A 131507-nucleotide genomic window follows, 5' to 3' on the forward strand; every position below is an offset into this window, starting at 1 on the left:
TTTTTCTCTATAGTTAAGTGATATGTGTCTTTCACATTATAATGAACATGGAAATATACATTGTATGATCACACATATCATATTATCTTCCTTTTGAAGAGGGTGGAGAGGTGGGAGGGAAGGAGAGAACATGGATTGAAAAATGTCAAAAATGATTATTGAAAATTGTATCATTGTGGGACGATCAGATGTAATTGACTTTACTACTAATAGCAATGCAATGATCCAGGGCATTTTTGTGGGACTTATGAGAAGAATGCTATCCACATCTAGATAAGTAACTGTGGGAGTAGAAATCCAGAAGAAAACATGTGATTTATCACTCGTTTATATGAGTATACGACTTGGGGTTTTGGTTTTAAAAGACTGCTCTTTTAAAGAAATGAATAATATGGAAATGGGTTTGAGTGATAATATATGTATGTATAATCCAGTGGAATTGCTTATCATCTCCTGGAGGTGGGAAGAATGAGGGGAGGGAAAAAACAAGAATCATATAGCCATGGAAAATTAAAAAAAACCCTAAAAAAAAGAAAATTGTATCAACATGTAATGTGAAAAATAAGAGAATACATCTCTTATTTGTATCTGTGAGAAGTATATAATCAGTTACTCATCTATTTTTTAAAAATAGTATAATCTCTAATAGTAAATCAATGTATCCATTTAGAATGTATTGTGGAATATGTTTTGAGGTATTGATCTGAGTCTTAATTAATGCCATGCTGCTTCTCAGTTTTCTCAGCAATTTTAATCGAATAGGGAATTTTGCCCCAGGTAGCATGTTCTCCACTTTAACAAATGCTGTATTACTGATTTCTATTGTTTATAAATCTCCCATACCTAGTCTATTCCATTGATTTATCTCTCTATTCTTTAACTAATAAAAGACAGTTTTTCATAAGTTTTATTTATACTTTGTCCAATTCATTATTTAAGATTTCATTTTTAAGTCTTCATTTGGGTCTATATCTTTTGTTTTTGGTCCCTGAACCAATTTCTATTCTTATTTTATATAAATATAAAGCATGTGCTAACTATTTCTGCCTTTTTTCATTTGTTTGCAATATCTCTATGCCCTAGTATATGCTCAGTTTTTATAAAAATTGCATATAGTGCAGAGAATTATATATTTTCCTTTGCTCTCTCATTTTGGAGATGCCATAAATCTAATGAACTCTGCTTCTTCCAGAAATTTGTTCAAAGCTATATTTTCCTTTTTATTTATCTTTTCTGTTAGACATATTGATAACTTACAATGGAATATTGAAGTTTCCTGTCATTATCATGCTACTGTCTATGTCTTCTTGAATCTCAAATAATGTTTCTTCTATGAATTTGGAGGATTAGAGATTTGGAGAATGTAAATTTATTGTTAATATTGATATGTTTTCTTTCGTTCCTTTCTATATAAGACAATTTCCTTTATTCTTTTTTATATTTGTTTTTACATGTGAACTACAGCTTTTTAAGATTTGCTAGATGCAAATTTTTCCTTTTTTTTTTTTTTTGTGCTTGTCTATTTTTTAGAAGATTTTTCCATTGTTTCATGATTCATGTTTTTACTCTTTCCTCTACTTACCCAACCCTCCCAGCCCCCATAGTTGACACACATTTCCATTGGTTTTTACATGTGTCATAGATCAAGATCTATTTCCATATTGTTGATAGTTGCACTGGGGTGCTTGTTTAGAGTCTACATCCCAAATCACATCCTCAGCAACCTATATGTACAAGTAGTTATTTTTTCTTCTGTGTTTCTACTATCATACTTTTTCCGCAAATGTGGATAGTGTTCTTTTTCATAAGTCCCTCAGAATTGTCCTGGGTCATTGCATTGCTGTTAGTACAGAAGTCCATTACATTCTATTTTACCACAGTGTATCCGTCTCTGTGTACAATGTTCTTCTGGTTCTGCTCCTTTCACTCTGCATCAATTCCTGGAGGTCTTTCCAGTTCACATGGAATTCCTCCAGTTCATTATTCCTTTGAGCACAATAGTATTCCATCTCCAGAAGATACCACAATTTGTTCAGCCATTCCCCAATTGAAGGGCATACCCTCATTTTCCAGTTTTTTTGCCACCACAAAGACTGTGGCTATAAATATTTTTGTACATGTCTTTTTCCTTATGATCTCTTTGGGGTATAAACCCACCAATGGCATGGCTGGATTAAAGGGAAGATAGTCTTTTAAAGTCCTTTGGGCATAGTTCCAAATTGCTATCCAGAATGTTTGGATCAATTCACAACTCCACCAGCAATGTATCAAAGTCCCAATTTTGCCACATCCTCTCCAACATCCACCACTTTCCTTTGCTGTCATTTTAGCCAATCTGCTGGGTGTGAGGTGGTACCTTGGAGTTGTTTTGATTTGCATTTCTCTAATTGTTAGAGATTTAGAACACTTTCTCATGTGCTTATTGATAGTTTTGATTTCTTTATCTGAAAATTGCCTGTTCATGTCACTTGCCAATTTATCAATTGGGGAATGGCTTGATTTTTTTTGTATAATTGATTTAGAACCTTACATATTTAAGTAATTAGACCTTTGTCATAGTTTTTGGTTATAAATATTTTCCCCAATTTGTTCATTCCCTTCTAATTTTGGTTGCATTGGTTTTGATTGTACAAAACTTTTTAATTTAATGTAATCAAAATGATGTATTTTACATTTTGTAATTTTTTTCTAACTCTTGCTTGGTCTTAAATTCTTTCCTTTCCCAGAGATCTGACAAATATACTATTCTGTGTTTGCCTAATTTGCTTATAGTTTCCCTTTTTATATTCAAGTCATTCACCCATTCTTAGTTTATCTTGGTGTAGGGTGTGAGATGTTTTTTTTTTAACCCTAACCTTCTGTCTTGGAGCCAATACTCTGTATTAGCTTCAAGGCAGAAGAGTGGTAAGGGCTAGGCAATGGAAGTTAAGTGACTTGCCCAGGGTCACACAGCTAGGGAGTGTCTGAGGCCAGATTTGAACCTAGGACCTCCCATCTCTAGGCCTGGCTCTAGATCCCCTGTTCCACCCAGCTGCCCCCAGGGTGTGAGATGTTGATCTAAACCTAATCTCTCCCATATTGTTTTCCAATTATCCCAGCAGTTTTTGTCAAATAGTGGATTTTTGTCCCAAAAGTTGGACTTTTTATGTTTATCATAGACTGTCTTGCTGATGTCACTTTCCCCAGTTCTATTCCACTGATCCTCCCCTCTGTCTCTTAGCCAGTACCATATTTTTTTGTTTGTTTTTTTTAAGCCCTTAACTTCTGTATTTTGGCTCATAGGTGGAACAGTGGTAAGGGTGGGCAATGGTGGTCAAGTGACTTGCCCAGGGTCACACAGCTGGAAAGTGTCTGAGGCTGGATTTGAACCTAGGACCTCCTGTCTCTAGGCCTGACTCTCAATCCACTGAGCTACCCAGCTGCCCCCAGTACCATATTGTTTTGATGACCACTGCTTTATAGTACAGTGTAAGATATGGTACTGCTAGGCTACCTTCCTTCACGTTTTTTCATTATTTCCCTTGATATTCTTGACCTTTTGTTCTTCCAAATTAACTTTGTTATAGTTTTTTCTAATTCAGTAACATTTTTTCTTAGTAGTTTGATATTTTGGCACTAAATAAGTAAATTAATTTGGGTAGAATGGTCATTTTTATTATGTTAGATCATCCTACCCATGAGCACTCAATGTTTTTCCAATTGTTTTAATTGTTTGGAAAGTGTGCTGTAGTTGTGTTCGTATAATTCCTGTTTTTGTTTTGGTAGATAGATTCCTAAGTATTTTGTATTGTCTAGGGTGATTTTAAATGGTGTATCTCTTCCTACATCTTGATGCTGTGACGTGTTGGAAATATATAGAAATGCTTATGTGTATTTATTTTGTAATCTGCAACTTTGCTAGTCGTTGATTATTTTCACTAGCTTTTTTGTCTATTTAAAATTTTTTTCTTATAAACAATAGATTGTGGGGGTTTGCTTTCATATCAATCTTTTTTATTTTATTGGTTTAACCCATTCATATGTAAAATTGAGTCAAATGTATATATTCCTTGATCTATCTCTAAAAGTTTCCTTTTTTTTTTCAAATTATAATCTTCCCACCTGGCTTCAACTATGAACACAATAGTATGTGTCATCATTTACTTTAAACTTAAAAAAAAATGTTGTCCTATTCACACTAGATCTCTTCCCTTCAATTATCTCTTCTCATGTTATCCTTTTCCCTTTAGAGTTTTATTAGTTCCTCTCTCTCTTGCTTTTATAATTTCTATTTCTTTCCCTACTTTCTCCCTTGTAGTCAAGTAGATTCCCTCTTCTTCTCCTCCCCTTCAGCTAGTCCTATTCATTAATTTTCTTTTCTTTTTAAAAAAAAACCCTTACCCTCCATCTTTGAAATAATACTGTGTATTAGTTTTAAGGCATAAGAGTGGTAAGGGCTAGGTAATGGGTGTGGGCAGTGTTGTTAGTGACTTACCCAGGATCATATATCCAGGAAGTGTCTGAGATCAGTTTTGAATCTAGAACCTCCTATCTCTAAGCTTAGTTTTCAATCCCCTGAACCACCCAGCTGCTCCTGTTTATTAATTATAAATTTATTTTTTTGCACCCCTTTCCAGAAAGGATTTCTCTTACTCTCTTAATTACCTATTTTCTCTTTCTGTGTACTCTTGACCCTCATTCTTTGATCCATGACCTTTGTAATCATCTATTATTTTTGTTCTGCAGGCCATACATTCTACTCTTGTAATTTTCATTTCTCTTTTAAACCACTCAAAAACAGCATGGTTTTGGTTCCATGTTCTACTCAAATTCTATTGGGTCCTCAGATCCATCAATTGTTGGATTATTTTCCTGATTTTGCAATATTTATTCATTGATTTATATACCAGTTTACAGAGTTGGAAGCCATATTTCTTCTGTTGCTATTTTACCTGTGGACTTATGTATTTATATTCAATGTCTTTGATATTTTTTCTTCCTGAAATCTTTGGCACTTTTAGTCTCTTCTCTTCTCCCCTTGTCTATCCCTGACTACCTTATTTTCCTTATCACTCACTTCCTGACTCTCTCCCCTTTCATTAATAGTTCTTTATGGGATAGATTTAAAAATGTCTCTAAATGTGTTAGCCTTTTCCCACATTGGGTAATTCAGGGTTCACTAGCTTACATCTCTCCCCTGAATGAATTGACAATGACCTTCTGAATGTATCATGATATTGTTTCCTCCATTAGATTATAAACTCCTTGAAGACAAGTCTTTTGTCTTTTTTTGAATCCTCAGTGCTTAGTACAATGTCTGGCACAGTGCTTAATAAATATTTGTTGATCAATATTTCCAAATTTCTGTTGATCATAATGGAATAGACTGATTGGGAAAATGAGGTCAGTGAAAGGACTGGAAACCATGTCATGTGAAAATCAAAGAAACTTGGGATGTTTAACTTTATAGGAAGCTTAGGTGAGGAACCATGGGAACTACCTTCAATTATTTGAAAGGCCCAGATTTGTTCAACTTGGCTTTGAAAAAAGCACAATAAGGACTTTTGCTTCCAGTTACAAGGAGGAAGATTTTAGTTCAAAATAAATAAAAACACAGACAGCTGTACACTAATATAGTGTACAGCTATATTAGTATGTATATATATATGGATAGCTTGTCTTCAGGGTAATAAATCTTCCATCACAAGAGTTCTTCAAGAAGAGGCTAGATTAGTTTGTCAGGGTTGTTGTAAAGTTTAGTCCTGCTTAATTTGATTTCTTATGTTCCTTTCAAAAATGAGATCTCTGATAATAGTTTCTATTGATTGTCCACAGACTGTGTAGTCCCCCCAAAATGAATCATCAAAGCTATTTAGAAATTAAACCTGTTCTTTTCAATAGATTTAAGAGGTATATTTCTCTCAGGAAAAAAATGGGCACATTCTTCATCTTTGGCCACCACTTCTATAGTCTCCTTGCCAACTACCTAACTGCTCACACAGATACTATTGAGATTTCTGCCCCAGGGGTCTGTTCTCCTGATTGGTAACTGTCTCCTATAATATCACTATTTCAAAAAAGTCACATCCATGCTTCACATCATTCTTTCATCTCAAACTACCTCCTTCATAGCAACCTCTATAATTGTTTTGATAGAGTATACCTTTCTCCTTCCTTCTTTACCCTCAAATTCTAGAACCATGATCACGGAGCAGCATCAGCATAGTAGTTGACACATAAGAGGCACTTAGATGCTTTTTCATTTTTTCTTTCATTCACTTGTCTGATTGAGGGAATGGAAATTTAAAATGTACCAGTTGTTACATCAAGAAATATACGAATGTTGTGTGGAATGACTTGATTTGAAGAATGATTTCTTGAAATCAATAAATCTTAAAATCATAGAATAATAATATTTAAGAAGTTACTTATCTAAGGAGCATTTCATCTAAACTGTTCCAATAGGAGAGCTAGGTGTTTGAGTCCTAAGTTGTTGTTTAGGAATTAAGCAAACCTTCCAAGTAGGAGAAATCTTCATTGCTCAATCTTTCATAATAGTTAGCTTGCATTTTTAAAATTTTATTCCATCTTACACCTACCAGAAAGAATGTGTAAAACCAAAATTTAATAGATAAGAATCAGTGATAAAAAAGATTTGGAAGGTAGGAGTTTCTATTTAATGTCATTTTATTTTCCTACCATTCTATCTACAAAAAAAGTATGGGAAAAATGGAGCCTGAAACTTAAACTGTTATTGTTTTTGCAAGTTTTGTAGTATCTGTGTCCTGGCCTTAACATTCCAAGCCATTTGGATGAAAAATATTATACATTCGTATATGGCTAAAGAAAAAAATTGGAAGAAATGTCCACTCTTTTATACCAAGAAGTTGTAGTGAGGACATTCCTCCAAATAATTAAAAAAATAAAATCAATGTGTCAGTAAAACATGATTTGTGCCAATGAAATCACATTTCAACTCTCAAGCTAACATGAACCAGGTTCCAAAATGATTTTTATCATTAAACTGTGTTCCTGAAAATTTTAAATTAAACATGACCAGGCTAATGTTCATTAAATAACTCCTTTTAATAAAGATACCCATCTACTTGCCATGTCATAAAACTCATTCCCAAAGGTCCAACCATTCAAAGGCAGGTTTGCTGAAACTATGTAAAAAATGTGACTAATACAGAATAATGCTGTCTGGACAATTTCTATGAAAAAGAGATCAGAGGTTTCATCATTAACCAGAAACACATCTGGATATAATGAAGGGCAAATTATATCATTATAATTTTACATTCTGCTAAGTTCAGAATGATGATACAGGCTGGAATTCTTGCCTCTGCTATGTCTAGTTAGATAGAGTTGGTCACATCACGAATTCTAATATTCCTCAATTTCCTCATATGTAGAATGTACATATTGATGTATTCTGCTGCTCAAAAAGCTTTAGAGGGGACCTCTAGGTGACTCAGTAAATAGAGAGTCAGGCCTGGATTTGGGAAGTCCTGGGCTCAAATCTGACCTCAGACTCTTCCTACCTATGTGACCCTGGGCAAGACACTTGACCCCCATTGCCTAGCCCTAGTTCTGTCTTGAAACTATACATAATATTGATTCTAAGACAGAAGGTAAGGGTTAAAAAAAAACAACTTCTGAAGTTCCTTACTGCAGCTAGGGCAAATGCAAAAATTCAAAAAAATACTCCTTTGTTCATTCCTTAAAGCCCTTCATGATCTGGTTCCAGCCAACCCTTCTAGGCTTGTCACTCATTATGCCCCTTAATGCATCCAACATTCTAGCCAAACTGGCTGCTTTCCTAATCTTTGTGTGTCACTTCCTAATTGTTCTCACTCTTGCAAATTCTTTATGCTGTTCCTCAAACTGGAATTCATTCTCTTTTCACCTCTGCCTCCTTTAAAGATCAGTTCAAGGGCCATTTCCTACGCAAGGCCATTCTTGATCCAATCCCCTACCCTGTTGCCAGTGTCCTTTTTCATTTTATATTTATTGTATATGTTTTTATTTACGTACATGCTTATATATTATTTCTCTGGTAAAACATGAATAATTTAAAGGCAGGTTTGTTTAGTTTTTGTCTTTGTATCACCAACATTTAATACATAGTCCTTGGCATAGTAAATACTTATTGATAGATTGGTTGAAAGTATGTGTTTGATCCTGTTTTATTGTAAAGTTATATGCAAATAAGAGTTATATTCTCTTTATTTTTGAATAAATCGTGCAAAAATCGAAATTTGGGGAAAGGAAATATATTTTACCTCAGGAATAAAGAACATATTTCCCATGAAAGATAAATGATTCACAAATAAACACAATTTAACACCAGTTGATTTTTTTTAAAGAAAACCCTTAAGTTATATGTTTTTGCTCCTCCCCACCTAGGGATATTGAGAAATGCAAACCATCTCACTCATTCAATTTTTTAAAAACTTAAAACTCTTGCCTTCTGTTTTAGGATTAATACTATATATTAGTTCCAAGGAAGAAGAGTGTTAGGGGCTAGTCAATGGGGGTTAAGTGACTTGCCCATGGTCACATAGCTGGGAAGTATCTGAAGCCAAATTTGAACCCAGGACCTCCAGTCCCTAGGCATGGCTCTTAAATCTTAGCTGCCCCAACTAATTCAATTTTTAAATTAAGAATAATTAGGAATAACATGATAAAACCAGTGGAAATGTGTGTTGGCCATGGGTGGGGGGAGTGCGGGGGTGTGAAGGGGAAAGTAGGAGCATGAATCATGTAACCATGTTAAAAATGAATATTAATAAATGTTTAAATTAAAAAAACAAAAACAAAACAAAAAAAGAATAATTAGGAATACTACTTTTCTTAATAAATAAGGCCAAAAGTTATTGTGTGAAAATGCAGGAAGTATGGCTAATAAGCAAGGTGCATACATGATCCAAAAGCTAGAAGATAAATTTCTCCTTGCCTGAATATACTATGGCCTGCAAATGGGCATATTATTTAAAAACAAACAAACAAACAGGCTAGTTAAAAGAATACAAGAGGCAGTGTAGAATTGTACATTAAAAATAAATACTCCTGTGAATAAATCTAAGAACCAGATGATGATAAATGAGGAAAAGAATATTTGGTTAAAGATCCACAGAGGCAAGGGACAAACCCCCAAATGGTATAATACCTTATCCTCACAATACTGCCTAGACAGAGAGATGAGGACTGGAGGAAACAGATCAAAGACTGACGGAGAAAATATAATATGATAGTGTGGGGAGTTTCAATTATTTCTCCCTCTTTCCCATCTCCGTTTCCTCTCCTTTTCAGTCCTCTAAAACAGTGAATAATATCTAGATTTGCCTTAATGTTTTAATGTGGACTTGATCTTTCAAAAGGCAGAAGCACCACAGAGAGTGACTGCTATTCTGGATCTCTGATCCTTACTAACAAAGAGAAGCTTGTTGTTGAAACAGAAATGATGGAATAATTTTAGAATTTGTGATAGAAAGGAAAGGAATGCTATGCAGAGTGTGATAAATATCCTAGATTTTAGCAGAATGTTTCAAAGGTTTTAAAGAAGAGACACACAGAATTAATGGTCTAAAATTTGTGGGGGAAAATCAGCCTTGGAGTGATGGGAAGTTATCTCAAAAGACTGATGTGGATTCATTAGAAATTCATTTAATAATTTAAACATCAAAAAGGCATCAAGAGAAACAGCTAGATGGTGCAGTAGATAGAGTGATGGGTCTGGAGCCAGGAAGACCTGAGTTAAAATCCAGTAGCAGACAATTAGCCATGCAAAACTGACCAAGTCTTTAAACTCTATCTGCCTTTGTTTCCTTAATTTTAAAATGGGGATGAAGAAAAAAAATAAAGTGGTAGCAAGGTAAGGAAAGGAAGATAAAGTAGTATAATCCTGGAAGAAGCAACAGTTCAGAAAGAGATGAGGCTGGCAAGGAAAGGTAAGGATAAATAGGATGAGATTTTCTAGGTATTCTAGGGGAAAGTAAAAGGAATAACATTACCCCTTGGGGTGTATTACAAGAAGAAAGAAGACATATGTGACTCCCACTTGCTGTGTAGCACTAGGGTTCAATAACTGAGCTTCAAATCCCATCTCTGACTCTTCTTTGTGTGACCCTGGCAAGTCACTTATTTTTGGTCTTAGACCCTTAATCTGGAAAATGAAAAGGTTGGACTAGAAGGGCTGTGAGATCTGATTTATGATACTAGAATCTGTGGATTGGAAAGAACAAAAATGGCTACTCAGGAGTTGTAACTCAAGATTAGTAAAGAAATCTTAAGAGATGTCTAACTACTTTGGAGGTGTTCAAGCTTCCAAGCTCTGATGATTGACATAGTAGAAAGAATTAGCAGGTGTGATTGCTGAAATCACTGCTAGTGGTCTCTGAAAGACTGTGGAATTAATTTTTAAAAATAGGCCAGTAATCTTGACTGATTCTTGGGAGAATTCTATATTCTACTATCAAAGGAGGTGTTTATTAACATTTAAAAAAGAAGAAAGACCTTGCAGAAAGCCTCATGAAGAACAATCACACCAGAATCTTATTTCCTCTTTTTGATAGATTGAATAATCAGTTAAGTACTGCATGTGATAAGAGTGTTATAGATATGGTCGACCTAGATTTTGGAAAAGCATGTGACAAAGTCCCTCATACTATGCTTAAGGACAAGATGAAAAGATGTGGGATAAGCAATATAATTCATAAGTTGATTCAGAGTTAATTCAATGATTGGAAAAAAAGTAGTTTTTAATGGCATGATATTACTCTGAAATGGCCACTCCAATGGATCATCCCAGGTGCTTGGCTCTGCACTGCTTTTTTTTTCTTTCTTAAATCAGTATTTAAGATAGAGCATAGAAATTTTCAGATGATACAATGCTGGGAACAGAGTTAACAATGGATGATAGAGCAAGGACAGGATAGAAATGTTTTAAGATGTAAATGTAAAGTCTTGCACCGGAATTAAATAAATTGCTTCACAAATACAAACTGGAGGACACAATACTTGATAGCAGTTTGTCTTTAAAAGATGTGCAGGTTGAGTAATGAATGTTGGAGGGGATGTGGCAAAATTGGGACATTAATGCATTGCTGGTGGAGTTGTGAACTGATCCAACCATTCTGGATGGCAATTTGGAATTATGCCCAAAGAGCTCTAAAAGACTGCCTGCCCTTTGATCCAGCCATAGCTTTGCTGGGTTTGTACCCCAAAGAGATCATAGATAAACAGACTTGTACAAAAATATTTACAGCTGCGCTTTTTGTGGTGGCATCAAACTGGAAAATGAGGGTATGCCCTTCAATTGGGGAATGGCTGAACAAATGGGAGATGGAATACTATTGTGCTCAAAGGAATAATGAACTGGAGGAATTCCATGTGAACTGGAAAGACTTCCAGGAATTGATGCAGAGTGAAAGGAGCAGAGCCAGAAGAACATTGTACACAGAGACCAATACACTGTGGTAAAATCGAATGTAATGGACTTCTGTACTAGCAGCAATGCAATGACCCAGGACAATTCTGAGGGATTTATGGAAAAGAACACTACCTACATTCAGAGGAAGAACTACAGGAGTGGAAACACAGAAGAAAAACAACTGCTTGAACACATGGGTTGATGCAGACATGGTTGGGGATGTAGACTCAAAACGACCACACCAATGTAACTATCAATATTATGGAAATAAGTCTTGATCAATGACACATGTTAAAACCAGTGGAAATATGCATTGCATATGGGGGGGGAAAAGGGGGGTGAAGGGGAAAGTAAAAACAAGAATCATGTAACTATGGAAAATTTCTCTAAAAAAATAAAATATTCAAATCTAAAAAAAATAAAAGATCTGCAGGTTATATATATATATATATATATATATATATATATATATATACACAAGAATACAACTTGGCACAGGGTCAACTAGAATTTTAAAGTTCTAAAATAATTTTTGCAAATGAAATAAGAATGCTAGAGGAAAGAATGGAAAAAGAAATGGAAGTTATTTATAGAGGAAAATCTTGGAAAGAGAATTAATAGCTTAGCTCAAGAGGTCTAAGATTAGAGCAAACAGATTCCTTGAAAATTAGAATGGGCCAAAAAGCAGTTAATGACTGTGCTTGCTTTTGTAGCATACATAGTGAAGTTGGAACTAGTCAAAGAACACAGACACTCTGCAAGGAGATGGAGTGCAATTTTGTCAAGTGTTCCATATTTTTCTTTCTCTTTCTTTTTCTTTTTTCCCCTTTTTTCTCTGCAAAATATTATTTTTTATAATATGACTCTCTCAGAGTGGGAGGGGAGGAATACTGGGAAAAACTATGATACTTTAAAAAAACAAAAGGCATCAAAAATTATTTTTAAAAGATATTGATTTCATGAGAAAATAATAAATGTTAAAAAAAGTCAAAAGAGAAAAAACAGAAGAAAATGTATGGTATCTCACAGCAAAACACAAACAAAAAAAACTGATCTGGAAAACAGACTGGTGAGAGATTTTGGGAAAACCAATTTCAAAGAATTTGGGGAAAAATAAGTGTAATATTGGAGTAAAATAGAATAAAATCCTTCAGGAGTAGTTGGCCAGGGAAGGATATAAGAAACAAAAAGGGAAACAATTCTATTGAAGAGAGAAAATGCAATTTATCTGAATAGACTGATGTAGATGCAGGAAGAAACATCTTGTGTCAAGTCCAGGAAGATAGTCAGTATTATTGGGAAATAGAATGCAATGAAGGCAGGAACCTCATCTCCTCCCTACTTATGGGTAATTTTGCAGTGGGTATTCCCTATGCTTGAAATGTGTTCTGTCTTCATCTACACTTTTTTTTCACAAAGTTATCTTATATCTGCTTTCTTTATATAGATGCAAGTTATCTCTTATGTTAAGAATGTAAGTCCCTTGAGGTCAGGAATTATTTCATTTTTGTTTGTGTCTATCCAGTACCTAATAGAGAGTCTGCCATAAAAAAGGCACTTGCCACAGGCAAAGCATCCTCCAAATATTGTCATCCTCAACCCCTTCCAGCCACACTCAGTTGTCTGTCCCCCTGGGATCAATTCCTTCCAAGGACCAACCTCTGTTGACAAAGATAACTACCAAATTCATTCCTCAATGATAATCATTCTGTCACCTTGTCATAACCCACTCAGACCTAGAGATTCTGAAAGCCAATTGCCATTGTTCAAATACTGTTCTCCATTCTCCATCAATAAACTAATTCTTTATTCTTATTCTCATAAACTTAACCTGATGTTCCTTGCCATACCAAACTTCCACTATAAAGCTAATCAACCCTTCCAGTGTGCTCTCAGGTACGACTGATCATAAACAACAATGTAACTTAAAATCTTCCATCTAAATCATCATTTCTTGCTCCCTCTATCTTTCTGCACTCACTGACACTTGGCTCCATAAATTTTCTGTCTGCTTCTGGGTGTAGGATATCCCCTAAGGAAAAACTGGTAGAGGCCAGATTAGACATTTTCCATCTGCCCCATAGCACAAGACATCTTCCCATTTCCTGCTACCAGTCTAATCTTCCAAGTGGAATGTGGAGAACTTCCAGTGTAAAGAAAAGCAACTCACTCTTTGAGTTTGGGCTTCCCATCTCCTGCTGTGCCTGTCCTTTGAGGGCAGACATATAGTACTCTTCATCCAATGATGAACATTCTCATACTTGGTCACAACTTTCACATCCTAGTGACTCTGAATATCCCCATGACATAGCATCCTCTCCAGTATTATCTGCACCTTCATTCATATTCCTTGGCTCCTTGTCAAGGTGGGAGAATTGGAATATATATCCTTGCTCCCCATTGACACTTCCTGGTTCCCTCCTACCTCTATTTTTCAGTAATCTCTCATCCTTTTAGGTCCTAACTGTTCAATCCTCTCACCCAATCAAACTTCTGACAATTTTGGTCTAAAAATACAATTTTTCTTCCTTTTTCAAAGAGTTTGGCATATGACTTACATTTTTTCTCTCCTCCCCAACTCCTACCCTCATACTAGGGCATTTCAAAATACATATTGAGTCTCCCTAAAAATAAAAAACCTAACCACTCAATTTATTAACTTAACATCCCATGACCTATTCTCCCACCCAACCTCAATCCCACACAAAGATGGTCACACCCTTGATCTTCCTATCACCCACAAATGTACCATTCAATGTTCAAGAATTCTGAAATCCCTTATCCTACCACATCCTACTGACTTCTCATCTGTCCTTCTGCCTCCCCTTAAATACCTCTTATCTTCATTAGAGGGCACCATTCCCTGTAATCCCTCAACTTCTCGATTCTCTCCCAGGCCATGTTCTTTGAACTAGTCATTCTCTCCTTCACTCCTCATCTTGACTAAATCCAATTGAACTTGAACCAATTCAGCTCTACACTCCTCTCTTGAATCCCTAGCCCCCTTACAATATTCCTGATTAAGTTCAACCAAGCTTCAGCCTTGGGTTACTATATATACCTCCTGCTGAATGAAGGTAGAGAAAATCATACAATTGCTCTGACACATTTATGTTACATAACCTTAACTGAGCCCTCATGGCTGCTATACAATCCTACTTCATCTCTCTTATAAATGTACTGTTTAACTTCCCATAATAGCTCTTCAAAATATTTTTAGCCCTCCTCAAATCTTCCTTTTATCCTCCTCCCCAGCTCTCTAAGCTGAGAATCTTGCCTTATAGTTTAGAAATAAATTGAGACCATTTGCTGTGAACTCCTCCTCCTCTTTTCCTTTTTCCTTTTGTTCAGGCAACTTCTGTCATTTTCTCCTTGACCCTTATCTCACATGATGGAAGGGCTTTATTGCTTACCAAACCTAACTCCTCCACTTGTTCAAGTGATCCCATTTCATCCCATTTCCTCCATAAGATTTCCTCCTGTATCATCCCTATTCTTTCACTTATTATCAATCTTTCCCTCTATACTGGCTCTCTTCCTCCAAACAAGCTCATGCCTCCCTTATCCCCAAACCTCCCTCACTTGAGTCCTCCATCCCTGCTATTATCTTATATCTCTTCTTGCTGTTATAGCTAAATTTCTTGCAAGGGCTGTCAATAACAAGTATCTCCACTTTTTCTCACTCTCTTCTTAGTCCCATGGTTTCTGCCTTTATCATTTCACTGAAATGGCTTTATCCAAAGTTACTAATGATATCTTAGTTGCCAGATCCAATGTATGTGTTGTTTTTTCACTCCTCATTCTTCTTGACTTCTCTGCAGCCTTTGACACTGTTGATCATTTTCTCCTCCTTGATACTTTTTTCTAGGTTTTTAGGATGTACTCTCCTATCTGACTATGCCTGTTTCTTTTACTGGATCTTCATCCACTACCAGTGGAGGGTCTCCCAGGTCTCTGTCCTGAATCTTCTTCTCACCTCTCTTTAATATTCATTATCTCATCAGCTTTGTGGAAATAATTACCATCTCTATGCTAATATTTTCAAGTCTAACTATCTTGCCCCAATTAGTCTGCTGCCTTCAAATCTTGCATTTCCAACTGCCTTTTAGATATCTCAAATCGGATACCCAGAAGACATTAAAAAAAACCAACTCTTATGTAAAGAGAAGTGGAAAGGGCTAGGTGATTTTGGGTTTAAGTGACTTGTCCAGGGTCACAAAGCTAGGAAGTGTCTGAAACCAAATCTGAACCAAGGTCTTTCCACCTCCTGGTTTGGCATTCTATCCATAGTGCTACCTAGCTGCCTCCCAGAAGATGTCTTAAATTCAATATGTCCAAAATGGAACTTATTATCTTTCTCTCTAAAGTCTTTACTCTTACCTTTCCAGTCTCATTTTCTCACATGTTCTCTTTGATTCAGTGACAATGGCTTCCTGCCTGTTCCAAGAAACTCTGGGCATTTTCCCTAACTGGCCCCACTCCCCACCTTCACTCCATGTCTAGAATGCTCTCACTTTTCCACTCTATTACCTTCCTTGGCTTCATTTAAGTCCCAGTGGAAATACTACTTTCTATAGAAAATCTCCCTCAATCTTTCTTAACTACAAGGCCTTTCCTTTGCTAATAATTTCCTATTTATCCTTTATTTAGCTTTTTTTTGATATATATATACACACATATATATATGTATATATATCTGTTTGCATGTTGTCTCTCTAATTATATTGCAAACTCCTTTAAGACAGGGGATGTCTTTTGTCTCTTTTGTATCTCAGTGCTTAGTACAGGACCTAACACATATTAGGTGCTTAATGAATGTTTATTGATTGATGAAAGAGCTTCCCTTTTCTTTAAAAGATTTAACCCTCCAAATCCTGGCTATACTTTCACTGATTCAAGTGGTCATAGAAGAGGAGTTGGATTATTCCTTGTGTTCCCCAATACTTTCTTTTAGGTTCTCCCTCTGTCACTCACATCAGTGACCTCTCTTTCTTTTGAGATTCATTATATTTATATTTATCATCCCATCAAGATTCTGGTAGTTATTGTCTACTGACCTCTAGGACACTAGCTTTTCCTCAATGATTTCAGTGCCTGCCTTTCTTTTCTTTTCATTTCTTGAACCCCATACTAGGGAATTTCAAAATAGATATTGATATTCTCCATGATCTATTCCTCTACCCTCATCTATAACTTAATATTCTTGATCATGTCATCACTCAAAGGTGTTCCACATCGTGAACTCTGAAATTTCTTTAATGATCATAATCTGTTTTCATCCCACCTTTTCCCTCTCCCTTGGAACTCCAAATCCTGTTCTTTGCCCTTACTGTGACCTCTAATTTCTTGAACTCTTAGTCCATTTCTAGGCTATCACCTGTGCACTACATATTCTCTTCCCTTCCCTTCCCCATATTTATCTTCTAGTCTCTTATCCCTTTTTCTTACGGAAACTCTTGCTCTTCCAAACCCTAGACTTGGGTTACTCTCACCATCTTGTGCTTTTGTTCCTACTTACATAATATTGAATAAAGCCAGAGAAAACCAAAAAACCTTGCTGAAAGGGCATACTATAAGTTTACATTATACAATCTTAAATTATTCCTCATTGTGACAAGGTGATCAATCATTTTACAATTCACTAATAACCTCAATGGACAGCTATGTGGTTCAGTGAATGGAGCACTGAATCTAGAGTCAGGTAGACCTGAGTCCAAATCTAGCCTCAGCAAGCCATTTAATCCTATTTGCCTCAGTTTCCTCAACTTTCATTTGAGCTGGAGAAAGAAATGACAAACCATTCCAGTATCTTTGCCAAGAAAATCCCAAGTGGGATCCTGAAGAATCAGATATGACTAAAACAAACAACAAAAATCACTTCACTATCTCATTGACAATATATTTTTCAAATCTTTTTTCATCTTTTCTCAAAATTCCTATGATTTTCCCTCCCCTCACCCTCTCAGCAAGAACTTTGCCACATATTTCCTTGAAAAAATGAGGCCATTCAGTCTTCTTTCCTATTCCTTAACTCATATCGCTCATGTGCCTTTCCTTATCTCTCTTACCTCACGCCTCTTTGATATGAAGAGGTAACTCTACTCCTTAACAAGGCAAAACCCTCTAAAAACATAAGTGATCCCATCCCATCCTATGTTTTCCAGAAGATTGCTCCCTCTCTCAGTAATATTAATTTACTTCCTATTGGCTACAAACATCTCCCTGTCTCTTATCCTCAAAAATTTCTCTCTTGTTCCATTTATCTCCACAAGTTATTGGTATACATCCAACTTTTTGGTTAAATTTGAGAAATCTGTTTACAAAAGCTGCCTCTACTACCTTTCCCCTTACTCTCTTCTTAACTCTGCAGTTTGGCTTTTAAGTTCTCCGCAAAGTTCCTAATGTTTTCTTAATTGTCAAATCCAGTGACCATTCTTCAGTCCTTTTTTCTTTTTGACATCTCCACAGCCTTTGACACTGTCAATCATACTCTTTTTCTTGATACAGCTTTCATTCTAGTTTTTTGGAATTCTGCACTGTCCTGGCTCACCTCTTGCCAATAGGACTATGTTCATGTCTTCATTGCCAAATCTTCATCCACCAACAGTGGGGGTTTCCCAAGGCTTTGTCCTGGGCCCTCTTCTCTTTTTGTCTCTAGACCAGTGATGGGCAAACTTTTTAAAGAGGCGACCAAAGGAAAGGAAATGCTCATCTGCCAGTTTGTTTCTAAGGCAATTCTTTTCGAAATTTCATTGTATTTTATCCTACTCATTGTATTCGTCAAATTAGGAATAATGTCAAGGACGGGGATAGGACATTTCAGAGGCCACATTTGACCCGCGGACCATAATTTGCCCATCACTGCTCTAGACTATTTCATTTGGTGTTCTTATCAACTCTCATGTCTTTAATTGTCACCTTTAATTAGATGACTGTTAGATCTACTTTTCCAGTCCTAATCTTTTTTCTGGTCTTTGATCTCCAAATGCCCATTGGACATTTTGAGCTGGATGTCCCACAGACACCTTAAATTAAACACATTTAAAATTGAACTTATTATATCTTCCCCCCCCCCCCCCCCGTCCCCGCCAAATCCTCTACTTTTCCTAACTTCCTTATTACCTTTAGGGGCCATCATTGTTCCAGTCACTCAGACTTGCAGCCCAGAAGTCAACCTTGATTTTTTACTCTCACTCTCTGTATTCAATCAGTAGTTGAGGTCGATTATTTCCATATTTGTAACATCTTTCATGAATTTCCCTTCTTTCTTTCAATATGGCTACTCCCCTGGTCCAGGCCCTCATTACCTCAACTACTTCAATTATTTCAATAATTTTCTGATTGTTCTGCCTGTCTTAAGTCTCTCCCCACTTCACTCAGCTATCAAATTGATCTTCCTAAAGTGAAAGTCTCACCCCACCCTACCTTCATTAAACTCCAGTGTTTCCCTATTACCTTTAATATCATATATAAGGTTCTTCTTGGCTTTGAAAGTTCTTTATAACCTGGGCCCTTCCTGAATTTTATTCAGAAGCTAGAATACTAGGCTTACCTGGACTTAAATTCTCTTCTTACACTTATTAGCTTTGTGACCCTGGCTTTATCTCTACAATCTTCAAACTTCTTTGAACTTATTGAGTTAAAGACAAGTTGAGATCAGTACTGGTGACAATAGCTCCCTCCTTGGTTTCCTCATCCATTTGTGCATTAAAAATATACCCATTTGAGTGCATCCAGAGGAAGATATATCTATTACCTTTTGGTAATTGTTAGATGAAATCACACAAAGGGCTTGTCCAGTTTATAAAGCAATGGTGTCTTATTCTTTTAAAATATTATTGGATAACTTGGTCTTCATAGAAATAGTATATTTAATACATGTGTAAGATGAATAATGATTTTGTTAAATTAATTGTTCCACATTATTTACTTCATAAATCCATATTTCCATATTTTGAGTTCATTTTGGTTTTACTTCACTCTCATTTCACTCTCTGACCTGTTCCATAAAGGATAATTCTACTATCAGGCCTACTCTCTGACTGGTGAGCCCTTGCCCAGAACCGCCATATCTTGAGAAGCCTTCCCTATGCTGTATCACCTTTGGCTCATTCTCTGGTTTGCTTTGCTCTCTCCCAGCTGCCTTGCCCTTGTGTCCAGTAGCCCTGTCTCTACTCTGTGTTGTCTTATTCCTTTAGAACATAAGCTCCTGAGAGTTTGCTTTTGTTTTTGTTTTGTTTTTAGCACAATATTTGGCACATAGTAATGCTTAATAAATACATGACTTCTCTTTCTAGTTTACTTAAAGTAATATAGACTTGTAGTAACACCATTGCCTTCTTAATTTATTATTCTCTTGGGTGAAAAAAGGATAAATTAATACGTTTCATAAATCACAGTTTGAGTATATTCTTTAAAACTCATGAAAACCCCAAAAGGTGATCATTTTTGTTCATTTTATATTCAAAATATGGATATTAGGCATTTTTTAAAAAGGAAAGTCATCTTTAGGAAAAGAAATAAAAGTAATCTATTGACTTCTACAAATATCTGGGCCAATTTGAATATTTAGAAGTCAAAAGTTGGTAAAAATTACTGTTATTTGTGAAGAAGGAGAAGAATAGCTGAGACATGTGTTTTTCCAATCTGTCATGAGTAATTAGAGAGATACATGCCTGTGTCTTCTCAGGGAAAAGTTTCTTTGGTGAACAAACATAACAACCTCCTATTATACTTGTTTGCCTTCTAAAGGCACTGGTGCCTTCCACAAAAATGCTTATAAGGTATGCATATTGCTTCTAGTTAGCCTATTCATATGTATTCTGCTCATGTATAAAGGATTATTTAAAGATATAATAAAGATATAATGAGCCTCAATATTTTCAGTCCTGGGAACCCATTATCATGTTCAAAACAAAACAAATTCATGTATAAGGTTTCGGAGTTTTTGAGAAGGCAACAATAAGAATAATGTAGATCAGTGGCTTCCAAACTTTTTTGGCCTACCACCCCCTTTCCAGAAAAAATATTGCTTAGCCCCCTGGAAATTAATTTTTTAAAAATTTTAATAGCAATTAATAGGAAAGATAAATGCACCTTTGGCCATCACTGCCTCCCTGGATAGCGGCAGCACCCACCAGGGGGCGGTAGCACCCACTTTGGGAATCACTGATGTAGATGCTTAGAAAGCTTCTGACTGGGAGGAGTATCTGACTAGAGTAGTAGTATGATAGGAGAAAAGGCAGGACCACAGGAAAGTGTAAAAATAGACAGTAAGAGTTAACACAGTTTGGGGGAAAAGTTAAAAATTCAGACATATCATTCCACTAAATAGCTAGTTAGAGGTCTACAACTCCAGTCTCAGTAAGAGTTTTGATAAGTTTTTTTTTTTATTGTGACCTTGGGTAAGTCACTTAACACTCTTTGCCTAAGTCTTCCCCTTTGTTAAATGACGTAGAAAAGGAAATGGCAAGCCACTGTATCTTTGCTAGGATAACTTCAAATGGGTTCACAAAGAGTTGGACATAACAGATATGACTGAACAACAACTATACACACATGTATATCTGTGTAAATATATATGTATGTATATATATATATGTAAATATAGGTATATGTATATGTGTATACACACCCATATTATCATCAGGATTTATGCCTCCTCAGTTTGAGAAGGCTAATAGGGCAGAACAACTCTTTCTGCACCTGCAGTTAAACAAGTAGTAGGAATTTTAAAAAGAGATAACTAGAAGCAAAGTGTGCAATGAACATTTTATTTTCTGTACATTTGTCTTTTAAGATGAAGGTTTGTTAGGTATAATAGGGAAATAGTTCTCTTTAAATTCTATGAAATAAAATGCAGATTATGTTCAGTTTAACATTTAATTTAAAGTACTTTTCCAATCTTGTGAATTCTTAAAGAAAATATGAGTACACGAAACACTTACAAAATGCTAATTATGTTTTATAAAGGAAATTCATTTGTGTTCCACAATATCTCTCTTAAATTTACTCTGCATGTTATATTACAAGTATAAGGCATTTAGCAGAATATTTAAAATTTTTAAGACACCAAATTTTGACCAAAACAAAGCAAAAATTCCACAAAATACAATCCATTTTTAAGAAGAAAAAAATCAACATTCATTTTTTATGAAAGAGAAGAGGTTTCACCATCCCTGCAAGGATCTTGGGTAACTGTGCAGCAATCACTTCAGACATCATTTCTGGAAATTCAACACTCAATGCCCGGGACTGGATAAATGTGTTCAAGCAGTATAGATGAAGCTGTTTCACAAGCTGTTTTGTTTGACAAATAGGTAAGAAACACATAAGAAAAAGATACAACATATTAAATTCCAGTATCTCTTTTTTTTAAAGCACAATATTCTATTAACAGGCTAGAATACTTGAGAAGCATGTTAGGTAACTAGTAACAAATTTTTTCTCTGAGTCAAAAAGGAAAATTCCCCCTGTAATATGTGAATCTTTACATAAAGATTTTAAAAAGAATAGTTTGATCATGCCTATTACAAATAAATCGTATAAGCACTTGTAAAGCAAGATGGTAGAAATAAATATAATTTTTGCAATATTTATACTTACAAACTTTGGAGGAATGATACAAAATTAAATTTAAGTTTGAATAACTAAAAAAAAAAGTATGTAGGAGTCAACTACTGGTAATGAGAAAAGGAAATACTTACATCATGCAAAGAATCCATAAATCTTGTAAGTTGATAGAAACGCTGTGAGCTAGCCACAACTCCTTTCTGTCTCAAACCAATTGCCTTGATGAGCTCTCTAATGTAGCTTGATCTCATCTCATCAAACTGGTTCTGACTTCTCAGCCCTTCCAAAGGAACTAAAAGAAGATCGTTATTATTATGGGTAACATTTCCTGGAAAAAATAGTATATTAGAAATTTTTTGATACAGGTATAGATAATTCCCTAAATAATCCAATCATGATTTGCTTTTCTTTGGCTATTTGACTATATATAGATTCCAACTAAATAGTAATGATTATGTTACATGGAAGTATGAGGACAGATGCAAGCTTCTTTGGTTCACTGGATTGTCTAGGCAAGTAAAAAAAAGCTCACATGGCTTCAATTTTTCAATAAAAGTCTAAATTCAATCATTTTAAGTATCAACTTTGTCATAAAAGATCACCTCTTAATATCTAATTTTATGAATATATACTCTATGTATATTCTGAAAAATGATAGACAAAAAATCAACATGTCAAGCCTATGCTTGATGACAAATTTTCATATATTTGGTCTTATTTTGATACATGGCCATTGAAACATAATATAGAATTTTTTTAAAAACCCTTACCTTCCGTCTTGGAGTCAATACTGTGTATTGGCTTCAAGGCAGAAGAGTGGTAAGGGCCAGGCAATGGGGGTCAAGTGACTTGCCCAGGGTCATACAGCTGAGAAGTGTCTGAAGCCAAATTTGAACCTAGGACCTCCTGTTTCTAGGCCTGGCTCTCAATCCACTAAGCTACCCAGCTGCCCCTGTAATACAGAATATTTATTCTTACAACCTGTTAATTTTTTCACTTGCATATGATAAATATACTCATTAAACCCACAATTAGTGGTAAATTCTAGGTGTGAACCAAGATGTATCAAAATAGTGTCCTTAATAAATAAAGCTAAGATAGCTAGTTTCAGGCAAATGCATAACCTCTAATGTTATCTAAAAAGTGGAAAGTAATATTGACCCTCATAATAACTGTAGGAAAACAAGAAACTACTCAACACTTAGGAAGTATTATGATAAACCATTTTATAATATTGCTATTAGAATAATTAACTCTTTAGCAATCTCTTTTATTAAGTGAAATAAATTTAAAATATATTGTAAAAAGACACTAATCTCATATGTATGTGTGAGAAGTCCTCCACTCTATTCTCTTTTAGCAATTGAAGGACTGGAAGTTCTTTTAAAAAATCTGGTTTTGGTTTACTTCAGCTCAAATATTCCATAATCTTAATGGTAATGAGATACAATGTATTCCATAATGGCACATAGATACCCACTAACTGTGACAGCAGGAAGGATTTTAAGATGGCACCAGGATATATATACCTTTGAGTCTTGTGTCAACAGTGAAAACAATTGCTGCATTCCATGTGAAATTCAGTTAAGGCAGAGAAGAACCCTTTAAGAAATGATGCAGATAACTATAGTAGAGAGGTACCTAATGCCTAGGAGCATTTCTGTTATATAACTGGTGAGAATCTTTATGATGTCATGGAAGTGAAAGTATATCTAAACTGTTGTCTTATTTCTTTGTTCCAAATCTATTATGCCCCTTCTACTCTTCTACTAGAGTGTTGTCTCTCAATTTAAACTTCAAAACTTGAAAATATTAGAAAAGAAATTGTTTGAGGTCAAAAATGATGGATGGATCAGACATAGGGTGATAAATGGGTATTGATTACTTCAATATCTCAAGTGACTCTTGATTTCATTGGTCTCATAATATTAATTGATAAAAGATTGAAATCCACTTTATACCTAAAATGTAGTACTTAGCTTTCAAGGTCATAAAAATTCACCATCTGGTAACCAATTACTTTCTGACAAATCTCTATAAACTTCTTTCTGATTCCATCAACATCTCTCATGTCTAGCTCCTCTTTCTTATTTTTCCTGCAATTTCCCAAGATTAGGCCTTTATCTCTTTCAATTCGATTGAGTTTAGTTGATTAGCTATCCCTGATCTTCTGGACTATGCCATCCTGTCTGAGCTGCCTTCTGATTCCACTCCTACAGGATCCTTCTCTAACTGGTGATTTTGTCCCAGAACTTCCATTTTGGGTAAGGTACCCAGACCAGTCATATTTCATTCTCTGACGTTAGCCACAAAGTTCCCCACAGTGATTTCTTCCTTTCAACTCCTCTTTTATTTGTTGTCTTTCCCCATTAGAATGAAAGCTCCCTGAGGGAAGAAGCTGTTTTTCTTTTTTGTTTGCATTTGCATCACAGCCTCCATACTCCTAGTACATAGTCATAGTCAGCAATTAATAAATGCTTGTCATCTATGATGTGGGAAGGGGAGGGAAGGATTGAGACATTTGTAAATAAATTCTATTAATTAAAAAAGTACATACAGGTTTTAAAAGGGCTTAAATATTTTTATTAAATATTTTTGATTATCCTTATAATTTATTTTTCTTAGAACTAATTCTGTTGACCACCATTAATCTATCCTTCTTCCCTTCACCCTTGTTCTCTTTTCCTCCTATTTCCCTGCTGAGTGAAAGGCAGCTTTGGACTTTTTATTAGAAATGCTTATAAGTCTTCTATTTCACTGAAGGTCTACTTTTCCCATGTAGGATTATACTCAGTTTTCATGAGTTAATTATTCTTGTCTGTAAACCTATATCCTTTCCCTTCTGGAATATCATATTCCAACCTCCCGGCACCTTCATGAGACAGCTACCAAGTAGTGTATGATCCTGATTGTGGTTCTGTGGTACTTGAATTCTTTCTTTCTGACAACTTGCCATATTCTTTTTTGACCTCGATGGACTTGGACTTGGGTTATCATGTTCCTGGTAGTTTAATTTGTTACCACTTTCAGTGGGTAACTAGTAGATTTTTCTATGTCTACTTTGCCCTCTGGTTCTAAGAAACCTTAGCAGGTTTATTTTAAGATTTATTGAGGGGCAGCTGGATAGCTCAGTGGAGTGAGAGTCAGGCCTAGAGACAGGAGGTCCTAGGTTCAAACCCGGCCTCAGCCATTTCCCAGCTGTGTGACCCTGGGCAAGTCACTTGACCCCCATTGCCCACCCTTACCACTCTTCCACCTATGAGACAATACACCGAAGTACAAGGGTTAAAAAAAAGATTTATTGAAACAAAATTCCTTGGTCCTTTTTTTGGTTCATGGTTTTCAGGTAGTTTGTGGATTCTTAATTTCCCCCCCTTGATCTATTTTCCAAGTTAATTCTTTTTACTATGAGATAATTTTATAATTCTCTCTATCTTTTCAATTTTTAAATTTTTTTTATGTCTCCTGGAGTCATGGGATTCTATTTGGTCCATTCTAAATTTTAGGGAATTTGTTGCTTGGCTAATGTTTTGTACCTTTTGTGTTGTTTTTTATTCCTTTTGTAATTCTTTCTTCAACAGTTCTCATTTCTTTTCAAATTTTTCCCTTTAGCATTCTCATCTTATTATAAAAACATTTTAACTTTTTAAAAAAACTTTATTATTTCTACCAGGAATTCTGGTTCAATCTGTACCCAAGCTGTGTTTTGCTTTGAAACTTTGCTTATAGATATTTTGGAGTCATTCATTTCTTCTGGGTTTGTGTCTTTATCATAACAGTTTTTTTTAATTTGCTCATTCTTTTAGCTTATTTCCTGACTTCAACTTGATGTTAGTGCTAGACTCTGAACACTTCTGGAAGGAAAGTCTGAAGCAGTCTTATTGCAGCATTTTTTTCTGGGTATTGTTTTGTTACTGAAGGATCTTAGGGACAGCTCATATTCAGAACCTGTAAACTTACAATATTTACAAAATGATCTGAGCAACAGTGGACTGATACTAGACTCAGCTAACAATAAGCCAGATGACAAATTCTGTTAGCTCAGAGCCAGAACTGCATACTCTTCTTGGAACTCCTGTCATAGTTATTATTCTACAGGCTTTAGAATGGAATGGAAGCTGAAACCAAGCCTAGATCTGGTCCTGGCATCTGAGACATGTGAGCTGTTTTTGAACTTGCTTCCCTTTCCATATATATATTCTAGGGCTTATGATTGCTGTTTTCTCAGGAATGCCAATGGTAGGCATTGGTAGGCATAGGACTTTCCTCAATCAGCTCTGGATCTGTAATAAAGAACTGGTAATGGGCAACAACTCTGCCAGTTGGCACCCAATCCTGCTGGAAACTTTTGGGGTCTGAGAACATCCCTTGCTCTGGTGTACAGCCTCTTTTTGGGTGCTGGGAGTGCAATATTCTTGGTGAGTTCTTGGCTAACACTGTTGCCAATGTCCACAATGCTCTGGATCTATACCCTATACTGACCTGCACTAGAAAAAATGATTGAATATTACTTTTTCTTTCAATTTCCTCATTAGGATTTAGTCCAATATTTTTTAAGACATGTGTGGAGGCTTTTTTTGATAGGAACTGGGGCGGTACAGAACTTCTTGTACTGCTTTGTGCTACGTCTCCATCTTAGCTCTGCCTTATCTATGCATTTTCACAGGTTATTTTCCAGGACTTGAATGTTCTCCCTTATGAAATCCTTAAGTTCTCTTCAAGGTTCAACTTAAATGCCATTTCTTATATTAGGTTTTCCCCAATTTAAGTGATTTCCCCTTCAGCTCTCCCATCTCAAATTACCTTGTATTTGTAAGAATGGTGCTCCTTTTTGGTATTTTCTATAAGTTCCTTAAAGGTGGAGACTTTCCTTTTGACTGTGTTTCTCCAGTGCCTTGAACAATGCCTGGCCTACATCAAATTTATATTTGTTTAACAGAATTAAAATTGTGAAGGTGTGAAGGTAATACTCCTATTCTTGGGTGCTTTTTCTCTTTAGACATGCTATAAATAATCTCTATGCATCAAATAAATCTAATATTATCTTATATTATAAGAATGAATGAATCTAAGAGAAGGGTTAATTACTCACTTGTATTAAGAAGCAGTAATACTTTCATACAGAGGAACTCTTCATGGGTAACTTGAAGCTTGACAAACTCCTGTGGGATCTGCCACATGGTAAGGCATAAGGAATAGAATGATGATTCTTTCATTCGCTGTCTTGTGTCACAAAAGAAAAATAACAGAAAAATAGATGAAACAGCAGAAAACACAATAAAGTATCTCAGGAAACCGAACATTATTATTTTAACAGAAAATGAGATACTACTCAACAACTTTGCCCATTTTTGCATAGAGTTCTTTCATTTACAAATAAATTGAATATTTGGAATTTTCATGCAACAGAAACATGTTTCATAAAGCAGGGAAATAATGTATTTTATTTTACCTAAAGCTTTGATGATGAGGGGTTTCATACTGGAGTAAAACTTACTAGAAAATTAGGAAATGTTAGTACAGAAGAACAATTTTTGCAAAGGTAGTCAGGCAGACAGGAAGCATTAGAAAAGGCAGCAATTATATGTCAGATTGAATCATATTTTAAAATACAAAGACCAAAAGAGAAGTGGAAAAATTCCAATAACTATAAAGAAGCAAGATATGCTTATAAATAGAAAAATTACTATGGTTTGAGGGGTACAATAGAAGCATTTGTAGTAAGATGGTTTTCAAGATGGGATCTGCAGTTACAAGTTGCAATGATCTTAGATATCCAAGTTTGTAATGCAATTTGATTTACAAAAATTAGCTTCATAATTTTGTTGGGGGAAATGCATAATATGAGAGCACACAGAAAATTGAATTGGCAGAGAAGAATACATTTAAAATAATTTATAAGATAAAATAAAAATTCTGAAATTTATGGAATTTTACTTTGTTTTTTTAAAATTATTTTTGATATCTAGATAGTATAGCACTTATTGTGTGTATAGCTTCCTTATTTTATTTTTTAAAATAAATTTATTAATTTATTGATTTAAAATATTTTTCATGTTTACATGACATATTCTCTCCCTACTCTCTTCCCTCCCCCATCCTGGAGCTGATGAGCAATTTCACTGGGTTTTATATATATTATTGCTCAAAACTTATTTCTATATTATTCATATTCATAATAGAGGGATCTTTTAAAACAAAAAACCCCAATCATATACCCATAGAACCACGTGATAAGTCATATGTTTTTCTTCTGCATTTCTACTCTCACAGTTCTTTCTCTGGATGTGGATAGCATTCTTTCTCATAAGTCTCTCTGGATTGTCCTGGATCATTCCATTGCTCCTAGTAGAAAAATCTGTTACATTAGAGTGTGCCACAGTGTTGTAGTTTCGATGTATAATGTTCTCCTGGTTCTGCTCATTTCCCTTTGCAGTTCATGGAGGTTCTTCCAGTTCATAGAGAAATCCACCAGTTCATTATTCCTTACAGCACAAGAGTATTCTATCACCACCAGATATCAAAATTTGTTCAGACACTCCCTCCTTTACAAATTATTTTGCAACCACAAAAACCGCAGCTATAAATATTTTTTTGTACATTGTTCATTATTATCTCTTTGGGGTACAAACCCAGTAGTTGTACAGATGGATCAAAGGGCATGAAGTCTTTTAAATCCTTTTGTGCATAATTCCAAATTGCCTTCCAGAATGGTTGGATCAATTCACAACTCCACCAGCAATGTATTAGTATCCCAATTTTACCACATCCCCTCCAACATTTATTATTTTCCTTTACTATTATATTGGCCAATCTTATAGCACTTATTGTGTACTCAGGAAGATGAATTTAAATCCTGTTTTGGATACTTCCTAGCAACATAATTCGAGGCAAAATCACAACTTCTCTCAGATTAAATTTCCTCATCTGTAAAATGGTCATAATAATAGGATCTACCTCATAGTGTTGTAAAGTTCAAATAAGGTAATGCATGTAAAGCACTTTGCAAACCTTAAAACTTTTAAGAACATTAACAATTATTAGTTTTAAAGGTTATTATTAACACATGAAACAAGCAGGATTAAATTGGCCATTATAATTTGTCATAAATTATAACTATTTTTTGAAAAGATTTTTCTTCATGGTAGACACAAAGAACATTACAAAATTTTAAATATTATTAAATTAGCTTAGTTATTCTTTTTCTCAAATTTTTAGTCTAATCTTTCCAGTAAAAAAAAATCTTTTCGTGTTGAATGTATTATAACTTTTAAAAAGATAAAGTTCTCTTGGTATCTTCTCTCTGGGAGTATCAAGTTACTAACTTTATGAAAACTATGTAACTAGATTTATGTCTTTAACACTTATATTTAATTATATTTAAAATACTTTTAATTGAGAAAGTTACTTAAAATAGATATAACAGGAAAAGAATAAATCCTGGTCATCATATTATAAATAAAATGACATAATGTAATTCAAATTTTCTTCTTGAAAAGCATCCTTTTATATTTGTGATAACTGGAATAAATATTATTTAGTAAAAAATTTTAATAATTTCAAACAATTTTAACAGGCAATGAGCTATACTTACTCATTAAATATCAGATCAGGTGCAAAATACAGCATTTGACCACTGACATGTTTATATGATCTCCACCCCAATCCAAACACCATTAGGCTCATCCAAGAATATTGGATGAGAGTTATTTGATCATCAATGTGTAAGTTACGGAACCCTAGAAATTAAATGCAAAATTAAAATAGGTCAAAAGTTATTTCATTTTGAATTTAAAAAACACTTTGAGTTCTTGTTAAGTTATATGAGTTATATAGTAGTAAAATGTTATCAATCTAATTTCAGAAACTTTGATGTTACAATGCTGAATACCAATTGCTAATAAACCCATGTGAAAAATAAATAAATAAATGACAGAAGTAATTTTAAATTGGACATTGAGATTTTACATTTGTATGTTAACTGACATTTTTTGAAATTACTAATATAACTACTTTATTCAAACTCAAAGTTCAAATCTATTTACAAGTGACTTGTTGCAAGTGTTCAAAAAAATTTAGAAAAACAAAAAACTACAACCAATAACCCCACAAATACTATCTCTTAATAAAAAAGGATAACTCATTTTTTGATGACCTTTGAAATGTCAAGTTTTGGAGAACTCCAGAAAACAGCTATTAGTTCCTTCCCATAAATTTTAAATATCTCCTGATTTTAGAGGAGGGGCATACAAGAATGTAGCATTGGATTTATTTGTACATGTGTTTTGATTGAGGTTAGAAGGGAAGAAATTGGGACATAAAGAAAAAATTTTAAAAAGATAGAAGATAAGAGTAAATTCCCAAAGAAACTAGCAAAAATTTTCAGTTCATGAAAGTGGTCATTTCTTTGACTCTTCCTTTATACTACACTCAAGCCCAAGTAAGTTCATATATTAAGGGCATGATTTCATATCACTGTAGTGAAGCTGGTGCTTAAAATGTTTTGTCATGCATTTTTTAAAAAGTTGCTTATGAACTATTAATTTGCTTTGAAATTTTGGATTTTTGTATAGTGGATCTTCACAAAACTAATGCCTATGCAGATGAAGTAATTTCCAATATTACAAAATTAGAAGAAAATTGAGTCAGTATTTGAACTCAGGTTTTCTTCATAAAAAACTTTTTTTTAAAAACTCTACCATGGGCAGCTGGGTAGCTCAGTGGAGTGAGAGTCAGGCCTAGAGACAGGAGGTCCTAGGTTCAAACCCGGCCTCAGCCACTTCCCAGCTGTGTGACCCTGGGCAGGTCACTTGACCCCCATTGCCCACCCTTACCAATCTTCCACCTATGAGACAATACACCGAAGTACAAGGGTTTAAAAAAAAATTAAAAAAAAAACCTCTACCATGCTACTTCCCTTACTGGTTGTTTATATATCATATTATAAAAGTGAGATTTGAATAAGAAGATCATTAAATATAAAATGTCTGATGATATCTCCAGAAACAAATTTATTGTTAAAATGCTTCTAGCTATCAATAGCATTTTAATATGTCATAGGAATATTAAATATAAGCCTAAAATGCTTCCTATGACATACAATTTCATAATTTTAAACTATCTACATGATATTTATCATATGTTTTTGTTTTATTGTGTTAAGGAATATCTTTTTAATGGTAATCAGTTAAAATTTAAAATCCTTCAATTACTGAAGCTATATATCATCAACTTTTTTTTTTTTTTTTAAACCCTTGTACTTCGGTGTATTGTCTCATAGGTGGAAGAGTGGTAAGGGTGGGCAATGGGGGTCAAGTGACTTGCCCAGGGTCACACAGCTGGGAAGTGGCTGAGGCCGGGTTTGAACCTAGGACCTCCCGTCTCTAGGCCTGACTCTCACTCCACTGAGCTACCCAGCTGCCCCCTATATCATCAACTTTTAAACTTTTGTCAAGTCACTTCCTTTAGTGTACATACTCTACCTTTTACTGAATTAAAAATATTGTTCATTTTTATTGCAAGATTTAAAATAAGAGTAATTTTACTACATGGCAGAAAGCTAAAATTTGTTGAAGCATCTTAAATTTAAAAAACTGTAAAATCATTAACAGTTGTTTATATATATCTTGAATTACACGGAATAATTACTACTACTACTACTACTACTACTACTACTACTACTACTACTACTACTACTACTACTACTACTACTACTACAATTACTTTACCTTTTACAGTGTTTACTGTGGCAGTGCTAGAGTGATTTCAACATTTCAATACAGCAGTACATTTTTTTACTACAATATCATACATTATTATATGTCTGCACAAAGAACGGAATACTGAGATCAAATTCAGATTGAAGATAGTGATTAGGTAAACTTGGTACATTTCACATCATGTTGAAAATTAAAAGACTTCATGTAGAAAGGTGATTGGTGGCTACTCATTGTTTAACCATGAGTAGAGAAAAACAACTTTTCCATATAAGTAATTTGACCTGTTAAATTTCTGATAGGAACATTGTTACAAGAAGCTCGATATCAAAGATTATAGAAAAAAACCTTTAAAAGATGCAATTCTGAAGATAACTTGTGACCTGCTAGATTTTCCCCTTCTCATCTCTATCGTTTAGTCTTAAGCATATAAAATGTCATGATGTCATTAAAAGAATAACTCTGTGAAGAAATGTGGTTTCTTTTAACTTTGGTGAAAACAGTGGGATTATAGTACTCTTTGCTTCAGGCGTACTTTGGTTATATGTTAATGATCATATGGTACATATAGGAAAATATGGACTACTATTAGCAGTGGTCTAAGTACTGTTTTCATAGAGATGTTATCTGGATTATACAAGTGAATTGTTTCTGGGGAACCAGAAGCTGAGCAAAGTCCAGTAATATAGATTAAATTCTGCACATGAATTTTGTTGCAGTTGTTCAGTCATTCGGTCATGTTTGACCCTTTGTGATTCCATGGAAAACAGCTTGTCAAGCCCTTCTAGCTTCCACTGTCTCCCAAATTTTGTCCAACTCCATGTTTGTTCTTTCCATAACACCATTTCATTCCCTGCCTCCTCCTTTTCCTTTTGCCTTGAGTCTTTCTGAACATTAGAGTCTTTTCCAAAGAGCCCTGTCTTCTCATTTATGTGTTAAAATTACATAAGCTTTATCTTCTGTATTTGACCTTCCAATGAATAGTCTGAATTAATTTCCTTAAACATTGACTGATTTGATCTCCTTGTTGTCTAAGGGACTCTCAAAAGACTTCTCAACACCATAATTCATAAGCTTTGATTCAATAGTGCTCAGTTTTCATTATAGTTCAACTCTCACTTTGATATATTATTACTGGAAAAGCCATAGCTTTGACTATATGAATTTTTGTCAGCAAGCTGATCTCTCTTTTTTTAAGTATATTGCTCAGATTTTCTATAGTTTTTTTCTTCTAAGGAAAAAGGCATCATTTAATTTCATGACTGCAGTGACCATATGTAGTGATCTTCAAGTCTGAGAATATCAAATAGGCACTGTTTCCATTTCTTCTCCTTCAATTTGCCAATAGTGGTGGGACAAGTTGCCAAGATCTTGGGGGTTTTTTATGTCAATCTTCAAGATAACTCTCCTCTTTCAACCTCATCAAAAAGCTTTTAAACTCTTCTTCCCTTTATGCAATTAGAGTTGATTGTATATCTGAGATTGTTGCTATTTCTCCTGGCAACCTTAATTCTGGTGATTTGTCCAGTCTGGTATTTCTCATTATGTATTCTGCATATAAGTTAAATAAGCAAGGTAATCGCATATAGCCTTGCCATACTTTTCCAATCACTGCCTTGTTGTAGTCGAGAGACTTGTGTAGTTCAATGAAACTATAAATGATGCTTTGCAGGGTTACCCCAAATTGATCACTGTAGAAAGTTCTGACAGGAGGCAATCCCCTGGAGAAGGAAGTGGTAAACAAGTCCAGTATCTTTGCCATGAAAATTCCCTGGATGTGAATAGAATATGTGAAGATACTCAATATATGAATACTTGACCAATTATTGAAAGGATCTCATATGATGTTTAATTGTTACAAATTAAAACAATAGCTGAGCTCTAATAAAGAAGTAGATTTTAAAGGAATAATAATAATGATGATAACAATAAATAACATTACTATTGTCATGATTGTCAAAATTTTGGCTCTTGATACTGTCATACATGAATTAAAACAGTAGCAAAATAAAGAAGCACAAAAAATCAAAATACATGTTGGAAAAAATTTTAAAGTCTATCAGGGACAAGGAAATTACTTTCAGTAATGTAAGGTATTATCAAAAAAATTTGCTTTCTTTGACTACAATATTGGGACAAATATTTCTGAGAGAGGTAAGAAAAACATATGTTAAACTTCCATTTCTATTCCAAGTAGGATTCTCTGTAATTTCTATCAGCTTAATTGAATACTCTACTTTTTTCTGGCAGAATTTTAAGGAACTTTGAGCAGAGACTTGAGGTATTATTTTTTGGTACTATTTTGTTTTAAAAAATTTTTATTTGAAAGAAAAACTATCATAGAGGCATTGGAAAGCATACCTTAAATGATACTGTTGTTTCATTTTAATGACAGAAAATGAGATAAAGTATAGGGAAAAGACTGAGAATTGAATCTAGTTTACTTAAGAGATAATCAAGAAGAGAGGTGTGGGCAATCAATATACATATTTGAGAAAAAAAACTCTCATTGAGTATGAAGAAAATGGATATGGAATCATAGAACTGGGGAAAAACTGGATTCATAATTCTGTTTTTCATGTTACATCATGTATTCAACCATTCCAAATGAAAAAACCCATATAGAAATAAATAATACTCAACAACAAATGGCAATAACTTGAATTTTTGATAAAACTATATGAGCTTAAGTGGCACAGTGGATAGAATACCTGGCATAGAGTGAGGAAGATGACTCTTTCTGAGTTCAAATCTAGCCTCAGACACTTATAAGCCCTGAGAAAGTCACTTAACCATTTTTGCCTCAGTTTTATTATCTGCAAAATGAGCTGGAGAAGGAATTGCAAACCACTTCAATATCTTTGCCAAGAAAACACCGAATGTGGTCAAAAAAAGACTTTGACATGACTGAACAACAATATACAAGCCTTCGTATTTCTGAAATGAAATATATTGGAAAACTATTAACTAAAATAAAACTACCTGCTTATAGAAAGTTCTCAGCATAATATGGAATTTTATTTCAAGTTCATTAATAGGTTGGTAGGAATTCAGGACATATTTTGACAGGAACATTGTTATAAATGGTGAATAGACATTCCTAAGACATCTCACAAAAGTCTATTTAACCCACAAAATATTTTATAATGAAAAACAGAAAGCTATACTAACAAATCAGCAAAGAAGTAAAATGGAATAATAAATGTTATCTTCCTGCTTAACAAAAGGGGGTTCAATTAAACGTAGATGAATTAGTTCTAGAATAAATGGGGTTTTTTTTGGAGTCCATGGATGGAATTCAGGGGTCCATGCACTTTTGATGGAAAAAATTACATCTTTATTTTCACTAAACTGTAAATGAAATTTATTATTTAAGAAGTCCATAGACTTCCTCAAAGTGAGAAAAGGTTCAGACACAAAAAAGGTTAAGTATTTATGTTCTCAAAGGTTGAAGATGTAGGTTTCATTGTTCCAAGCTCACATATTTTTTGATTCACCTCTTCATTTCTTTCTTCCTAATGTCTGCCCATGTTAATATCAATTTTAAGGAATGAACTGGTAATGAAACACTATAAGAAAATTGATTCTCTTTTCCTCTTTTGTTCTAATCCTAATAGATAGGATGAGAATACTATAAGCAGCATATTATTACAAGCAGAAGGAAAATCACAAGTTGAGATGTTTGGTAATAAAGACAATCATGATAAAGAAATATGTTCTTAGGACTGTTCCCAGGTTCTGGGAATTGATTTTAGTGATTATGTTCTGCTTTACTGCAAAACTTTTGCCTTTGTCTTTCTTTGACATCACTAGTACAACTCATGTCTATCAACTGTTCTTGGGTCAAGTTAATAGATCACAAAAGAAATGGAGAGAAAAAATACACAAAGAGAGAAGAAGATAATTTTCCTGTGGTAACTGGCAAGCCTCAAAAGAGGAAAAGATGAAATGGACAGACATAGGCATGGAGGGACATCACAATAAAGTTTGGTGTACTATGGGCTAGTTAAACTACTAGATCCCCAATACCACTGTCAATGGCCTGATGTTATCAGTCAAGTGAAGTTTAATGGAAAGATATGTAAAATCCTATACTTTTCTTTAAAAATAAATCAACTTCTTAAGAACAAGATGATAGAGAGTCTCCTAGATCATATGAAAAGGATGTGAAACCTTCAGTGGATTATGATTTTGATAAATCATTAGTTCAATTAAATAGTCCTAAAACTATGCTAACTTGGCAGCATTAAGAGAACCAAAGTATTCCAAATATTGATTTAAGAAAGAAAGGCCTCAGTTTCAGAGAGAAGTTTGGAGTCATTAAAATATTGTGTAATTTTCTACATAAAATACTGTAATCCAAACTGCTTTCTTTCATTCAAGTCAAAATCATTAAAAAATCTATATCTGTCCAAGAGTTGTTTTATGTAAAAGTACTACAGGTTGTTCAACCAATTATATATTATTTTGGATCATAACACTCTTCATTCACTTGTTTTTTCCTCTGTAGATAGTTCGGTCAACCTTTTTCAAATGATTATGGATCTCTTCATAAGAGGTATTTCAATTTTCCAGAACTTGATGAAATACGTAGAATAGTACCTCCATCCTAGAACATCTGCAGGACCTCACTTATAAAGGGAAAAACTCTTTCATCTGAATTCTATTATTCTTAATTTCTGAGGCAAAAATATTTACAAGTAGACTTCTTGTTTTTATCTAACTTTTATATTGATAATGTTATTGAACAACTTCTTTCTGCAATTACACCTTTCAGTGAATGCTGTATAATTTTCATTATCTGTATAGAAGAAACTTTGTTTCATAGTATGCTGTACCAAATCAATTGATTTCTTTTGTCAACAAACAACATGCACAAGGGGAATCTATGCTTTAATTTAATAGCTTTATATTTTGTGGTTTGCTATTAAATACTCTTTGAAAAACTTGGCTCTTCTCCTATCTTCGTCAAAAAATTAAGTCTTTAAAAAAGTTTATGCCTGGGAATAGTGCTATAGAACAATCTCCAAAGTATTAAAAAAGCAAGTAATCAAATGGACAATGAAGATAGGTGTGGATGTGGTTGTGCTTTTTTGGTGGGTGTGATGACAAAGACAGATTCTGGACTTTCATCACTGTAGGGAATTCCCAATATTAGAATCCTCTACTAGTGCAACTTATCTTCTCCAAGAGAGTCCTGTGGGACTGAGGAAGTGTGGTTTTCTCAAGAACGTGTCACTAGAAAATATTATAGATAGAATTTGAATTCAGGTCTGCTTTAATACTATTTAAAGAGTATAACTGTCTATACACTATTCCAAGTGTAGCATAACACTTATGAATAATTGCACACCAGAAGTGGCTTAACATAGGGATGTATGAATGGAAAAGGAGGTGCACTGGTCATGAATCCAAAGTTTAGAGATTAATGGATAGCCTTTATATTCTACTGGTGCTCAAATGATGCCAAAAGCCCTACACTAGAACAAAGTACCCTGAATATTTGACTTCTAGCCTTGGAATATTTATAAGAGGGCATAGACAAAAGTAATAAATGAGAAACTAGATGGATTATGACCAGAACCATCAGAGGAAGTATTCATGTTTATGAGATCATCAATCAAAGGAATGGGAAGATAATCCAATTTCTTGGTCATATCACATTTGGAATATTGTTTCTATCACCAAGACAAGAGCTGGTTATGGACTCCAGAGTCCATAGCAAGAGTTCTGGCATTTGAGAGAGAGCTTAAAAATTTAAGCATAGCCTGGGAGCCTGGCTAAGAAAACTGCCAAAAAGAAATGAAACACCTGAAAGGGAGCTTTGTAAAGAATCTATGAGGAGTCAAAGAGTATCAAGATTTTGCAGATCTAAAATTGAGTTGCCTTGCCCAAATGGATTCCCTATATGGATGTCCCACTATCATTGAATTTTCTTTCCATAGGTAAATATGTACATTTTTGTGAGGCAGTGATTTAAGTTTAATATTGGAGAGTTTTGCAGATACTCATTATTATACCATCTTAGCATCTGCTTTGAGCTAATTTTGTCTACTAACACAGCTGTTAACAGGCATCATAAATATAGAAGCTGAAGTTATTGTTTTAAGAAAATTAATTTACAAGGTGTCCTTGAACCTTAAAATAGTAGCTACCCTCTAGAGACCCAAATCACTAGTGGGAGTGCTAGGTGCCCAGAAGTGTTACACAAATACATATGCACATGTGGTTATATCTCTGTGTGTATAAATGCACACACACACACACATATGATTATATATTCCACTATAAGTTTGTATTTTGTGCACGTAAATAAAATATACAATTCAAATATATCTTATTGCAATTAAAAATCAGGCCAAGAAATGGGACAGAAGGTTGACATAAAAGATATACTATGGATGGTCCAAGTTGCAGGTTCTCATTAAGTATTAAGGAGGCTGAATATAACTTAGGAGAATGCAGATTCTGGACACAGCAATAGCTCTCAAACATTATGGATCCATGTATTACTCTGGTAAGGAAAAGGGACTCAGAAACCATTTACCTGGTTGATTTTTATTGGCCACTGTGAAGAATATCTTACTACAATGGGAAGAGACCAGTGTTGTTTTTAATGAAACACTAATGAGATTTTCTAACTATTATTTCATTTTGTCTTCTCAACACTGTCATATATGTAGAGAAGGTTATAAAATTTTCTCTTTAGCGCTGAGAAAACTGAGAAAGAAAAATTAAATGATTTTTCTAAGGTCATATAATTCTTGTGCTATAGAACCCATGTGCCCTAGAATCTGACATGGCTCCATGCCATTCAATCAAGATAAATAAAAAAATGTGAATACTGCCATATTCTAAACTTTTAAACTTCAAGATAATATAATCTATGGACCATCTAGAAGATAGTCTTTTGAGCAAAAGGGTCAAAGAAAAGTCAATAAGGAGAAAATAATACTGATTGACTTGGATAAATGTTAAGTGAGATCAATTTTTTCAGAATTTTTTAATGGGGGGGGTGTATTTTTCACTTCCCCAGTGTGAAAAAAGATTGTTGGTAGTAGTGTGATTATAATATCCATTTTATCCCGTCTGTCTTATCTTATTAGTTAAGTGACTTACCTCCAGCAGAGATAGCTTCCATTTACAAAGCAAACAGAAATGCCCCAAAGACTTGGTGAGAAACACAATAATAGCTGTGACTTTTGAAAGTTAGTCTGCAGTTACAGATCAAATGGTAATACCTAAAGATGATTTTATGACTCAGCAATTGAGAGCTTGAAATCAACATATTTCAGGGGTGAGTAAAGAATATTAATTTTCTCAGTTCCTCGCTCCTCCTCTTCCTCCTCCTCCTCTTCCTCCTCTAAGCTGCTAGCCATAATTTATGTAGGGTAACTGAAGGCTTCTTTTTAATCATCTTTCTTGCTTTAGCGTTTTATTTCAGAGTCCTAAAAAAAAAGTCTTTTGATGAGAAAAAAGACAAACATTCTTGTTTTCTAAGAAAAAGATAGAGTAGAATTTTTCAATATTTGTTTATTCTCCCTTGGATTAATCTATTCAATACCTGGGGGGAAAAGTTCCCATTGTTATATGAACATCTTCTTCCTATGCCCCTTAAAAGTAAGGTAAAGCAACAAATCCCTAGGTATTATATAACATTTTTAAAATCTAGATTTCCTTAAAAATTGTCCTAACCCATTAGGTTTTATGTATTCATCTAACTAGCCTTTCTTTTGGCAATATACAACTTTCAACTTACTATTAATAGATGATTCATAATCTTTAGCACTTGGCACATTGCAGATTCTAATTAAGTTCTTGTTGAATTTAACTTATTAAATTTTAAAATCTAGTTTGACATGGGAAGTTATGTAATTTTAAAAGTAATTTTATATTTTTTTCTTGATCTGATTACCAGTCTTACCATTTTATGGTTCTCCTATGCAGGACCAATAATTATTTTCTGAATACATAATATGCTTTCTCACGTCCAAGCTCCTGTATTAAATGTCCTCTTCTACCTCATTTTTGAAATTCTGTTCATTCTTGTGAGATTAACTCAAATACTACCTGTTCCAAGAAGTTCTCTAACTTCCCCAATGGGAGAGAGATAAAAGTTCTAGTCTTAGAGTCATTCATTAGACAGGTTTCAAATTGTGTCTGATATTAGTTGTAACTCTGGACTACTTTCTTAAATCCTTTGAACTGAACTTCAGTTTCTTGTAAATTTGGGATAATAATACATGCGCATGAGTTATCTAAAAGAGCTAGTGTGAGGACATAATTTCTAAATCATCATGTGTTATGTACATGAATTATTATTATTATTATTATTATTATTATTATAGGCACCTAATAAGTGCTTGTTCTCAAGACAGTAGAGAATGCTCTCATGTTGACATCTATAGCACTCGGTTTGCAAAAGGGTATGTGTAAGAAGACAAACTTCAGCCATTTCTCTACAGTTTTGTAAAAGCTTCTGAGTACTACAGCCCTGAAAGACATCATGGCACAGTGGATAGAATGGAGTGAAGAGTGATTTGCCTTCTTGACATGCAGTCAGGAAGACCTGAGCTCAAATCCTGCCTCAGATACTTAGTAGCTATAATATATAGTCCCTGGGAGTTCTCAACCCTTTTGAGCCACATGAATACAATGGGAATAACAAAGCAGCAAAGGGCTGCTCTGAGAAACAAAAAATATTTTGGACATCTTAACTGTTGCTGATTACAAAATCCCAGGATTTTAGAGCTGGAAGTGATTTTAAAGTTTATTTAGCCCAAACTCCTCATTTTCAGCCCAAGGATTTCTAATTCCAAATCCAATGTTCTGGGCAACACTGCCTACCCAACCATGATGATTATGATGTCTATAACATTAATTCACATCAGGAGGCATCAGTTTCCTTAAAAATATTTTCCTCATCTCTTTTCTTTTAATTTGTTCTTTACACCACTTCTATATGGCTTCATTATGCAGATATCTGATCATATTGCATACTTTACTCAAAACCCTTCACTGGTTCCTTGTTGACTTCTGAGTACAATTCAAACTGCTTTGGGTTTGCCTAGCACTCAAGGCTCTCTACAACTACGGTTTTTCAAGTGGCAAGTTCATATTTGGCATGGAAAATTTATGTAGCAATTGGAAATATCCAAAAGTGGAATGGGCTGCTGTAAGTTAGGGCGTTCCTTCTCACTGGAAGTCTTCAAGTAAAAAACCACTTGTCAGATAGGTTATTAGAGGGGATTTTTATTCAGGTATACTCTACTAGATTAGTGATGGTAAACCTTTTAGAGACCGAGTGCTGTACCCCATCCCACCCTCACCCAATGTCTGGCGCACCCTGACTTCACCCCTACCCCAACACATATGAGAGGGAAAAATCAGAGGGGTGGGTGAAGTGAGGAATGTCCTCAGTGAGTGTAAAGAGGGGGAAGGCAAGTGGCCCAAGCCCTCTGCTTCCCTCCAGCTCTGCTGCCTGTGAGCCTCCCATTTTACCCCCTGTGCATTCCCATTGGGCTGCTGGGAAGAGGGGTGGATGATGTGAAAAAATGTCTTCATGCCCAGTAGAGACGGGGAGGGGAGCAGCTCTACCAGAATCTCTCTGCCTTTCTAGTATTGACCTCTGGGGGGAGGAGGGAGAATGGCACACCTGCCCACAGAGAGTACTCTGTGTGCCATCTTTCACACATATGCCATAAGTTTGCCAGCACTGTACTAGAGAGTTGCTGAGGGTTCTTCTAACTCAGAGTCTGTGAAATTTGAAGTGATCCTACTGATAGAAACCTCCTCAACTGTTTTTCTACATATGCTTCATCTATAATCTCATATTTCTCTTTTCCTATGTGGAGACTATTAGCAGTTCAAAACAAGCCAATCTTAAAGCTACATATTCTTTTGGGTTTGGTCATCACGGCAAAAATAAAATGTTGAAATCATTTAACAAGGATCAACATTAAGAGTCAAGACCTGTGGGTCTCCAGCTGTCTATCTTGTTAGGGGCGACTTATCCACACCTGGTCCTAGGACTCATTCTACCAACATCTATCATGGACTAAGCTGATTAAATATGGATTTCTCAACAAATAATTAGCTAAGATTCAGCACTTGAGCACCCCTCTCCCCCATATACTTCATGTCCCTATATTCAATACCTAAACTGAATGTACTCAATAAGGATTCTATGCTCTGCTCATTTTCTTTCCTTTCAACCCACATTGCTCCAGTTTTGTGTCACTCATTAACTGCTCAACACTCCATATCACAAACACATATGGGGCTATGCTCTTTGAATAACCCCAAGGGATAAATAATAATTGCAGACACTTGCAGGAACACTATGTCTTTCCTGAATGGTTATTTGCCCTCTCTCTTCTAAAACTGAATAGTTCCTTGTCCAGCTTTACCTTATATTATCTTCTCTCCATATTGCAGAGGCTTCTGCCAAACTGTACAATTCAATGTCCCCTGTGGACATCCCACACTTTCCTGGCTCTGTGCTTTTGCTCACATAAATTCTTTCTGGAATGCATCTGTTCCTGCTCTACTAATTGAGTTCCTATCTATTCCTTAAAGATCAAGTCAAATGCCTTCTTTAGTATGTCTTCCATCTCCTGGCTCCACATAAAGCCTTTCTTCACTACATTTCACAAATTTACTCTGGGCCCCTCTGATGTGCTTATAGTGTACAATTTTGTACCATAACTCTTTAGGTATGTGTCATATGCTTTTACTAACCCATAAACTAAAATGAGGCCTGAAATTATGTCTTATCCAAATATTGCATCTCAGAATGTACAACACATGATAGTTCTATGTTTGGTGAAGTAAATTGCTGAACTGACACATGATAACCATTTGGTTCTTTTTTTTTAAACCCTTAACTTCTGTGTATTGGCTCCTAGGTGGAAGAGTGGTAAAGGTGGGCAAAGGGGGTCAAGTGACTTGCCCAGGGTCACACAGCTGGGAAGTGTCTGAGGCCAGATTTGAACCTAGGACCTCCTGTCTCTAGGTCTGACTCTCAATCCACTGAGCTACCCAGCTGCCCCACCATTTGGTTCTAATGGAACCAATTTGATGAACCGTTTAGTTCAAAGTGGAAATGACAACTAGAAATGATAAGAACTGAGATAATAAAAATAATGATAAGTGGCTCCCTTTCCCTACTTGATTCAACTTCAAATAATCACCAGGGAAAGAGGACCTCAATGACAGACAAAAAAACGCACCAGTTTGAGTCTTTTCACATATGACCAAATCTTCTTATTGGTTGTCTGTAGTATTTAAGGACAATTACATGGCAAATCCTGATAACTCATCTCATCGATCAATACAAACAAAAATGCTTCAGTGAATGAGTAAGTATGATATTCAGCTTAAATATAGCTCACTAGGTATAGTAAGAAATCAAACATGGTCTTTTCTCAATCCAAACAGCTATTCTGGTGAACATTCTTAATTTCTCCTAATCTGCTCACTCTGTTAACAAATTTGGCAATGTAGCAATTTTTGTATGCTTACATCATTTAGTATTCATTTATGTGTATCACCCCTGTTCACTTTGGGGACGTGGAAGGGGACTTGATTTGCATGACTGGAAGTCTTTGAGTATAACCACAAGAACTGATACAGTTTGATACATAAAATACACAATGGGACATTACTTCCTTTAAATGGCATACTGGAGATGCTGCCTGTACTCCAGTACTTTTATTACTGTGTAGTAAATAAGACTTGTTTATATGGTTATCTAAATATATATGTAGGTTGTCAATAACAATATTTTCATCTGATAAATTTTTTGATGTCTTAGGCAACCTCTTTTTAGATCCCAACAACCTGGTATGCACAATTCTTTAATGACTGGCATTAGTATTAGTTTCAATTGGGAAAGCCAAATTATATTTAGAAACAAAGTTATTTTGACCCTAAAAGATACTATAACATACTGACCTGAATATCTGGGAAAATTTTGGTTGTTCCCATTTCTTCACAAAGGAACTAAATATAGTATTATAATTCAACAGTTAGGAATATCAGCCTTTCAAAGCAAATTTGTGAAAAGAATTTTTTAAAAGTAGGTAGAAAATGTTTTCATTAAAATTTTAATACACTTAAAATATAGAACTGCATTTCTACATCTACTTATTTCTACTTCTACTTATTTCTAGATGAAATTTGTAAACTATAAGCCACAAAATAGACTGGTAAATTTAGTCTTACTATTTAAACAATATTTAGGGGTGGAGATGGACACTTTTTGGTTAATAGCATAAGTAAGGTTTTACTCACTGAGACATACCAAACATTTGTTTTCTCATTATCATAATTAGATTTGCAAATAAAACTTGTTGGAAATTAACCATGGGGCAAAATTTACAAGTAATGACTTTCTCATTTTGAGGGGGATACATTGGTTTTGGCAGACTATATATAACTTTGTTCTACTCTTAAAAACATACCTATATAAAATGTTTTTAATAAGATTGGCTTGAAAATTATGGTTTCAGTTTTGGTTTATAGTTATTTTTTAAAGTAAATGTTGAAAGAAAAGCTATGACATAGACAAGCAAAAATAAAAATATCTCCTAAGAATAAAAAAAGATGAAGACAAAAATATAAGCATCAATTTTAAATAATAGAAAATGATTTTTCATTCAAATTCACTAGTGTTGTACTTATTATAATTTTATTGAATTCACATAACATTAGTGCACCATTTAAAAGCTTTTGAAAGTAAGGCCTGTGAGGGTAAATAATTTGCTCAAGATCTGATGATAGTGACAGAGTAAGCATTAGCAGCTAGGGTTTTTGATTCCCATTGGTTTAGAAAAACTAAACAGGTATCTTTGTCACAAATGGGTTCAAAAACATCCTACAAATACATATATATACATATATGTTATTTGTCATACATTTCAAGTGGGAAATTGAACAAAAATATATTCTTTCCTGTCTATCTCCTATCAATAAGAATGTAAATGGTAGTATTTAGGACTTTTGACTTTGTTCAGCCTATAAACAGACAATATTTTGCCTCTATTAGAATTGTAAATATAATTCATCTTTGTTTCCTGAGTGTGCCCAAACTACTGTTTTACAAATAAGAATCAGATCCATAAAGATTGTTTTTAAAAAATTTTTTGTTGTTCAGTGGGTATACTGGGAGGAAAAAGGGAAGTGAGAAAAGATTCTTCCCTTTCTATGTAAGGTTATGAGGGCAGAATAACTATGTTATATTTTCTCTAGGTCTTTCAGTCTAAAATAAACTAGGAGAAATAATCCAAGAGAAAACTACTCATTCTTTGGTTGCTGCTACCATAATTCTCTCAGCAGCTATGTCTTTTTTGGAATCTATTGGAGAATTAAGCACAAACTTTGAAGTTAAGCACTTTTATTCTTGTTATGATGATTCAACCTGGTTATAGATACTAGTAGTCGATAGATTATTCTGTTCTCTGTCTAGGCACAAATCTGGCTTAAGTCATAGTTATTAAGAGACTCATTTCATAGTGTCAAAAATTGTTTTATTTTAGGAAATAACTTTATTGATTTTTATTTCTTTTATGATTTTAAAACCTCCCAGTACATTGTGAAAACATTTTATTTGTTTTTCAAACAAATATTTTAAATCACTTTCAAGTTTCATTTCAGTTGCGTTTGACCTTATGACAAACTAGAAATTATTTAAGAGTTGTAGTCAATGCACATTCATCTTTTCCTTCCTTGAATTAGTATTACACATAAATGTAAAACACCAAAGTCTAGTTCTTCACTGTAAGGTACCTGGTACTGCTCACTATCAGTTTGATATATATAATTCTTAAATACCCAAAAGAATGGTAAGCAACTCATGGACAAGGACGGTCTTTTTCATTCTTTTATATTCTTTGTTATTCCCAGTACTGTACTAAGGACACAATAAATGATCAATAAATACTTGTTCATTCATTGATTAAAATCTATCATCAATTATCTGATTATGAAGTTTATTGCATCAACTCTTATTTAGTTATTTAACAATCTGTTATTGTAACAGGCACAGTAAATTTTAGAATACTTTTTGTCATATATAAATTGTTTTTACCTGGCAGTGATTTAGACCACTTGACTACAGAAAGGAGTTGCCTCTCAGCTAGTTGATTTAGACTGTTCAGCAAAGAACTGGATGTTTCAGGTTTTGTGTTGTCATATCCTGCATAGATAACATCTGGCTCAATGCTCATTAACAGGTTGATCAGTGGGTGAATCAACTGCATTTCTTGATTTGGCGAAAAGGTGATTCTCTGTGTTAGAGCTTGGCTTTCATTTGGAAGGCCCACTGTCTGTGGGAGAGCAACAGCATCTAACGCTCTCATAACTCTGACTTTATTGAACTTTTTAAATTTTCGACCTAAAAAGAAACACACACATAAGTTAAAAAATATAATTAGCTGATTCCATATAACATACAACATATCAAGAAATATCCATTTATAAAAAATGTCATGCTACCTGGTAATTCTTTGAATTCAGAGATATAGAGGATCATAGACCTTATGAGGAATGTCACCTTTTCTCTTTTTTTCCCCATAATAGCTCAATGACCTTTTCCCTTCCTGTTTACTCTTTTTCTCCTTTTCATCCAAGTTCACCCTCTTCTCCTTCCCAAATAGTATTTGGTTAAACCGAATACAAAAATCAAGAAAATATTTTACCAAAGCTTGCAAGTATGGTGAACCATCCACACAATGCCTTTCAACGTAATCGAAGCTTACATGCTATTTTTTGGCCATTCTCTCTTATACTGATACTAAAATCCAAAGATCTTTTTTTAGGAAAATTCATATTTTTCCATGTTTTCCCAATGCTATATTTGTAAAGTTGTTTTGAGCCTAACCACAGGACTTTACATTTAATACAAATTTAATATTATTAGTTTTGTCTCAGATATCTAGTGAGATGAGATCAACCTAACCTTTTGAAATAAATGCAACTTCTCCTCAAAAAGGATTATGTACTAAAAAGGTATGTGTATATTAGGACACATAGTTTCAACATGTCTTAAGTAAAATATAAGATCAACCCAATTCGATAAGCAACAACTAAACACCTGCTATATCAAGGTATTATGCTAAGCACAAGCTCAGAAAAATTAAAAACTTTAAAAGTTAAATTATATACCATTACAAAGTGCTATTGTTTCATCATGAAATGGAAATGAATTAGCTTGCTCCAAGGCTGGACTAGTGGAGCATAAGCTTGTCAGGTCCTACTAAACTGAACAGATTTTAAATATGGTCCCACCAACATAGTTAAACCTTGTTAAATGTTAAAGAGTCTTATCACTAGCAGACTAATCATTGGGTGATCAATTCTTTGGCCATAGATACTTATGAAAAATATAAAAATAAAAATAGCTCATGTCTTTGGAACCCCTTCTATTTCTGTAGGTGACTGAGGTCAGAAAAAGGAAGAAAAACAAGATTATCTAAAAACACTAACTATTAGTATACTTAATATATGAACTTTTCCCAATCACCAACAAGGCAGAATACTACTAGAGAACTGAGTAATATATATTTATATTTTTGCTATACATAAAACTTTTAAAAGAGATAAAATAATAAGCTTTGGAAGAATTGATTTCATCATGTGCTCAAGTACAGCAAGAACCATCATTTTATGGGATTTTTGGTCATCTCTCTTTGTAGACCTTTTCATGATGACCACTGACAAGAAGATCATTAGGTTACAATCACTGCTTTTACAACATCTACTCTAGGAAATTAAAAAGTAGAGAAATATTTTGAAGAATTTGACAATATTATGTTAATTAATATTTTGATATGTGGTGACTCTGATGTAAAGATAAATAAAGGGAATTATAGCAAAAATATTTTGAAAAATTGGTTTGGAATTAGGAAATAAAAAAGACAGCAAACTTGCAGATTGCTTACAAGCCTGAACTTATTTCAAGACAATTAGAAAGCTCCCTAGACATTCTGTGCACAAAATAGTATCATAAAAAAGAAACTAATTATACCTTTAAAAAAAACAGAATTAGCTATGTGTAGGCAGATATCAACTGTTTAAAGGCCAAAATTAACACAGAATTAGAGGAAAGGATAAATATTATAAGATATGATATTTTAAACATAGTAATTGCCTACTATAATAGAATGTTTTTCTGGGAGAGATGTAAAGTTTAGACAAAGCAGGGTCACTATCTTTAAAGAGTTTATTGTCAAGTAAGAGGCTGAGCATAACAATATAGAGAATTCTTCATAATGAAAAATATACTAAAGAGGTGGTCTCCAAAGTGGGGAATGTGCTCTCTTGGGGAGAGCTAACCTCTGGGACTATATGATCAACTAATCAGAGACTGAGGAGATAGGTAGAATCCTACTCCCCCCAAAATAGGAAGTTACATAATAGAATATTATTATGCTATAAGTTATGACAAAAAGGAATTTTCCGGGGAAACTGGTAAGATCTCTATGAATAAATACAGAGCTAAGGTAAGCAGAAAAGAGAGAATAATTTATTCAATAACACCATTATGTATAAAAATTAATTTGAAAGATTTTAGAATATGAAACATGCCATTCACCTGATAGAGAGGTGATGAGCTTAAAATGCAGAAAAGAGAAATATTTGTGGACATGGTCAGTATGGGAATTTTTTATTCTGAACTATGAAACTATGTATTGAGGACTTTATTTTTTCTTTTTTAAATTTGCTAAGTGAGAGGGGCAGATTAATTTTTCCAAAAGGATATGTATGCCATGACATGTCACATTTTATTTCAGTTTAATTTACTTCTTTGCAGTGGTATAGCTTTGAATTAAAACTCTGGTATTTAATTACATTGTCAAAGAAGAATGATGAAAATACATTGCATCATCTTGCTACTAAAACAAAGAATTTAAATGTACTGCCTTGAAGGTCTTGGATGGTTAATGATATTACTATTATTGGGAATGAAGAATTTGTCAAGTGCACAAGACTTAAAGTGGACATCATTTGTACTTTAAACTGCATTGTTAAGATATTTGCTGTGTAATAAATAAAATCCAAATTTAGCAATCTGCCTGTTTTTATATAGCCCACAGGATAAAAATGGTCTTTACATTTTAAAATAAAGTTTTACTGAAACAGTCATATTGATTTCTTTACATGTTTTTTTATTACTAAATACCTTCCATGGTACCCTTGTTGCTTAGCATTGCTACTGATCTGTACTATAAATCTATACATTGCAGTTACCATTATATCTTGACAATGTTTCTAGTGCCACATGTATTGTTGAATCACATAATTTTATTGTTAAATTACAAGTACAGACTCATATTGTCAAAGCAAGAAAAGAGAAGGAGAGAAAAGAAAAGTTTTATATAATTTTTTGAGCTTGGTGCCAAGAATGAAAAATTTCTGATCAGGAACAGCCCTCAACTACTATTAATACACACTGAATGACTTTGGAAATTTGCTTTTGCTTCAAACTTGATAATACTTCTTAATGAATTCAACCCAAAAATTACAAGACAAAGCAGTACTTAAAAGCTATTAAGAGGCTGAGGTTAGATTTGAACTCAAATCTTTCTGACTCCATGACTGATCCACTGCCCACTGCAACATCTATCTGCCCCAATAAATTTTTCTTATTAGTAGACCTATATTTTTAAAATTATACTCAATTATTATAATATTTTAAATTTTGTCAATACATTTTGAGGACATTTTTCTCTCTCACAGTATAAGAACCTAAGTAATATTCTCAATTTTGACTCAGCCTTCAAAGACCAAAATATTTACTATCTGGTGCTTTATACAAAAAGTTTACTGAACACTAGCCCAAAGCAAGAAGAGGTTAGATGACTTATTCTAGGTAAGTCATCTCTTAAAAATGGTAGGATTTGACCCTAGATCTTCCTGTCTCCAAGACCTAGCTTTCTAAGTACTATACCTGTAGTATTCTTGTGGAGGTAAAGTATTTCATTAAAAAAAGAGGCAATCTGAGTAAATGAATGAATTTAGTTGTTATGGCATAATTTTAAGCTAGGAAGAAAAGCAAATCAATTATCATGGTGACATGAGATATTGCTAATTACATCATTATTTTTCAAAGGCATGATGACTCTAAGGCAATGCCATATGAATAAAGGAATAAATTCAAATAATGTCCACAGTCATTGAAAGTGTCTATTTTTTATAGTAATTCTGATGCGTGTACATATAACTTGCTATTTTCAAATAACCCTGTTAAAATTATTAATCTTCTTGGGGCTGACTACAGAACTAAACCAGAGATGTTAGTCCAATGTGCTAGAATTTAAATTAACTTAATATTTCTAGTTCTTATGCCTTTAAAATCAGGTTAAATGTGATAATATTTCCCAACTACAACCATTATTAAACAAGCACTTAGAATTTACAGTTCTAGGTAATGTGATATTTTGAGGTACTTAAAATATAATCCTTGTCATCAAGAAACCTACAATCTAAATAGAAAGTGAAATCATAGATACATGAAGCAATAGCTAATAATTTGACAGTTAAACAGTATAGATTATTTACTGTTGGACTTTTAGAAGAAAATTAAGAAAATGACGGAATGGATTGGTTGAGGAAACCCTCATGCAATCAGTGAAGTTTAAAATAGACTTTAAAGAATAGATAGGATTTGGATTATCAGAGGAGAGAAGAAAGAATACAAGAGGAAAGTTATAAGCAGTGACTAAGGCTCACATGAATGAAGGTATGGAGACAGGAATGAGCAGTGTGTTTAAGAGACAATGATGAGACTCACCTTACTAGAATGGAGATTGAGACAAGTTGTGGGAAATTAGGTTAAATAACTAAGATTTCAAGGGTTATATTATAATAGATCTTTAAAGTAGTGAAATCCCTGATATGAGTACTCCTTCCACCAAAGAAAATACTAACCCATCCAAACTTTCAAGTCTTGTGTTAAGTCTTTCATGAAATCTTCTACAAAGGACTACACAACGTTCTAGAGTTGTGTATAAAAGAAATAAATGGAAGAAAACACATACCTATCAAACATAATGTTAAATGTGAATGGTTTTAACACTTGAGTTCTTAGCAGAATGGCTAAAAAACCAAAATTCAACACGCTATATACAAGAAACATGTCTAAAAAATGACAGAGTAAAAATCAGAGGCTAGAACAAAATGTACTAGGCACGAAATGTATTATGAATCCAAACAAAGCAGAAGTTATAAGGATGTTATCATACAAAGCAAAAATAAATATAACATTATAAATACAGGAAAACTCTACTATGCTTATATGCTAAAAGAAACCATAGACAATGCCCCTAAATCAATCTACCTATCCATCTATTTACTTGTTACTTACACATATACCTATATGTACTCCAAATGGCATAATATCTAAATTCATAAAGTGCACATTAGCTGAATTTCAAAAAGATAGAGCATAATAATTATAGCAGACTTTAGGGATCCTTTGAGTTCTATGCATACCAGCATATATATACATATATATATGTTCTTTGACACTGTGGATCACCCTTTTTTCCTTGATAATCTCCTCTCTAAGTTTCTGTAATACCACTTTCTCCTGGTTCTCCTCCTTTCTATCAGACCAATACTCATTCTCCTTTTCTCAGTCCTCATTTGGTAAGAAATAAAGTCACTTTTTCATGTGGGTAAAGGAGGAGATAGCGGCAGATGATCATTTATTGCCATTTTCTCTCTTATCTCTAATGCTCAGAATGCTTTCCTTCTTTTACTCTGCCAATTGACCTCTCAAGCTTCCTTTAAGTCTCAACTAAAATCTTATCTTTTACTGGAAGCCTCTGCAATCCCTCTAAATTCTAGTACCTTTCATCTGTCAATTATTTCCTATTTATTCTGCATATAGCTTGCTTGGTATATATGTGTTAGCATGTTTTTCTCTCATTAGATTGTAAGCTTCTTAGAGGCACAGATTCTTTTGCATCTTTGCATCCTCAGTGTTTATCACAGTTCTCAGCACATATTAGGCACTTAATAAATGTTGATTGATTGATTAATTGGGCTGACTGATATGAAATAGTGGAGAGGTGAGAATAGAGTGCTTGTGGTGAATGACCTTAATATTTTTCTGTAAAATGTGAGGCTGAAAGAGTAGGAATGGGAGATGGGAGAGTAGGATGGAAGATTTGAGGAGCAATTAATTTATTGTGTAGAGCTGCCATGAAGAATGGGATAGAAATATGATAAGGGAAGTGTATATGGATTGCTGGGCAGCAGTGAGGACACAGTTGAAGCTGTGTAACATATATTTCTAGTGGACTTAGTTTTTATCTTTGTGTATAGCCATTTTTGTCCCCATTCATCCTGGATGATATCTTTTATACCACTTCTTGAATGTGAGTATTCATTGGTAAAACACTACAATCTATTTAAGGTTTTTAACGATTAATGTATAACCCAATGGAATTGCTTGTCAGCTCTGGGATGGGGGAGAAAAGAAGGGTGGGGAAAATCATGAATCATGTAACCATGGAAGAATGTTCTAAATAAAAATTAAAGAAACGCTACAACCTATTTACATTCCCCTGTATCTTTTCATGGAATTTCTGTAATATTCAGCCTTCAGAGCTCATATTTCATGGTTTGCAGCCATACCGCATCATCTCTAGGAAATTGTTGTTAAAAAGACAGATTTTTGCTTCAGGAAGCAGATTACAATCAATGAAATAATTTCTAAACTTTCTAAATGGGATGTAGCCTGCTTCCTTCCTCCTATTCAACTCCAAGCAGAGTTCGTTATCCATTTACAGTAGCCTTTATAACATGTTTGTACAATGTGACCAGCAAAATGATGGAGTAGTTTTTTTGCAATTTTTTCTAACCCCAGCATCTCAAAAGAAAGGAATTATGCAGCAGATAGAGGTAACTATTATACATGAATACACAAAATAATAGTATTATAAAATAATAGTAATAATAATAACTAGCATTTATGTAGCACTTTAAAGTTAGCTAAGTATTTTACATATATATGAGTTGAAATTTTGCATCTTGTTATAGTTCTTCCAATACCCCACCAATGAGTAAATTAAGTAGCCAGAGTAAGGTAACTATAAACAGGAAATAGGAACTAAGAATATAATGGGAAACATAGAAATCAATTGCCAAAGCTGCCTCCTAAATTAAGACCACATCCAGAGATTATGTGCTAAATTAGGAGAAGTCAGCTAAACCACAATAAATAGTCCTTGTTTTGCAAGCTAAAGATAAACTCTAGTTATGTATAGTAAAACCATAGAGAAATATTATATTAATAAGACAAGGCTAATGCTTTGCTGACAACTTTGAGATGATATTGGTATTTTAATGAGCAAACACAAAGATGATATGGATAAGAATTAGGAAATCTCACCCTCACCAGAACCCTATAAGAATGAGAACTCAAAACCTTAATATTCTATAGTTGGAAAATCTTGAACCCCTGGAACTGCATTGCCCAAAATTCCTTTCTGAATTACCCACAATTCCTTTTGCCTTTCATATATGTGTGTCATTATGTGGTCTGTAATATAATTTGGGTTCTCTCTGCCACACCCTCTCTCTTCCATGTAAATTGAGTGGTGAACATTCCCTGTGTTCTCTAGCTCTCTAGTTAAATATTAATAAATCCTTATAAATATTATACTTTGGAGATATTGAATATTAATTTTAAAACCACATTTTGGATAACCACAACAGGATAGAATTCTCAATTTTTAAAAAATAGATTTTCAGTATAGTTAGTAAGTTTGCCCAAGACCTGAGAGCTGGGGTTTCCCTTTCTCACCCTACCTTTCTATGGTTGTTTTTCTTTTTCCACCCAGCCCACCTGCTTTTGCCCCATCTGGGCCACTGCAGACTCCAACCTCTAGCCTGCCTGCTTTTGCTGCCACTACTGTCACAGCTCCTTCTGCCCAGCCTGTAGCCTTCGCTGCTGAGAGCAGACCAATGTTTGTGAGCCAGCCAATCCTAGCCATTTTTTTTCAATGAATGGGTGAGAACTCCAATCCCTTCCCCCCAACATGGGTTTTCCAGCTTATCCTAATTATTTTTTCACCAAGGGGAAAACAGTGGGAGCAGAAAAATTGTGCTATTGAGCCATATCCCTTTCTAGCCATTTTTTAAGCTGAAGTCCTAAGCTGATCCTAGATTCCAGGCTGAGAGAGACTTACAACTTGGAATTTTTTTCCACAGGAAGGAGACTTCTCTGTAGTTTTTCTTTTAAGGGCAGAGAGACTAAATCATTTGATTTGGAGTAGAAGTTTTAGGGATTTTGTCTCTACCTTTTGGCCAGTTCTCTCATATGCAAAAAACCCATTTTCCCCCAGTAAGACCTGGCCTTTTTGTGTTTAATCTATAAACGAACTTCCATTCAGTGTTTTTTTTTTTGAGGAATAATGCTGTTTCAAAGCATGCTTGAAAATCTGCAACAACAGTTTGAGTTGGTAAAGTTACAAAGTGCAAATTTGGATCCATTTAATTCTTTTCCTAGGAGTTTTTGTGCTGACTGAATATCTTGCAGTTGAGAGCTTGACTAATCTTAAGATTCAGAGGAGAAATTCATCTCCCCACACTCCATTGCCATTTGGCCAGCCTTTACAATACATTCAATTTGAGATTCCTCCATACTATGCTCAGTGCAAAAATTCTCCCACACTCTGATGAAATTCAGAGCTCTGACAAACGAAATCTGAATGATTGCTTTATATGGGGGAGGGAAAATAACCTTAAAAGATATGTGCAGGTTTATTGCTTGCTAATCATTTTCAGCATCTCCCCTCCTTAATAGTGAACAATTCTATTGGTATTGGTAAAAAGGATTTTTGACTACATTGCTTGTAACTTGTTATTTGCTTATATTATTAGATTTGTTGATTTCTTTAAGGTTTAAATTTTTTAAGTTTATCTGTATTCATCTAATTAATATCTATACTGTTATATGATTCTTTATCTGTACCATTTCCCTATTATTTTACTGAACAACATATCATTGTAATAAGCCCATATAGCTTATGCATCCTGGATTTGTCATCTTAACTATCAAAGTCACATGTTTATACAACCTTGGAGAATAAAATGACTTAAGAATTTAAATTGTAATTTTATAAGGAGTCTTTAGAAATGACCTTAGATACCTAATACCTTCTTAATGGATGACAGGTTTATATATAAATATACATTTATATATACATAATAAATACATATTATATAAGTATTATATATATATATATATATTATAAAGAATGTTGTATTAAAGGTAGAGAACCAAATAGAAGTTCCTACCAAAATTTTTTATATATAAAGCAGGAAGCCAAAAAGAGCTACTGCGTGCATGATATTTTAACTATTTAGTTTAATTTATTTCCATCAGAACAATCTAGATTTCTTTGTGATGTTCTAGATCCCTAAAACATTTTTCTGAGCAATACAGAAGTTTGTGTTTTTGCCAAGTTTGAAAGATTTGTTACATCTGTATAACTTGTGACTTGGTATCCATCAATTGATTGATTTTTTAGAAATCACATGGCAAGTGGCACTATATATATGTGTGTGTGTGTGTATTATATATATANTGAATTGAGTGGTGAACATTCCCTGTGTTCTCTAGCTTTCTAGTTAAATATTAATAAATCTTTATAAATATTATACTTTGGAGATACTGAATATTAATTTTAAAATCCACAATATCATCCTTATATGCTGGAACACTCCTCCAATTGTTATGGGATCCATGCACCCCATGAACTCCCTACTCCAATACTTAGTTATATAAGTGACTTCATGTACTCTTCTCCTATATCTAGATGGGAAGATTATTTGACTGAAGGAACAAGTAGTTATCAAAAATATTAAGTAATGAAAAAAATTCTCTTGTGTTTGAGGTTTTTAAAAACTCTTATCTTTCTTCTCAGAATCAACACTAACATATTTGTTCTAAGGGAGAAAATTGGTAAGGGCTAGGCAATTGGAGGGTAGGTAAGTGATTTGCTCAGGATTGTAAAGCTGGGAAGTGTCAGAGGACAGATTTGAACCCAGGACCAATCATCTCTAAGTCTCAATCCACTGAACCATGTAGCTGCCTCTATAAGTTGTTTTTTTAAGGGAAGAAATTATATATGGGGTAAAAGAAGGAAGAAAAAAATGAATACCTAAGGAATAGAAAGTACCTATGGAGCCTAAGATGTAACAGGAATTTAAAAATCAGGAGAAATTAAACTATTGCTGTTAAATTAAGCTTCCAGGGACTTTTCATAAGTGAATTAATATTTTGGGGGGAACAAAAGAGTAAAAAGAATTACATGAAAAGGAAAAAGAGAAATAAGTAACAGAGTGATGTACCCCTATTATATCCAAACGTCATCAGTGAAGAGATAATAAATCTTTTAGTCTTTTAGTGAGAGAAGGGATAGTGAGAAATTAGAATAGGAAACTATTGGGATAAGGAGAATGGCAGGGGTAGAAGTTCATCCAAAAAAGGAAAACAAAGGATGACTCTAAAGAACATTGTCATGGGAGAGGAGATATAATTGGAGTAAGAAATTTAAACTTCTATAACAGCATTTGCCTATTTAGTTTGCCCATTAGGAGCTCACTTTCTCTACATAAATCCATAAAGAAAACCAACATTCAGTTTTTGGTGGAGTGTTGAAGTAAAGAATCAGAGAGAAGAAACATGGCCTTAGGAAACTAATCATGGCAAAAGTAGGGGATAAGCCTAAGCCTAAGGACTTCATATACAGAATAATCACAACCATGAAGAACTATTTTGATCTGTTATTGCTTTCCTCATGAATATATTTCTAAGAGGATGGTACTCTGGGAAAGAGTAGAGGGAGAGGTGGAGAACAAAAGGTTATCACATCTAAAAGGCAATACTCTAGAAAATGGATAGACAAGAGTACTCAAATCTGGTTGTTTGTAAGCTCCTTTAAAGGAGATGGAGAGAATAAAGAAGAAACAAGAGTGAATCTCAATAGATCATTAGAAATTTCATAATAGATTAAAAAAGAAACAAATAATGAGGAAGAAAAAAAATGGAAAACGTCTTGGAAGATCATATAACACAAGAAAGTTACTTGGGCTTCCGGGTTAAGATGGTGGCAGAGTAAAAAGCAGCTGTTTAACCTCTCCTAACCCACATATACAGGACTCCTCAAGAAGACATAAAAACAAATCCAGATGAACGAAGGGAACCCACAACAGGGTGCAGCATTGAAGGTATGTGGAATTGGGGCTTTTCCAAGCTATAAAGGGGTGAAACAGCTCTCACTAAAATGTGTGCTGAGCAACCCCTCCCCCCACCACCACCTACAGGGCCAAAGCCAGTTCAAAAGACTTAGAGCAAGCTTCAGGCATCCATTAAGTCATTGGCAGCTACCTGGGGTCACCAGGGCCTGCTCCTCAGAGCAGCAAGACTCAAGACCCCAAGAGGCTAAAGAACGCAAGGACTTTGAACACAGACCCTGAGCTCATGCGGGGTCCCAGCTGCAGAAGCGGATCCTGAGTGGTGCAGACCTTGAATGGGGACCCCGTGCAGAGGGGTGTATGACTGTGGAAGCAGCACCCTGAGACTGTTAAAGGAGCTTCGGGCAGAGGAACAAGCAAGGGAACCACCAGGAGGCTTGACCCTGAGAACAAGTAGACCTGAGACCTCAGGAGCCAAAAGAGCTCAGACAGGCCCTGGGCATGAGTATAAAGCTGAGAGGGAGCTGGGCTAACAATGGCAAGCCAGAGACAAGAACCCCAGAAGAGAAAGATCAAGAAGAAATCCTTAACACTCGACAACTTTTACACAGAAAAAATCCACACAAGAGAGCAAACAGCAGAAAACAAACAAGTAATCATATTCAAACCTTCCCCAAAAAACGAAAACTGGTCACAAGCTTTGAAGAGTTCAAATCTGAGATTATGAGAAAGATGGTAGAGAACTGGCAAGAAAATAACAGTTTAAAAGGCAGAATTTCACAATTAGAAAGTGAGGCTCAGAAATCAAATGAATTGATAAGCAAATTGAAGACCAGAAATGACTAGCTGGAAGCCTTGAAGAACCAAACAGACCAGATTCAAAAGGAAAACCAAAAGATTATAGCTGAAAACCAGTCTCTAAAGGCTAGAATTGGGCAATTAGAAAAAGATGCCCCCAAATCAAAAGAATTGTTAAGCAAACTGGAGACCAAAATCAAACAGCTGGAAAACAGGATAGACCAAATCAAAAAGTAAAATCAAAAGCTTATAGCAGAAAACTAGTCTCTAAAGACAAGAATTGGGGAAGTAGAAGCCAATGATCTCTCAAGACAACAAGAACAAATAAAGCAAAGTCAAAAGACTGATAAAATAGAAGGAAGGAGACATGAAATATCTCATTGAGAAACTGACATATCAAGAAAACAGGTCTAGAAAACATAATCTGAGAATCATTGGTCTTCCTGAAAAAGCAGAAATTAATAGAAATTTGGACTCCATACTAAAAGAAATTATTCAGCAAAATTGCCCTGAAGTTCTACAAGAAGAGGGCAATATAGACAATGAAAGGATCCATAGATTGCCCTCTACACTTAACCCTGAAAAGACAACCCCCAGGAATATAATAGCCAAATTTAAGAGCTTCCAAGTAAAAGAAAAAATTTTACAAGAAGCCAGAAAGAGACAATTCAGATATCAAGGAGCACCAATCAGGATCACACAGGATCTGGCAGCCTCCACACTAAAAGACCACAAGGCTTAGAATATGATATTCAGAAAGGCAAGAGAACTGGGTCTATAACCAAGGATTACCTACCCATTAAAACTGACGATATACTTCCAGGGGAAAGTATGGGCATTGAACAAGATAAAAGATTTCCAAGTATTTGAACAGAAAAGACCAGGCCTAAATGGAAAGTTCAATAACCAACCACAAAAACCAAGAGAAACATGAAAAGTTAAATTAGAAACATGGGGGAAAGAAAGAAAACTCTTATTTTTAAAGTTGCCTCTTTAAGGGCTTCAATAAGATCTAATTATTTGTATTCCTAGGTGGAGAAATGTTATATGTAATTCTCTGTAGTGAACTCTATTCACTATTATAGTATCCACTATTATAGTAATTAGAAAAATTATTCACAAGGAGAGGTTGGAGTACTAAATGGTCTAAGATAATAAGGGGGTGGGTGGGAAAGAGGGGGGTCAATAGTAGAGGACACGAATAGAAACTTGAATGAATAAGAAAAATAGGATATTCTCTTACACACAAAAAGGGCATGGGAAGGGGAGGGGATAAATACTATTATAAGAAGAATAAGAGAGCATTAAGAGGTAATATGTAAACCTTACTTTCAGTGTAATTAATCCTGAGAGGGAAGAGTAGCTATATTATCCATTGGGATATAAAACTCTATCTAACCCTACTGAGAAAGTCAGAAGGGATAAATCAAGGGGAGTAGAGGAGTGGGGAGGTCAAAAAAGGGAGGGAAGGAGAAGGGAGAGGGAATTCATTAGGCCTTAAAAATAAAAAGAGGGGAACATCAAGGGAGGGGGTAGAAAGGGTATTAAATCAAGGGAGGAGACAAAAGTTACTGGTTTAAAACAAATCACTGGTTTAAAAGGAAATAGTGTAAGAAGAAGGGGTAGACCTAAGAAAGGATACTAAAATTTTGGGGAATACACAACTGATAATTATAACTCTGAATGTGAATGGGTTGGTTGATAAATTAAAAAGGTTTTGTACAAACAAAAACAATGCAACCAAAATCAGAAGGGAAACAACAAATTGGGAAAAATCTTTATAACAAAAAAGTCTGACAGGGGTATAATTACTCAAATATACAAGGAGTTAAATCAATTGTATAAAAAATCAAGCCATTCCCCAATCGATAAATGGGCAAGGGACATGAATAGGCAATTTTCAGATAAAGAAATAAAAACTATCAATAAGCACATGAGAAACTGCTCTAAATCTCTAATAATTAGAGAAATGCAAATCAAAACAATGCTGAGGTATCACCTCACACCTAGCAGATTGGCTAAAATGATAGTAGGGGAGAGTAATGAATGTTGGAGGGGATGTGGCCAAATTGGGACATTAATGCACTGCTGGTGGAGTTGTGAACTGATCTAACCATTCTGGATGGCAATTTGGAGCTTTGCTCAAAGGACTATAAAAGATTGCCTGCTCTTTGATCCAGCCATACCATTGTTGGGTCTGTACCCCAAAGAGATCATAGATAAATAGACTTGTATGAAAATATTTATAGCCGTGATTTTTGTGGTGGCAAAAAACTGGAAAACGAGGGTATGTCCTTCTATTGGGGAATGGCTGAACAAACTGTGGTATATGCTGGTGATGGAATATTATTGTGCTAAAAGGAGTAATAAACTGGAGGAATTTCATGTGAACTGGAAAGACCTCCAGGAATTGATGCAGAACGAAAGGAGTAGAGCCAGAAGAACATTGTACATAGAGAAGGATACAATGTGGTAAAATCGAATGTAATGGATTTCTGTACTAGCACCAATGCTAGTACAAACCCAGGACAATTCTGAGGGACTTATGGAAAAGAACCCTACCTACACATTCAGAGGAAGAACTACAGGAGAGGAAACACAGGAGAAAAGCAACTGCTTGAACACATGGATTGAGGTGGACATGATTGGGGATATAGACCCGAAACTACCACACCAATGCAACTATCAACAATTTGGAAATAAGTCTTGATCGATGACACATGTTAAAACCAGGGGAAATGCACATCAGCTATGGGGGGGTAGGGGGAAGGTCGGGGGTGAAGGGGAAAGTAAGAACATGAATCATGTAACCATGATAACTTTCCTAAAAAATAAAAATTATTAAAGAAAAGAAAGTTACTTAAAGTATAAGGTTGGAAGTGAAGAGTAGAGGGAAGATTTTGAACCAAATATTTAACTGGGGGAAGAAAAACAAAGCAAAAGAAAGAAACAAATAAATAAATAAAAGAAATTAAGAAGATAGAAGAAAAATTAACAATTTAAATAATTTTGGGCATCTCAGAGAAGAGAGGGTGAGGGTTTGTGTGAATAAATTAGTATCAAATGAAGGTAAAATTTGTGACAAGGACAAAGGCTTATTTAGGAGGAAAAACTCAATACAAAAAAATTCATAAAACAGAACTATATAATAAGTGTAATATAAGTAATTTAATAATCCAATTAAATGAAAGTGAATAGCAAAATGGTTAAGAAAACAAAATTTAACAATCTGTTATATGCAAGAAACGCAACTAAAAAATAAAGAAACATACAAGAAAAAAATGAGAGGCTAGAACAAAATATACTACATTTCAGGGAATCTGAACAAAGCAAACATTGCAAAAATGCCAGCAGACAATGCAAAAAATAAAAATTCATAGTATAAATAAAGGAAACTGATTAAAAGATTAAGGGAAACACAGATTGCTCCAATATCATCACTAAAAGTATAATACCAAATAGCACAGCATCTAAATTTATAAAGTACATATTAACTGAATTGCAAAAAGACATAGCATAATAATTATGAGACTTTAGGGTTTTTCTGAGTTAGACAGATATAATAGAATGACAAATGAAGAGGAAAATATAGAATTTGACAGACTGTTAGGAGAATTTAGAACTGAAAGAATTATGATGACTCCTATATGGAAATGTTCAAAATATTTATCTTTGCAAGGACTATATGAATACTAAAAAACATATGGTGTACTATGACACGGAAAAAAATAAATTACTAAAAATACGGAAATCTTAAATAGACATTTCACAGATAATTTCCATGGAAATACTAATTAACACAAGGAATATTAGCAAAAGACAGATTTAAGAGAAGCCTTACTAATGATATTCCAAATTATGAATATGTAAAAGAATAAATCAGAAATGATCCATAACTATTTGAAAGAGAAAGATAAAGAAGAAACTGAAATTTCTGAATTGTAGTTATAACAGTCAGTAGGTGAAAATTTAATATCTGTAAACATACATAAAAAAGAAAAAGACAATAATCATGAACTGAATTATAATTTTATAAAATGAGAAAAATCTACAAAAATTCAAAATAAGAATAAAAAATAAATTTTTAAAATTAGAGGAGAAATGGATAAAATAGGAAACAAAAAAGGTTAGGACTTATAAATAAAATAAAATATTGTTCTTTGAAAAGACTAATGAAACTGATAAATTTAATTAAGCTGATCAAAAAGAGGGAAGAAATGAAATTACCAAAATATAAACAAATGATGAAATTTAAGAGTTTCTGGAAACAAGGTCTAGATGGAAGGCTAAAGGAAGCTTTCAGTTGACATATCCCAGGCTTTTCTTCCAAACAACTTTTAAATATGTATAGAATTATTATAGATAATAAAATTATCAAACAGAATTCTGGAGTGCTAAATCCAACAACATAAGCCTTTTCCAGGCCAAGACAACTTATGAAGTCAGATAGCAGCAAAATCAGCTGCAGGTACTGGAGGAAGAAGTGGCAGTAGTAGCAGGAATTCTTAATGCAGAGATTGTAAGGGAATTAATTGGGCAGCTATAAAAATAGAAAAATAGAATACAGGGAAACCTTGTGCAAGCAGGGTTGATAGGTTGCCAATTTGGCAGCTCCATTGTTCATGTACGGTTCTGGGTTCTGGTTTTAGGGTGGAAAGGAGTGCTTTCAGTTGTAAGGAGGCAGAATAGTAGCACTTGTTGCTATGAGATATCAGGGGACTTACTGGTTAAGGACCAGAAAGTAAACCAGCAGAGTGGTGAGCATAACTTTCCTTGGATCACACCTTGGAAGCATCTAAAACTTTAAAATCCCCAACCCCACAGAATAAGCTTTGAATGCAGCAGCTCATAAAAGCCAGAAATTTTGGATAGTGCCCTGCCCCCTTTGGTATATGAGCTCAACTTTTGCAAAATCTTTAGTCACAACATAAGTTAGAAAAATGAGCAAATAACACAAAAAATAACCTGTCCATAAAAATCTATGATGACAGGAAAGAATAAGACAAAACTAAAAAGATACTGATATGAAAACAGTTACAAGCAAAACTAGAAATAAAAATGCAGACTGGATACAAGCCCAAAAAGAAATCCTGAAAGAGCTTTAAAATTAATTTATAAAACCAACAAGAGTAGTAGAGGAAAAATTGGAAAATAAATTAAAGCAATGCAAGAAAGTTATAGAAAGAGAATTAACAGCTTGGTAAAAGAGACACAAAAAATCCTGAAGAATATAATACCCTAAAAACAGAATTTGTCAAATAAAAAAAGAGGCACAAAAGCTCACTGAAGAAAATAATACATTAAAATAGAATTAAGTAACTGGAAACTAAAGACTCCATGAGACATCGAGTAAAAATAAAACAAAACAAATGGAATACAAAAAAATAAAATGTTAAATATATAATTGAAAAAACAAAAGACCTGGAAAGTAGATTGAGGAGGGATAATTTAAGAATTATTGGATTGCCTGAAAGTCATAATAAAAAAGGAGCTTACCCATTATATTTTTAAATAGCATAAATGAAAACTGCCTTAATTATCTTAGAATCAGAGAGTAAGTAGAAATTAAAAGAATCCATCAATCACTTTGTGAAAAAGAACCCAAGATGAAAACTCCCAGGAATATTATAGTCAATTTCTTAGTTCCCAGGCTAAAAAGAAAATATTGAAAGTATCTAAAAAAAGAAATCATTCAAATATCATGGAACCACAGTTTGGATCATATAAAATGCATCAGTTTCCATCTTTTAATTTGCAAATGGTTTGAAATATGATATTCCAGAAAGGAATGGAGCTAGGATTCCAACGAGACTAACCTACACAGCAAAACTGAGCATGAATAATTTAGGGGAGAAAATCAATATTTAATGAAATAGAGGATTTACAAGCATTCTTGATGAAAAGATCTGAATTGAATAAAAAATTGAGATTCAAACATAAGGCTCAAGAGATGTATAAAAGCAAAGAAAGCACTCTGCAGATGCTATGGTGGTATGCTTAGAAAACTCTAGAAAACCAATAAAAAATTAGTTGAAATAATTAACAATTTAATCAGTGTTGTAGTATATAGAATAAATGAACATAAATCATCAGCATCTCTATATACTACCAACAAAATCCAGTAGGAAGAGATAGAAAAAGAAATTATATTTAAAATAACTGCCAATAATAGAAAATATAAAATAGGGAATCTATATGTCAAGACAAACCCAAGCATTATATGAACATAATTGCAAAACACTTTTCAAACAAACACAGGTCTAAACAACTGGAGAAATATTAGTCATTCATGGGTTGGCTGAGCCAACATAAAAATTATCTAAGTTAATTTATTTATTCAGGGCCTTACAAATCAAACTACCATATATTACAGGTCTTTTTGTGGAGGAGAAGGACTGGAGAATTGAAGGGATTTCTGTCAATTGGGGAATGGGAGAACAAATGAATATAATAAGTTCTTTGATGGTGTTTCTATGGTGCTATTCTTTCCAATGGGAGAATGTTTCAAAAATGTCTGGGAAGACATATGGATTGATGCGAAGTGAAGTGAGTAGAAGAACATTATACACATTAATATTAATATCATATTGATGATCAAATTTGAAAGAGCATGCTACTCTAATAAATATGATAATCCAAAATAATTCCAGAAGTCTCATGATGAAAAATGTTATTTACTTCCAGATAGAGAACTGATGAACTCTGATTATAAATTGATATATTTTTTTCACTTTCTTCATTTTTTTCAGGCTGGAAAATCAGGAAAAGCCCAGGTTGTGAAGGGTTTTAAAAATCAAACACATGATCTTTATTTTTGTTTCTATAGTTAGTAGGGAGCCATTGAGTGTATTAAATAGGAGAGTGATAGTTAGGCCTGTGCTTTAGGAAGATAACTTTGCAGCTGAATGGAGGATGGACTGGAGTGGGGAAAAACTTGAGGCAAGAAAATCAAACAGAAGACTATTTTCATGTCCAGGCATGAGATGATGAACTTTTGCCCCAGCCTCATGTGAGTGGTGAGAAGGGAAACTATTTAAGAGATATTGTGAAAGCATAAATAAAAAGACATGGCTTAGAGTGAAATTGTGGGATAAATGTGAGTAAGAAGTTGATAATAGGAAGACTGCAAGCCTGGGTGATGAGAATATTTAGTATGCTTGAGAAGAGGTTTGAATTTTTTAGGAAAGATAAAGAACTTTGTTTTGGCAACTATGATTCATTAGCTATGGTATAACAGAGTGAGAATAAGGTTTTTAAGCAGAAGTCCAGAGACAGAGTCCCAGCATTGTCACTTATAAGCAATGTGATTATGGGAAAAGCATTTAACTTCTTTCAGTCTCATTTTACTTATATATTAATTCAAATCCTGAGACCATTTTAAACCAGTCTCCACTATGCAAAGAATTTCTAGATAGTCTGCTTGAATTTTTGCTTCTGTCCTCTGGAGAATCAGATACTTAGTTTTATCTAGGGTTACTGTATAAGAGGCCTTGGACCTGTCTAAAAAACTTTATGCCATCATACACAAAATACACATACAAAATAAATCCTTCAAGGTAGAAAACACACATTAAAAACATATATTTTTTGTTTTCCTTTCTTCTACTTGTGTTTTTTTTCTTAAGATAGCTCTAAATCTGAGAATAGGCAAGCTAAATTCATTTTCTGCTCCATGACATCTCTCCCACTTCTCCCTCTCCCCAGAAGGTCATTGATATTGTCTTTAATCTCCTTGTCAAAGGAAGTCAGGAGTGGAAGGAAGGGTGGAATATTTTGGCTCAATGTACATTTTTCTTTAAAAATTGGAAATGATGCTATTTCTAAGGAAAAATAATTTTATAAAAATAGACTTGATTTAAAAATTATATGTAATTTCAAGTTTAATCAGCCCTTTATCACTTAAGGTTTATTGAACTGAATTGAATCTTTAAAAGAATCTCAATGCCATTGCAGAATTCAATTTAACATTTCTTTTGCAAATACAAAAGATATATTTCATTAATAATTACTAAAGATTTAAGCTTGTATCACAAATTACACATATTCTTTAATAAAATTATGCTTTCAAAACTTAAGTAAGTTATAAGTTACTATCTGTAGGACATTCCTGAGTTTTAAACAACCATGAACAGAATATAAAAGTTTAATGTAACCTGTCTAAAGGTAAGGAAAATTATTCATTCCAAAGAATAATTTAGGACATATTTCTTGCCATCACATCAATGCCACTGAAGCAAATAAAAAAATAAAAAGTACTTATGAATTTGAAACTTTTTAGTAGTTTTTAATATAAATGCTATTTCTAGGACTGTTTGCCAAAACATATTTTTCTAATTTTCCAATGTCATTTTATGGAAGGATGTTATTAAATCTATGGCTGAGTACATCAGTATTCTCTTTTTCATGTCTTATGATAGAAACAATTTATAGCACAAATGCCAAAGATGAGAAGAGAATGGTGTAATACTATGGATTTTTAAAAATATTGATAGAACTGTTTAACTTAGTGATAACTTTGTGGATCACTAAATTTTCTTATTTTTTATACTATTCTTTTACCCTCTGAAGGGACAAAAGTAGAAAACTGAGCCAGAATTCCTTTCCACATGTCAGCTGAAGGAAAGCAATAGTAGCAGTAACCAACTCAAAGTAGGAAATACAGAGACAATCTTATTATTTTATGCCAACTAAGAATATGGGGATGGAATTCAAGTGTTGTGGAAGTCAATATTTATGTATTATACTTAAATCTCAATTGCTGTGGCCAATATCATTACTTCTCAAAAATTTTTTTCAGTTTCAAAGAAAATTTTTTTTAGATATGGGAATGATATCACTATGAAACATGCAATTTGGGAGGTTTTTCCTTGTCTTGAAATGCTTCCAGTATGGCTTCTATGATTTTTGCAACAGCCTAATGAAAGTTTCAGAAACAAGGGATATAGAAATATGTTTTCAAATATTATATTTCACTTGCTATTGGCAGACTAGTAACTAGAAACTTTTCCTCTTAACTTCCTAACTTTCTAATAGTTCCTTTGGAAATACTGCATTTTATAGAACTTGTGAATTCTTTAAGTGAAAATACATATATAATATTTAATTAGCAATATTATTTAACCTTTTTTAATAACCAGAGAAAAAGAAACAATACAAACTGGTTTTTCCATCACATCTTGATAAGACAACACTAGAACAACAAGCCAGATCATCTTACTCAGATCAGTGTTCTTTCCTAATAATTAAATACCTCTCTTGAAGAAAGCCATAGTGTCCAGGAAAGCAGATGGAAGGTTTTGAAGTTCAGTGGCAAAATGAAATGGGGTGAGTGGATCTCATTATATTTTTATTTTAAGTCTAATGTGTCATAGTTTGCCATAGTAGTTAGCTGCCACAAAGGTTAGCCAAGAGGGCTATGAAAAAGACAAAGGGCATTGAAATTTGCTTTAAGTAAGCATGAAGGACAAGAATTGTACTATAATCTGTAGGAAGTGTACTATGTTTGTGTCTGCCAAAACCACTTAATACTTACTGTAACAAAGTGGAAGTTGGTTTCTTTTCCAGAAGAGAGAATAAAATACCTAGAAGAATGTATCCTACTTTCTAATTTTAAGGTGTATTAAAGGGTTTCTTGAAATAATGGAAGATGTGTCTCATGAAGGAAAGAAGAAAAAAGATACAGAGAAAAAAGGGCAATTCTCATCTATGCCAAACATTAAAGTGCTGAAAAACATGATATATGACATTTGTAACTAAGAAGTAGATATGTGGCTTTTCTAAAAAATGGAAGAAATGGATCATTTCTGGAGAAGCTAGTTTCTTTTGCTCAAAGAAATATGTATCCATAACTGGTATCAGGTAAAGAGTTCTTTAATAATGGTCAGAGAAAGAGTGTCTGAGAACTGTTGAATGTAAAACCATTATGCAACCCTGGCCAATTAATGTGTAAGCAAATGATATCACCAGAAGTAAAAGTTGAGAATTCTGAAGATGAAGGGGGCAAGGTGTATATTTTTAAAAATCACTATGTTATTTTAAGAGTTGGGGATTTAGAAGAGAAAGAAAGAAGGCTCTGCCTAGAGGTATGATTTCTGTATCATGACCTAAAATACAGTTGTATACTCTTAGAAATGGATGTTTTGGGGACAGCTGGGTTGCTCAGTGGATTGAGAGCCAGGACCAAAGACAGGAGGTCCTGGTTCAAGTCTGGCCTTAGACACTTCCTAGCTGTGTGACCTGGGGCAAGTCATTTGACCACCATTGCCAAAAAGAGAAAAGAAATGATGGATGTTTTGAATCTAAAAACAGGCATTAAAAGAAAATTGGCCTGGAATCTTATAAATATAATCAAAAGGGTTTTGAACTGAAGAAAAATTGGAAGACAGAACATTGATAACATAGATATGGCAAGTCATATAATGAAAGCAAAGCAGGTACAATATAGAAGGAAAAACAGAAGAAAAAAGGACCAGGAGTTCCAGAACTAAAACCCAGAATCACCAGAAATTTTTTTAAAAATATTATTATATATTGATGCAACAAGTATTAGTAATAAATGACTTGAATTTGAGATTCTAATACAAGGAAACAAATTTGATCTCAGAGATATCAAAGAGTAGGAGGAACAGAGCTTAGTAATAGAATTTGGTCAGAAGGGCAAATACCTTATTCAGAAAGAAAGTAGATAGATTGGTAGTGTGTATCAAGAATATATGCGTGTGTGTAGAAATCTAGGAAATTGAGGTAAAACATTTGAGTGAGTAACAAAGAAAGAAGAAATAGAAATATTTTTGTAAGGTCTTGTTATTCAGTAGTTTTCAAAGTCATGTATGATTCTTTGTGATTTCATTTGGGGTTTTCTTGGCAAAGAGTGATTTGCCATTTCCTTCTCCAGCTCATTTTATAGATGAGAAACTGAGGCAAACAGAATTAAGTGACTTGCCTGGAATCACACAACTAGTAAGTGTCTGAGGCCATATTTGTAGTCAGTAAATGACCTCCTGACTCCAAGCCTGGCATTCTCTGTGCCGCCTGGATGAACTTTGTAAGGTCTACTTTGAACTACATGGATAGGACAAATTAGATGGGGAGTTTGGGAAAGAGATAACACCTACTACTGGTTTTGGAATGGAATGGACATTGGCTGATGGAGTTTCCTTTCTGCTATATACAGAGCCATTGATTATTTGTGACTTGCCTTAAAGATGATTTCATCTTTCAAAAAGGTGGTGCCAAGAAGAACTGCTTTGTTTCAATGAGCAGCTAGGTGACTCAGTGGATAGAGTGATATAGAAGACAGACTATGATGGAATACTACTGTAAGAAAATGATGAGTATCTTGATTTTAGAAAAAAACGTGGAAAATTTTGCATGAAATGATCAGTGAAACAAGCTAAGCTACTTTGAGTAGTATGAATTTTCAAACCAACTACAAAGGACCTATGAAGGAAGATGCAATCAACCTCCAAAGAAAGAACTTAAAAACAGAAGTATGATTTTGCATATATTTATATCTATATATCTATTTCTCTCTGTCAAATGGTAGCCTTCTCTAGTGTAGAGTGGGGAAAGGAGAGAGAAAGCTTGGAACTTAAAATGTAACAAAAAAGCAAACTAAATAAAAAATAACTAGAAACGATTTCAATGAAAATGAGAAAAAGAAGCTAAGGAGAGAATGAAGTGATTATACCAATTCAGAATTTAAAAAATAAAAACCCTTCCCTTCCCTCTTGGAATCAATAGGTTCTAAGGCAGAAGAGCAGTGAGGGTGAAGCAATGAGGGTTAAGTGAATTGCAAAAGGTCACATAGCTAGGAAATGTCTGAGGCAAGATCTGACCAGGACCCAATGTGTCTAGGTCTGTCTCTCAATCCACTGAATCAATTAACTGTTCCCTAACAATTCAGATTTAAAAAAAAGATATTTATAGAAGATGAAAGCAATGGCAAATTAACTAAAAATACAAAAGAGTAGCATGGAATTTAAGAATCAAGTCAGGAATCCCAAAACTCTTAATAAGCTAAGACTGACAACAAGTTCTAGGTTCATGAAAAGATATTTTCTTTATTATAGGTATGTTAGAGGCATGAGGAGGATAAAAGAAGGGATAGGACTGCATTGTGTGGTATGAATGAAATGATAGTAACAGGTAATAGTGACAAGACTAAACATTTAAATTCTAATTTCTTTCAGTTTCTCTTCCAGAAATGGTCTTTGGATTCAGAAGTATGAAATAGAAATCCAAGAAAAGTATAGGATCCCAGGCTTGTATAAATAAAGGTCTTCTGATTGCTATCTCTTTGGACATCAGTTTGCATAGCTGTAAAACAAGAGGAATAGACTACATTGCTTTTGAGGTCCCTTCCAATTCTGATTTGATGCTACATTAAAACAGCATTTGGTTTTCCTCAACAAGTTTGAGTGATCAGGTCTGGCTGAACTACATCCTAGAATAGGAAGAGAACAGATAAATATGAATGCTGACTCACTGTTGGTTATCTTTAAAAGGTAGAGGTATTAGAGAAGTAGAGAAGGAAAAAGATGCCAATTTTCAAAGAATAGAAGAAGATGGACTCTAAATTTTAGACTACTGAGCTTTTCTTCTATTCCTGACTAAATGCTAGAACGTATTATTAAGATTATAAGTAAGTACTTAGGATGAGAAGAAATGTTCACAAAAAGCCACCCAGGCTTCACTGAATCAGAAGAGATCAAGCCAAACTAATCTAAAATTATGTTCATTTTTAACAAGGCAGTGAAACTGGAAAGAAACATTGTGCATAGTAGATAGACTACAAAGCTTAGAATCAGAAGATTTAGGTTCAAATCCAGCCTCTGACAGTTAACAATTGGTGGCCAAGTCACTTAACCTCTACATACATCGAGCATTTATTCTATTATCATTTATCACCTATCATTTATCCACTAATTCACAGAAAGATCTGAATGGCTCGAGGGAGTTCCCAAATAGACATTTCACCCTCTGATGAATTCACTTAGCCATCCAGTGTTTGTCTAGATCACATGTGGGCAGGCAAACAACTGACCTCCCACCTGTTTTTGTATAGCTGGCTGGAAAGCTAAGAACAGTTATTGCATTTTAAAATAAAACCTACAAAAACAAGCAGTATGCCAAGTTTGCCCTCTGGCCACAGTCTTATTATTTAGGTCTAGGCTGTTGGTTCAACAGAATGGTGAAGACATTGTACAGTTAGATTTTACAAAAGCTTTTGATGGTGTTATGCTATAGTTAATATAAAGACAAAATGGAAAGATAAAGACTAGATATTAGTGTAATTAGTTGGATTTGGAACAGATTAGATGGCTGAACCCAGTGAGTTGTTATTAGGGAGTCAATGATAATCTGGAAAGATATCTTAAAATATTGTACCTCTGCAATCTCTCCTTGGCTTTCTGATGTTCAATAATTTTTTTACCAATTAATTAGATGACAACAAAGATGCATGGTTTTCAAATTGCAGATGATATGAATGATGGAGGGAGGAGTAACACATTAGATGACAGTTTGGATCCAGAAATATCTAGATAATCAAAAACAATAGGCAAACCAAACAGTATGAAATTTAGTAAGAGAAACATAAGATCCAGAAAGAAAAGGGTAAATAGATCTATTGTAGTCTGCCTTAGAAAGGCCACATCTGAAAAACTATGTTAAATTCTGGACATAATAGTTTTAGGAAAGATATAAATAATCTGAAGCATATCCAGAATAGAGAAACTAGTATAGAGGAAAGGAGTTAGGGAGGAAGGAATGAAAGAAGGAAGGAAGAAAAGATACAGGGATTTTTTAAGTTCCATGAGCTAGGCACTATGCTCAGCACTATAAATGTTATCTCAATTGATCCTCACAATGACCTTGGGAGGTAGATACTATTACTATCCCCATTTTTCAGTTGAGGGAAACTGAGGCAGATAGCTATCAAGTGACTTTTCCAGGGTCATAGAGATTTTAAGTGCCTAACACTAAATTTGAATTCATGTCTTTCTGATTCCAGCCTCAAAACTCTGTCCATTGTGCCACCTAGCTGATTATAGGGCATATTAAATGATGGACACTTGAAGGAATTGGGGAAGAGAAGAACAGGGCACAATAGTCTTCGTCAAGTATTCAAAGGGTTCTCATTCATAAAGCCTTTGACAAAATACAGCATCCATTCCTATTGAAAACATTGAAAAGTATAGGAATAGAAGGACCCTTCCTAAAAATAATAAACAATATATACCTAAAACCATCAACAAGCATTATATGCAATGGGGATAAATTAGAAGCCTTCCCAATAAGATCAGGTGTGAAACAAGGATGCCCATTATCACCTCTATTATTCACCATAGTACTAGAAACACTAGCAATAGCAATTAGAGAAGAAAAAGAAATTGAAGGTATCAAAATAGGCAATGAGGAGACTAAGCTATCACTCTTTCCAGATGATATGATGATCTACTTAAAAAATCCTAGAGAATCAACTAAGAAGCTGGTAGAAATAATCAACAACTTTTGTCAAAGGCTGGTAGAAATAATCAACAACTTTTGTCAAAGTCTTATTTGCCTAGCACCAGAAACGGGACTGTGAGAAAAATGTAGAATCTAAAAAACTTTCTTTTATAGCTTTTCTATAAAGGGAATGAATTAACTTAGGTGATAATGGGACTACCTCACTTTAGCTGATTCATTTACTTGTCAGAGGTTATAGAAATGATACTAGGTCAGCAATGGCTTGTACTAGATAGTCTTTGAGGTCCTCAACAGATATTTCATTAATTGCATAGATTGCAAAATGATGAAAATCTATGAAGTTAAACACATTATAGTATCTTATTAAGCTAATGAGATACAAAAGCAATCACATCTGAAGCAGATACTAGCAAGAACAGACTTTCTAATTCAATTTTTATTGTAAATATGGCATAATACCTGATAAAGAAAAATAACAATTTTACCTCCAAGGACCATGCCAGCCTGACAGCATTTTCTTAGACGACATGCTGGACAATTTTTTCTGCGAATTTTATCAACTATGCAGTCATTTCTCCCAGCACATAAATAATTATGCTGTCCTGAAAAAGAAATTAAATTATTTTTAATATTTCAAAAAATTTTATAGAATAGTAGCAGTTTAAATAATTTAATTTTTAATAACAATGATAACACATTTTTGCATAGACATCACTGTATTAAACTATAGAAATAGCTCAATTAATTTGAATATTATAGAGTAGAATATTTTGGTTAATTTAATTTTCCCATAAATGAAAGTTAACCTTGTGATCACTGAACGCATATTAACTTCTGTTTTAAAAATGTTTCTAAATCACATTTGGTTTGTTTTGCTTTCTTCAATGTAGGAAGTTCAACGTACTACTTTTTAATCACTAGGGATCATATAACAGGTCTCATAGTCATCGTTATGAACATTATACTTAACCACCTATGTAAGTGGTATAGGACCTAAACCAAGTGGTTACCATGAACCCTAAATACACCCCTAAATTACTCCTTTTTGTATTAATTTCAGCTTTCTTTTTTTAAACCCTTACCTTCTGTCTCAGAATTGATACTAAGTAGTGACTTACCACCATCACTGATTTTGTAGATGATTGCCACTTATCATCCATCCTCTTTTTCCATCTGAATGGTTGCCATGCTTTCCATTTTCCTCCATTTCACTGACAAGAATAAAACCCTTCAAATTTGGGTTTCATTGATTATTGCTATATCCATTAATCACAATACTTCTTCAAAATTCTTTTGACTATTTTAAAAGATTTTTTTAATGACACAGGCTCAGTTATTTATTCTTGACAAACCAAGAATTTCTGGGTTAACTGCAGTGACAATTGCTTAGTTTCCATTTTCCAAAGTGGACAGTAATGGGCCTAACAACCTATGCCCATATTTCTAGAAATCTATACCAGCTACAGCAGCCACAAATAGGGAAGTAAGTACACCAATTGTCTTCTGATGGCAAGGAACACATTAGTCAAGAAGTCTATCACTTAGATCCTCACTCAGAGCTTAATGATCTAGAACTGAATGTGAAATAGGTCACTTAACTTAACAAGCTTAATTCTTAGATACTTTCACCAGCAGTTATATATATAGAAGGTCAGGAGATACTTTCAATGAATGTTTAATTAAGGAAATGAAAGGCTAAACACAAAAGCTATTGGCTTCAAAGAGCATTATCCCTGGAAACATCAATAGATGCTTAGTTAGAGGTAAGTTAGGCAAGTTGGTAAATGAAGCAGATAACTATTATTAAGAGAGTATTCTCCAGCCTTCCAAAATTCATCCAAGGGCTTTTAGCTATTCATTCTTTAAGCATCTATTTTTAGGGAATGGCAAATAGCCCATAGCAAATGCTTTGGTTTGTATAGTCCTGAAATTCCACCTGAACTGAAAGTCAGTTAAACAAATAAACAAATCAGCACACTTCTGTGAAGGAGTCTATAGCTAGAGGTTGGACAAGAGTGAAGAGGTGACTAGACCTCAGAAATAGGGCAAATATCTTTTTAACCTTCATAGTAGGTGGCACTGTTGGGTTATTTACACCTTAGATTGTGCAGACAGATTTGCCATACAAATTCTACACAAGAAGCAGCATGGGATAATGTAAAGAGCACAACAGTGGAAACTAAAAGAACTGGATTCTAGTTACTTAACTTCATTTGTAGAACAAGGATGAAGGTATGTGCACTACCTATCTTACTGGGTTATTGTAAGTAACATACTTATAAATGACAAGGCACTAAAAGATATAAGCTACTATTAATATTACTCTTGTGTATGCATAGGGGCAGCTAGATGGCTCAGTGGATAGAGGCCAAGTCTGGACCTCAGACTCTTACTAGCTGTGTAACCCTGGGAAAGTCACTTAATACTGTTTGCGTCCATTTCTTCATGTGTAAAATGAGCTCAAATTGGCAAACCACTCCAGTATCTTTGCCTAGAAAAATCCCAAAATGGGGTCATAAAGAGTAGGACACACCTGAAAATGACTAAAGGACAGCAACAAAATGTTTGCATTTAGAGTGAAAAGGGATTCTTTTTTATGTAAATCTTTAAGAAGAAAATTGTACCAATAGTGTTTATAACAGCTTGTCTTCTCCTCAAGGAAGAAATATGTCCCAAATGTTAAAAATATGAAAAAAAACAGAGCATACTAAACTCTCTACCCTGTACAGATAGCAAGAAAGCTACCTATGTAAAAACATGCATTTATGCTGAGGGAACAAAGAAATTTGACTGTGGCAACTATCTGTTTCTGGGTCATGAAGACCCAGAAAAGGGAATTGTTCCTTTTGGGTGAACAGCTAGAGAAATTTTGCTTAGCTCTCTTGGCTTCCTAATCCCTTTCCCTCTGAGACATTTTTTTCAAATAGAAAGACTATAAATGGAACATGTTTTTCCTAGCTTATATATAGCCATCATAAGTCTGGCAATCCTATTGAAGCTGGAGGGATGATGAAAACTCAAATCTCCATGTCCATGATGCTTCGTAGTACCCTTCCGAATGCAAAAGGGAGACAAGTTGATATGAATGCCTAACTATATATTAAGTAGTCTAGCATCCTTGTTTTCCCTAGGGATCTTGAGGCTCAGAGAATTTATCGACTTGTTTAATGTTACTCAGTTAGACAATGGTAAAGATAAGACAAGAACTCAACTCATCTAACTTAAGTTCTGAGCTCTTTCTACCACACCATAATGTCTTTAACTTCAATAAAACTGATTAACTTAATTGAAAAAGCTACATTTTATTATTTTTATGTAAACTAATTCCAATAACATTTTACTCTGGAGTTTCTCAAACTGATGCAGTGAAAGTAATGTTGGGTTTGCTAAAGTTATGCTATTGGATTAAAAGTTCTGGCAGTTCACATATATAATATATATAAGGATTATAAATATATAAATATGGATATAGATATATAGATATAGATATATAATAAGGATTTCCATATGGGCCTCTTGATAGACCATATATCTATTATCTATAGACCAGGCAAGTCAAGTTCAGAAAGATTTATTTCTAGAGAACTGACCAGCAGATGATGAGTTTTCTTTTTCCAATTCAACAACTAGAAAGATCCTCTTTTATTGCAAGGAGATGATACAATATATATCATTAGAGAGAGTACCACACTAATAAATGACAGATTTTTGAAGTATTGATGTGAGCAAGTCAAATGAACTTTTTTATTAAAAAAAATAAAAGCATAGGAAAAAGTAGGAAATATATTCAATTTTTGATGCATGAGTTTATAAAAATTTCTTTTTATCATTTATGGAGCAAGAAAGTTCGAAACATGATTTCTCTCAGGAAAATAATGCATTATTATGGTAAAACTTAAACACAGCATAGAAGAAAAATTTACCCTTTGTTTTCCCAGTCAACAAGTTAGTTCTGTTAAAGCTCTTCTTTTGATCCAAATGTTTGCCTGCTACAAAAATACACAATGTATTTTGTATTTAGAATTACCGTAATGTCTATTATTAAAATGTTGTTTATACAAAAGTGGTAAGAGTACTGTAAAAGCCAATTTACATTTCTCAGAATGCTCCATTCTGCTGACAGTTCTGCTGAATTCAATATGATTTTAAAATAATGTGCTAAATTCAAGCAGAATTAGGTGCAATTAAGCAATGTTATAAGGATTCTTGTAGTGCATAATAAGTAAAAAAATAAGATATTAACATTGTTTTACTTTATTTTTATTTATTTTATTAAATTTTTCTTAAGTGCATTTTAATCTGGTTTAGAAGTAATGGGCTATGGACTCATATTTGACATCCTTCTCTAGTATACTATGGAAATAAAAAGTACTGCAAACTTATTTAAAGTAATTTCTATCTATATGTATTTATATACTCAGATGAGTAAAAATAAGAATGAGGTCTTTTTAATATTTTTGTTTTTATTTAATTTTTTTATTTTTTTTTAAATTTCCATGGTTCCATGATTCATGTTCTTACTCTCCCATCCCCCACTTACCCCCACCCCCCCCGTAGCCGACGTGCATTTCCACTGGTTTCTTCATGTGTCATCGATCAAGACCTATTTCCATATTATTGACAGTTTTACTAGGGTGGTCGTTTAAAGTTTACTTCCCTAATCATGTCTGCATCAACTTATATGTTCAAGCAGTTGTTTTTCTTCTGTGTTTCCACTCCTGTAGTTCTTCCTCTGAATGTGGGTAGCGTTCTTTTCCATAAATCCCTCAGAAATGTCCTGGGTCATTGCATTGCTGCCAGTACAGAAGTCCATTACATTCGACTTTACCAAAGTGTATCAGTCTCTGTGTACAATGTTCTCCTGGTTCTTCTCCTTTCACTCTGCATCAATTCCTGAAGGTCATTCCAGTTCACATGGAATTCCTCTAGTTTATTATTCCTTTGAGCACAATAGTATTCCATCACCAGCATATACCACAATTTGTTCAGCCATTCCACAATTAAATGGCATACCCTCATTTTCCAGTTTTTTGCAACCACAAAGAGTGTGGTTATAAATATTTTTGTACATGTCTTTTCCCCTTTGATCTTTTTGGGGTACAAACCCATCAATGATCTGGCTAGATCAAAGGGCTGCCAGTCTTTTAGCGCTTTTTGGGGATAGTTCAAAATTGCTCTCCAGAATGGTTGGATCAGTTCACAACTCCACCAATAATGCATTAATGTTCCAATTTTGCCACATCCCCTCCAACATTCATTACTCTACCCTGCTGTCATTTTAGCCAATCTGTTAGATGTGAGGTGATACCTCAGAGTTGTTTTGATTTGCATATTTCTAATTATTAGAGATTTAGAGCAGTTTCTCATGTGCTTATTGATAGTTTTGATTTCTTTATATGAAAATTGCCTATTCATGCCCTTTGCACATTTATCAACTGGAGAATGGCTTGATTTTTTTTACAACTGATTTAGTTCTTTATAAATTTCAGTAATTAAACTTCTGTCAGAGTTTTTTGTTATAAAGATTTTTTCCCAGTTTGTTTTGTTTCCCTTCTGATTTTGGTTGCACTGTTTTTGTTTGTACTAAAAAACTTTTTAATTTTATTTAATCAAAATTATTTATTTGACATTTTGTAATTTCTTCTAACTCTTGTTTGGTTTTAAATTTTTCCCTTTCCCATAGATCTGACAAGTATACTCTTCTGAGTTCAATTAATTTACTTATAGTTTCCTTCTTTATATTCAAATCATTCACCCATTCTGAATTTATCTTGGTGTAGGGTATGACATGTTTTCCAATTTTCCCAACAGTTTTTGTCAAGTAGTGGATTTTTGTCCCTAAAGTTGAGTTCTTTGGTTTATCATAGACTGTCTTGCTGACATCACTTACCCTTAGTCTATTCTATTGATACTCCCTTGTGTCTCTTAGCCAGTACCATATTGTTTCGATGACTGCTGCTTTATAGTATAGTTTAATATCTGGTACTATTAGGCCACCTTCCTTCACGGTTTTTTTTCATTATTTTCCTTGATTTTCTTGATCTTTTCTTCTTCTAAATGAACTTTGTTATAGTTTTTTCCAACTCAGTAAAAAAATTTTTTTGGTATTTTGATAGGTATGGCACTAAATAGATAAATTAATTTTGGTAGAATGGTCATTTTTATTATGTTAGCCCATCCTACCCATGAGCTAACATAGAAAATGCTTTTCCAATCATTTAGATCTAGTTTTAATTATATGGAAAGGGTTTTGTAGTTGTGTTCATAAAATTCCTGTGTTTGTCTTGGCAGATAGATTCCCAAGTATTTTATATTGTCTAGGGTGATTTTAAATGGTGTTTCTAACTCTTGCTGCTGTGATGTGTTGGAAATATATAGAAATGCTGATAATTTATATGCATTTATTTTGTATCCTGCAAATTTACTAAATTTGTTGATTATTTCTACTAGCTTTTTAGTTGATTCTCTAGGATTTTTTAAGTAGACCATCATATCATTTGCAAAGAGTGATAGTTTAGACTAGTCATTGCCCATTTTAATACTTTCAATTTCTTTTTCTTCTCTAATTGCTACTGCTAGTGTTTCTTGTACAATTTTAAATAATAGAGGTGATAATGGACATCCTTGTTTCACTCCTGATCTTACTGGGAAGGCTTCTAATTTGTCCCCATGGCATATGATGCTTGTTGATGGCTTTAGATATATACTGTTTATTATTTTTAGGAAAAGTCCTTCTATTCCTATACTTTCTAGTGTTTTCAAAAGGAATGGGAGTTGTATTTTGTCAAAGACTTTTTCAGCATCTATTGAGATAATCATGTGATTTTTGTTTGTTAGCTTGTTAATATGGTCAATTATGTGAATGGTTCTCCTAATGTTGAACCATCCTTGTATTCATGGTATAAATCCAACCTGATCATGGTGGATAACCCTCATGATCACTTGCTGGAGTCTTTTTAATAGTATTCTATATCAGATTTTTGTATCTGTGTTCATTAGGGAGATTGGTCTGTAGTTTTCTTTCTCTGTTTTGGGTTGGCCTGACTTTGGAATCAGTACCACTTTAGTGTCATAAAAGGAATTTGGTAAGACTCTTCTTTGTTTACTATGTCAAATAATTTGTATAGTGTTGAGATTAGCTGTTCTTTGAATGTTTCATTGAATTCACTTGTGAATCCATCAGGCCGTGGTGATTTTTTCTTAGGAAGTTCTTTGATGGCTTGTTCAATTTCTTTTTCTGATATTGGATTATTTAAGTATTCTATTTCTTCTTCTGTTAATCTAGGCAATTTATATTTTTCTAAATATTCATCCATATCACCTAGGTTGCTAAATTTATTGCCATATAATTTGGCAAAATAGTTTTTTAATGATTGCCTTAATTTCCTCTTCATTAGAGCTGTGGTCTCTCTTTTCATCTTTGATACTGTTAATTTGGTTTTCTTCTTTTCTTTTTTTATTCGATTTACCAGTACTTTGTCTATTTTATCTGTTTTTTTCAAAATATCAGCTTCTAGTCTTATTTATTAATTTAATAGTTCTTTTACTTTCTATTATATTAATTTCACCTGAGATTCCTAATATTTCTAATTTAGTTTTCATCTGGGGATTTTTAATTTGTTCGCTTTCTAGTTTTTTAAGTTGCATGCCCAATTCATTAACCTCTGCCCTCCCTAATTTGTTAATATATGTACTTAATGATATAAATTTTCCCCTTAGAACTGCTTTGGCTGCATCCCATAGGTTTTGGTGAGAAGCCCCATCATTGTCATTGTCTTCAATGGAATTGTTATTAGTTTCTATGATTTGTTCTTAAACTAACTTGTTTAGGAAAATCATATTTAATTTTCAATTAATTTTTCATTTACCTCTCCATGTATCCTTGCTAATAACTATTTTATTGCTTTATGATCTGATATATTTTTATCTATTATTCTCCTTTTTTGCATTTGTTTGCCATGTTTCTATGCCCTAGTACATGGTCAATCTTTGTGAATGTTCCATGTACTGCTGAAAAGAAGGTGTATTCCTTTTTGTCCCTATTTATTTTTCTCCACATATCTATTAACTCTAATTTTGCTAGGATTCCATTCACCTCTCTTATCTCTTTCTTATTCATTTTTTGGTTTGATTTATCTATATCTGATAGGGTAAGGTTGAGTTCACCCACTGGTATAGTTTTGCTCTCTATTTTGTCCTTGAGCTCCACTAGCTTCTCCTTTAGAAATTTGGATGCTATACCATTTGATGCATACATTTTGAGTACTAGTATTTCTTCATTGTTTATACTGCCTTTTATCAGGATGTAATTACCTTCTCTATCTCTTTTAACCAGATCTATTTTTACCTGGGCTCTGTCAGAAATTGTGATTGCAACTCCTTCCATCTTTTTCTCAATTGAAGCCCAATAAATTTTGCTCCAGCCTTTCATTTTTACTCTATGTTTTTTCTGCCTGTCTCATGTGTGTTTCTTGTAGACAACATATGATAGAATTTTGGTTTCTAATCCACTCTGTTATTTGCTTCTGTTTTATGGGTGAGTTCATCCCATTCACATTCAGAGTTATGATTATCAACTCTGTATTCCCAGACATTTCTATTCTCTCTTCTTCTCCTGCCCTTTCTTCTTTCTCTATTCCCTTCTATACCAGTGTTTTGTTTTTAATCAGTTCCCCTGATCCCCTCCCTTATTATACTTCCCTTCATCTTCTCTCCCTTCTTTTTCCACTCTTATTCTTCTTTAGTGTCTTTTTAAGCTACCCCCCCATCCTCTCCTTCCCTAGTGTTACTTCCCTCCCCACCAGTCCTTTTGTTATCCTTCTACTTCTCTATAGGGCTTGAATCAATTCTCTGGCCCAGTGGATCTGATTGTTCTTCCCTCTTTTAGTTAATTTCAATACACTTAAGGATTAAGTATTTCCTTTCTCCAACCTCTTTACCCTTCCAGTATATTGATCTTCTCCCCTGTTCTCCCCATGTGCTTTTTTGTGGAATATAAATAATTTACTCCATTTTGCCCATTTCCCCTTTTTTCTTAATATTATCTCCTTTCCCCCTCTAGTTATTTATATATATATATATATTTATATATATANCTCTGTCCTCTCCCTCCCTAGTGTTGCTTTCCTCCCCACTAATTCTTTTGTTACTCTTCTATTTCTCTATAGGGCATGAATCAGTTCTCTGCCCCAATGGATCTGATTGTTTATCCCTCTTTAAGTTAATTTCAAAACTCTTAACTATTAAGTATTTTTTCTCTCCAACCTCTTTACCCTTCTATTTTATTGATCTTTTCCCCTTTTTTGCCCCACATGCTTCATTATGGAATATAAATTTACACCATTTTGTCTGTTTTCCCATTAATATTTATAATAATCTTAGTATTATCTCCTTTTTTCCCTCTAGTTTTATATATATTTATACATACATATATATCTTGACGTTTCATCCTATACAGTTTGTCATTGTTCCCTCCAAGTAAACTTCTTCTAGTTACTCTATTGATAATAACAATTTTTAATATTTACCAATATATTCTTTTCTTCTAGTGATACAAATCAATTGATCTTATTGGGTCCCTTAAAGAAAAGATTTTCCCCCTCTCTCTTAATTACCTCAAGGTGATTCTCTTGAGTTCTGTGTTTGGGCAGCAAACTCTCTGTTTAACTTTGGTTTTTCCTTTATGAATGTTTGGAAGTCCTCAATTTTATTGAATTACCATACTTTCCCCTATAATAATATAGTCAGTTTTTTTGGATAATTGATTCTTGGTTGTAGACCCAGTTTTCTTGCTTTCTGGAATATTGTATTCTATGCCTTCTGGTCCTTCAATGTAGATGCAGCCAGATCCTTTGTTATCCTAACAGTGGTTCCCTGGTATCTGAATGACTTCTCCTTAGCAGCTTTGAAAACTTTTTCCTTGTTCTGGTAGTTTTTGAATTTGGCTATGATATTCCTGGAAGTTGTCAGTTGTGGATTAAATGTAGGAGGTTATCTGTGGATTCTTTCAATTTCCACTTTTCCCTCTTGTTCAAGAATGTCAGGGCAGTTTTCTTGGATAGTTTCCTGTAGGATGATGTCCAAACTTTTTCTTTTGTCATGATGTTCCCATAGACCAATAATTTTTAAATTTTTTAAAGTCTATTCTCCAGATCTTTGGTTTTATCAATGAGATATTTCATACTCTCTTCAAATTTTTTTATTTTTTAAATTTTGTATTATATATTCTTGCTGCCTTCTGAAGTCATTTGCTTCTAGTTGTTGAATTCAATTTTTTATTTTATTTTATTTTACTAAAATTTTCTTAATTGCATTTTAATCTGGTTTGGAAGTAATGGGCTATGGACTCATATTTGACATCCTTCTCTACTATACTATGGAAATAAAAAGTGTTGCAAACCTATTTAAAATAATTTCTATCTATATGTATTCATATACAAAGATTCATAAAAATAAGAATGATGTCTTTATTTTATTTTTTGATGTCCTTTTTAGAAAGAGAAAAACATTAGAAAGGTGATTCAAATAAAGAAAAATTTCTTATAGGTGAATAATATCTTTCTTGTAGAAAAAATTTCATACTGTTTTCTTCTGTTTCTGCAATCTGTTAGAAAAGGTACTTGAGAGAGAAACTAGCACTTCTCCTCTGATAAATTATAGGGATAATTTGCCATCCTGTTGCTAGGTAAGTTAAAATCTACAAACTTGGTGATCATTGGTGGTGGGAAGGAATTTTATAGGGTTTTTATCACTTGATAAAGCTGCTAATACCCTCCTGTGTGAGAAAAGCTAAAAAGTGTTTTGATTCACTTAAAATTATTGGAGAAATTATACTTAAACCTTGAAGAAATTGAGGCAGGATAAAATTAAGCAGTAATAGATAGCATTTGGCATTAGTAAGGTACCTAATTATACCTGTATTCCAATTTCATTAAATCATATCTAAATGACATCCTTTCATTATATACTTTCATAATCAATACTTATTAAATGTCTGAATGAATAGTTAGCATCATGTATTCTAGTTTTAAATCTTGACATTAAAATGTATATAATTTCCAAGTATTAATATTATGCTTGGTTACTTTAATAAAGATGTATTTTTATAAAAAATACCATACAACTCTTGATTTTTGTCCCAGTTAACCTCTCACTTAAGAAAGCTGTTTGAACAATGTGCCCCTAACCTCCTGGCAACAGCTTTCTTTAATTTGTACCTAGAAAGAAGAAACACTCATAGAAGACATATCCAAAGTGCTGTGCAAAAGCGTGTGCATGCACACTCACACACACACACACACTGCACACCCACTCAAAATATGCACCCTGTTGAGCCTTATAGACTCAAATCAATAAAGTAATAGTGCATGACCCAAGGAGATTCTTATATGTCATTTACTTTGTCAGGATGCCATAGAGACCCTCCTTTCGGTTGAAATTTTATTCAAAAGCACAAATAATAAAATAGTGATGCCAATATGAAATATGCAGAGTAGCAGAAAGAGTAATTTCTTTTCTTGCTGATTCTCAATCAGGGTACCTATGCCCCCTTGCTTATTAGAATATCCAACAGTTGACAGAAACTGAAATTTTAATAGTAATGAAACTGAAAATGCAGGCACTACTGAACGCTTATGTATCTGCAAACTATACTATCAGTTAGATGAGGTATGACTCTAAATCACATCAGTTCTCTTCACGATATACTCTACTGAAAAATACAGACTTCAATGTCCAGATTTATTTCATCTTGAAAATGCACAGAATTGGAGCTGGACCTGTGATTTCCTTGCCTTAGGGAACTCCAAAGTGAAGAAAGTCTCTTCCAATGCAAGCCAGCATCTTTGCTGTAATTCAGAGATGCAAAGAGCAATGCATAGCTAATTGACTTGCCCGAGATCACACAGCTAGTCCATCAGAGCAGGATTCTAGGTATTGGGATTTGCTATGTGACCATGGCTCTCTACTATTTGTATAGATGTCACTAAAAGAGGAAAGATATTTTGCTTTGACTCATGAACCTGATAAATACTGACTTTTATTCTGTACTTTGGGGTTGGAGTGTCTCTTCACACATAACTTACCACAATTTGAAATAGGGAAGGTTGCTTCATCTTCCTCAGTGTTAGTCTTCGGAATGGGTAGCAGGTGTGCTTTATGGAAAGGAAATAATGTCTAAAATGTACTACAGTTTTATTTCCTTTGTATACTTATGTGCTCTCAGAAGTAAGAGAAAGGGGATGGCACAATGACACAGTCTCATTTATATTCCATTAATTTTTTTAGACACAGGTATAGTGAAAACCAAAATAGAATTTGTGGGGCAACTATCCCTACAATATATTTTTTAAATCCTTTGAAATTTTATATCCATTTACTACATATTAATTACTCTTCTCAATCTTATTCATCATATTTTTTTGCTTTTTAAAGTCAGCTTTCTTTTTTACAAGGAGTTTACCACTAGGTATTCCCAGCCATTAAATTTAAAAACCTTTGTATTTTGAATACCTATTCCTAAATACCTAAATAAAAACCTAAAATGTTTTTAAAAATGTAATTGTCCCTGGAATATTTCACCCTAATTTTCCATGAAAAGACAGACACAACATGAAATATTAATGAGAATTCTCTAAATGTTAATTCAACATTGTTTTTTCTATTTATAGTTTTTAACTAAAATTTTGTAATATAATTATATTAAATTATGTTATTAAATGTTGTTTAAAAAGATCACATCTCACAATAAAAATAGTATGAGTGCTATGATTAGTTTATTTTTTGCTTAGTGATTTACAATTGCTTTTACTACAATAACTGAAACTTAAATATTCAATATATAACTGAACTTAAATCTCTTGCAGAAAAATGAAGACATCTCAGTCACTAAAAATCTGTAGCAGTTGTGGTTCCTAGCAACCATTTTCTCAATATCAGCCCAAGAGAATGAAATTGTCAGAATTTAATACGTGAACCACTGCCCTTGATTCCTTTTGGAAAGTAGGAAGAAATATAGAGACAAGTGTCAAGAGAAATTAATATGTGAAAAAATAAAGAGAATAAAAGAAATAATAAACAGAAAAACAAGAGTTAGTGACAATTATGTTGTTTTAGTATCTACGTTTTAAAGCATAAAAACTGAGAACTCTACTGAAAGGTACCTACCCCCTTGTGCCATAGAGTTGATCATGGACTCTCTATAGAGTTCAAGCTCTAAACAGATCTTACCAAGATGAAAAGACTCTAAGTCTGAAGCAGATGATGGACTATATATCTGTTATAAAATGACCAGCCTGCTCAGCATGAAGAGGTTTGCCATTAAGTGATGAATTTTCAGTTATGGTAATTTCATGAAATATGGAGGAGTTGTGAATTGTGTTGGTGAAAGGAATACTCTCATGTCAATGAAATCACAGATCTTTCAAAATATTAAAGTACAGACTTTAGAAATTTTGTGGATTGTTTTTAGATCCTTTAAGTTCATTATAGCAATGATTGTGGAAACTGATATGGAGTTTGAATATTTTATAAAAGAATTAATATCATTATTTTACTTTATCCTCACAATAATTCTATTAAGTAGATTTAACAGATAATGTTACTTCCATTTTACTGATGAGAAAATCAAGGCTAAGAGAAGATAAAGTGGCTTACTCACAATGACACATCTAATAAGGATCTGAGGAAGAATTCAAAACTAGGTATCTCCTGCCTTCGAGGCTAGCAATGTTTCCACTTGTAAAAAAAATGCTTTAAATTACACAAATTTTTATACAGTATCTTTGAACCATGTTTCAGAAAGAAAGTGAGAATATTAGAAGCTACTATAAGAACTGACAATACTGCATGAAAAATTTTCTGTACTGTACCTTGTTTTTGCTTGCAACCAGAACAGGGTCACAGCTCTAAGAGACTGGGTCACCCCAAAAAGCCACTTGTGAAGGCAAGAGCTAAACAGCGAGAAGGAGATATAGAAGCAGGGTCAATGAAAGCCAGGATTTGATCTTAAAAGTTTGGGGATAAGAGTTTAATTTATCTGAATTAATAGTATTACACAATGTTTTAATAATTTTCATCTAAATATAACTTGTGTTAATTACAACAGAATTCATATAAGCTGATCTTTAGAATTCAAATCACCTATGCAAATTTAGCAATGAGGTGAGTTCTACATAGCTGGAAAATCATGTATAGTCTAATATTATGGGATAATATTACAAAATATATGTGTGTATACACAGAGATAAATGCATACACACACATACATACATATATATACACACACTTACACTTAGGCTTAATATTATGAGTAAAGCTACACCACTAATTGCTTAACAAAATGCTAAAATGAACTGCTAACATAGAAACTATTCCATAGTCCAAGGTAAGCTTGGGGGAGAGGAAAACTTGCTTTGATTTGAAAATACTATCAAATGAAATATATGTATTTTAAAATGCTGCTAAAATGAATAATTCATTTTATGTAAAAGATTTCTTGCAGACATCATTTTTGAAGGATGGATAAAAGATAAATGAAGAGGATCACAATAAAAAAAGAAAAAAATTCGTTTTACGTCATTAATCCTCTTCCTTATATTGATTCTATAACATCAGCATTGTCATATAATTATATCTTAAGAGTTAGATGTTATTTCAAAATTAATCTAATTTAGCCTGTACTTGAAGTATGAATCCCATCTTCCAAAATCCTGACATCAACTAAATAAACATTTTTAGAAAATTTATGGTGTAGAGGAATCCATTACTTATCCAAGACATTGAATTTTAGGCAAACTGTTACAATGTTTTTCCATAAGATGAGTTGAAGTTTGCTTCCCTTTAACTTCCATCTATTGGTCTTAATTCTACTCTCTAGAACCAAGGTGTGGTGGGTGGGATGGTGAGCTAATGTCTTTCGTAAGACAATCATTCAAATGTTTGAATACTATATCATAAATCTGTCCATCCTCTCTTCTTTTGGTTAAGCATTCCCAACTATTCAACTAACTTATCATGATGCATGACTTTACATCTCTAATTATTCTATGCCTTCCTTGGATGCTGCCAGTTTTTTACCTTAATGGTCTATTGACCTCTCAAACTCAACATGACTAAAAAAAACCCCAAAACGAAACAAAACAAAAAAACATGACCTGGAAAAGATCTTTATCACCTCACTCCTAGATTATCCCAAAAGCTTGCTGGTTTGTATCCCTGCCTCAAACCAATCTCCACTCCAATTCATCCTCCACACAGCTATCAAAATGATCTTCCTAAAATATAGATCTGATTTTGTTACATATTATCAATTTCTCTGTGCCCCACCACATTAAATATAAAATCTTCATTAATCACATTAAATATAAAATATATATCTGGATTAAATATAAAATCTTCTATTTGACTTTTCTAGTCCTTAATAAACTGGCTCCTTTCTACCTACTGATGTTCTCTAATATATCCTATATACATACATATATGTACATATATACATATCTATTTCCTTTGTGCATACTTGTTTACATGTTGTTTCCCTCATTAGAACATGAGCTGCATGAAAGCAATAATTGTTTTGGCCATTCTTTCTATCCTTTCACATTTACCAAAGTGACTAGCACATAGTAAATATTTAATCTATGTTAACTGGTAACTGACATATCCCAAAATTCTTTGTATCCCTTGTATTTGCATATGTGGCTTAGTCCACCTACTAAATTATAAGTTCTGTAACACCTGAGTATATCTTAATGATCTTTGAATCTCCATTACTGCCTAGAACAGTGTTCTGTATACTATAAAAACTCAGTAACTATTGAATTGATATGAACAGGAATCCTACTGTGATTTATTTTTAGATGCCCAGGACACAAAACAGTCTTACAGTCTAAAACATCATTAATGGTGATCATTTCTAATGATGATGTGAGTTATAATGATGATGTGAGTATACATAACTCTAGAAGTTATGATGGTGGCATGTCCAAGTCTGTAAGCCACAGTAGTTTTAGCTTTGTTTCAGAACCAAGATACTATGACAACAATAAAGAGTACTAGCACCCGAATCTCTGATATTTTCTTTCATCTTTCCTTTTTTGATGCTGTGCTTTCTTCATTTTCTCTTACCTATAAAACATTCTTTTACTACTTTTGACAGTCTTCCTCGTCACTTACCACCTCTCCAAAATATTTATTTTCCAACTTTTTTCTCTAATAATTCATAAGCTACTGATGATATATGTTAGAGAAGAAAGGAAGGAAAGAATAAATGAAAAAAAGGATTTGTAAGCATTTACTCCATGCCAAACATTGAACTAAGCACTAGGAGTTCAAATACAAAAAACAAATACAATCTTTACCTTCCAGGAGCTTACATGTTACCTGGGGAGACAATATAAAAAGGAAAGTAGTGGCCAGGGAGATTTTAGTTTAGGAAAGATAAAAACAAAAAAGGTGGAAAAGGAATTGAAATAGAAAGTGAGTGAAAAGGGCTACCTTGAATGATTGGTCTTTCATAAAGGCTAATGTCCCAATTTTGAAAAGGAAAAAAAAAGGTGAGGCTGAAAACAATATTGAGGCGAATTCCAAATTCAAGTTTATTTAGTGCAAAATATTATAGGATTGCTAAGGAAATAAAACAATTAAAATACAACAATTCTTACCTTCAACATATTTACATTTTAATATAACAGAAGCTTAACATGATAAAATTGTTTCTCACATAGTGATTTTTTAAAACTTTGCTTTATGTCTTGGAATCAGTACTAAGTATTGTTTCCAAGGTAGAAGAATAGTAAGGGCCAGGCAATTGTGGTTAAGTGACTTGCCTAGGGTCACACAGTTAGGAAGTGTCTAAAGCCAGATCTGAACCCAGGACTTCTCAACTCTAGGCCTGGCTCTCAATCTACTGAGCCACCTAGCTGCCCTTCGGACATATTAAAGGAATAACTTATGTACATTTAGGATGGGAAGTGATGACTGTTAAAAGCCAACATGGCTTAATCAAGAAGTCGAAGCAAACTGATTTCAGTTTCTTTTTTGACAAGATTACTAACTAGACTGGCAGATTAAAGGAATGTCAGAAATACTGTATATCTAAAATTCATCAAAATGTTTGACAAAGGCTCTTCTACTATTCTTCATGAATAGAATGAAAAGAAGTGTCCTAGAGAATAAGTTAGGTTGATTCAGTTGTAGGTGAATGACTAGGCCCAATTAGTATATAAAAATTTCCAGTGCAAAAACAGGGATTTCACCTTAGTCATGGCTGTCAACATGTTTATCAGTAATTAAATGAAATTATAGATAGCATGCTTATGAAATTAGCAGATGGCATGACACTTGGAGCTAAGAAATAACAATTTAGATAAGAGTAAAAACATGAAAAGATCTTTAAAAAGTAAAATAATTTGTCAAAGCTATTCTCAAATACTGAAGTGGACTTATGATTTCATCAATTAGTTGATAAGATTGCAACCCATCCATGCCTGTTCAACCAGTATGATTTTATTTTTGCATAGAATATGGCGACTTATTGATGGTACACAACGCAGGACTCTACGCTTCTCCTCCTACTCTAGGATACCTTGGGACAAGAATCGTGAATAGGGCATGAGATAGGTACTATAGAGAAATAGATTAGGGATGTGGGAATCACTGTTGGTAGAACTCCTCTTTTGCCTAGAGATGAAGATCCATGACTTAACCCTTTACCTCTTGGAGGCTAAGTAGACCATGAGGTCTCCTTGATTTCTATAACCATATTCATTTTTATATCAGGAAGTGAACTTCACAAGATGGCCATTGAAGTCAGTACCACTGTCAGCATCAAGAGTAGAATTAGATGGTATTGTTATAGTCACAAGATACAACCTGGATCTCTGTAGAGCTCAAGATGTCTTTCAAGGGTCCCACTGGTGCTTACTTCATCACTTTCTTCATCATCATATTTTGCAGGTTTTTCAAGGCAGCAGGTTATATTCATAAAAGATACATTGGGAATTGGAATTAAGGAAGGCCATGCCTATGACTTTGTCATTCACCTTAGGGATGACCTTGCCCATGCCTTAGTAGCACCAGCAGAAGCAGGAATGGCGTTTTTGGGCAAAGCACTGCTCATCATAATATAACTTGTCAGTGGGGCCATCTACTATCTTCTGAGAAGTAATGGCATAAACTATGGTCATGAGTTCTCCCACAAAACCAAACTTATTATGAATGACCTTGGCCAGAGGGGCCAACCAGTTTATAAAGCAGGAGGCCTTACTGACAGTAATGGCAGAAGAGACTAACTATATTTCTTATGGTTTAAGCCGCTCTTCATGTAAGTCCCAGTCTTTTTGATAGTGGTGAAGACACCAGTGGAATCTACTACATACTTGACTCCAGCATCTCCCCATTTAAAATTGTTGGGATCATGTTTCTAGAAGATAGTAGTGGTTTTTCATTGATCTAGTTTTACATTCTTAGACTTGACAATACCCTTGAACTTACCATGGGTGGAATCATATTAGAGCATATAAATTGTGTATTGTCATTAGTGGAAAGGTCATTAATAGCCACAATGTCTACTCTGCCCGAATGTCCTAGTCACAAAGTACCCAATACAGCCAAATTCATTGACTCTGATCATCATTATCTAAAGGATGTGGCTGCATGAACAAATCATGGTTCTAAGTTGGGGGGAACAGCTAAGAGTTATCATGTATAATTCTTGTTTATGCCCTCTCAAAAGTTCACCATAGTGGTTCACTCTGTGAAAGCTTCTCTTTCTATTGGCATTCATGAGGGTACCAGTTGAAAACTGGCTTTTCATTGTACTTTTGTCACATGACCAATAATGGATCTTGATTTTAAATACTAATCATTTTAAGGAAAGTTCTCTTTATTCCTATACTTCCCAGTTTGTTTGTTGTTGTTGTTTTAAACAGAAATGGGTTTTGGATTTTGTCAAAAACTTTTTCTGCATCAATTGAAATAATTATATGATTCCTGCTGTTTTTGTTACTATTATGGTCAATATTGCTTGGAATGTTCCTTATGTGCTAGTCCTGCATTCTTGGCCTAAATACAATAGGTCATAATGTATGAATTTTGTACTACATTGCTATATGGTATTTATTTATTTATTTATCAGTATTCATTAGGAAAATTCATGGGTAAATTTATAGTTTTCTTCCTCTGTTTTAACTCTCCCTGGCTCAGGTTGCGGTATAAAAGGAATTTTGGTAGAATTTTTTGAAAAATTCATCTTATTCTGGGATTTTTTTCCTTTGGGAGTTAATTGCTAGCTTGTCAACCTTTTTTTCCCTTAGGGTTATATCAGTATTGTATTTCCTTTTTGGTTAATTTAGGCATAAATATTCATCAATTACACTTAGATGGTCAGTTTTATTAGCAAATAGGTAGCAAAACAGTTGCTAATAACTTTGTTTCTTCACTATTTGTGAATTTACCTTTTTAATTTTGAATGCTGGTAAGTTATTTTTTTTAAATACAGCTCTTAGTTTCATTTACTAATTCAATGTTTTTTTTGTTAAAATTCAATTTTGTTAATCTCTCCTTTGATTTTCAGGATTTCTATTTTACTGTTTAATTAGGGAATTTTGTTTTTTTCTAGTTTTTAATTGATGCCTAATTTGTTGATTTGCTGTTTTAGGTTGTTGTTTTTTTTGAATATACATTTTCCCACAAAAATGCTGCACCCCATAAATTCTGCTATGTTGTCTCATTGTTCTCATTATCTTTAATGAAAATATTGATTCTAGAGTATGTTTTATGACCTACTCATTTTTAGGATGTTGTATATAAAAAATTAATCTGGAGGTTTACCAGTTTATAAGCATTTGTTAGTAAATAGAGAGAAAGATATATTTAGAGAGAGATAGGTCTCAGCTTTCTAACTTTAGAGAGATCAGATTCTCCATTCAGCTGGCTCAGGACACAGCTTGCCAAAGATTACAAGATAAGATAAAGAGCAGAGAGGGAGTCAAGTATGCCTGTAAAAAAAAAAAGGATTTTCTCCACTTTTTGCACTTGTTTTAAACTCAACTCATTCCTCCCTCTGCAGTGAAATTGTACTGACTCTGATATGCTGATGGGGACCCCGGTGTTCTAATCGTGTCTCTGTGACTCCTATGTCCCACCACTAGGGTACACAGAATCCAAATCCCCTAAATAATTTACCTCACACAATCATTAAGTTATTTGAATTTTAGCTAATTTTTACTCTATGATTCAAAGAACCTTTATTAAATCAAATTTTATGGCATTAAGGTAAATTAAAATGCATTTAATATTTCTGCTTTACTGTATCTGTACAATGCTCATGTCTTACTACATGATCAATTTTTGTGAAGGCACCATGCACAGTTGGAAAATAGATGTATTACTTTTATTTTCCCATTAAGTATCACCCAGAAATCTTTCATATCTAACTTTCCTAAAGTTCTATTCAAGTCCTTAACTTTTTACTTTTTTTTTCAGTTCAATTTTTCTAAGTCTGAAAGGAGTAAATTGGGTCTTCCCACTATTATAGTTTTACTATTTCTTCTGGAAACTAATTGAATTTTTTCTTTAAGAATTTAGATGTTATGTGATTTGGTGCATATATGTTTAATATTGATATTATATTCATTTTCTATGGTACCACTCAGTAAAATGTGGTTTCAATGTTTATCTCTTTTAATAGTCTATTTTTGCTTTTACTTTGTTTAGAGATCTAAATTACTATCCCTACATGTTTACTTCTGTTTCAAGAATGTTTCTTGTGAAAAACATTTCTTGGTTTCTGGTTCCTATTTTTCTATCCTCTTTTATATGAACAAGTCCATCCCATTTTCATTCAAAATTATGACTGCTGCCTGTGTAATCTTTTAATGTTTCTCTCAACTTTTGTGTTTATATGTAAATTTTTCTATTCAGTTTAGTCCTTTTCACAGAAATTCTTAGAAGTCCCCCATTTATTAACAATTCATTTCCCCTGTAGTAATATACTGTTTCACTGAGAAGGTTTTTACTGGTTCTAAGTGGTTTTACCTTTTGGAATACCATATTCTGATTTCTTCACTCTTTTATAGTAGTAGCTAATAAATTTTGGGTGATGCTGAATGTGACTCCTTGGTACTCGATTTTTTTTTATATTTCTCATGGTATTTTTTTCCTTCCCTTGGAGCTTTGGATTTTGATTATAATATTCTTATGCATTTTCATTTTGGAGTTTCCTACAGGAGGTATGTGGTGAATTCTCCCAATTTTTATTTTGCCATTTTGTTCTAAGATGGAAGGGCAGTTTTCTTTCATGATTTCTTGAAATGTGATGTCTGGTTTCTTTTTTATTACTGGCTTTTAAATAGTCTAATTATTTCTAAATTATCTCTTTTAAAAAATATATTATTTTCTCAACTACATGTAATAAGAATTTTCTACATGTTTTCTGAAATGATAAGATCCAAATGGTCTCCCTCACTATATTCTCTCTCTCCCTTTCCAGAGATGGTAAGTAATTTGATCTGGGTTATACAGGTATTATCATGAAAAACATTTTCATATTGGTCATTGTTGTATGGGTTTTGAAGTGTTGTGGCTGGGGAAACTACATTCCCCAGTGTGTTCCAGGGGTCTCTTCTCCCTTATTTCCTGGAGTCTCGAATGGACCAATCTCATGCTAGGGTAGATGTCTTTGTCTTTCACAGTTGTCTTTAGTTGTAGCCAAGTTTCTCACAGTTGATCATTTTACATTACTGCTATTCTTCTGTACAATGTTCTCCTGGTTCTACTTATTTCATTCTGTATCAGGTCATGCAGGACTTCCCAGCTTCTTATGAAACCAACCTGATCATTATTTTTTATAGCATAATAGTATTCTATCACTATCATATACCACAGTTTGTTCAGCCATTCCCCAATTGATAGAAATCATCTCAATTTCCTCAATTTCTTTGCCAGCACAAAAAGAGCTGCTATAAATATTTTTGAACGAATAGTCCTCCCTTTTTTGGGATCTCTTTGGCATACAGAACTAGTAGTGGTATTTCAGGATCAAAGGGTATGAAGAGTTTTATGGCCCGTTGGACATAGTTCCAAACTGCCCTCCAGAATGGTTGGATCAGTTCACAATTCTCTCAACAATGCATTAATGTCCCAATTTTGTCACATCCCTTCCAACATTTATCACTTTCCTTTACTATCATATTGGCCAATCTGAAAGATGTGAGATAGTACCTCAGAATTGTTTTAATTTACATTTCTCTAATCAAAAGTGATTTAGAACATTTTTTCATATGATTAATGATGGGTTTGATTTTTTCATCTGAAAGCTGCTTGTCATATACTTTGATCATTTTTCAATCAGATGATTTGTATTCTTATGAATTTGACTTAGTCCTCTATATATTTAAGAAATTAGAGAAATTTGCTATAAAATTCATCAGAGAAATTTGCTATGAAAAATTTTTCCTGGTTTATTGTTTCCCTTCTAACCTTGGTTATATTGGTTTTGTTTGTTCAAAACTTTTAAATTTAATAAAATAAAATTATTCATTTTATATCTCATAACATTTCCTATCTCTTGTTTGATCATAAATTCTTCCCTTCTCCATAGATCTGACAGGCAAAGTGTTCTATATTCCCCTAATTTACCTATGGTATCATTCTTTATGTCTAAATCATACAAATGATCTCTTATTGATCTGCTTTCTCAGTCAATTATTTTTCCTATGAGATATTCCACAATTTCTTTACTTTTTCCCTAGTTTTTTATTGTTTTATTATCTCTTCATGGCTCATAAAATTATTATACATTTTGCCAATTTTAATACTTAAGAAGTTACTTTCTTTAGTTAGTTTTTTTTACCTCCTTTTCTATTTCTTAGTCTTATTCTTTATAAATTCCTTTCACTTCTTATTCTTCCTTCTATTGCTCTACTTTGGTCCTCAAAATAATTTTTAGCTTCTTATTTCATTCTTGCTTTAATTCCTTTAGGAATTCTTATTGAATTTGTGTCCAAACTTCATTTGTTCTTTGACACTTGTAGATTTTTCTGAGTCATTTTATTCTAAGTTTGTGTCTTGAGTTTCCCTAGCACCATAATAGCCCACTATGGTTGGAATCTTTGCTCTTGTTTCCAGCCTACTTCCTGTGTTTGGACTTTATGTTAGTGCTGGTTAGTGAAAAATAAACACTTTAAGGCAGGGGTCGGCAACGTATGGCTCTCGAGCCATATCTGGCTCCACCTCCCGACCAGCCAGTCTGGGCATAGTCCCAGGATGTGCCCCAGGGGGCCCTTCAGCCCCTGCCCCATATTCCAGCGCCTTCCGCCTCCATCCCTCTCCTTCCGCAGGTGTTTATGGCTCTCACAGCCAAAAAGATTGCCGACCGTTTTTTAAGGGAAGATGTTGGAGGGTAATTTCTGATCTATGTTTCTGCTCTCATATTCTTCTTCTGCTTTCATAGTTGTAGCTAGTTTCCAGATCCCTCAAATTGGCATGATGGTGAGGAGATCTGTTCATTACCCTCTTAATCTGAGTTCTGTACATTTCTGAGCCAGTTTTGGTTCTATGGACTTGTTTCTAATTGGAGTTTCATTAAACTGCTGTTTGCCTATGTCACTATTAGGCCCACTGGTAGGCTGAGGATACATAACTTAATTGCTTGCTTTCCTTTGGTCTGGGATGTTGTGCTTTGTGCATGGGACCAGTAACTCAGCCACTCAAAATTTGTTCCATGCTCAGTAGGGTGTACTAGGCCCCACTCTTGCAACAATTCTTCTTTGTCATAGCTCTGTGACTCAGAACTGGGTAATGGGAGACAAAGCTGACAGATGGCACTTTTTTCCTGCACTGAGTCTTAACCAGGGATCCCTTAGAATAACTTTCTGCCTTGCAATTCCTGTCTTATCACCTTGTCTCAGCCATCTCTTAGTCCATTGACTTTGAACTTCTCTCCACTACATGTATTCCTGATCACATCCTTTCCCCAGTGTCTGCTGACTCCTTGGTTCATCTCTTTAAAACTCTCTGGCCACGAAAAATTACTCTCTATGATTTTTTATTGGTTTTCCTTATCAGAGTTTAGTCTGAGGCATTCTCTAGATCTTTGAAGAGGGTGTATATGGAGGAGAAGAGATAAATTCTAATGCTTCTTTTTATTCTGTCATCTTAACTCAACCCCTTTCCTTTTAAAGAAAAGTTTAATTAAATAATTCACAATTAAACTTTCTTTCATCCAATAAAATGGAATTTAATAATGATAGATTAACTTCTTCCTCCACAAAATTTTTCCTTTGTTGATGTCACATTTTGTCTCAAGGGCAATGCTAGGTTTTTGAAGCCTCTGCTAGATAAATATAATCTTAGGGGCAGCTGAGTGGCCCAGTGGATTGAAAGCCAGGCCTAAAGATGGAAGGTTCTAGGTTCAAATTTGGTCTCAGACTCTTCCTAGCTGTATGACCATGGGCAAGTCACTTAATCCCAATTGCCTAGCCCTTATCGCTTTTCTGCCTTAGAAAAGTACACAGTATTGATTCTAAGATGGAAGGTAAAGGATTAAAAAAACAATCTTAATAAATTATCAAATGGGAAAGATTTTGAGTATAGCCTATATTATGAAATGCATTTGGTGTAGAGTAATAGCTTAGCTAAGTATGGAAAGATCCATCACCATAAGTTTGGTCAGTAGGTTATGAATTCTTTGGTCATGGTGACTCATGTAAGAGTTAAAAATGCAAAATAGTTATCTGTCCTGTAGGTCCCCCCGCTTTTTTTAAAAGAGATCAACTGGGGCATAAAATGTATAAGAAGATGCAAAAATTTAAACTTTGTTAGACTGTGTCCAAATCTTAGTTAAATTGATGCTATCTTACTGCTTCCATAAAATCCTATTGTGATACTTCATCCTGTCATGGAGGTAATCCTTGGTCTCAAACACTGTGTAAGCACAGTACAAGCTCTATCATGCTAGAAAGACATTAAATATAATTTTAGCACTAGCTTATATAAACTTCTGAGAATCAGCCTAGCTACATATGGAGAGGTTCTTCATTAGTAGATTGGCTATTTTGGTGTATGATTTCGTGATGCAAACCTATAAAACATGAAAAAATTGCAAAACGATCCCTAATCCTTCTGCTTTTGCAATGATGGTAGCAAGTAATGGAAGAGGAGGGGAACAGGGTACTAAAATCAAGTTTTCATCTAAACATTAACTCAGATTTTAGTAACAAAAATGTGGGATGCATGTTGTGAAAAGGTAAATTGGGAGGCCCCTGTATAATGTTTGTAACGGGTGATCAAGGTTTAACGTCACCTAACCTAACAGGGTGTCTCCCCTCTGAAACAGAGATCAAAGATGGATGTCTCTTTGCCCTTTTTTTGAGAACTGTTAAAAGGGAATTGAGAAACCCCTGCAAGGATGTAATGAGTGATCAAGACTTTTGCTTACTTGATCTAGCAGGGCAGTTTCTTCAATACTCTAAGAAGTGACTGCCTTTCTGGCTCCCTGAGTTGGGTCAGCTTAACCTGTGTGACGAGGGATAATGCAGCAACTGTGCCAGAGAGAGTGTACAAATGCCTCAGGAAAAGGAATGGCGGTTTGCTAGGAATTTTACTTTACCTAGCTTTCTAGGGTGTTTTCCCCCCAGGACAGAATGCTAGAGAGAGAGAATGGCAATTGATTGGGGCTTGACTTTGCCCAATCAAAATTGACTCCCTCTCTCTAAGATAACCCCCCCAAAAAATCACCTTATGACCAACTGATCTGATTGCTAAAATTCTTTATAAGATGGTTTATTGAAGTGCAGGGCGAATGGATTGGATCAGGAAAATGTGTAGCAGGAATCCCTGTCTAACACCCCAATGGATGACAATCTTCTGCCTCTGGCCAAAATTGAGGCAAGCATGGAACTCCTCTCTAATCTGGATGGTTTCTATATTTTAGCCAACCCTAGGCTAAGTAATCACTCAAGTCTCTAGGATGTTAGCAGTTCAGGGTTGAGAGGTTCACTTCTGGCTCAGAACAGTCACCCTCAGGCCTACCTCCAGGTAGACTGCTATTTCGACCGAGTCCACACAGATGTAGATATTCAGGAATCCAGGAACAGATACAGGAATATAAACGTTTTTCAACAAGAATCACTTTTGCTGAGGATTTGTTGGAATAGTCCAGGAGAAAGCTTCCGAGCTGTCTCTCCTTAAAGAGTCCCAGACTGAACCCCCCGGCTCCAACAGTCTCTTCCCAGCATACCATAGACTTTCTGACCAACCATAGACTTTTCTCACCAACATTCTACACTTTTCTTTCTGCTTTTTCCTGTTCCTGCACATTGCTTACATCTTTAGCAAACCAATCTTCTCAGTGTCCAAGTGACCAACAAAAGATTATATTATTGGAGAATTTGTTTTAAACAATTTAAACAATTCTATTTGTTTAAGAAGCCAGAAGTCAAAAGAAACAGAAAAGTAAGAGAAAAAAGAGCTCACAAATTATTGAATTATTATATATTCTAGAGAAATAAGAAACATCATTTAGTGGGAAATTTGGTAATTTCATATTTATAACAGAACAGATGCTACCCACTTATGGTTATTCATATGGAAACCAATGATACTGACATAATCTAAAGAGCATTGCTAAGACTTATGAAGTTTTAGGTAAAAAAATTAAGACTTTAGAGGAATAAGTATTTTTTCCCATTACTGCTGAAAAATGAAGTGATAAGCTTCAGAGAAGGGGCAGATTTGCAAAGTAAACTGCAAATCAAAATGATATTCTGAGAATAAATTTTGGATTCCCCTTCAAGACTTAAAATACAGGAGTGATGGGCTCCTAGAAAATGATTGTCTGTACCCAAACAAATCTGATAAGAATCTATTTGCTTGAAGTCTTGTAAATGTAGAAAAAAATACTTTAAAAAGAAAAAAAGGAAGGAGAAAACCACTTATATATAAAATCACACACATATTCATTGTTTTTACTTTGCTTTCAAAGAGGGTCAATGACATCATGGAGTCATCATGGATGTCTTGGCCTGTCTTCAAATTCGATTTAAGTGAGTCAGAGTTGCATAAAGTCATCAACCTCACTCTTTCTTCCAGAGCCATCAAAGTCCAGTGGCAAGACAAAATTCCTGACAACTGGTAATGGTCTAGGATTCAGTGGCTGAACTTGGTGTCTTTAAGGTCTCACCAAGCTTAAAGTACTTCACAGTGCCTTCATTAACCACTTTCATGACCTGTAAAACAAATTGTTCTCATCTACCCATTTCACCAGAAGAAGTCTCCATAAGCTTAGAGTAAATATTCCCCTAACTCACCAATAGGTTTGAAGCCTTTTGGTTACCCTCAACCTGTTTAAGATGGTTTTACTGGGAAGTAACCACTGTGCACGCCAGAGCTTTTTGGAGCCACAAGTGAAGAGTTGGGTGAAAGGTAGAAATTGCAAATTTTGACTTGGTTTAAGAAAAAACTTCCTGATGATGAAAAAGTGGCATGAGTTGTTTCTAGAGATTAAGATTTTGCTCACCCAAAACCAAGCCAGCTTTTTTTTTTATTGAAAGCCTACTGGCCTCTTTACTATATCCTTACTAGACCTATGTGTTTTATTTTCCAAATATATTAATGAAGAACATAATCAGAAATCAACAAAATATCAGAAACTATCAAATATCATAAGACTAGTATATATGTGTATATTGTGTATGTAGTATAAATATATGTATATACATCCCATTGTAATACCTATGTCAATTTATCAGTTAATTCTTAGAAACCATAATATTCTCTGACATTATGGAAAGATTTAAACCATTATATGCATTTAAGTTGTTATAGATAAGCTTCGTGTGCAGTTATAAGTTTATAAATTATTACAAATTTCATGCATTATTACCTAAAATTTTCACATTAATAAGGATAGATTAAGAAACAACTTCCTAATTGCTTTCCCTATTGCAAGTCTCTCTCTAATTCATTTAGGTACTTTCCAAAAAGTTGATCTCCAAGGTCATTTTGCCTAATGCCTTTATTTTCTAGATGAAGAAGACTGAGGCCACAGAGGTGAAATGACTTGTATAAGATTACACAAGTTATAAGCAACTGAGGTAGCATTTGAATCTAAATCCTTCAGTTCCAGGATCAGTGTTTTTTCCACTGTATTATGCTGACTACTATTCCCTTTTAAATTTATGTTCCAAGCAGATTGACCTTCTTCACATAAGGCACTCCATCTCCTACTTTCATTCTTTCACATAGGCCAGGAATGCATTCCTTTCTTATCTCTGCCTCTTGCAATCCTGAATTTCTTTCAGTGTTCAACTTTAGGTCATTCCTGTTCCCTGGCCCCAGTTGCTGTCTTCTCCTCATTCCCACTTAAATTTTGTTTACAATCCTAACCTTTCATCTTAGAATTAATACTGTGTATCATTTCCAATGCAGAAGAGTGGCAAGGGTTAGGCAATGGGAGTTAAGTGACTTGCCCAGGGTCACAGAGTTAGGAAGTGTCTAAGGCTAAATTTGAAATGAGGACCTCCCATCTCTATCCTCTGAGCCATCTACAGATCCTCTTTTTTTTGTACATATTTTATATTATTGTGGGTACATGATTTTTTTTTACCAGATGGAATGCAAACTCCTTGAGGGCAAATATTGTTTAACTTTTGTGTTTGAACTCCAAGGGGTTAGTTCAGTTCCTGAACATGGGGAAAACAATAAATATTTGTTGAGTGATTGATTAAAGAGGATAGCTTTGAAGTCAGAAGGTCTGCATTCAAGTCCTTCATCTGACATGTAATACCTATGTGACCACTGGCAACCTTAGACAACTCTCTAAAATAATAGTTATGCACATGGATTGATGGGGATACTATTGTGGATGTAGACATTAAACAATCACCTTAGAGAAACTATCAATAATATGGAAATAGGTCTTGATCAATGATACATGTAAAACCTAGTAGAACTGCGTGTCAGCTATGGGGGGAAGGGTTTGGGGGAGAGGGAAAAAACATGAATCATGTAACCATGGAAAAATATTCTAAATAAAAATTTAAAAAAAATTTTAAAAGAAATGAAAAATAAAATAAAATAAAAAATAGTTATGGATGTCTACCTAAACTACTGGTAGGGAGTTTCCATACTTAGAATAACATAAAATCACAGGATTGGAATAAAAAAAATTAATTAATGGCTTTAGTTTGGTTTCTATATTTATATTATTTTAAAATAGTCCTTACTTTTTAAAGTTAAGTCCATTCATATCATCCTCCACTATAATTCTACTGTAAAATTTCATTTTGGTGTAGAAGTGGCCCATGGATCTTGAAGGCTATGTCAATGAAACAAGTGTTGGCTGATTTAATTGTGCTTAAAGAGATTTGAAGAATGATTCCGGCAACAGACTACAAGCTAAGTTCAGAAAGATTCATTCATCATTATATTGGTTTCAGGGTGATAAACCTTTGGTTATAGACATTCAGAAAGACTATCTACCAAGTCAGAGTGATTGTCAGCTTTTTTAGAGAGAATATCCTAAAATGGGAGAAAACATGAAGTAACAGGAGCAGTCTCTTAGAAGCATGTTTATAGTAAGTTAAAGTATATACAAAAAACTTCAAAATGGCAGTCATTGAATAATATTATCTAACATATATGTGTGTGTGTCCATTCATTCAATCCATATTACCTAAAGTTTAGAGGAATTATACAGGTCTAAAGGAACTGTGATGCAGTGGGAAAAGCACTGGTGTTAGAGGGAGACAATGAGTTTCGATTTCCAGATGTTCTACTAATTAGTAGTATGCTTCTGGGCAAATAACTTTAATGTTCTTGTATTCCATAACCTAAAAATGGGCATGATGATATTGTACTATATCTACCTTGAAAAATTATTGTGGGGAAAATGATTATATAAATGATTTACAATTGTGAAAACAGTGCTTCACAAACATGCTGTTTTAAAATCTAATACTGAAACACTAAGAGTAATCAAAATTGCAAATGAGTTTTAATAAAGGTGTCAGAAACTAGCCTGAATATCATTTGACTTAGAAATGTTACCCATATATTATCAAAACCATTTACTTTGAACCAAATATCTAAGTAGTGTCTTCAAAATATATCACTTTGTCCTTCTATCATTTAGTAAGCCTGATAGGTATGAGACACTATCTCAGAGTTGTTTTGATTTGCATTTCTCTAATCAGTAATGATTTCAAGCATTTTTTCATATGTCTATATAAGGTGTTGATTTTTTATCTGAAAATTATCTTTTGTCTTTTCATATTTTTGATTATTTTTTCAGTTGGGGAATGGCTCACATTCATATGCATTTTCAAAGTTCCCTGTATATATGAGGTATGAGACCTCTATATGAGAAACCATTTGTAAAACTTTTTGCTAAGCTTTCTATCTTCCTTCTGATCCTTGCTACATTACTTTTATTTGTACAAAACCTTTTAAATTCAATGTAATCAAAGTTATACATTTTATATCTCACAATGCTCTCTCTTACTTATTTATAAAATTGTCTACTATCCATAAATCTGATAGGCAATATGTTTCCTGTTCTCCTAATTTGCTCATAATAGTTCCTTTTATGTCTTGGTCATGTGTCCATTTGGATCTTATCTTGGTAAATAGTGTAAGAAGGTATTGGTCTATAACTAGTTTCTTCTATCTAGTTTTCCCAATAATTTTTACCAAATAACGTATTCTGGTTAGCACTCCTGGGCTAAGGACGGTCCCTAGCCGGGATGAAAAAGGAGGAGGGTTGGGCGTGGGGCTAGCAACCCCACCCTGTAAAAACTACATCTGCTAAAGAAACTGCAACCTAAAGTAGGGGCAGCTGGGCTAGCTCAGTGGATTGAGAGCCAGGCCTAGAGACGAAAGGTCCTAGGTTCAAATCTGGGCTCAGACACTTCCCAGCTGGGTGACCCTGAGTGACCCATTGCCTACTGGTGGTGGCCCTATGCTCCTAGAATGGAGTCCCAGGATAAAAAAAAAATGTATTCTGAATCCCAAAACTTGGGTCTTTATCTTTGTAAAATACAAAGTTATTATAATATTTTACTATCAGTTTATTGTGTCTTTTTAATTCTATTGATCTACTTTTCTATGTCTTAACCAGTATCAGATAAGTTTTGATAATTACCATTTTATAATGTAATTTAAAATCTGGTACTGCTAGACCTCTTTCCTTTACATTTTTTCATTAATTCCTTTGGTATTTTTTACCTTTTGTCCTTTCAAATTAATTTTATTATTTTAGCTCAATAAAATACTTTTAAAATAATTTAATTGGGATGATAATAAATAGATTAAATAGGATTGTCATTTTAACCACATTGACTCTATCCAACCATGAATAAACAATATTTCTCCAATTATTTCAGACTTCATTTGTATAAAATTTGCATAAAAATCATTGTATAAAAATTTGTATAATTATGTTCATGTCCTTCCTGAGTTTGTTTTGACAAGTGTACTCACAGGTATTTTATTCTGTCAATGGTTATTTTAAGCGAGGTATCTTTCAATCTTTACTTGCATGCCTGTTGGTGATCTTTAGAAATGCTGATCATTATGTGTTTTTTTAAATATTCTGCCATTTTGTTAAAATTATTGATAGTTTCAACTAAACTGAACCAACTAGTTTAATCACTATTATTTTCTAACTATATCATCATATCATCTGTAGAAAGAGAGTTTTATTACCTCTTTATCCATTCTGATTCTTTCAATTTCTTTTTCTTCTTTTATTGCTATTGCTAGCATTTCTAATAATATTGGTGATAATGGGTGTCTTTGTTTCACTCTTAATCATACTGGGAAGGATTCTAGCTTATCCCCATTACAAATAATACTCACTGATGATTTTAGATAGATGTTACATATTATTTTAAGAAAAAGATCAATTTATTCTTATGCTTTCCAGTATTTTAATAAAAATGCATACTGTGTTTTCGCAAAAGCTTTTTTTTTTGAATCATACATATCATCATATAATATGATTTTTGTTACTTTTGTTATTATGTTGAAAATTATTTCTCATATATTTGAATGGCATTTAATAACATTTCAATTATATTAAAAGTTTTCTTTATATTAAATAATCTTTACATTCCTGGTAGAAATCCTGTTTGGTCAGAATGTATAATTGTCATATATTGTTTTACTCTTCTAGCTAATATTTTATTTAGGATTTTTGCATCCATATTTATTAAATATATTATCTATATTTTTCTCTGTTTATGCTCTTCCTGGCTTAGATATCAGTATTATATTTGTCTCATCATTAAAGGAGTTTGGTAGGACTCCTTCTTTACCTCTTATTTCAAATAATCTATTTAATATTGAAATTAATTTATCTTTAAATGGTTTGCAGAATTCATTTTGTAAATCTATCTGGTCCTAATGCTATTTTCTTAGGAAGTTCATTTATGGTCTGTTTAATTTCTTTTTCTAAAATAGGTTTATTTAGACATTCTATTCCCTTATCTGATAGTCTAGGCATTTTCCTTTTTTGCAATTGCTCTTTCATTTCACTTGTATTGTTAAATTTGTTGGCATATGATTGGGCAAAATAACTCCTGGCAATTGTTTGGATTTTGTTTTTATTAGTGGTAAATTCACTCTTCTGATTTTAATACTATGGATTTGATTTTTTCTCTTTTAAAAATCATATTAATCAATGGATTGTATATTTTGCTGATTGATTCCATAAAATCAACTGCTAGTTTTATTTGTCAATTAAATGGTTTTCTTACATTCAATTTTATTCATCTCACCTTAAGTTTTAGGATTGCTTTTAGTTGGGGATTTTTAATTTGTTCTTCTTTTAATCTTTAAAATGTCACATTCCTAATTCATTGATCTGTTCTTTCTCCATTTTAATGATATACACATTTAGAGATATAAATATTCCTTTGATTACTGCTTTTGCTCTATCTCATAGATTTTGGTACACTGTCATTACCATCGTTCACCTTAATAAAATTATTTACTTTTTTCTCTCACTTGTTCTTTAAGATTAAGTTATTTAATCTCCATTTAATTTTTCCTTTGTTTCCATGGTCCCTTATTATTTTTACTATTGTCATTTTTATCTTTTTATTTTTGCAAAACTTTATTTTTAAAAGTTATTTATACTGTAAAAATTAATTCCCAGGCACATACTCCTTCCTCACCCTTCCCTATTGCTTAGAAGGCATCAACTGATAAAAAGTACATTTATACATGTCTTTTGTTTCTACTTATCAGTTTTTTGTCTGGGGTTCGGTATTCACAAGTTATTCTTCAAATATTAATTCTGTAGTTGTATATTTTGTTCTTTTGGTTCTATTCATTTTACTCTTCATTATTTTATGTAGGTCTTTCCAAGGATTTTAAAATTTTATTTGCTTATCTTTTATTATGACACAGAAGAAATCATTATACTCATATATTACAATTTGTTCAGCCTTTCCTCAATTGATGGACATCTTCTCAATTTATAGTTTTTTGTCACCATGAAGAAGAGTTGCTATAAATTATTTGGAATATATAGGTTACTTTTTTCCTCCTTGATTTCCTTGGAAAACAGACGAAAAATAGACTATTGGATCTAAGGTTATACGGTTTTATAACTTTCTGGGCATAATTCTAAATTGCTCACCAAAATAGTCATTTATGGTTCCTCCAACGTATATATAATTTCTATTACATTATGGCCTGAAAATGATGTATTTAATATTTCTGCTTTTCTGCATTTAACTATAAAGTCTGTGTTCCCAAATATATGGTCAATTTTTGTAAGGGTACTATGTAACCCTGAGAAAGCTAAATGCTCTTTTCTATTGTCATTCAATTCTCTCCAGACATCTATTATATTTAGGTAATCTAAAATTCTATTCATGTCCTTGCCTTCTTTATTATTATTAAAGGTTGAAGTCCCTCAATATTATTTTTACCTGTAATTAATTTAGTTTTTCCTTTAAAAATATGGATGCTAAAAATGGTGTCTTAGCAGTGAAAACTGAAAGCATTCCGAGAATCTTTCCAAACAAATCTTTTAAAAGTGTCTCAAAACGAGAGTCAAAAATCATCAACAAGACAGGGTGAGTGGGCTCTCTCCTGCTGAATACAATTTGAAAGGTGGGTAGAGAGAATTGAATTTCACTGAATAAAAGGGAACTGGAAGCAAAACTGCACACAGAGGACCAACCCCCACCTACCATACCATGCTCTGAGCCTACGTATAGGGCAACTTTGAGATCCTCAGAACTGGCCTACATCAACAACAGAGCACCCTAAACCCCAGATCCACCCCTTGAAGTCCCAGACCCTAGCACCAACCCACAGTGAGGCCTGGAAGTCCATAGCATTTGGCCTTTTCAAATCTATACTGTGGTGAATCCCTTAGCCCCAGGGCAAAATAGCTCAGAGTGCTGGGTCCTGAAAGCCATCAGCAGAGGAGACAGAAATCAGCAGCTTTCATAACTCTTACATCACTGGCAAAAAAGGCTAGGAAAGTGAGCAGATAGCTGTCATTCACTGTAAATCATATAAACCCCCAAAATAAATAATAAAATTAATTTCATATGTATATATCAAATGGTATTTATTGAAAGATCCATTCTTTATACTGATAAAACTACCACCATTAATTTCTTCCACTGAATATGATCTTCCCCTGAGAAACATTTAATTACTAAATGCTAGTTAAGATATACTTCTATGAAATGTTTTACATTTACTATCTTAAAATATAACTACTTTATATTTTAACTTTAACATAAACACACTGCATGCATATTCATTAAGGGTTTGACTTTCCCTACAGTTGAGAAGTTTGAAGAAAAAATTTAAACTGCTCTATGCTAAGAAAAGTGCAATGCTAACAAATTGCCAGCAATGGGAAAAGGAGAGCTCTCAGAGTACTTAAAAAATAAGGTATTGCTGTGTGACCCTGGGCAAGTCACTTGATTCCCATTGCCCACCCTTACCAATCTTCCACCTATGAGACAATACACCGAAGTACAAGGGTTTAAAAAAAAATAAGGTATTAACTTGTCATCATGACACTGAATAGAAATTGCAGAATTTCACATTCGGAAAGGATCTCAAAAGTCTTGAATGACTGAATAAATAAAGTATTTATTAAGTTGTCTTTATGTATGAAGAACTATGTTAATTACTGAGAATAAAGACAAAAATAAGATAGTCCCCATTCTTGAGGAGGTCACATTCTATAGAGAAAACATTACATATGTAGGATTTTAGCTACAAGTCAAGTGGAAAAGTCCCATAATCTTTATGGTTCACTAGCAAAGTGGACATTTAATGCGTCATTTTTAAAAATATTTTTAATAATAAAATCATATGAGTTTTTTATTTTTAAGGAAGAAAATACTCACTACTATGTGCCTAGCCCTCTTTTAAGAGATTTACAAATATTATCTCATTTGATAATCAAAACAGCTCTGGAATAAAGGTGTTATTATTCAGTTGAGGTATGCCTTAGTTGAGGAAACTGAGGCAGACAGAAGTTAAGTGAGTTGACCAGGATCACAGACAAGTTTCTGAGATGGGATTTGAATTAAAATCTTCTTGACTTTAAGTCCAGTGTTCTGGTCACTGAACCATCTAGTTCCCTTTGTTGAACTATTTGACAATTCCAAGGCCTTTGGGAGGCAAGAACTTCTTTTCTAGGTCTTTTAATAGCTATGGCTATAGTACCTGGCCTTTCTTGTGTGGGGATGGCTGGTCCCTTCTCTACTGAAGTTATTTCCCAGAATGATGGTTGTGAGGCCTGGGCAAAAAGGATCGATAATCTGGAAGGTGCTTCCCCTCCCAGGATGTCTGTGCCTATCTGACTGCCATTTGTTGAACATATAACTAAACAATAATCCCTGTTTAGTACAAACATAATAAGATATCATTCAGGCCTTAATGAAGACATCTATTGAAAAAAAAAACACAAAACAAACCCATTAACTTTTTTTTTAACCCTTACCTTCTGTTGTAGAATCTATTCTATGAATTTAGAATTTGTATTGATTCTAAGGCAGAAGAGTGGCAAGGGTTAGGCAATTGGGGTTAAGTGAGTTTCCCAGGACCACACAGCCTAAAAGTGTGTGAAGATACATTTAAACCCAGGTCTTCCCAACTCTAGGCCAGGAGTTCTATCCACAGTGCTATCTAGTTGCTTGTGGAATCAATTAACTTTTGAAAGAGCTTACTACATGTATGGTAATTCTAAATGCTTAGCATTTTCCCCACAAATAAAGAGAAATTTGACTCTCTGAAACATCTATCTACCCACTGGTCCTAATTCTGCTTTCTGAGAGAACTCAGAAGTTCCCCTTCCAAATGATAGCTATTCAAATAACTGAGAGAGTTATGTTTTCCTTAAATCTTTTGTTCTTCAGGATAAATATTCCAACTTTTAAAAAAACTGATTCTTATATTACATGAATTAGAAACCCTTTATCATCCTGGTGGCCCTTTTCTAAAAGTTCTTGAGCTTTAGAAAGCCCTTCTAAAGGCACCAAGCTTCTAAAAGCTCTTTCTAAAGGCACCAAGAACTGGGCAAAATACTAATATATGAACTAATACTGTCTATTTTTGAATATGATGCTTCTTATTTTTAACGAAATTTGAGATTTAAATAATTATCTTAGCTACTATATCATATTGTTGACTTTTACTGAGCTTGAAGTTCAGCAAAATCTACAGATCTTTTGCCTCCCATATGTCTTGTATTTGCAAATTTTTCACCCGATTAGATCTCTTGGGATCCTGCCTCCTCCACCAAAAAGGCACAGTGGATACAATTGTTAAATTTGGCTTTTATATCTTGGCTCAGAAAGTGACCGATTACATGAGCTCAATCAAGTCTCAATCTTTTTCTTCCTCAATTTTCTCATTCATAAAATAGAAATAATAATAGCTCATAGTTCTTATATCACAGGCTCCTTATAAGGATTCAAATGAGATACTATTATTTCTCATTCTTATCTTTATCCTATCATTATTAGCTACTCTTCTTTTTAGCTTTATTTCATCTGGAAATCTGATAAACATATCATCTATGTCTCTATCCAAGAAATCAACAGAAATGGGAAAAAATACAGGGCCTAGCATAAATCCCTGAAGTGCTCCACTGGCTTCTTTCCAGGCTGACAGCAAACCATTAATGACCATGTTTTGGGATTAGCCACTTAATCAGTTTTTAAACCACTGGGTCATACTATTGTCTAGCCTACTCTCTTCATCTTTCCCAGAAAAATAACATAATTGACTGTCAAATGTTTGCTAAAATATAAGTAAAGTATGTACACTGCATTTTCTTGATCCATCAATGAAATATTCTTGACAAAAAGGGTAATGAGGTTTGCTGACATGATCTGCTCTTGATGAATATGTACTAGTTCTTTGTGATTATCTTTTTCTTTTCTAGATGTCAACTAAGCACCTTTCTAATGATATTCTAGAATTTTGCTAGGAATTAGTTGAAGTCAAGTTCACTGATCTATAGATGTGACAGAACCCACCACTCTCTCTTTTTTTCAGGATATTTACCTGAACCCATGGCACCTTCCCCTCCCTCTTTCTAGGAGCTTTGTAAAACAACTAACAATAACTAAGCTATTATGTCTGCTAGCTCTTGCATTCTGCAAGGACAGAGTTAATTGGCACTAGATGACTTGAACAAATGAAGAGCATCTAGATGCTCTCTTACTATCTCCTTGAATTATAATTAGTTATATATATATATTTTTTTTCTTTTCACTTCAAAGATCATTAATCCTAACAAAGAAAACATAACCATAATAAGAATTAAGGAGGACAGTATTGTCTTAATTATCATTATCCATTCCATTACTGGGCAATATAGGAAACAAAACACTTAACTCTTGTCTTTTGACTTTGTTTTTGTCCTCCTCTTTTTTGCATTAGCCTTAGTTTTATAAATCCATACCACACTTTTATATTCACCTTCTGTAACTTGCCCCTAAAGACTAGATGTCGGTCATTGATAAAATTAGTGAAAGTAGAAGGAATTAGATATTTATGGAGAAAGAACATAAGTTCAATTTTAGACATGTTAAATTTGAGATACTGAAGGGACATACAGGTGAAGCCTTGTGAACAATATGGAAAGATAGAGCTATGAAGTGAGATTAGGACTAAAGATTTGGGATATCTATATAATTATAGTAGTTGAAGCAATAAAAATTAAGAGATTGAAAAGGGAAAGAGAATAAGGAAACCTAAGAATAAAACTTTTGGGAAAACTATCCTTAGGCATTAGGAAGAGGATGATGAATTAAATGAAAGAGATAGAGAAAGGACTGTCAGAGAGGTAAAAGGATAATCAGGATGATGTGATTATTATGAATCCAAGAGAGTTAAAAGATATGATAGGAAAGGGCATTCAATAATATTATAGGCTACAGAAATGTCAAGGAACATGAAAACTGAAAAAAGGTCATTGGATTTAGTTTTAGGGACTTTGAGAGTAGTTTCAAAATAGTGTTAGAGTCAAAAGTCAGATTGCAAGAGGTTACAGAGAAGGTGGGTATCAAGAAAGTAAATGTATTGGGCACAAAAAACTTTTTCAACAAGTTTGACAATAGAAAGGAAAGAGATAAAAGAATATTTAGGAGATACAATGTTCAAGGATAGTCATTTTTAATATTAAAAATGTTTTTGTATGGGGTAGATCTGAAGATATTTATAGGCAGATGAGAAGCTGAGAAATGAAGCTTTAAGTTTGTTTGTTTTTTAAGAGGAAATGATTATTAGAACAAAATCCTGGAGGAGGTAGGGCAATCAATGAAGGACATAGTTAAAGGGATTAGCCTTGGTGAAGAACAGAAATACCTCTTCTTTTGTGACCAGTAGAAAGAAGGAAAACTTAGTGGTGCTGGATTTCCTGAGAAAGGGAAGTGGAGTTAAGAGAACTCATGTTGGATAAATTCAATCTTATATCAGTACCTTCAAGTCAAGAAGCATTTAAGTGCCTGCTGCTAGGTACTGTACTAACCACTAGGAATACAAAGAAAGGCAAAAAAAAAAACTAGTCCCTGATCTCAAGGTGCTCAAAGTGTAATAATATCAACCTTTAACCACCATAAACCTCTACCATCTCTTCTTTGGGCATAAGCATCTGAGGAGACTTCATGTGAAAGAAAAGTATGCAGAAAAACCTTGTCTTGGCAGGGTAGCTTAGTCTATAAGTTTCTCCTTACTTGGTACTCCTCTTTAGGCAGGAAAATTTCTATATTTTGATTTTCAAAAACCCCATCATCCATAAGGACTATCTGCCTAGACCAAATCTCCTATCATCTGCAACTTCTCCCTGTATTCTAATTCTTATCTGACTCAGTCCTATCTCCAAAAGGTCTTTATATTTTTCTATCCTGTCTGTCTAGTGTGCTCTTTGAAATCACTTCTCTACTGTTAACAAATTCCCTTTCATCTTGGATACCTTCCTCTCATACTGTTTCTATTTTTAGGTGCTTACTGAAATTTGGCTCTCATCTATATATCTATATCTATCTATCTATCTATCTATCTATCTATCTATCTATCTATCTATCTATATATATATATATATATATATATATATATATACTATATATTCCTTGATTCACCTTCAAATTAATATTGGCTACTGCTCTAAAGCTTCCTAAAGCATACCCATCCCATATTAAGATTTAAGGTATCTCTAGATTCTTCTTGCATTACACTTATTCACCAAGATCATTTTTACTTTCATTCCATTTGAGTGTATCATCCTCTCAAGATCCCTATAGCTATCAACTACTGACTTACAGTTCACTTTCCCATCTTCCACAGTTCTTTTCTCTACCCCCAAACTCTACTTCCATTCACAATAACTCTCAGTATTGGCATTGATGACCTTTTGACGTTTATCACCCTGAACTCCTATGAGCCATACTTCTGGTCCCATCAGACACCCACTTAGGTGGTCTCCCATCTTAGTCTTCACCATAATCTAACATTGTTCCATTTACCAGAACAATCACAGAATCACAGAATTTCAGAATTAGAAGTGATCTCATCAGTAATGTAGTACCTTAACCCTTACCTTTAACCTTAACTCAGACTCTTAAAGAATTTTCTTAACAACACAACTGACAAGAGGTCATCTAGCCTTTTCTTGAATACCTCCAGTAAAGAGGAACCTACTATTTTCCAAGGTATTGATTCCATTTTTGATAGCTCTAATTATAGAGATATAATTTTCTATCTAAAGCCTAAATTTGCCTCTTTCCAATCTCAACCCACAAAACTGAAATCTCTCTGTGGATGGAGAGAATGTCCTTTCCCCTCCTTCTGACTCACTTAAATTAAACTTTTCTTGGTTTTCACTAAATCTATGATACTTCAATTTTTACTGTTTTCAGAGTTCATAAATCTTGCTATATCTTTAATTTCATTCTTTCATAATATTCACCTAATTAGATTAAGAGGGTTAAGTTACTGTCCTCTACACTCAGGTCTTTCTCTTTTGTTAGCCTTTTCCTTTTCATGCTCTTCCAGTCTTCAACAATGCATGTCACCCCTTACATTCACCTTTTCTGCCCCTATTCCCAAGCTATTGAACATTGCTGAAGGAAGTCATAAAATCATGGCCCAGGGCCACGGAAAACTCCTTATTAGGGTTAAAAATCCTTTTACTTCTTTGATTCTCTTTTTTACTAGTTCAACCAATCTTTTCCCTAGAGCCTTCTTACCTGATGCCTTCAATTAATAATCCTCTTCAAATTACCCTATTGGCTTCTCTATGTATATACTGTTTCCACCTATGTTGTTGTTGTAAAGTTATATTCAATAGTATCTGGTTCTTCCAGACCCTATTTAGGGTTTTGTTCACAAAGATACTGCAGTGATTTGCTATTTCCTTCTCCTGTTCATTTTACAGATGAGGAATTGAAGCAAATAGGTTTATGTGGCTTGCCAAGGGTCACACATCTAGTTAAGTGTCTGAGGCTAGATTTTGTTAGGCCTGACACTCTTATCTTATTTCTTCCTATTTCATTACCTAGCTGCCTATCTCCCACCCATAAACCTTAGAAAATAAATTCCTTGTGGGGTATAAATTTTCTTTTTATCTCCATAGAGATAACTCTTTTTTTTAAATTTCTGGTTGCTTTGAAGATTCAATTCAAATACTACCTTTTGCAAGATATCTTTCCTGGTTCCTTCCAGCTACTCCTACCTTTACTCTGTAAAAGTGAAATTTGGGAGATGTCATCTTTAAGTATATATATATATATATATGTATTTTCTATGGACATTATCAAACTACATTTCCCGTCGTCCAACGGGTTTCCGGTTCCGGTTCTTTGGGTGTGGGGACACCTACGTCTCCACGAAGGGAAGAGTTTATAATCTCCTGGGTTAGGGGGGAGTGGTCTCTTTGGCCAGCAGACTGAGGAAGAGGTAATAATGACTGGGGCGGCAATTTTGAATGCTTACAAGCGCGTGGTCAAATAACTTATCTATCAGCATTGCTTTAATTAAAATACTAATTTCTATATTTATACCAGCCTTTATTATTTTTAATATTTATAACTCCACTGTTTAATTTCTAATATATATATGTGCATATATATATATACACACACATATATAGTCTGTATTATATATATTCACAGATTATTCCCCTTTTTACAATATAAATTCCTTGAGGACAAAAACTATTATTTATTTTTCTTCTCTTCGTATTCTCAGTATTAGCATTATTTGGAATATAGTAATAACTTAATAAATACTAGTTGATTAACTGGTTCTATGGATTCAATTATTACCTCTATGTAGACGAATCCTAAATCTATACATTCAGGCCTAATCTTTCTCATAAATTTGAGTTCTATACTTTCAACCCAGTTCAGTGTTTACAACTGGATAACCCAATGGAATCTCAAATTCAGCATGGCCAACATGTATCTCATCCTTTCTCTAATCTACACTTTTCTCAGGTTCTCTTTTTTTTGTTTGTTTTATGGTATCACCAAACTCCCATTATTTTATTAATATATGCATTCATTGAATGAGCATTCATTAAATATCTGTAACGGGACAGGTACAATTCTAAGCACTGAGGCATTATTCTAGGACAAGTCACCCAAGTTGAAACCCTAATCATTATACTTCTCTCTTGCCTATCCCTCATATTTATTGCCAAGTTCTTCTGATCATACCTCAGACATCATCTTTCCACTTCCAAAGTCACCACCCTCACAGTATCTTGGGCCTTTGCCATATCTTGCTTGTATTATTATAATAGCCTCCTAACTAGTCTCTGTCCCTTCAATTGCCTCTCATTGTATGGATACTAATGGAAGTCTTCTGGTTTTTCTTTTGTCTTGCAACATTCTTGATATATCTCCTTTTCCAGTCATATATTTTTTGATATCTTTTATATTTACTTATACCATGTGACTTTGGATGATTTTCTTAGTCTTTCTGGGCCTAGATTACCTAGAATTGGAATTCATTATCTGGTAAGGTTCCTTCTAGCTCTAAATCTGTAACTGAATCTGTGCAATTTTTCTTTGAAAATTTTATTTTTCTGAAATTGTTTCATTCTCTTACAAAAGAAAAATCTTCAATAATTTCTTAATATTTACAAGATAAATTGCAAATTTCTTAACATAGCATCCAAAGCCATTTAAAATCTGGCCACCAAACAACTTGTTAATCTTTATCTCTTATGATTCCCCAACATGAATCTTCTACTCTGCTGAGAGTAATTCTCTTCATAGTTCCTTGAACCCATCTGGCTCAGCCTATCACTTTTGCTCATGGCATGTCTAACCCCCAAAACCATCTTCTATTCTTTGTTATTGTTGCTTTTTTTCTATCTAAATTCTACCTATTTCTTAAAGCTACTGCCAGTTGAAGCTTTCTCCACCATTCTAACACACCGATTTTACTCTTTTGCCAATAAATTGGATTCTGTACTACAAATTCATTAAAATATTTCACATATAGATGTTTTTATGGGACTATGGATGTTTTTATAGAATCAAAGATGATCTCTAAGTCTCTTCATCTTGTAGAGGTATAATCTTCTTGCCAGAGATTTATGATACTAAAACTCAATGGAGATTGGCAGCCACTGAAGGTTTTTAAAGAAAGAAATCATTTGGTAAAAGTTGTGCATTAAGAAAATTAATCTGATGTGGATATAAAATGGATTATGGGGGAATGACTAAAGGTGACCTAAATGGTATGAATTTATCATAGACTTAGTCAATATAACTTTATAATTTTCTATTACAAATGGCCATACAGAAAATGAGGATAAAGAAAATGGGAAATAATCCAGGATTAGATCTGATTAAGTTTAGGAATGAACAAAGGCAAAAGTATAGATGTATAAGTAATAAAACAAGAAGATTAAAAAATGTCAGAGAAGGAAATGAAGGATAAGAAAAGTAGGAACTAAAGGGAAAGTGAATGCAAATAAACAGGTAGTATTTAAATTAATATTTATTAAACATGACACTTTGAGCTTCTTGAGTACTCTTACTTTTCAATAAGCATTCTTCCACTAATGATTATTTTATAAAGAGGGGATGAACCTTCAAATATTTTAACAATTTGAGACTTTTATTGATAAAGCAGAGAAAAATATTGCTAAAACCCCAAGAAAATTTAACCTCTAAAAGTATTTTTAAAAGTTTGGAAATCATGATAAATTAGCATAAGTGAATGGGTTCTCATACAAATATTCTTTTTTTAACCTTTGATAAATATTACTAGTGCAGAGTATCACTTGAAGGGATTTCTTGGACTTAGTCACTGTTATTTTTCAAGGTGCTTTTCTATAATCAAAGAAATATATCAAGCATTTTCTAAAGAATGACTTAAATATTACATGAATATTGATCAATATTTCTCAGTTCTAGACAATTTCAAATACTTAATTCTTGTTTGGCATTAACAGTGTACTTTTTGATTAAATGCATTTTTAAAAGTCACTAGAGCTCTGGGAAGAAATCTATATAAAACCTATTTGAAAGCATCAACAAATTACCGTATTCTGCTTCCTTCTTTCCATGAAGTCTTTAGACCTGAGATTCCTGCGTTCAAAAAAAGGGGGACCCTCAAACCAAAAGTAATAGAACAGAACTTTTGGTTCTCTTAAAGTCACACTACTCCTTTCTGAAGATTCCAAGGATGGGTATGCACAGATATAAAAGATTTTTTCTACTATAGTTGTTGGCTACAAATATATTTTATTTTTAAATGTAAATATCTTTGGCTATCTAAAGTACAAATGAAAAGTGAACTTTAAATGCTTTCTCTAAAAGTCTATTTGAGAATCTAATATATATTTCCAAATGAATATTTGTTTAATCCACTTGAAATTTTTTTGTACACTACAACATATAAATAGCTTATATTATTTATAGTAAAGCAATTCCATAAATGATATTTCTTCACCAGGAAACCAAATCTGTCTTAATTTGAATTAATATGCTTAAAATTACAGCAAGGTATCCTATATGCATTTTAAAAGGAAACAATTTACAAAATATTCACAATATTATTTTATTTTCTCACAGAAAATCACAGTACATCAACATAGTGAAAAGCAAAATATAATATAATTCATGAAGACCACCTTAGTGATTAATATTTTATCTAATTTTAGAATGTTACATGCCATTGCATACCATTAGCTCACTTAAAGTAATTTTTCTTGATCAAAAATTTAATTTTAAGTACTTAGCAGGAAGAGTACAGAGTTAATTAAAAATTATTTATCTGAAATGCTAAAATTAAATTTTAATTAGTAATAATGTTATCATTACAATAATGCTTCACATAATATTCTAAGTATCAGTGAAATGGTCTGAAAATTATATAACTTTTACTAGCTCATATTTTTAAATAGTAAAAACTATCTAAAATACACAAAATATTTTAAACTAGATTTTTATCTTCTTAGAAGCAAGTATACCTAGAAATTTGAAATGAATAGCTAGGCTCCGTTTATAATAGTATATTTTTTTAAAATGTGCAATCCTACCTTCCATTGCCCTTTTAAAGAAGACCTTACAGCTTCCACAGGTGAGAACTCCATAGTGGCAACCAGACGCTTCATCCCCACAGATTAAACAAATCTTCTGAGGTAATGATTCAAAACCATATTGAGGACTCTGGTTGGCTTCTGTATCTGGCCTTTGAATTAAATAAAAAGTATGATGACATTTTCAATATCCAACAATGAAACCTTTTTTTTAAACCACTGAATTCAAAGGTTATTTTTTTTAAAAAAAAGAACAAAATTCCAATGATTCTAAATAAAAAATGAAGTAATTTAAAATTTACTGATAAACAATTTCCAATTTCCTTATCCTTTTCTTGTAAACTTTATATAAATAAAGTATTCATTTTTAACATTCTTCAGAGATACAAACTGTGTAACCAATCAGTAGCACCCAGTTAGCAAGGCCAACAAATAAGCAAAGACATGATGCCAGGGAAAGGCAATGTCCATAGCAAAAATGAACTGTTTACCAGTAAACGTAGAAGTTAGTAGTTGCCAATTAAAATGCTAACTTTTTTTTAAAAGACAGGTAAAACGCTTTTCAATAACTTTGCCTGTCCAAATTAAGAATTCTTTGAAACAAGCCCTCTCCCTCACCCCAGGGACAACTACACATTTATTTATAGAATACTAAAAGGAAAAGACAAGTACACTTTAGTATATACTCACTTGAAGTTGTCTAACTAACCAATTGGCATAAAATACAGAAAAATGTACTGCTTTTAATCATGTCCATTGCTTTCTGGGAGTAATGTATCTTCGTGCTTTGTTTATTTGACAAGTATCAATAAGCTATGACTAGGCACTTGAAGCACAGCATGAAAGTAAGGCAGTGCTTTCACTGCCATTCAAATGCCTGATGCAAAGTCCTATCGTGAAAAAAGTAATTTTATGATTTTGATCGTTTAGAAAACTAAGTGCTCCTTTTTGAGCATTTTTTCTTTTTGCTTTCCTTTCTGGTGCGCTGCTTTTCTCACTGTACTAATTCCATTCTAAGTGGAAACAAAGTTTCCAAGTTTAAAACAACGAAAACGATAGCTGCTCTCCTGATTTCCCTTCTTTCCCTCAAAACTCTAGCGGCTTCCGCCCAGAGCTGCCCAGATCTGACCCAGAGAGAGTGACGCGGCACATTCTTAGCGGGGCAGTGCTGGCCCGCAGGTTCCAGCTGAGCTCTAAAGTTTCACCCAGGGCTTTCGAGACTCCAGGTTCCCTAAGTGCCTTCCCCACGACTAACCTCCCATTGATGGGTGCGGAGAAAAAAGGAAATACAAAAACAACCTTTTCTCTCTTCCTCGCCCACCCTTGCCCATCATCCGAAAGAGCCCTACTCCGTAACATGTAAGGGCAGGACTGAGGAGCGAGGCGCAACCATTATATCCCGTTATCTTCCCAGAAAGTGCGATGTGCAACTACAGGATTCCATCTCCCTCCTCCTACCAGAGTTTTTCACTTTTCCTACCTCCACTCACCCTCCACCCCGCTGGGGACCCGGATTCTAGAACGTTACCTCAGGTAGCACCCCCTCCCTCTCCACTCACCTCAGATAGTTCAGATAGGGTGGGTAGACCTGTGGCAGGCCCTCCTTCAGAACCGCCGCTTGGTAACCCAGCTGCGGGAGCCCATTTAGCCCGAGAGGCTGGTAGAGGGCTGAGGCTGCGCCAGAGGTGGCCGAGGCCGAGGTGGAGGGCAAGCTGTCCCGCGGCAGGAGGCATCCGGCCCCGCTCGGCCCTTTGCAATGAAGGGGCCCGAAGGGACCCGACTGAGGCGGTGCCGTTTCGGCTTTGTAGAGTATGCACTCGAGGGTAGAGAGTGAGGCGGCCGCAGCCGCGGCGGCAGTAGCTGAAGTGGAGGAGGAGGAGGAGGACGAAGAAGACGATGAAGAAGACGAAGACGAGGCAGAGGACGAGGAGGAAGCGCTGACTGGGGCGTTGGCGGAGCCTGCAGACAAGTCGCTGGGTCTGGATGGGGGCACCCGCGGTGGGGGCGGAGGCGGTAGCGACTGTGGGGGCAGCTGCGGGCCCAGCGCGTAATCAGGGCCAGAGGCCGGATTGGGGCCAGGCACCAGGTAAGACCGAGGAGAGCGAGCCACGCCGTCTCCGCCTTCCTCCTCCTCCTTGATCTTCAGCGTGGGCGGCTGGAAGTCTCCATACAGCGGGTATGCGTCTTCCTTGGGCTCGGCGTCCGGCTGGAAGGCGCAGTCGGGAAAGTCGCCTCCGGCTCCCGGGGTAGATGAGGAAGCGGGCGAGTCCCGGGGCTGAGCGAAGGCGCCAGCGCTGCCCTCGTAGCCCTCCACTTCCAGCAAGTGTCGGGTGCGAGCCGCCAGGAAGGCCGGGTTGATCGGCAGAATGGGCAGGTGGATGAAGTCCATCAGCGAGGTGGCCAGCGGGGAGCGCCCCGGCGCCGTCGAAGGCTCCTGCTCGGCTGAGAGGCCAGGTCTGGGCGCAGAGAAGCGGAGATCTTCCCTCGGCACCGGAGGGACGTCTCCTACGGACGGCAGGACCGGGGCCGTAGCCACCGCCGCCACCCCGCCGCCACCTGCCAAGGCCCTGGACCTGCCCTTGGAGAGGTGCCCGGCAGAGCTCTCGGGCCCATCTTCGTCCCGCGGCGGCAGCAGCGCCGGTTTAGCGGCTACCTCGGGCCATTGAGGGCCGGCTGCCAGCAGCGGCCGAGTAGGGGGCGGCCCCCCGGGCGGGACCTTATGCGAGGCCGCAGCACCTGAGACTTCTCCCTCTTTGCCCGGGAGCCGGTTCATGAGCGGCGGCAGCGCCCCCTGGGATGAGAGGGCGGCCCCAGGGTCTTCAGGGAGCTCGGTGCCAAAGAGGCACCAGGGGGTGGCGACGCAGGCGGGGGGGCTGGCGTGACTGTGTCCGGGCCCCGGGGGCGCCAGCAGCGTGTCCAAGACACTGTCCAGCAGCCCACTGTCCTTATCTGGGGGTCGGGCGCTGCTACTTCTTCCTCCACCGCCTCCTGTACCTGATCCCGCTGCTACTATGGAATAAGCGCTGTCTACCTCTGGTAGCTCCTGCTGGCCTTCCCCCTTCCCGTCCAGCAGCTCCTCTTCGTCGCTGCTTCTGGTGAAGAGCAATCCGTCCAAAGATATGGGGACCACCGGCGAGGTTTCCGAGTTCTGAACGGATTGGAAAGGGTCTGGGTCTGTGTGATCCAAAAGTGGGGTTTCAAGCTGGGACGGGGAAGGTACACCATCCGCCACGTGGGGAGTCCGGGGATCATTTGCCTTCAGCTCTGTCATGACGACCGGGACACCCCCTCCTCTCCTCCGCCCTCGCCCGCGGGGAGGAGAGAATGGAGAAGAGAGGGGGGGGGGTGTCCGAGAGGAAGGGGAGGGAAAAAAAAAAAAGCAGCTCACTTTGGCTTAGACCAGGGGATGGTCAATCTCCTAGGCTTAAAAAGGGCGGAAGCTGGTCACTCCTTAAACTGATCCTCCATCCTCTGGGAAGGGGTGGAGGCTGGAGGTTTCTCCCGAGTTTGTAGATTTGGGGGACAAGGGTGGAGGAGAGCGTAATTTGGGGGATATCTTTTTGTTAACGTAGTTCCAGCGGAGAGAACTCGAGCTGCTCCTCTTTTGCCAGGAGGAATTCTAGCGTGATTGATAGACTCACAGCTCTAGCACTAAGACTAGGCAAATCGTTAGGCTCCCTGTGGTCTCCCTTCCTTGGTTGCAAAGCCCATCCATAATTCAAGTTGATGAATCTAAAATAGGATTCCGTCCCTTTTTCCCAGCTTCGTTTTGAACAGCAAGTCCTGGTTCGAGTCAAATCTGGCTACAGCAGGTAGCCCCGAGGACTTAAAAATAAATTCACCTGTGCCCCCTCAATGTTTGCTAGGTGCTCCCTTTTTTTTTTTTTCCGCCCTGACTGATTTAAGAGAAAAAATGACTTCGCTCTAAACTCCGAGGGACCGCAACCTTTGCGGTTCCCGCAGGTAATCCAAACGTTTAGGCTGAATAGTAACAGGAGCTTCACTCAATTGTGTTCGCCGCTCCTCAGTTGAAATCCCTCTCAACAGGACAGAATGACTGGAATATATTCTGTCCCGAAGTGGAGTCCTGTAACACTGGGTAGAATAAAGCTGGAAACATATCAACCTGGAGTAGTAGCCCCAGTCTTCGGATCCGTTGCCGCAACCCGGCTCTCTCTGTCTTGCCCCGCCTTAAGGTCCTTCCCACTGGCCAATTACGGGAGAGCTCACTGTCTCTCAATTCATACCCAGATATCTCCCAGAGTCTGGGATGCAGGAGGTATAATCTTCACTCAGTGGAATGGGATGAGCAACTTACAAGGTGTAAAAGATAGGATCTTTACAGATATCTGCTCAGATGTACTGACGATTAAGAATTTCCCCATTCCTTATAAATCAGAACAAGAATGAATAAATGCAATTTCTCTTGAATCTCAAAAATTATACTACTGTGACAGACACAAATAGCTGAAATTTACAGTTAAGATATTAGGAATTTATACTACTGGACAGAGAATTCTGTTTAGTATTCTTAGTTGAGGGCTCTTGGTCTTAAAACTCAAAAATAATTTCCGCTCTCACACCAAAGTTTCTATACAGCTGGACCATTTCCATTTCCTTTTGTCTGAGGCAGCAAGATATCCTCCTCCCAATGCTCATTCTCTGTGCAATGGGAGAAGAGGAAGTGTCAGTGGAATTTGAAAAAGGAAGTTAAATAATATCTTCTCTCTTAGTTCCAATTTCTTCATCTGTAATGTTGGGACTATAATATAAATTATCAGTTTCAAAGGAAAATTGTAATTGAAATTACTTTGTAAACTATAAAGCAATGTATATGTGAGGAGTTGTTATTGCATTCTCTAATTTTGCACAGAAAGTTTAAATTCTGGTTGTCATGCTCATATTTTCCCATTCTTAATGAATACATTCCAAAATTTTGATCTGTACTTGAAGAAAATTCTGCCTTTATGTCTAATCTTTGTTCTGCCAGGCTAGTCATCCTGGGCTTTTCCTTGTCTCACCCCACACATCCATTCATTCAGTTGATAAATTGTATTGCCTTTATCATTATAATATATTTTTCATTTCTCTGTTCTGTGACACTTACATACCTTAGTTGAAGCCCTTATCATCTTTTCACTAGATTGTATTACAGTAGCTTTCTAAATGGATTCCCAACTTTTTGGTCTCTCCTCTTTCACACTCCCTCCTTCCTCCATACAGGTAGCTGCTCAGTTGATCTCAGTATATTGGTGATCATATTACTCTCCTAAAGAAGCAGCCACTCAAGTGATTGAATTTTACCTGTGGGATAAAATATAAACTCCCTTTATTTGGTTTTCAAAGCCCTTTATGATCTGTATCCAGCCTTTTCTAGGATTATTTCCTTCATGAACTCCACTTTTCAACCAAACTGGTCTCCTAGGTGTTCCTTGCAAATGACATTCTATTTCTTGCTTGATCCTTTGTGTAGGCTATACCTATGCCTGACTAAAATCTAAAACTTTTGCTGGACCACAGGTGCTAGAACACTACACCAAACCATTTCTAAGTTAATGTAAATTTTTAACTTAAAAATATTTTTTTAAGAAAATAAATGAACAAGCTAAGACCCAAAGAGGTCAGTTAATTCCCCCAAGGTTGAGGAGGGAGGTAAGGTATATTCACAAATAATTGTAATACTGTAAGGTAGGTAGAAAGGTAAATGCTATACAAAGATTACTTAAGTGAGTCAGTGACATAATCTGGACTAGAACTCAAAATTCTGGCTCTTAGGGGGCAGCTGGGTAGCTCAGTGGAGTGAGAGTCAGGCCTAGAGACGGGAGGTCCTAGGTTCAAACCCGGCCTCAGCCACTTCCCAGCTGTGTGACCCTGGGCAAGTCACTTGACCCCCATTGCCCACCCTTACCACTCTTCCACCTATGAGACAATACACCGAAGTACAAGGGTTTAAAAAAAAAAGACAATGTCTTTACATACATGAGGGTCCTTGGAGAGTTTAAAGGGATATATAATCATGTCTTCAAACAGACAAATAATAATCATGTAGAAGAAATTGTATTACCTTTATCATTAAAATATATTTGTCTTGTTTTGTAATGTTCTATTGACTAAAACTAGGATCAGTGGGTAGCAGTTCTGGAGGAAGGAAGATTTTAAGTCAATATAACAATACTTTGTAACAACTGGAGCTGGCAATAGAATGTCTGCAGGTAATATGACAAGCTCCTTATTCACTGGAGGTATTCAAGAAGAGTCAGAATTCAGATATACTACTGGAAAAAATTCCTGCATTGAGCAATATTCATGCATTTGAGGAAAGCCTGTATTCTAAAAATTATTTAAATCTGTGGCTCTGGCAATGTATTATAATCAAAGAATGTCTTATAGCAGACCTTTCCAACATAAAGGCATGAATGAACATTCATGGTATTACAATTGTTTTCAATGAATTAATGAAGAAAGCATTTATTAAGCACTTCTGAGTTTCATATATATGCAAACATGTGCAAACACTATAACAAATTCTGCATATGCAAATACAAAAGCAAAGACAGTCTCTTCCTTCAAAGAATCTACATTCCAGAAATAGGTATTGAGGTGGCAGAGGTGCAGTAGTTCTATAGGGGAATATAGCGTGGAGTAAAGTAAATCTAGACTAGAGTTATGCAGAAATATAATGGACCACATGAAGCAGAACTAACTAAGATTGTTCCAGGCAGCAAATCAGTTGTCAGGAAGATGGCTAAGAAGTAAAGGAAAGTAAAAGTAGTTGGTAATTATAATAAGTGCATGAGTGCCTACTTTACAGAATATCAGTTAAAAAGAAACTGTGAAAGTTCTGTGGTATCACTAACTAATTATGTAATCATTCAGTAAATATATCATAATTTGAGATTTTGATATACATGTTGACAGTCATGTAATACAAAGGTGTTAAATTCCCTTCCAGGTAAGAACCAAGTTAAACTGTAATTCCAGTTCTTTGCCACCACAAAAAGAGCTGCTAGAAATATTTTTGTTAAAGTAGGTCCTATCTTTAATCTCTTTGGGATATAGACCCCGTAGTGGTACTGCTGGGTCAAAGGGTAGTACAATTTTATGACTGCTAGATTACGTTTTTACATATTTTCCTTGACATAATTCTAGGGCACAGGTTTATGTAAATTATTATTCTAGGACTCATTTAAAGTTTTTAAGGTATTGATGAAATAAAATTAAATGAAATGTTGTGATGCTGCACCTACTTATACTAAGGGTATTTTACTTTTGAAGGCTTGGTTGAAGAAACATTTTGATTCAAATCCACAAACTGCTTTTAGTGTGGAACACAAACTATACATGACTTCTTTTAATCATCTCTTTGAATCAAATGAACGCAAGAATACAGAGACAGAAGGAAAAATGATGGAATAAATTTTAAAAAGCAACAAGATTGAATGACATAAGTTCAACTTGGCAAATAGGAAGCTCTTAAAATGCTTTTACATATTTATTTTTGTACATTTAGTTTATAATTCATTCAGTTAAAATAATATTACATTTATAAATAGTTTAAAATTTTTAATCTTTAAAATTAATTTGACCCTCCCAGTTGCTTCCATTGAGAAAAAAATTTAAATCCCTGAAAAATAAATGTCGTAATATGTAGCTGCATACATCCAGCAAAACAAATTCCTACATTGACCATGTCTGAAAATGTATATTTTTTTCTGCATTTTAAGTTCATTGTCTTTCTGTCAATCCTTTTTTTGGATGTGTGTTCTATCACTGATCAGAGTTCTAAAGAAAATGATATATATAATCTTTTCCCTCCAGTTATAGATTTCTACTGATTTTAACTATTACTGCTAATGATTCATCCTGTGCTATTATACACTTTACAAATATCATATAATTTAATCTTTATAATAACCTTAGAACTAGGTATTGATTCTCACAACAATCCTGGGAAATGAATGCTATTAATTTTTTAAAAAAGAATCTGGTCTAGACATATTATTTATTTTTTATTTCTATTTTTATTTTTTATTCAAAGATATTTCATTTTCCCAATTACATGTAACCATAATTTTCAACATATATTTTCCAAAATTATATTATTCAAACCATCTTCTTCCCTACACCCATTCAGGGATGGTAAGCAATTTGAGCCTATGTGTATTATTATATAAAACACATTTCCATATTGGTCATTGTTATAAGAGCAAACTGATACAAATCCCAAATCCCAAAGTAAAACCATAAATAAACTGATGTGAGAATATGCTTTGATCTGCATCCCACTCCAACAGTTCTTTCTCTGGAAGTGGATAACATTCCTACTCATAAGTCCTTCAGAATTGTCCTGAATCATTGTATTACTGAGAATAGTAAAGTTTTTCACAGTTGATCATCATACAATATCTCTGTTGATGTGTACAATGTTCTCCTGGTTCTGCTTATTTTTGCTCTGTTTCAATTCCTGTAGATCTTTCCAGCTTTTTCTGAAATCATTCTGCTTATTATTTCCTATAGGACAATAGTATTCCATCACCAACACAATTGGTTTAGCCCTTCCCCAATTGATGGACATCCCCTCAATTTCCAATTCTTTGCCATCACAAAAAGAGCTGCTAGAAATATTTTTGTATTAGTATGTTCTTTCCACTTTTTTATGATCTCTTTGGGATACAGACCCAGTAGTGGTATTATGGTATTAAAGGATATGCCCAGTTGTATGGCCCTTTGGACATAGTTCCAAATTGTCCTCCAGAATGGTCCAATCAGTTCACAATTCCACTAGCAATGCATTAGTGCCCCAATTTTGTCACATCCCTTCCAACTTTTAGCATTTTGCTTTACTATCATATTGGCCAATCTAATAGGTATAAGGTGATACTTAAGGGTTATTTTAATTTGCATTTCTCTAATCAAGAATGATTTAGAACATTTTTGCATATGATTATTGATAGCTTTGATTTCATCATCTGAAAACTGTTCATATCCTTTGGCCATTTGTTAATTGAAGAATGATTGTTATTCTTATAAATTTGACTTGGTGCTCTCTTTATCTTAGAAATTAGACTATTACCAGAAAAATTTATGGTAAAACAAATTTTCCCAGTTTGTTGTTTCCCTTCTAATCTGGGTTACATTGTTTTTGTTTGTACAAATCCTTTCTAATTTAATCTAATCAAAATTATCCATTTCACATTTTATAATGTTCTCTATCTCTTGTTTGGTCAAAAATTCTTCCCTTCTCCAAAGATCTGACAGATGAACTATTCTTCATTCACCTAATTTACTTATGGTATCCCTCTATATCTAAATCATAAGCACATTTTGACCTTATTTTGGTATATATAGAATGTGAGATTTTGGTCTGTACCTTTCTACCATACTGTTTTCCAGTTTCTCCAGCAGTTTTTGTTAGTGAGTTCCAAAAGCCGGGGTCTTTTGGTTTTACAAACATCAGGTTGCTAAGGTCATTTACCCTCTATATTGTGTGTCTAATGTATTCTATTGAACTACCATCCTATTTCTTAGCTGGTTCTAGACTCTTTTAGTGATTACTGCTTTAAAGCACAGTTTGAAATCTAGTACTGCTAGACTTCCTTCACATATTTTTCATTAATTCTCATGTTATTCTTGACCTTTTGTTCTTCCAGATGAATTTTGTGACTATTTTTTCTAGTTCTACAAAATAATTTTTGGTAGTTTAACTGGGATAGTACTGAATAAGTAAAGTAATTTAGGTAGAGTTATCATTTTATTATATTAGCTCAGCCTACACATGAGCAATTAATATTTTTACATTTGTTTAGATCTGACTTTATTTGTGAGAAAAGTGTTTTATAATTGTGTTCATTTAATTCCTGCATTTGTCATGGCAAGTAGATTCCCAAGTATTTGATATTGTAGAGTTATTTTAAATATAATTTCTCTTTCTATCTCTTGCTACTGTACTTTCTTGGTAAAATATATAATACTGCTGATTTATTTAAATTTGTTTTGTATCCTGAAACTTCAATAAAGTTACTAATTATTTCAGCAAGTTTCTTAGCTGATTCTTTAAGATTTTCTAAGTGTACCATCATATCATTTATAGTGATAGTTTAATTTCCTTATTGCCTACTTTAATTCCTTAAATTTCTTTTTTCTTTTTTTTTATTGCTATTAGCATGTCTAGTACAATATTAAATAATAGTGGTGATCATAGGCATTCTTGCTTCACACCTAATCTTATTGGGAAGGCTTCTGACATCTTCATTACAAATGGTACTTGCTGATGGTTTTAGGTAGATACTACTTAGCATTTTAAGAAATGGCCCATATATTTGTATGCTTTCTAATGTTTTTAATAGGAATGGATGTTGTATTTTGTCGAAGGCTTTTTCTGCATCTGTTGAAATGAACATGAGATTTCTGTTCTTTTTGTTATTGATATAGTGAATTATGCAGATAGTTTTCCTAATATTAAAGCAGTCCTGCATTCCTGATATAAATTCCCCTAGACATAATGAATGATCCAATATATTGCTGTGGTCTCCTTGCTAGTATTTAAAAATTTTGCATCTATATGCAATGGCACTATGGAATTCTGCGATACAGCTTTAACCCCCCTCAGGATCATGGATGTTACAATATCCATTAATGAAATTGATCTATACTTTTCTTTCTCTATTTTTGCTCTTCCTAGCTTAGATAATAATACCAATATTTGTGTTACAAAAAGAATTTGGTAGGATTTCTTCTTGCCTATTTCCCCAAATCATTCGCATAGTTTGGGGATTAATTGTTCTTTATATGTTTAATTAGAATTCCCTTGTGAATCCATTTGGCCCTGGGACATTTTCTTAGAGAGTTCATTGATGGCTTATTTAATTTTTTTTATTATATGGGAATATTTAATTATTCTATTTTCTCTTTTGTTAATCTGGGCAATTTATATTTTTACACATATTCATACATTTCACTTAGAATGCTGGATTTATTGGCATATAGTTGGGCAAAAAAAAACTCCTTATGATTGCTTTAGTTTCCTCTTCATTGGTGGTGAGTTTACTCTTTTCATGTTTGAGAATGATTATTTGATTCACTTTCCTTTTTTTAATCAAATTAAACAATGCTCTATTTTATTTGTTTTTTTGTACAACCAACTTCTGGTCTTATTTATTAATTCAATGGTTTTGTCACTTTCTCCTTTAATTTTCAATATTTCCAATTTAATCTTTAATGAGGGATGTTTAATTTGTTCTTTTTTTGTTGTTTTTTTGGGGGAGTGTTGCATGCCCAATTCATTGATCTGTTTCTTTCTCTATTTAATTGAAGTAAGTGTTTAGAGATATAAATTGTCCATTAACTACTACTTTGCTTTGATTCCATAAATTCTGATATATTGTTTTCTCATTGTCATTTACCTTAAAGAAATTATTTATTGTTTCTGTAATTTGTTCTTTGACCTACCCCTTTTTATATAGCATTAGATTATTTGGTTTTCAATTAATTTTTATTTGTCTTTCTATGTACCCTTAGTGATCATAATTTTATTGTGTTATAATCTAAAAATAATGCATTTACTAATTCTGCTTTTCTGCATTTGGTTTTGAAATTTTTACGCCTTAAAACATGGTCAATTTTGTGAAGTAGAATATACTGTTGAAAAGAAGGTATATTCCTTTCTATTTCCATTAACCTTTCTTCAGAGATCAATTTGTTCTAACTTTTTAAAAACTTTATTCACATTGTTCACTTTTTTCTTGTTTATTTGGGTATTTTTGTTCAATTTTTCTATATCTGAAAGATAAAAGTTGAGATTCCCCACTGTATATTTTTTTTATTTTTTATTTTTTTTGTTTAAACATTTATTAATAAATATTTTTAACATGGTTATATGATTCATGCTCCTACTTTCCCCTTCACCCGCCCGCACTCCCCCCACGCATGGCCAATGCACATTTCCACTGGTTTTGTCATGTGTCCTTGATCAAGACCTATTTCCAAATTGTTGGTGGTTGCATTGGTGTGGTAGTTTCCAGTCCACATCCCCAATCATGTCCACCCCGACCCATGCGTTCAAGCAGTTGCTTTTCTTATATGTTTCCTCTCCTGCAGTTCTTCCTCTGAATGTAGGTAGCGTTCTTTACCATAAATCCCTCAGAGCTATCCTGGGTCATTGCATTGTTGCTGGTACAGAAGCCCATTACATTCAATTTTACCACAGTATATCAGTCTCTGTGTACAATGTTCTTCTGGCTCTGCTCCTTTCACTCTGCATCAGTTCCTGGAGGTCTCTCCAGTTCGCCGGGAACTCCTCCAGTTTATTATTCCTTTTAACACAATAGTATTCCATCACCCACATATACCACAGTTTGTTCAGCCATTCCCCAATTGAAGGACATCCCCTCTTTTTCCAGTTTGTTGCCACCACAAAAAGCGCAACTATAAATATTTTCCTACAAGTCTGTTTATCTATGATCTCTTTGGTTTACAAACCCAACAATGGTATGGCTGGATCAAAGGGCAGGCATTCTTTTATAGCCCCTTGAGCATGATTCCAAATTGCCAGCCAGAATGGCTGGATCAGTTCACAACTCCACCAGCAATGCATTAATGTCCCAATTTTGCCACATCCCCTCCAACATTCATTACTCTCCCCTTCTTTCATTTTAGCCAATCTGCTAGGTGTGAGGTGATACCTCAGAGTTATTTTGATTTGCATTTCTCTAATTATTAGAGATTTGGAACACTTTCTCATGTGCTTATTGATACTTTTGATTTCTTTACCTTAAAATTGCCTATTCATGTCTCTTGCCCATTTATCAATTGGGGAATGGCTTGATTTTTTATACAATTGCTTTAACTCCTTATATATTTGAGTGATTAGACCCCTGTCAGAGTTTTTCGTTATAAAGATTTTTTCCCAATTTGTTGTTTCCCTTCTGATTTTGACTACATTGTTTTTGTTTGTACAAAAACTTTTTAGTTTAATATAATCAAAACCATTTAATTTACATTTTGTAATTTTCTCTAACTCTTGCTTGGTTTTAAAATCTTTCCTTTCCCACAGATCTGACAGGTATACTATTTCATGTTCACTTAACTTATTTATAGTTTCCCTTTTTATATTCAAGTCATTCATCCATTCTGAATTTATCTTGGTGTAGTGTGTGAGATGTTGATCTAAACCTAATCTCTCCCATATTGTTTTCCAAATTTCCCAGCAGTTTTTGTCAAATAGTGGATTCATGTCCCAAAAGTTGGGCTCTTTGGGTTTATCATACACTATCTTGCTGATGTCATTTACCCCAAGTCTATTCCTCTGATCCTCCTCTCTGTCTCTTAGCCAGTACCATATTGTTTTGATGACTGCTGCTTTATAGTATAGTTTAATATCTGGTGCTGCTAGGCCCCCTTCCTTCACATTTTTTTTCATTATTTCCCTTGATATTCTTGATCTTTTGTTATTCCAAATGAAATTTGTTATAGTTTTTTCTAATTCAGTAAAGAAATTTTTTTGTAGCTTGATAGGTATGGCGCTAAATAGGTAAATTAATTTGGGTAGAATTGTCATTTTTATTATGTTAGCTCGTCCTACCCATGAGCAATCAATGGCTTTCCAATTGTTTAGATCCAGTTTTATTTGTTTGGAAAGTGTTTTGTAGTTGTTTTCATATAATTGCTGTGTTTGTTTTGGTAGGTAGATTCCTAAGTATTTTATATTGTCTAGGGTGATTTTAAATGGTGTTTCTCTTTCTACTTCTTGCTTCTCTAGTGTGTTGGAAATGTATAGGAATGCTGATGATTTATGTGCATTTATTTTGTATCCTGCAACTTTGCTAAAGTTGTTGATTATTTCTATAAGCTTCTTAGTTGATTCTCTAGGATTTTTTAAGTATACCATCATATCATCTGCAAAGAGTGATAGCTTAGTCTCCTCCTTGCCTATTTTGATACCTTCAATTTCTTTTTCTTCTCTAATTGCAACTGCTAGTGTTTCTAGTACTATGTTGAATAATGGAGGTGATAATGGGCATCCTTGTTTTACTCCTGATCTTATTGGGAAGGCTTCTAATTTATCCCCATTGCATATGATGTTTGTTGATGGTTTTAGGTATATACTGTTTATTATTTTTAGGAAAGGTCCTTCTATTCCTATACTTTTCAGTGTTTTCAATAGGAATGGATGCTGTATTTTGTCAAAGGCTTTTTCAGCATCTATTGAAATGATCATGTGATTTTTGTTTGTTAGACTGTTGATATGGTCAATTATGTGGATGGTTTTCCTAATGTTGAACCA

General features: G+C 34.3%; 1 protein-coding gene across 6 annotated transcripts; it reads right to left on the bottom strand.

The window, feature by feature from the left end:
• Window positions 1-21198: 21198 nt before the first annotated feature.
• On the bottom strand, window positions 21199-120497 carry PGR (progesterone receptor). Of its 6 annotated transcripts, none has more exons than XM_044666244.1 (9): window positions 119267-120497; window positions 118786-119086; window positions 117227-117378; window positions 72669-72785; window positions 45791-46096; window positions 29580-29724; window positions 27078-27208; window positions 22120-22277; window positions 21199-21712 (listed from the first exon to the last, which is right to left on the bottom strand). In XM_044666244.1, the coding sequence occupies exons 1-9, from the start codon at window positions 120495-120497 to the stop codon at window positions 21557-21559; spliced, it is 2697 nt and encodes an 898-aa protein (XP_044522179.1). In that variant the 3' UTR covers window positions 21199-21556. The 6 variants fall into 6 exon arrangements, with proteins under 6 accessions (XP_044522179.1, XP_044522178.1, XP_044522177.1 ...); XM_044666243.1 differs by having other exon boundaries at window positions 118786-119055; window positions 119140-120497; XM_044666242.1 differs by having other exon boundaries at window positions 118786-119055; window positions 119134-120497.
• Between the last annotated feature and the right edge of the window lie 11010 nt (window positions 120498-131507).

The sequence above is a fragment of the Gracilinanus agilis genome, chromosome 3, assembly GCF_016433145.1.
Source record: "Gracilinanus agilis isolate LMUSP501 chromosome 3, AgileGrace, whole genome shotgun sequence".
Lineage (NCBI taxonomy): Eukaryota > Metazoa > Chordata > Mammalia > Didelphimorphia > Didelphidae > Gracilinanus > Gracilinanus agilis.

Coding starts and splice junctions, on each gene's coding strand:
- PGR (XM_044666240.1), bottom strand. CDS start 120,497: ATGACAGAGCTGAAGGCAAATGATCCCCGGACTCCCCACGTGGCGGAT. Junction 117,379..118,785: donor CCCTATCTGAACTATCTGAG/GTGAGTGGAGAG, acceptor TTTAATTCAAAG/GCCAGATACAGAAGCCAACC. Junction 21,713..22,119: donor TTATGGATTCTTTGCATGAT/GTAAGTATTTCC, acceptor CAAACAAAACAG/CTTGTGAAACAGCTTCATCT.